Source organism: Hevea brasiliensis, chromosome 15, assembly GCF_030052815.1.
Source record: "Hevea brasiliensis isolate MT/VB/25A 57/8 chromosome 15, ASM3005281v1, whole genome shotgun sequence".
Lineage (NCBI taxonomy): Eukaryota > Viridiplantae > Streptophyta > Magnoliopsida > Malpighiales > Euphorbiaceae > Hevea > Hevea brasiliensis.
In genome coordinates this window covers 15,249,163-15,393,341 of record NC_079507.1, presented here as the reverse complement: position 1 = coordinate 15,393,341, position 144,179 = coordinate 15,249,163, and the positions used below count along the sequence as shown (strand labels likewise).

General features: G+C 34.7%; 2 protein-coding genes and 2 long non-coding RNA genes across 7 annotated transcripts; 3 read left to right on the top strand and 1 right to left on the bottom strand.

Annotated features, from left to right (window-relative positions):
* The first annotated feature begins 29,224 nt into the window (after positions 1 to 29,224).
* On the top strand, positions 29,225 to 35,145 carry LOC110662681 (zinc finger protein GIS2). 2 transcript variants are annotated; one of them, XM_021821751.2, is made up of 5 exons: positions 29,225 to 29,423; positions 29,506 to 29,589; positions 31,250 to 31,452; positions 32,228 to 32,320; positions 34,410 to 35,145. In XM_021821751.2, the coding sequence occupies exons 3-5, from the start codon at positions 31,340 to 31,342 to the stop codon at positions 34,933 to 34,935; spliced, it is 732 nt and encodes a 243-aa protein (XP_021677443.1). In that variant the 5' UTR covers positions 29,225 to 29,423; positions 29,506 to 29,589; positions 31,250 to 31,339; the 3' UTR covers positions 34,936 to 35,145. The 2 variants fall into 2 exon arrangements, with proteins under 2 accessions (XP_021677443.1, XP_021677442.1); XM_021821750.2 differs by having other exon boundaries at positions 32,225 to 32,320.
* Positions 35,146 to 45,821: 10,676 nt separating this feature from the next.
* LOC110662680 (carbon catabolite repressor protein 4 homolog 4) lies at positions 45,822 to 113,118 on the bottom strand. Of its 3 annotated transcripts, XM_021821748.2 has the most exons (11): positions 112,940 to 113,118; positions 112,595 to 112,695; positions 112,033 to 112,073; positions 109,901 to 109,950; positions 77,987 to 78,056; positions 77,624 to 77,748; positions 76,503 to 76,636; positions 46,984 to 47,131; positions 46,720 to 46,867; positions 46,194 to 46,514; positions 45,822 to 46,032 (listed from the first exon to the last, which is right to left on the bottom strand). In XM_021821748.2, exons 1-10 carry the CDS (start codon positions 113,098 to 113,100, stop codon positions 46,206 to 46,208), a joined length of 1,287 nt encoding a protein of 428 aa, XP_021677440.2. In that variant the 5' UTR covers positions 113,101 to 113,118; the 3' UTR covers positions 45,822 to 46,032; positions 46,194 to 46,205. The 3 variants fall into 3 exon arrangements, with proteins under 3 accessions (XP_021677440.2, XP_021677439.2, XP_021677441.2); XM_021821747.2 differs by having other exon boundaries at positions 45,822 to 46,514; XM_021821749.2 differs by having other exon boundaries at positions 45,822 to 46,514; positions 77,624 to 77,745.
* On the top strand, positions 55,813 to 59,165 carry LOC131174170 (uncharacterized). Its single transcript, XR_009144420.1, has 3 exons — positions 55,813 to 56,378; positions 57,112 to 57,168; positions 57,744 to 59,165. It is a non-coding gene; the product is annotated as an uncharacterized LOC131174170 (long non-coding RNA).
* A 22,428-nt stretch (positions 113,119 to 135,546) lies between the features above and the next one.
* Positions 135,547 to 137,950, top strand: LOC131173952 (uncharacterized). The gene is made up of 3 exons (XR_009144287.1): positions 135,547 to 135,672; positions 137,135 to 137,198; positions 137,819 to 137,950. It is a non-coding gene; the product is annotated as an uncharacterized LOC131173952 (long non-coding RNA).
* Positions 137,951 to 144,179: the final 6,229 nt, after the last annotated feature.

Below are 144,179 nucleotides of genomic sequence, written 5' to 3'. Positions count from 1 at the left end.
TTCTCCGATCGGACTCGGTAAGGACTTTGATCTTCTTTCTTGTTTAAGTTCTTTGTTTCTTTTGAAAATGAGCGGTGCAGAAGGTCGAGAGCGGCGAGCCCTCCTTCCATTCAGTTCTCATGGTCATCGTCGGCGAAGAAGAGGCGGGCCCGTGCAACCTAAACCCCTAGGGTCTGCTCGGTCATACCATCAAGGCTTGCACCACCTTCAAGGAGAGAGACCCTTCCTATAGACGAGCTGGTTCTTGGGAATCCGATCTGCAATCGTTTGTTCAAGAATACAATATTTGTCTGATTCATATGGTGATCAAGTGCCATGGCGATCTTCGTGTCGATCACTCTTTTGAAGAGAATGACATGGTCATGGTGTACGAGGATTAAAGGCGAGGTTCCCTCTAGCCGATTTCTATAAGGAGGTCCTAAAATTTCACCGAGCATCCATTGTTCAAATCCACCCCAACTCGTGGCGGATCTTGGTAGCTTTCAGGGTCTATGCCGAGCTAAGGGAATCGGACCTACGGCTAAGGTGTACTAACTAAAGGATGGGTTCTTAAGCCTCGTTGCGGACTCTTTTCCGATCTGCCCTCATCCCTTAAGAATTGGAAGAACAGGTTCTTCATTCCGAGGAGTAAAGATCCGAGGACTTTCCTCATAGGTGGTACCAGGGCCTCGCTCAAGCACTTTACGAGTCAAGAGGAAAGCTTGATAGTGATGGAGTGAAAAGTCGGGCCACCACTCTAAAATATTCTGTCCAAATGCACCATTGGACCATGCAGCGATCAGAGATCGCGAACTTAGCTCTCGACCTCGGCATTGGTATTTTCTATATCTCGATTCTCAAGACCTTAGCGATCTCACTAACCTCTTTGGTATGGCGGGTGGCGAGGGTTCTAGGAAGCGAAAGAAGGAAAGAGATCTCCGGAAGGTAAAGGAGATGAAGCGTCGTCTTCAAACACCACGAACACGGGAGATACAAAGAGACCCGCCTCAACCTTGACCATTGAGGATCTCCTCCTAGATCGGAAGAAGCCCCGCCTCTCTCGATTATTCCAAGCACGGAAGGAGCCTTCTCAATCTGGAGGACCTCTTCTCGTGGCGCATCGATCGCTTGAAGAATAACGTTAGGGAGAACTCGATTTTGCCAAAGTCCCGGGATCTACCATCTTCTTTCAAGAGGATCGGGGCTATCCTGAATGGTCTCGATGATATCTTGACTCGAACCATGAGCCTAAGCGTGGAGTGGTGAACCGGACCATGATTCGAGAAAAGATTGGTAAGGAGGTTGGGAAGAAAAATCAGAATTGACTTCCCTCCGATCCCAACTCTCATCCGCTCGGGATTATATATCTCAAGTCGAGGGGCGAAGTACCATGAAGACCGGTGGCCGAAAGGTCTCGTGACTTGGTGAAAGTGAACGGGCTCTCGGAGAAATCCGGCACTTCAGCCAACGGCCGCTCAGGTCGCTCAACTTGTAGAGGAGCTTCACGCGAAGGATAAGGAGCTTTCGGAGAAAGAAAAAGAGCTCAAGGAAAAGGATGAAGAGAAGGTGTCGGGAATAGACGGAGCCTATGTGAATGCTCATAAGGATCTCTTTGCCGAACTTCAAAGCGCTATCTGAAGAGGACTTTTCTTGGATGGACGACGGCTCCCGGGGCGATGGTGAAGATAGTGAGGAGGAGGCGAGGAAGAGAGAGAGAGTGAGCGTAAATCAGTGGGGTGATCCCGAATAACTTGTACAAATTATGAAATGAAATGGAATATCTCTTTTGTTTAATGAATGGATGAGATTGGAAAATCTTCGAATTTGCCTAATTATTTGATTGTATGAGCATAGCTAAAAATGAACTAAATGCCATTATTAATCTAAGTATAAAAGATCGGAAAGCACAATAAGAATGAGATCGGTGGGGAAATGGACTTGGTTAAAATTGAAAATTTAACTTGAACACTTAAGATCGGAACCCTCGTTAAACCGAACCCAAACTTAGCTCTTAATCTTCCGAAAGGAGAATAAAGCGGTAGGAAAAGATCTAGTGCCAGTTCATTTTATTTATCAACAGAGATCAGGAATATACTTGACAGGTCCGGAAATTCGACAACGGGTTTGAGAGGTCGGTAAATGATTTGAGAGATTGGCGAGGCTTAATGAATATGAGGACTCAGCATTAATTCAATTTTTGTGAGGAGAGATCGGAAATGTGACCGCCTAAAGAGGGATCGGAAACGAGATTAGCTGTTCAAAGAAGAATTTTATTGATTCTAGGGATCGACCAAAATATGGTGTCGACAATCACAATTGACCATTTCTCAACTCAAATAGGTCAAATACATCATTTGACCAATTCTCAACTTTTTTTTCAAATTCTTCAAAATGCTCAAACCCTAACTACCTAAATTTCAACTCTAACGCATTCAAAGTGTATATTCATGTTCTATACGCCTAATTCACTTCAAATAACCATTCAAAACCATCAAACTCATTCATATCAAACCCTAACCCTAGCTGGACGAATTTCATGTTGGTCCCTCAACAATTGTTTTTGTTTGATTTTAAGTTGATTTCTAGTTTAATTGAGCTATAAACATAACATATAAACTAAGATTTTCAAATTCAATCACTTACGTCCACTTGAATGTCAATTTTTCAATTTCTTTCCTTTTCCTCTTTTCTTTTCTTCTTCAATCACCTTCTCAAGTTGGTCTAACAAGTTCTAATGGAGAATTTTGGGGCAAGGTAAGGTTTAATGGGTGGAATCAAGCTTGGGCTCAAGCTTTAATGGTGGTTTTTCAATGGTGAGAAAGAGAGAGGAAGGTGGGGCGGCACACTTGAAAAGAAGAAGGAGAAGAATGGTTTAATTTTTCAATTTTATGTATTTTATGTTTTATTTAACAAGAATTGACTTGGTCAATTATGTAGGAAAAAATCAAAAATTAGTTTTTGACATCATGATGATGTCATCCAATGATGTAATAAACTTTTTCAATTTTCTTTTTCTTTTACATTTATTTTTCTATTAGTTTTTTAATTTAATTCTTGATCCCAAAATTTTCTTTTCTCAAAATTTATTAGACAGTTAGGTCAGGAGTCAGCTCTAGGGGTGAATTGACTAAATTGCCCCTCACCAGTTCAATCCGGTTTGCAAGTTATTCGATATTTCTTTCAGATCCCTGACCTAATTATTTGACCTGCTTAACAATTCTTTTATGTGATTTTCTCTTTTCCAATGTGTTCGCAATAGTCCTAAGGACCGTAGCGTCACATTTTACTATTCGAAATTTGAGTTTAGACTAACCTCGCAGTCATTCCCGAGAAGGTCACCCATCGCTGTGACTCCCTGCTCATTTAACTTTTTATACTTTTTTTTTCTTCTTTATACTTAACTATTTGAAAATTACTAATTATTTACGTTCAGAGCTTATCTAGGTGGCTTAGACGTGGTTCTAATTCCCTTAATTGTCTAGACCGATACCTGTCACCGGAACAGTAAAATGTACCAGCTATACAAATAGGGGTGTTACAAGAAGACATTGACCCCATTGATTTGGATCAATTAGATGAAGCATATCAAGCTGATGAATCTGTCAATCCTAAATTTGTGGAAACAACTATAGTTGATGCAAATGACCAAATTAGTTGGAAGAGGATGGATTTAGAGCCACAAATAGTTTATCTATCTTCAACACAAAAGAAAAGAAAGCATGGATCATGAAGTTTATTTAATTATTATAGTTTGAATGCTAATATCTAATGTTTCTTTTAGAAATAAACTCTATAATATATACATAATTTATTTTGGATGTTTATGTGTAATTGAGTTATTCAGTATAGTTTTACATGCCATTTTCTCTTTTCCCATATTTATTTATACTTTTTCCCATATTTATTTATGTCATGATATATTTTATTGGTTTGAAAAAAAAAATTATGATATATGTTTAATGTGCTAATGTTCCAAGTACATGATGCTAGGATGGGGCCACAAAAAAGGAAAGGACCTAGGACAAATATAGTGAAGAGTCCATTCATACCACTAGGTGCATTAAGAAGGGCAAGGGGACATGGACATCGATCAAGATCATTTTTACCTATAACATCTACACAAAGTCAAACTACATCAATTGCACATTGTCCATTAGAGCCACATAATAACATCTCTCTTGTTCAAGATGTTAACCATAGGGAAGAAGATAATGGAATACAAGAACAAATACCTGAATAGGTGCATAAAGGTTTAACTCCAATTTTTTTATTTCATTCAAGGTTATGAATTTAGTTTACACTAATAATTTAAATTTGATTTTTAATATTGATAGATTTTGATACTATGCAACGTAGCACAACAAGGCAACATCAAAGAAATAACACGTTTGTTCAAGATTATGAGATAATAGAAGAAGAGAATCTAGTCCATGAAGAAACACAAGAAGGTTCAAATAATTATTATCATATGTATTATTAATAATTTATATTTATTATATATATTTATTATTGATACATTATTTCTATATTATTAATGAATTTTTAGAGACTTCTTTTTTATTTAGATATTTTCACTATGCAAAAGAAGAGAAAAATAAGAGGAATGAACAAGGGTAAAAAGATTGCAACAATGAAGGATGGAGAGAAACTGGATGTGATTTTTTATAACAATGGAGCTGTTGGAGAAAATCATGCAGAATGGTCAAGACACTTGGGCAAAATAGTGCGTGACTCAAACATTTGTCCAATAAGAGTGCACTCATGCAAGGAAATTAGAGAAGATGCAAAGGATCATATGTGGGATTCAGTTAAGGTACCTTTACTTTTAACAAGACTTTTGATTAATCTAATTTGCATTTATTCATTCGTTCTAACTCTTTTTGTAGGAAAAATTTAAGAATGTTGACATTGAGCTATATCGAGAAAAGACTTTAGAGCATATGAATCATTTGTGGAATAATTGGAGAGGGGATTTGAAACGTCATAATATAAAGCCTTATGGTTCTTTTCTAGAGGTGTTGAAAAATGTTCCTCAAGGGATGAATCAGGAAGATTGAGAATGGTTAGTTAAGAACCATTTTTGCACCACAAAATTTAAGGTATGACATTTTATTTCACTAATATTAGAAATTATGTAAATTAAATATAAGTACATTTATCTTTAGTTTTATTATTTTTTAGATAAGGTTGAGATAATATTGTTAATTTTTTTTTAATATAGGAAACAAGTGTTCGAAACTATGAAAATAGGAAAAATTTAAATATGCTTCATCGCACTGGTAGCAAACCTTACAAATAAATTATCTATGACTTGGTAATATTAGTAAGATTTGTTCATATTTTTGTATCTTAGAGATCAAATATATTATGGTATTGTGTAACAATATTGTATTTTATAAAGGGAGGCAAGGATGACAATCCACCAGATATTAGAACTATATTATTTGAAACTCATAAGAGTGGTGCAGATTTGGTTGACTTTAATGCTCAAGAGAAATATGTATGTTATATTAATTCTATTCCAAATATGTTTCTTTCCATAAATTGTTATATTTGTGTCATTAATTAATCATAATTATTATAGGATCAAATTCGTGATGTCATCAAATCAAACCCCTCTTTGTCTCATATGGAGGTAGTAGAATAATATTTTGGAACACAACATCGTGATCATGTGATTGGATACGGAGGTGGAACAAAGGTAAAAGAAGTAAAGAGATCCCGTTCCAATGTTGGCCTTTAAGAGGAGAATCGATTGCTTAAGGATCGTTTGTCTGAAGTAGAAGCTAGGATGAATTATCTTGAAGACTTGCTATTGAGCTAACATTCTAATGCTTCATCTAGAACTCTGTCATCTACAGATCAATCTACATGATTATGATAAGGTAAATTATCTTCTTTTTCATCTAATATATTCTTTATGTTGTTTTTAAATAGGTCATATTTTAAGTTATATATTTATAAAAGAAAATATATTGTTTCTCTATTTTATATTTATTAAAGATAAATCTATATAATTTAATTGAGGAGCCCAAGAATTGGATTAGAAGTTGATGAGTATTTTTGAAGTTATGTTTTATGCAAGTTGTGGATTTAAATTGTTTGTTTGAAATTTTGGAAATGTCCAAAATACAAATAGAACTCTGTCAAATTTTTTATTTGATATTTATACCTAAACTATTTAGAAATAAAATATTAACAAAGTTTAAGTTAAATGTGAAGCTCGTTGCAAGTTATTAATGGATTTCAAAGTTTTTGTAATCTAACTATATTTTTATATTTTGGTGCAGATGCGATTTTACAAATAGTAAAAGTATTGAAGTAACTTTTTTAAGTGAAGTTGTTCAAAAGTTACTGGGAAGATATTATTGAATTTTATTACAACTTTCACGTATTTATAGTTTTCTTATTGACACACACAAATTCAATGTGAATAATTGATATTAAACCAATGTTTGATACAATTGTTATGACATTATTTATATTGATGTATGAATGCTGTTTTACTTGTGAATGCATATTATTTACTATTATTAATTGCATATTAAATTTTTAGGTATTTTAAAACTGAAAGCAATTAAATCATCCTCATTAACGTTGATTTGTATATTTATATTGGTTGTTAATCACTTTTTTTTGCTGTCGTCAATATTTTCTCCCAACCATTTTTATGGTTGTTAATCATTTTTAACGATCATTTTTCATTGTTGTTATCAATTTTAATGTCCATATCTCTACTATCTCAACTGTTTTCAATAACTATTTTTTACTATCATTAGTAGTTTTTAACGATCATAATTTGTTCTCGTTAATACTTTTTAACAACCTTTTTTTGTTGTTAAAAACCTTTAACAAGCATTAATTACTGTTGTTAATATTTTTCAATGACCAATTTTTTTCATTGTTAATAATTTTTAGAGGTCGTTACATTGTAAAATAATGGTCTTTTAATTCAAATTTGATGATCATTTTCTTTGTCATTAATAACATTAACGATGACTAAAATAGTCGTTAACACTATAATTTTAACGACCTATTATTGTGTCCTCGTTATTAATATCAACGACGAGTTATGTAAAGTCCTCGTTAAACTTTTTAATAACGGAGCCTATAACGACTACTTAATGACCAACTTTTTTGCTTGTTAATAATTATTAATGATCACTTTTTAACTTTTAACGAGGATTTTTTCTCTCGTGAATTACTAATTTTCTTATAGTCTTTGGAACTTTTCCAATAGACAGCAGCTCCATTACACAAAAATACATACCCAGAGACAGATTTTATGTCATCAATATCTGATTGGAAATTAGAATCTGTAAATCCTTCTAGTTGATGTGGCATATCTTGCTCGGCTACACTGTAGACGGGTAAGGGGTGTCACATTTAGATGTGACACCCCTTACCCGTCTACAGTGTAGCCGAGCAAGATATGCCACACAGTGTGTCGGAGCACCAATTCATATTTCCATTACAATTTACCCTTTTTAATTCATTCATTTATAATTTTTGATTAATCTGAATTTTTCGTAAATTTTATAGAAAATCCGACAGAGTGCCGACTGTAAATTGGAAAAAAAGTTCTTCTGAATTTGTTAAAACACTTCCAATATAATCATAATTTCAATCTCAGTCAACCACCAATATCTTTCCACAATTTCTCAAATGACATCAATATTTCAAAATTCAATTCATTCATATCATACTCAACTCCATAAGAAATACTCAAATTATTACTGAACATGGTTCATAAATAATTACATCAAAAGCATAATTACATGAGTTTCAAATATACATAACAAAAGTTTACAAATACAAAAGACCAAAAGTGGCCTAATGTCCTACCAATGTACAGCAAATGTGAGGTGACTCTGGACTCTGTGTGCAGATCTGAAAGCTCACCCAGTATGAGGTCTACTGGACTCCCCAGCTATGTCTCCAGTACCTGCGCATGGCAAAAGCGATGCACTAAGCAATTCTGCTTAGTGGTGATAAATAAAATAAAATAACTAAAATAACATAACTATGCAGAATGTATGTTTACATTTTAGGTAGACTTAATTTCTGGCAGTTATTGCAGTATTATTCAATTAAAATTTTGTAAGATTCATTATCATTGCCCGAGTAACCCATACTAGTCGACTGGACTGGATAAACGGGTAAATTGGCACTGGGTACTAAGTACCTCAAACCATCACACCATCGGTCACATTGTGTCTCCCGGTGTGCAACAGAACAGCTAATAAGCAGTAATAATCATCAGAGAAAAAATTCAAGTATAATAACTCAATCAACATAGCCAAAGGCTATTTTATCACAGAATGGCACGTGAGGCCATAAAACACAGAATGGCATGAAGCCATATGCAGTACTGCTAAAAGAACCCTATTGGCATGCCAACCTATCCAAACCAATCTTATTAGGTGTACTAGGTCATGTTACACTCTTAAATTATATAATTCTTGAAATTAAGTTTAGGTGTTACTATTCATTCCATTAGTCAACAAAAATATTGACTTTTGCATAGACAATAGATACATTGGTTTTAATGCTCCCAACATACCACATTTTGCATTCTAAAATTATTGGTATTGGTTGCCAATACCATTGCTAAGCTTAATATTAATTGTTCAAAATTTTTAGATTTTAAGCCTTGTATTTACTGTTCCATTAATCATTTTTGCAGTGAGAATTTGGCAAAGTTGTTAACATGAAAGTTGTTTCTTATTATATCTAGTTACATTTCTTTTTTTGAATCACTCTATTTGGAACTTTGTAGCTCAAGTTATGGCCTAAATACCATGACTGGTAGGATTGCCAACTTCCCAGATTTTCTGGACTGACCAAATCTGTAGTGTTTTGTGCAGTGACTGCAAGTCACCTTTTGAATATGTTATGGTCAAAATTTGCATTAGGTTTCTTCATGAAAGTTGTAGATATATGTCTCAACTATTTTTTGGTAAAATTTCAGGTCAATTGGACCTTTCTACACTGAGTTGTGACTAAATGAATAAACACTGTTCATTTAATCATTTTGCCCAGGCAGAATGCAGGTCACCCGGATTAGGACAATCTTTAGGTCAACTTGGTTTAGTTTTCTGGGCATGGTTTCTTCACCAAAGTTGTGCCATTATATGTCTAGTTTCATGTCCAATTGGCCTTGCACTAATTGAACCTCTAGAACTCCAGTTATTGCTGCCCAAACCTGCTGGACTCATACCCAGTCCTGTAGGTCACCAAGGGCAACCACACTAACTTCAATTCCCACTAAACAAACCACTTCATTTCTTATTCATACACAGCCCAATGGTCAGTAATTGACCATTAAAACTCTCTTTCACCAAATACATGAACAAAGTCTCAATTTGGGTCCAAACCCTAGCTCCACCATTATAGATTATTGCATTCACTTGCACTTCACCTTCCTAATCAATATATTAGTGTTAAGGGCAGCCGCAATATCATTTTAATTCTAAGAAATCTTCAAAACTCAACCAAGTTCAAGGCTACCAAAAATTTAGGATGGGCATACTGAAGGAACGGAAGCGTGAAAAACACAAGATTATACCATTGAATTCAAAAATTTTCACCTAGGGTCACAAGCACCATGCAAGATTTATTTTTATCTATTTGATTTCAATGATAAACAACATATTAAAACTCTTTTAATATGTTTTTGGATCTGTATTTGCCATTTAAGATTTTAAAATTAATCAGATTAATTTTAGAACCCTAGATTAAATCAAGAACAATTACACTAACCTCTTGATGTTTGAGATTCGTCTTCAGGACACCAGATGTTGTCCCTCTAGCTTGTCCACACCAAGAACACCTATGGCAGCCCTTGAACAGCTTCTAAAGCCTTTTCTATTAATTAGAAATTCAAGTTCTACCTTTTAAGAGATTAGAGATGCAAACAGGACACTAGAAACAATTTCTAGCGTTCTTAATTCAAGAGATTGATGGCTAATCTCTTTGAATTGATGAGAGATGAAGAAAAATATATGAAAACCCTCAAAGTGGCGTGACAAAGGAGAGGAGTGGCTGCTGGTTGTATTTTATTTTCTCATAACAACACTTAAATAGCTAGGTTAACACATTAAACCCTTGCCACATGTCACCCTTTGATTAGCTCTAGGTTTAAGTGACCCAATCACATTGTGCCAAGTGTCAAACCTATATTTAATCTTGATTTTAATCATCTTACATGATTAAAAAACATTTGGCAAGCTTATGTGTAATCCCATGTGTCAGCATCTCATGGTGCCACGTGTCACACTGTGAAATGACCAAAATGCCCCTGTGTCTTAATTTTGAGTTCTCAACCCAAAATAATTATTTTTCTTCTTCTAATTAATTTATATCAAATATAAATTAATTAATTAATCTCTATTAATTAATTTCTCATTAATTAAATTCATATTTAAACACTTTAAATATAAATTTAACTTATATTATACATCTAATAATCTAGATTTGATTTCAAGTCATGCTAGGGACTTTGCAATCTAATTGCAAACCAAACCTATTTAATTAATCAATTAAACTCTTTAATTAATTAATTAAATCATATTTAATTAGGTGATAACTTGTGTATGTGTGTGACTTACTAGGCTCATCACTAATTGGCAATGAGACATGATATCAACTCTTAATATCATCAGAACTCTTTCTTACCATAAATGATTTCTCTAAATCATTTTATGAACCTCATAGACCATGGTTAACACCTAGCATAGCATGCCATGGCCACCCAATTAGTAATAAGGTTTACCTTAAATGAACCTATAATCATATGTTATCATGCACTAGAATCTCACAAAATCCCAACTCAGAGTCATGGTTTATGTCAAACTCCATTTGCTATGAATATTATGTTCTCTTTTAATTCCAGTTCTTGATTAAAAGATTTTTCTCATCGAAACTCTTTAATAAATCTATCTGTCTGGCAGAACTTGAAACATCAAGAACAATTAAATGAACATAGGATTTTATCTCTATTTACTTAGAGGAACAGATTCCATCTTGATCAACACCTACCTCCATATATAACTAGTAGGAGCCAACAGATGCCCATATACCCATACAGTACAAGTATGAAAGGATCAAACTCAAACTACCTATATACAAGATATGCTATCTCAGTCTAAAGATTATATGCGATATGATTTATGACAAAACATTGACAAGAGTAAACTCCATGTGCTTGTCATAAGTGTCCTACTTATCATTTATAAGTGCCTATCATGTTTGTTATATGGCATGAGACTCACCATTCCATCTTATTTATATCTCATATAAATAACTTGGGAACAAACATGAATACAATCTTTTCTGGATAAGTCATGTCCTTATTATGAAGTATCCTCGATTGTGAACCTATTTATGATACTTTGTGCTAGAAATATTGTCACTCATATTCTTAACAACTTAAGAATAATATTTCTAACAAAATATCAATGGACCTTTTCTATTACACATAAATATATTATGTAAACGGAAAAGTGGAAATGCCTTTTATTATTAAAAATATGTACAAGATACATACTAAATGATATGCTCTAGGGCATACTACTAACACATACACATGATGTTTAACAAGTTTCTTTATAAATTTACACTTAATTATACTCCTTCAACATGAATTGAAAGAGAAAAGGCAAGTTAAGTCACTAACCTCTAATGGAGTGAATTTCAACTTTGCAAGAGTTCTTCTTTTACACTTCTTTTTGCTCTCAAAATATTCACCAAGATGAAAGAGCAAGTTTTTGTGTTGGGAACTTAGGCTTTAATGGGTGAAAAACCAAAAAAATCAAGCTTTGGTAAGCTTGATAATGGTGGACAATGGGAGAGAGGGTTTCGGCTTGGAGAAGATGAAAGGAGGTTTTGATTTTTTTTTTTTCTTTCCTTTTTCTGCCCATTAAGTCTTTTTAAATAAATTTGTGCCATGTGTCAACATTTGATTAGGTGGGAGGATTATAATGATATCATTATGATGTCAAAAGTCCAATTTCTCTCATTTTCCATCCTTTTCTTGCCTATTTAATTCCAATTAAATTTTTAACAATATTTATTCATATTTTATGTCATATAAATTATTTATTTAACTGGACAAGTTGGCCAAAAATCATCTCTGAAGGCGAAATGACCAAAATGCCCTCCGTTTGGCTTAACAAACCCAAAATTGTCTGTACCAATTGAAAAATTTTTCTAAGCATTTTCTTGACATTCTAATGCCATAGAAACCTCAATGACTCTTCTCTGGAGTCCCAAAAATTTTTTCATGAAGTTTTCCCCAAGTCTAGGGTTGCTAGTGGCCTTCACCGTCACTTCCCCTTCGGGTTACTCATCACTGGAGTTTTGGCTTGTTTAACCTTAATGTATTTCGTTCTTAAAAATTTTCCTTGATTTTTTATGAGCATTATTTGGTTTATTTATAACTTCTCACTGTAGTCTATTTATAATTTCAAACATTCTAGCTGCTTTGACCGACATTAGTCGCCTGAACAGTAGACTGTACGGACCAGCTAAAGTGAGGATGTTACAGTTGAAGTTTACCTCCTCCATATATCAAGAATAAATCCTTAGTCCTTCTCAAGTATTTAAGGATATTTTTGATAGCTATCCAGTGTTCCAAACCTGGATTAGATTAAAACCTGCTAGTCACACTAACAGCGTAGGCAATATCAGGCTTAGTACACAACATGGCATACATTAGGCTTCCTATAGCCAAAGCATAAGGAATTTTGGCCATCTTTTCCCTTTCTTCAGGAGTCTTGGGAGACTTTTCCTTAGAAAGGTGTGAATTCCATGCCTAACTGGCAACAATCCTTTCTTGGAATCAAGTATGCTGAACCTTTGCAACACCTTTTCCAAGTAAAGCCTTTGGGATAAACCTATTATTCTTTTCGATTTATCTTTATATATCCGAATTCCCAGAATATAGGTAGCTTCCCCAAGGTCTTTCATAGAGAAAGTACTTGACAACTAGGTTTTTACAGATGTTAGCATACCAATATCATTGCCTATCAATAATATATCATCCACATATAACACTAGAAAGGTAGTCATACTCCCACTAGTCTTTTTATACACACACGACTCATTAATGTTTTGAATAAAATCGAAAGTTTTAACGGCTTCATCAAAATGTTTATTCCAGCTTCTAGAAGCTTGCTTAAGACCATAAATGGATCTCTTAAGCTTGCACACGTTGGAACCTTCCTTGAATTCAAAACCCTTAGGTTGTTCCATGTATATGTTTTCCTCAATAACACCATTGAGAAAAGTGATTTTGACATCCATTTGCCAAACCTCATAATCATAGTGTGCTGCAAAAGCTAGAAGAATCCTTATGGATTTAAGCATGTCTACTGGAGATAATATTTCTTCATAATCAATTCCTTCCCTTTGGTGAAACCCTTTCGCTACAAGCCTAGATTTAAAGGGCTCTACCTTCCCATCAGGACCAATCTTTCTCTTGAAAACCCATTTACATCCTATGGATACAATACCCTCAGGTGGGTCTACAAGATCCCAAACTTGGTTTTTATACATGGAATCCATTTCAGATTTCATAGCTTCTAGCCATTTTGAAGAATCTATATCTGATATAGCTTCTTCATAACTAGTAGGATCATCACCGCAATAAGCCTTATTTGTGCAAATGACTGAGTTCTTTAGGCAAATGACTGGGGCAATTCCACCACCACCGCCTCAGCAAAAATAACCTTTGGGAAAAATTAGGAAGTATGGAGCTGTAGATTTCAATGGTAGAAAGGAAGACGATTCTTCAGGTGCAGAGTATTGGTTAGAAAGGACTGAAAAAGTCCTGCAGCAGCTCTATTGCACACTAGATCAGAGTTTAAAGTGTGCAGTTTCACTGCTACAAGAAGCTGCATATCGGTGGTGGGATGTCATAACCAAGGTAGTGCCACCAGCCGAGGTGACTTGGGAATTCTTTCTGATAGAGTTCAAAAAGAAATATATTAGCTGTGTTCATGAAGAGGAACATAATAAGAGTGGTGATTAGCAAAAGAGGGAATTTGGACAGTCTAGTAACAAGAGACCTAGAGAACAGTTAAGTCAGACATCGGATCAGAGTAGGAGATAGAGGCCTAGGCCTATACCCAGAAGAGGTCAACCAGAGATACCAGTAGTGAGTGCACCAGGACTAGTAAGAAAATGTGGCCATTATAAGTGGCATAAAAGTGAATGTAGGGGATTGATTGGAGCCTCTTATAGATGTGGGGCCATGGACCATTGTCTGAAAGATTGTAATAAGAGGAATTTATCACGGACCCAGACAGAGATCGTGGAAGGACTAGGTGCAATAGTAACACCACTTGCAAATGTCACCCAAGTCGGAGAGGAGCAAGATGCTCCAGATGTGAATTTGAGATAAAGTATCCTTCCTTTATGATATGCCTAAGTGTATAATGATAGATTCAAAAAGACTACATAATACCATATATATAAAAGGAGTAGATAGAGGGAGCAATAGAAAGGTAAAGGAATTATATCAGATACCTACACCCGGTAAATTTCGAGGACGAAATTTTTGTTAGAGGGGAAGAATTGCAACACCTTCACTTTAGATAGTCCGTACGTTCTACGTTCCAGTGACCAATGTCTGACTGGACAGCTAGAATATCTGGAACTATAATTAGACTAGAGTGAGGAGTCATAAATAATTCAAATAAGTGTAAGAAAAATTAAGAAAAAATTTTAGAAATGAAATACAACAAAGTTAAATGAGCCGGTACCCCGGTGATTTGTGACCTTAACGGGAAATTACTGTCTTCACAGTTAGTAGCCCTAAACCCAAGGAAAATCTTGTGAAATAATTTTTAGAATGTCAGAGAAGAGTTATGGCACCCTATGTAGCATTAGAATGCCAAGAAAAGGTTAGGAGAATTTTTAAGATCAGTACAGACAGTTTTGGCTCCTTAAGCCAAACAGAGGGCATTTTGGTCATTTTGCTTTCAGAGACGATTTTTGACCGACTTGTCCATTTAAGTGGGTGAATTATATGACATAAAATATGAATAAATATTGCTAAAAATTTAATTAAAAATAAGTAAAAATGAAAGAAAAGGAAAATAAAAGAAAAAGCTTAATTATGATATCATGCTTGAGTAAGCATGATGCCATTAAAACCTCCCAACTAATCCTATTTAGACACACACTTATAAAACCATTAAAAAGACATAAAATTGACAAAAAAAATTCATACCTTCTTCTTCCCTTTCAGCTGGCCGAACTAGCTCTTCCCTAGCTCCATTTTTCTTTGTCTTTAAGCTTGTATCTTCTTATTTCTTGCCCAAAACCTCAAAACCCTAATACTAAAAATAATCCTTAGATCCTCCTAAAGAATTGGCAGCCAAGAAGTGGAGGAAAAATGAAGTTTATTTAAAAGAAAAATTCTGCCAAGTAAGAGGTTAGTGCTATTTCTCTTCCTCTCTCTTCTTGTATCCATGTTAGAACCTTAAATTCAACTAGGAATTGTGGAAAAAGAAAGAAAAATATGCATGTTAAGGTCACTTTAAATTTCAGCAGCCAAGAGAGGGTGAGGGTTTTGATGGTTTAGTTGCAATTAAGTTTGTATATTAATGTCAATTAATGCATATATGTGATGGATAAGTTGATGGAGTATAGGTTGCATGAGATGAATATGGAAGTTAGGTTTTTAACCTCAATTTGGCAATTTTGAGGTTGACTATTAACTATTAGAAGTGATATGAATATGAATTAAAGTTTGGAAGTTGGGTGGAATTGAAATTTGGGAGTGTTATTCTTATGTAGGGAATTCTGGACCTATGAGTCCAGTATGTTTAAATGAACATAAGTAGAGCTAGAAAGCCCTAATTGGTGTGAGGCCAATTGGAGATGAAATTTAAAACCTTAAGCCACATTTTTTGTGAAGAAACCATGCCCAGAAAACTAACCTAGGTTGCTCTAAAAATTGACCTAATCCGGGTAACATACATACTACCCTGGAAAATTGACCAAATGAACAGTGTTTGTTCATTTAGCCATAACTCAGTGTAGAAATATCCAAATGACCTGAATTTTATATCAATAGAAAGCTTAGATAATTTAGAACAACTTTTATAAAGAACATAACTCCAAATTTTGACCACAACTTAATGGAATTGTCCACCAAAATCAAGATACCAAATCTGGCAGAACCAAATTTGACCAGAAAATTTGGGTAAGGTCCAATCTGGCCAGTTTTGTTAAATTGACCAAGCACTTTCTCAGATGCCATCCTATGCCAAATTTCTTAAGGAAATTATGTCAAAGAAGAGAAAGCTAGAAGACTATGGAATAGTAGCTCTTAACAGAGGAATGCAGTGCCATACTGCAAAACAATCTGCCTCCAAATTTGAAAGATCCAAGAAGCTTCTTCATACCTAACCTCATTGGTAACAAGAAAATAGATAAGGCCCTCTATGATCTTGGAGCAAGCGTCAGCCTAATGCCTCTATCAATATGCAAAAAGTTGGAGATCGGGGAACTGAAACCAACAACAATCTCATTGCAATTGGATGATAGATCTGTTAAATATCCTGTAGGAATACTGGAGAACATTTCGATCAAAGTGGGCAAATTCTTCATTCCAGTGGATTTTGTTGTCCTTGAGATGGAAAACGATGTTAAAATTCCTATCATCTTGGGAAGACCATTCTTGGCAACTGCCGGAGCTATCATAGATGTCAAAAATGGGCGACTAACTCTCAAAGTAGAAGAAGAAGAAGTGGAGTTCAACTGTTCGACATAATGAAACACAAATTTGAACCTAATGAATGCTTCAAAGTCGACATAATTAATGAACAAATTGAAAAGGAATTTCATGAGACACATCGTAAAGATCCTCTTGAAGCATGTATTGTGCACAACCACACGGTGGATGATGAAAATACAGAAATAGCAGCCTGTGCACAACAGTTAGTAGCTCATCCACCCCTACCATTAGCTAATGCTTCCGAGATGGAGGATTTGAAGGAGGAACAAACCAAAGGTAAGCTCCAGGAAAACGCCAAACAGGTAGAGCTTAAACCTCTCCTCTCTTCGCTAAGGTATGCATTTCTGGACTCAAATTCTAAATATCCTGTTATAATCAATGCTAGCCTGTCTAAGCTAGAAGAGGAAAAATTGCTAAGAGAACTTAGGATCCATAGCAAAGCGATAGGATATAAAATAGAAGACCTGAAGGGAATCAACCCTTCGATTTGCATGCATAGGATACCCATGGAAGAAAACAATAAACCCACAATCAAACACCAAAGAAGACTTAACCCAAACATGAAAGAAGTAGTCAAGAAAGAAATTTTAAAACTATTAGATGCAGGTATCATATACCCAATCTCTAATAGTAAATGGGTTAGTCCAGTACATATAGTTCCTAAGAAAGGTGGGACAACTGTGATCCAAAATGCAAGCAATGAACTAATCCCTACTAGAGTAGTCACTGGTTGGCGAATGTGCATAGACTATAGAAAATTGAACAGTGCCACCAGAAAAGACCATTTTCCTCTCCCCTTCATTGACCAAATGTTAGAAAGATTGGCAAAACACTCCTATTTCTGTTATCTAGATGGGTATTCGGGATTCTTTCAAATTCCTATTCACCCAGAAGACCAAGAAAAGACAACATTCACTTGCCCCTATGGAACATTTGCATATAGGAGAATGCCTTTTGGTCTTTGTAATGCCCCTGCTACCTTTCAAAGATGCATGATGGCTATCTTTTCTAATTATATTGAATATATCATGGAAGTTTTTATGGATGATTTTTCTGTCTATGGAACTACTTTTGATGATTACCTAGCTAATTTATCTAAGGTGTTGCAAAGATGTGAAGAATCAAACCTGGTCCTAAATTGGGAAAAATGCCACTTCATGGTAAGGGAAGGTATAGTTCTGGGACATTTGATATCAGAGAGAGGAATTGAAGTAGATAAGGCAAAAATCGAGATCATTGAAAACATGCCACCACCAACATCAGCCAAGGGAGTGCGAAGCTTTTTGGGATATGCAGGATTCTACAGAAGATTTATCAAGGACTTTTCCAAAATAGCTAAGCCACTTACTAACTTGTTAAGCTAAGATGTTCCTTTTGATTTTGATGAAAATTGCCTTGTTTCTTTTAACAGGATAAAAGAAGCCCTGATATCAGCACCAATAATGCAGCCACCGAATTGGGAGCTACCATTCGAGGTTATGTGCGATGTGAGCGACTTTGCAGTTGGAGCAGTGCTAGGGCAAAGAAAGGATAAAAAGCTCCATGCTATTTATTATGCTAGCAAGACATTAGATGATGCGCAAATCAATTATGCCACCACAGAAAAGGAATTCTTAGCAGTGGTATTTGCAATGGATAAGTTCAGATCTTACCTCATTGGGTCAAAAGTCATTGTATTTACAGATCATGCTGTAATCCGATACCTTTTGAACAAAAAGGAAGCAAAACCAAGGCTGATACGAAGGATCCTACTTCTACAAGAATTTGACCTTGAAATAAAGGACAAAAAGGGATCCGAAATGTAGTAGCTGACCATCTTTCCAGACTAAAATTGAAGTACATGGAGGACTTCGAAGATTTGCCAATTGATGATTCATTTCTTGATGAACAATTACTTACATTCTCCAAGGCTCCATGGTACGCTGATTTTGTTAATTTTCTTGTATGCAGGATACTGCCTCCAAACATGACTTATCAGCAAAGGAAGAAATTCCTACATGATGTGAGATATTACTTATGGGAGGAACCTCTACTATACAAGAGATGTAATGATGGGCTGATAAGAAGATGCATACTAGAGGAAGATATGGAAAGTGTCATTTATCACTACCATTCATCACTATATGGAGCACATTTTGGCACCTCAAAAATCGCAGCAAAGATTTTGCAAGCAGGGTTTTACTGGCCACATTTGTTTAAGGATGTAAGATCCTTTGTGCTAGGTTGTGATCAATGCCAAAGAACAGGTAACAGTATAAGGAGGAATGAAATGCCACTGCGTGGTATACTTGAGATAGAATTGTTTGATGTATGGGGAATAGACTTCATGGGCCCATTTCCCTCTTCATGTGGAAATAAGTATATTCTGGTTGGAGTTCATTATGTATCAAAATGGGTAGAAGCAATTGCGACACCAACCAACGATGCTAGAGTTGTCACAAGGTTCCTTAAGAAAAACATCTTCACAAGATTTGGCACATCATGAGCAATAATCAGTGATGTAGGAAGTCACTTCTGCAACCAACAATTCGAAACACTACTGAAAAAGTATGGAGTGACTCACAAAGTGGCTACACCTTACCATCCTCAAACCAGCGGTCAAGTAGAAATCTCAAACAGGGAACTAAAGCAGATTCTGGAAAAAATCATAAACAGATTCAGGAAGGATTGGTGCATGAAGTTAGATGATGCACCTTGGGCATACTGCACTGCATATAAAACCCCAATTGGCACAACATCCTTCCTTCTGGTTTATGGAAAATCATGTCATCTTCCTATTGAACTTGAGCATAAAGCTTATTGGGCAATTCAGATCTTAAACTTCGACCTCAAAACTGCTGGTGAGAAAATGGTTTTACAACTGAATGAGTTAGAAGAAATCTGATAGGATGCATACGAAAATGCCAAAATCTTCAAGGATAAAACCAAAAGATGGCATGACAGGCGCATAGCAAGGAAAGAGATAAAAGAAGGAGATTTTGTCCTCTTATTCAACTCTCGATTGAAACTCTTTCCGGGGAAGCTGAAATCAAGATGGTCCGGACCTTTCAAGGTCACCCAAGTCTTCCCACATGGAGCAGTAGAGGTATGGAGCGAAACCTCAGGTGCATTCAAAGTCAATGGGCAGAGGTTGAAGCCTTACTTTCAAGGAGAACCCATAGAAACGGGAGTCAATTGCACTCTCAATCCTCCTACTAACAGACCATAAACAAGCAAAGTCCAGCTAAAGACTATAAACGAGCGCTTTTTAGGAGGCAACCCAAAATTTTTCTGAACTTTTCTTCTTTTCTTTTTTCTTTAATATTGAATTTTTATTTCGTACTCATTAGCATTTTATTTTGTAGGATTTTTAAAAAGGGGAATAAAGATCAAGAGAGGAAGGGAATCACCAAGTCAAAACCACAAAAGGGAAAATTGAACAAAACCGCATCCATTTCATGTGTTATGATGATAAAATTTTTCATTTGCCAAAGATTTGAAAAATTAGAAAATTACATGGGTCGTGTACTGGTTTTATACGCCCTGTGTAACTTTCTAGAAGTCCATAAATTTCACGTAATTTCAACTCTTCGGGAGACAGAAAGTTACACGGGTCCACATCCTAATTTACACAGACCATGTAATGTCTCTTGCAGAATAACTTAGAGATAAGAAGTACACAGCCCTCCTTGAATTTTACACGGGCCGTGTAACATATCCAGTAAAGTAACCAGAGAGACAGAAACTTACACGAGTCCCAGAACTCATTTACACGGGCCATGTACTACGACAGATTTCGAAAATTTTGGGCAGAAATTTACATGGTCCTACATGTCGGGACCCGTGTAGTGATACACGACCTGTGTATTTCGTCGTAGACGCTACTCCTGGAGCGCGAAAAGCGCTAAACGAAGAGTCCTAATGGCTCTTTAAATGCACCCCTAGCATTAAAACCCTTCATAAACACAAAACCCTTCATCTACTCCCTTCCTAGGCTATAAAAACCTCTCAAATCTCATCTCCCTTTACCAAAATCCTACTCTTCTCCTTCCCAAAAACACATCCATAGCTCCTGCGAAGAGATTTGTAAGAAGGATCAGCTCTTCTTCAAGGCAAAGAGGAGAATCCTCACCTTCTCCACCCCAGCCTCCAACCCAACGCCCAAGAACGAGGGTAGCCACTCCCCAACCATCTCAACAAGCCCCTCCTCCACCGCAACCACAGCCACAACCCGCTCCACAACCCGAAATCTCTATTCCTTTAGGATTTCGAGATGATGCCCACAAAGCAATGTGCACCCAACTTCATGCCCGAAAAATATCTTCCACCAAATACATGGATTTTCCGCTTTTGGAGCAAATCAGGTTGCAAGAGGAAATCAATGGGCTACTTGACAGCATTGGGTTGACAAGATTCGCCCAACTCCAATTTTTGGCCTACAAAGACACAACGCTAGAATTTTTGGGTAGCTTCAAGGCTAACTTATGGCCCACCAACAGGGAGGACAGGGGTAGAATTGAGTTTCGCCTACTTGGTGTAGACCGGGTAATGAACATGGACGAATTCAACGCCATCTTCGGCTTTGACAGTGCTGGCCACCAAGAGATCCCAAGGAACCGCATACTGTACAACAACATCAACTTTTAGGATTCCATTGCACCGAACACAGAGTCTTACAACTCCAGCAAATCCAAATCAACAGGCATCACTAGTCCAGCACTGCGATACATGCATCGGTTCACCGCCCACACCATCATGGGCTGTGGCGATAGCCTTGGCATTGTCAATGCCAACAAGCTTTTCTTTTTGTGGTGTATGGTCACCGAACAGCAGTGCAGCACTGGCTTCTTCTTGTGCAACCATCTCCGACGCCTTTGCCATCAGTCTACTGGGCACATTGTACTTGGTGGCCTTGTCAACACCATTGCCCTCCACTTCGGCTTCATTCCGAGACATCATAGACTGCGCTTTGTTACTAGAACATCAAGAATTGATCAAACTATCTGCATATCCATGGGGATATGTAAGAAGGTGGGCAACAAATGCTACTTGGTGGATGCCGAAGGAAACACCATCCCTCGGAGAGACAAGGCAAGGGAGGGACCTGGCAAAACTTCACAGCCTCAAGAAGAAAGGCAAGGGCGGATGTTCGAAGAGTCCCCCGTTTGAGTGCCCCCCCACACACCACCACCTACAGATCCGGTCCTCGTATACCTTCAACGCATGGAGACCACAATATACGGCAGGATGCGAGTTATCGAAGATAGCCTCCAAGAAGCACACAACAAGCTGGACATACTAATGGACAAGTTAGATGAGGAGGATGAGGAGGATGAGGAGCAAGGATCACCAGCATCACCATCATCATCATTAGAGGCCTTTTAGAGCTAGGACTATAGGATAGGATCTTTATTGTAATATCTTACATGCCCTAGTCCTAACTTATAACCATAGGTCTCTTTTATTTGCTTTATGTTCAAAAATTTATCATGCTTAATAAATAATATGCTTCCTTAAAATTTTTGTACGTTTGCTCTGATTTTGCACATTATGTTAATATTGAGGACAATGTCTGGCTTGAGTTTGGGGGGGGGGGGGGGGGGGAATACATTTGCACTTGCATATCATTGCATTGTTTAAACTCAGCTACATTATTCTTGAGTATCAAAATTTTCAAGAATTTCTGAAAATTTTTTGATTGTAAATTGTGAAACTTAGCACTATAACCAAATTTTTAGTAAGCTAATAATTGGACTCCATGGGATAGAGGAATGAATGTACCTAGATAGGCAAAAAGGGATTCTAACATGTTGTTTGTGAAGAAACTAATCTCTTTTATGGAACTAGACTAGTTAAACCTCTTCATAACTATTAATTTATCACAATGAACTTATAAAATTAGGAGAAAAAATTTTGAAACACAAGAAAACTTAAAAATTACCTCACTGGCTCTAGAACATATCTCTTGGACCTATCAAGGTGAAATCCTAGCATATGCTTGATGAAGAAATGATTAAGGCATTCTTTGATACAGCCTCACTAAGCATTAGCCACCCCTAATTAAAATATATATCCCTTGTAGCCAACTTGAAGCCTATGTTCATCCCTTAAAATTTATTGCTTACCCATGTTATTCACCTAGCCCCTGACCTAAACACCTACCATACCCTTTAGAGGAAGCAAAATGCATAAAGAAATTGAAGAGAGGATGTGGAACTCAAGAAAGAATGAGAGTGTGCAATTACAACCAAAGAAAAATTTGCCTTTCCAACCCAGCAAAAGCAATGAGTTTGGGGGAGAGGATAAAAAGGAAAAAGAAAAGAAGTCCCAAGATAAGTATCATGGAAGCATGCTTGGCAATATAAAAAGCCAAAAGCCTTTCCACTCCATGCAAAATATGTAGAAACAAACTCAGTACACTTGGATTTTATGCATACATGCTATCCTTATAATTGCATTCCCTAAAAACCTTTTCATTGGCAACCAAGTTTATCTCTCTAGCCCCATTACAACCCTTTTAAGGACCTTTTGATCTTTTGAAAAAGCACATGCTACATTAGTGGAGATAGAAAATTGAGATATGCCTATGGAGTTAGAATTGAAATACTTCATCTCAATTACTTACGAAAGAGGCAGATTTGGGGGAGTTAGTGTTTCTTAATTCTATCCCGATAAATCAGGTTGTTTGTGGCTTATTAATGGTCTTGTATAGAGGAATAATTAGTCAAAACACCATAAAACGAGGTGAAGTTCCAAACAAGCAGCTATTAGAACACTTATGCCTTGAAAGAGGGAAATTGGTATGAAGGTTTGAGGAGTTCAATTCTATGCTTATTAAATTGATGGTTGTATTCCTAAGTATCCCCGGAAATGTGTTTTAAAACAGAGTTTTGATTTGCTTGAGGACAAGCAAAAGTTTGAGTTTAGAGATATTTGATACACTTGAATTGTATAGATGTTTTTAAGCACATTTGCATTCTATTTCATAGCATTTAGGCAAGTATTTTCATGCATAATAGTTGATTTCATTAGTTTTCATAATTTCTATTGTAAAGCCCTTAATTCCATGTTTTCTACATCATTTCAGGTGTTTGGGTGAAGCTCCAGAAGTATAGGAGTGCAAGAAAAGCTTAGAGGAGTCAAGAGATAGAGAATTGCTGCTGATACAAAGTACACGGGTCATGTAAACCAAGCCCTAGACCCATGTAAATCTTTGCCAGAAGAAAGCCAAGAGAATCGATGAGAAACATAAGTACACGGGTCGTGTAATGAGACCCGTGTAATCTGCAGGAACCTGTGTAAGTCTCTGCCGAACGCAAGCTTGAAGAAACTTATGGGAACAATAGTACACGGCTCGTGTAATCAGGCCCATGCAGTTGGCACAGACCCGTGTAACTTTCTATGCCAAAATAAGACCACGCGATTCTCCTTCAGCAACTTACACGGCCCTTCTTTGCGGGACCCGTGTAGTGACACACGGGCCGTGTACTATGCTGCAACCAGTTTTATAACTCGAATTTCCCTCCTGTTTTCGGATAAAAATGAGACTCCTAAGGCCCTTTGGACTCAGAGCAACCTAACCCTAGAGCAACCAATATAAATAGAAAAGAAAACGTCAAAAGAGGAGAAAAAAAAGAGGCAGTATCATCGGGAGTGTTCTTTGAAGAAAATTCTTTGTCGGGTTAGTATCGATGCAAAAGAAGTTCTCCAGCTAAAGTTCCACAAGATCAAAGCTGCAAACTATCTTCGGTTTCTTTGTTTCATCTCCCTAGATAGATTCCTATTGCTTTATTTCTTTATATGGTTTTCTTTTTACTGTCTTTACTTTTTATCATGATGTTTGCTTAACTCACCATGAGTGAGTAGCTTTCTTATTCTGGATTTAGGAGAGTAATGCTTATAATTATTATTATGGTTGAACATTAAGTTTTATTTACTGGATTTGAGATTCATTTCTTGATTTAATTTCTTGTGATCCTAATGCATGCTATGTGATGGTACCCACTTAGACATGATTGTAAATGTTGATTGAAGGATTGAAAGGTGAAGATTAACATTAGAAAATCAATATCTTGAACTTAGGAATTCTGACCTAGACATAGGCTGATACCTTTGTGGAACTTAAAAATTGGTCAAAGGTCTTAAAGGATTTTAATTAATTTGATCGCCATGAAAGTAGGGTTTGAATTAATTAAAATACATCCTAGATGCCTTGAGAGAGGATTTAGGATAACTTAGGGCTAATTTCCATCAAGAAAAACGATCCTCAATTCAGTAAATAAGTGAGATAACATCCCTAATAAGATTCAAGTGTGAAATCTTAACTCCAGAATTGTTCCAAAAATATATTACTTCATTTTGAGTTTACTATTCTAGTGTTTAAAGTTAACGAACTTCATTCCCTAAATATTCGATAGCCTAGACAGTCAAAATTATTGTGTAGATTGGTATTTGCTAAACAAAGTTCCTCGTGGGAATGACACTCTACTTATCACTTTATTACTTGTTAATGATCCGTGCACTTGCGAGGTTGTAAAACCAGCAAACATATTTCATTTCTAAAATTTTTCTTAAATTTTTCTTACCACTATTTGGGTTATTTATGACTCATCACTCTAGTCTAAATATAGTTCTAGACATTCTGGTTGCCCGGACCGATATTAGTCAACGGAATAATAGAATGTATGGACTAGCTAAAGTAATGGTGTTACAATATGCTATGTATAACTTGTAAAATGAATTCGCATATAATTAACTTAGTTAAATATACATGTAAGGTAAGATGGTAAATAAGATCATTCTTTTAACTTAGAAACATCACATGATATGACTTTTTATGTGCATGTACTTGTTATTTTGAATGGTTAAATTCAAATGTGTGTGTAGCCTTAGACTTGCATAAATGTATGATTAGAGAATTTAATAAAAGAAACAATAAGACAGACTTTAGGAATCAATAGTGGAGACTGGCCCTTACTCTAAGATAAGCCTAGACAAAGTGGGTGAATAATACCTTCCCTCTCTCGTATCCACTATCCCGAACCTAGACCATTGGACTCATGAAAAAAGAAGAGTAGTGGACCTCTATAAGGGGTAAGTTGCTACCCACATTCCTTTTTACGAATTTATCTCAGTTATTACCAGGGTAGCGACTCCTTTCTCCACCTTTATGGCATTAATATCTGAGCATCTTGGTAGTATTATGGGAAAATGATGCTAATCTAGGTTTGAGGGTCCCACAAATGTATCAGTATAAGCTTAGTAGATATGTTTAATTAAGTTGAAAATGATTCATAATTGAAATGACATATCAATGAACTTATCTAACATGCGCAATTAGAGTTGAGGGGGAAAATTGATAACTATGGTGGCTCTACTGGAACTTTGGCAACTCTGGTAGCCCTACAATAACTTTGATAACTCTAGTGGCTATGCAAAAACTCTAATAACTCTGATGGCTCTGCCACAACTCTAATAACTTTGGTAGCTCAACTACAACTGAGTTTTTTCCCTTAACTATAAATTATGTATTTTGGGTGTCTGAGTTTAAATGAGAAGATGAATGATATTAATTAAAGACTAAATTGCTAGTAAGATAAGAATTAAGACTCTTTGGGTGTCCATTTGATGTATTTGTGGAATAAATTAGGTCAGGATTATACTAAGACTCATATTATAGGTTATAATATATGATAAAACAAGAAAAAAGTAAAAAAAATATATATCTATCATACAAGTAACTATCATGGTCGAGAATGAAAGTTTAAGAAACTCTCTGAAATAAGAAAATGCCAAACGCTCTAGAATCAATTGCAAATTTTCTTTATTTTAAATTTTATTAATTTAACTTTGTTTAGCTTGTTGCAGGTTTTGCTAAGTAAAGTGTTGTTTCAAGATGTTGGGAGATCTTAGTGTCATCAAAGAGAAGAAAGGTAATACTACTAGACGTAAAAACCATTTTATTAGTTGGAGTTTGGGTTATATATAGGATCATTTGCATTCATTGTAAGTTACTAAAAGTTGTTAATGTTTCATTTAAGTTTGAGTATATGTAAAGATCGATCTAGATTAGCCTTACTCTTATGTGTAAGTTGTTCTTTAATAAAATTCTTTTCTTAACACTATCAATAAGGATATGATAATGTTTTGATTTTACGAATATTAAATTGTGAAATTTGTCATGGGAAAATAAATTGATGTATGAGGAAACTCCATTGATATCTCAATAGAAATATAGTATTAAGCTAAATCGCTGGAGTTAATTGAATGAAAAATTTAACTTAATGTCCTATTAGGATATCACTACAACAATAGAGTCGGTCGAAATAGTATAGGCAAGAATAGTAGATAAAAAGCTAAGGGTATGACATTAAATTATAGTATAAACTTTTTTATTATTATTATTAAAACATAAATTGGGGTTGAGAGTCATAATCCTGTCCCACCGAGTTCTTTTTTTTTTTTTTTAATCAAAGATATAACAAGAAGCCACTACAGTAGCAAAAAAGCTGAAAGAAAGAGCATTTGCTCCAATGGATTAAAAACAAAAGATGAGTCATCAAGCACTCGAAAAGCCAAAGCATGAGCTGCTTGATTGCAGTTTCTCTTCACAAAGGAAAACAAAATTGTCTCGAATATGCCTCATAAGGTCTTGATATCAGCTATGATGCTTTAGATTGATAAAGGAATTGTCCCCCTCTCCCAACAACCCCCCCCCCCTCCCCCACCCCAACCTCTTGGAGAGCTTTAATAACTAATTGAGAGTCTCCTTCAATCATCGCATCCGAGAAACCTTTAGTTTTAGCTAATAGGATTGCCTCTTTGCATGCAAGACTTTCCAAAATTAGAGGATCTGAAATGGCATTTTAAATCTTGCAAGACCAAACGTGTGGGATATTACCATGATTCCTAGCTATAGCCACAATCGCACTTATATTCCTTTGCTTGCTCATAGAAGCATCAAAGTTAATTTTCATAATGCCAACATTCGGAGGAGTACAAGATCCATGATCTTGATGCCCCTATGGGTCACAAAATTTAACTCCATAGTCTACTGCAATTGAGTTGCCAAGAATCATCATAATGCATAATTGAATCGAAAATAGTTTGAATAGCTGGAATTTCTTGTCAATTGAAAGTATAGCTATTTTGACTTTTCTATAAAGGCTAGATAAGGAAGACAAGTAGGATAATCAGAGTTGTTTCCTTGATTCGAAAGATAGGAGGTTAGCTCTGACCAAATGTCAAAAGCATGTAAGATCTCAACCTAAGTGGTGAATTAACTAAAAATCCATAGGTATATGACAAGTGATAAAGAGGTTTCTATGTGTCTCAACTTGGCCAACAATCAATCAACACATAAGACAATCTTCTCTGAAGATTTTCTTTGGTTTGCAGCTTTTCCTTTGCTAAATTCTAGAGAAAAATTGCTAATTTCTTAGGAAGGTGAAGCTTCCACAAATTTTTCCAAAAGATTGCTAGTGCCTCTTGAGCGACGAGTCTTGGACCGCTTGTAATGAGTCTAAAGGGTTACATAAAATTTTCTAAGCAATCTAATAATCTATTTTTACTTGATAATTCCATTAATTTGTGTGGTGATAAACCCATTTATCAAGTCTTCGAATGATGGCCATAGGGATATTTTCTTCTTTTTGGAAATTTTCTCTAAGTTTTTGGACATTCCAATTGTGACCATTATAATGAAAAGGTTGGAAACCTCAATTATTCTCAACTTAGGGAAGATTTGGAAAAAGATTTTGGAATCTATCTCTCCAATTAACAAACCTATCCTATCGAGTTCAAGGCCATAGTTATTAATTCCGGACCAAACTAATTGGTTGAACCAGTAAATCAACTTTCAAATTGGTTCAATTTTGTAATTGAACTAGACAATGAAGTGACTCAATTGATCCAATAGTTAAACTGATGACCCAATTGACCTAACAGTTTAATTATTCAATAAAATCTTTTTTTTTTTAAATATTGGTATGAAAAATTGAACTCAAAATCTTATAAAAAACTTTAAAACTAAAATCAATTCAGTTAGTTTGATAGTTTTGTGTTTTTTGTTTTGACATATTTATTTTTTAATATATACTTAATATTTCATAAATATTAAAAATAAAATTATAGATTTATAAAAAATTTTTTTTATACATTATATTACTTAAATACTTTTATATAAGATTTAAAAGCACTATGTAAGATTTAAAAGCACTATTTATGTAAATATAATTTAATAAATGTTAAAGTTTTATTTTAATTAATTACTTAATTAATTAATTAATTTATTTATATTAATAGGTATTATATTTAATTAATTTATATATATTTAATTAATTTTTTAATAATACAATAGTTGAAGTGCTGAGGTGAATTTTCGAACCGGGTTTAATATCGGTTCTCGGGCTGGATCAATTATTACAATGCTTAGTGGTTTAGCACTAAAACTACGCCGTTTAAAGGGAGAAAGTTGCTGAATGTATTTAATCAATGCTATGTCGTTTTCCATATTTACCATAGTCGATGGTCGGAATTTGGTTTAGATGTTTTGTGGCTTGATTCAATCGGGTACAGTGACAGACAATAGCTAAATACATTCACGATCTGCTCTTACAAACCCTAAATCTTCCGTTGCCGGACTTAAAGCCACAGCCGACGTCTCTCGTTCACCGCCATCACGTTCCTTCTTCACTGTGAAGCTATTTTTGTCAATCTGGTATGTCTCCCTCTCCCCACCGTTGCTATCGTTTCTGTATTTGACGATTTCTTTCGCCACTTTGAAACCATTATCGATGCAGGCTGTTGTAATTCAACTGAAGGAGTCCAGAAACCCTTAATTTCTGCCCTAGTCCAAATCGCGTTGCCATTTGCTTTTTCGTGAGGTAAGTGTGCTAGTTAAAACTTGTCTCTTTTGATTTGAGAGCTGGAGGAGATGGATTTACATTTCACACTTCACATTTCATTCCACAATCTTTTGGACTGTGTTTTCCATTATAATTTCTGTCAATCTGGGTAGGAGAGAAGAAAAACCAGCACCCTTTGATAATTATTTAACTTGTCTTTTATGTGAACTATACTCTGTATGGGTTCAAGTTTTGCTCTTAGTTTTCATGGTTGTTCAATGATAATAGAACCTTGTATTTGTTATTCTGGTTTTGATATTTTCTGTTTAACGAACAAGCAGCTAACTGAATTTTATTCCTTTTTTTTTCCCTGTTTAAGGAACCAGGAATTAACTGATTTTTTTATTAGTTTTGGTAATACATGGATTTGCTCGTTGAGAATAATCTGAAAAGAGAATTATCGTAGGCAATTATTCAGCTTAATGCATGTGTCTGCAAACTAAATTTGCATGAAGAACAGAAATTAGGAGTCATTGAACAAATATGAAGTAAAGAGCCTAATGCCCTATTTGAGATGAATTAGCTTTGTGTATTTATTTTTTGGGCTCTCTTTATCTGCAAAGGAAAGATAACGAAATAAATAAGGAAATTATTCTATATTTTTACTTCTTTCGGCCAGCCTGTGCTCGTGTAGAGTGAAAGTCTGCTTAGTTCAACATTAACCCCACATATGCTGCATCATAGCCTCTCTATGTAATGTTTTGGCTTTTTTTTCTTTCTCTGTATTTTCTCTGTGCTACTGATTTTACAGTTAATACGATATTCTTCTTAATTATAAGTAATAATATAATCCCTTCTCATAAACCGCTTACACTGCAGCCTGCGCAACTACTATTTCTTATTGAATCAATTTCTTTGCTATGATATAGACCTTATTATTATTATTATTATTATTATTATTATTATTATTATTATTATTATTATTATTATGTTTTAATATTGCGGTGGAGGATTCCTTGCTCTATTTGCAGCGCATATTTAATGTGAAATTTGTTCTCTTGATTGATAGTTGGTTGATCTTAATTGTGAACTTTTGATACTTTTGAATTAGAAATGATGGGTTGTATTGTAATTATAATTTATTTATTTGATTTTATAGCATTTTGAATTTTCTTGGCTTGAACAATTTTTTCTTTTTAAGATTGTTTTCAATTAGGGTTGGGTACCCAATCCATTTATAATGTTTTGATTAAATTTACAGCAAAAAAGAAGGGTTTGGGTGGGTTCGGATAATAGGATTATTAAATGGATTCAGGTTTGGGGAGATTGAATTTCCCGGGAACTGTACCCACTGTCATTCAGGATTATGTTCCTTTTGTCTCTTTTGATTGTTGCAGGCCTGATTTGAAATGTTGGTTGAGGAGACGGAGTTTGTGTCAAGTAATTTGTAACTCTTGAAGCTTGATGTTGTTCTGGGGAAAATGACTTTTTAGAGATGTTTGATATTCATAGTAAGGATGTTGTTGAGGAACTGGGTCATGAAGTTATATCACTGATGTAATTGATCTTGGATGGCTGATTGCTGAAATTTTAAATGTTGTTTACTATTGAGATTTGGATTTTTTTTTTGGAGGGGATGGTAGGGGGTTTGGGTTTGAGCTAATGGATGATCATTAGTGTGTGGTTGTAATGTGGACAGGGAGGAGGCAGCAGCTGGTGTGGTATTGGTGATGGTTTGATGTTTTTGCTGATCAGTGGAGGTAGTTGGTAATTAAGAGTAATTTTGAGCATGAGTTCAGACAGCAGAAGCAGGAGCAGGAGCCCAATGGATCGTAAGATCCGCTCTGATCGCTTTTCCTATCGTGGTGCACCTTACAGACGAGAGTCGCGTCGGGGTTTCAGGTTTTCTGATTTTTGATCACTTAGTATACTTTCCTTTGTATGTGCCTTACAAGTGGCTCACAAAACCAAACAAAAGTATTAGAATTTGAATTTGCTTCTAGAGATTTTTTGCTGTGTTTGATAATTGTGTTGTTCATGTTGAGTGAGAATTCTTGATGATGTGATGGGGAATCTTTTCATTCTTAAAACCTGTGAATCTGTATAATCAATCGCATGCAAAATGAAGTAGGTTGGATGATATAAATCACTGAGGTTTACCCATATAGCTTTAACATGACTAGTCAGTTTTATCAGGATAGTCATTTGTGGTATTGCTTCCTAAAAATTTTGGTATTATCTGTTTTGGAACAGTGCAGCAGAAACATGTGCTGCTTTGAATGCGGATGAACATTTGCTTTTATTTACAAATGGGAGGTGATCTAATTGGTTTTCTTGTCAGTTCTTTACTTGGTTTCTTAATATATTACTTTGTGGGATAGCCAGTTTCTTGTTTTTATGTGGCATCAAGTAGCACCAAAAGAAAAAGAGGAAAATCTTGGTAGTTCTTTTTTTTGGTGTGCGCATGCGCGTGGAAGAAGGCTGATCTGAACAATGTCAATGGCATGGTAGAATTATAAAGTGAAGAATTTTCATTAGTTATGTTTTTCTCTCCTTCCCCCCTTTCTTCACGCCTGCTTTAAAAATTATTGATTTTCCAGTAAGTTCTATTTATTCAATGCTCTTGCTTTTTGTTATATTATGCTTAATATTGAGGTTGTCTTGCTTTTTTTAGCAGCCAAAGCAATCTGTGCAAGAACTGCAAACGACCTGGACATTTTGCTAGAGAGTGCCCAAATGTGGCAATATGCCATAATTGTGGCCTTCCTGGGTATGGAATCTCTTTCTACACCTGATGTATCTTGAAGTATATATGTTTATCATCATCCCACTTGTAAATTTTGTGCAGCTATTCGCTAAACAAAATAGGGCAACCTACTTGGTTTGTATTTAGTAGTTTCTTTGTTGGTTTTTGAAACTTTGTTGTGTACTTTGTGTGAGGAGCACAAAATTCGCAACCTCTGAATGCCACTAGGACAGTTAATGTGCAGTGCTGAAGTAAAGCTTGGCACAATTGATATTAGAATAATGAGATGTTGATTGGCCTGAGCTTGGATTACTTAAATTTTGAGGCTTCCTCTTCTTCTCTTTTCCCTGATAAGAACCCCTTTGTTTAAGTTTTTCAAGCCTATCTTTTTGAAAGTCATTTTCACTATTAAAATGCAAATTGGAATTAGGTTCCTGTTCCACTAACTATTGAAGCAATAATAATTGCCACCAAGATGAGCTACACATGCCTCCAACAACGCAGCAGCAGATGCAAAGTAGCCCACCTCCTCTATCCTGATTGAGAGACATGGAGAAAGTATATTGAAAACATATAAATGAAAAAATTAATAATTATAAACTCTATCTTGTAGTTATCAATTAAATGTCATGTAAGTTTAAGTTGCCATATACACAAGATGCATATTATGAATTATGATCACATTATTCCACAATGAAGTTCATACTTCCGCACACAGCTATAGGTGGCTACAAAATAGGTGCATTTGTCTCAACAAAACAAAGTCTACTTACTAATATTAGCATAATTATGAAAAAGAAAGTTACAAGAGTTACCTAGAGCTACAAATTAATATCAAGAGTCCCCTTAACATGACTGCTAAAGACAATGTATGAGTAGGAAGTTTAATTTGTTTCTCTTGCCTAACATATATTGGATGTGCAATACGATGACAAATAATTATAAATATTAATGTTATATTCAGTTTGGGCTGGCCAGGCCGGCTTAAAATATATTCAATATCCAAGCTTGAGCTTAATCTGAAATTTATTGTGTCCTTGTTTTCTTGACATAGCACAGCCTGAGCTCATATCAAGGCTAGCCAGAATGTTTGGAGTTAAACAAATTTTTTATTCTTGTTAGCCCAGTAGAATTGACAGTCTTAGATGCTGACTGTGGGGGATTAATCTAGATTCTCTTCTCTTCTTATCTCCATTCTTTTCTCATCTCATCTCTCTTTCTGTTTCTCTAGAAACTCTGCTCATTCTCTTCCCTAGGGATTGATTCAGCATTCAGGTCTGTTACCTTACATTTCAGGTCTGTTACCTTACATTTGCTTTGATCGTAGAATCAATCTTTTGATGTGTTGTTTTGTAACTTTTGTTTTGAACTAGAGTTCTTTTGAGATGTGCCTTCTAGATCTGATCTCTTCAATGATTGATGATTGACTAATAGTCATTAACCAATAGGCCAAGGCCATGGTTAATGCTAACTAAAATGACAATTAACTAGTTGTTCTACGACAAACATTGTTGAAGCCATAGCTAATAGATGCTTGAATTATCTTTGTCCTCAAGCCACCTTCATTACTATATACAAATGCCACAATCAGCTGTTTGTATTACTACTAAGAGTTTTTCCATTGTATCATCTAATTCATCCCTATCTCACCTGTTCTGCTTCCATACACAGCCTTCACCTATTTTCCTTATGGCAGTAATGCAAGGGACCTGCCCTTGATTCTTTTTGTTTTCAATATTATCTTCAATACTGATAAGGGCATAAACTTGTTTGTCTGCTTGTTTTGTACCAATTGCAGGCTGCAGACCCTCGAAGAATGTTTAATAAGTGGTTTTAGTAGTTCATATTGTTTGATCACTCTTTTAAGTGTATATCTACTTTCACATCATGAAAGGCAGCATTAGGTTTGGCCAATATCTATCATAGATTTATGATATGTTTGCAGTCATAGAAAGTTGATATACATTTGCAGTGTTGAAAGGCTTATTTACAGTTTTTGTTTACATTTATTAAGCCTTTGGTTATGTAGTACAAGTGTGCCTTAGGTATTTACATAAACTGTGGTATTTCTGTTGAAGCTGAGCGGAGTCGGAAAAAAAAAAAAATCTTGCAGGCATATTGCTCTGGAATGCACCACTAAATCGCTATGTTGGAACTGTCGAGAACCTGGGCACATGGCCAGCCATTGTCCGAATGAGGGCATCTGTCACACCTGTGGCAAGGCTGGACATCGTGCTAGAGAGTGCACTGCTCCACCACTGCCTCCTGGAGACTTGAGATTGTGCAACAACTGCTATAAGCAGGGCCATATCGCAGCTGATTGTACAAATGACAAGGCATGTAACAACTGTAGGAAGACTGGTCATTTGGCACGTGACTGTCAAAATGCTCCTATTTGCAACATGTGCAATGTATCTGGGCATGTGGCTAGACACTGCCCAAAAGCCAATACGCTTGGAGATTTTCGCAGCAGCAGTTACCAAGACATTGTGTGCAGGAACTGCCATCAGTATGGGCACATTAGCAGGGATTGCATGGGCCCATTAATGATCTGTCACAACTGTGGGGGACGAGGACACCGAGCGGTGGAGTGCCCTTCTGGAAGGTTGATGGATCGCTATCCTCGAAGGTTTTACTGATATATGATGAATTCAAAATTATATGGTGATAGTATGTTTTCAGTTTTACTGAGATTTGATTGAATGTTGAAACTTAATAGATATTGAAGGAGTCATTTTGAAGGTCTATTTGATAGGCAATGATGTGAAGCAATTTATTTTGCAACAGGATTTAATAATTTATTCTTATAAGGTCTGTGTTTGGAATATATTGGAATTTGTTAGGTATAATTTTTTTTTTAAATTTTTATAAAAAGATTTCCTTTTTTGCTAAAGTTAATTTTGTTGTTAAGAAGCTGCGCCAAGTGAGAAAATATTGTGAAATATATGCCCCAGAGTTTCATTACTAATGATATGTACCTGCAAGTTTCATGGGAGAGCAACTCTCTGGATTCTTTAAATGTATGTTGAGATATTATTTTTTCTTATAAATTCCAATATATATATATATAAAAGCAATAACTCAAAAGTTACAAGTGTGTTTATTATTAATCAACACTTAGCATAATTTGAAAAATAATAAATTTTTCTAAAAATGCAAAATATTTGAAATTTAAAAAATGTAAAGCGTTTGAAATTTCTATTGCTTATGTCATTAGTGGGTATAAAATGTTTAAAATTTAATTTGAAAATTAAATTTAATTTTATTAGATAAGTCTTAATAAAATTTATTTTATTAAAATCCGATTGGTGTCAGTAACATGTTGATGGAAGTGGGTTTGAGATAAAAACTCTCTTCTTTCAGAGAGATTTTTTCTGAAGAGAAGCTTCTTCCTCTGGCTCCCGAGTAGTTCTCCCTGCCTATGCGAGGCCTACCTTGTCCCTTTCAAGGAAGGAGAGGTCCTTCTCCCACTCAGAAATGTGGGTTTAGCCCTCCCATTTTTTTGGGTTGGACGTAGATACTATTTTGCTATGGGTTTTGTAGATCTATGGTTACATGTGGGACTTTTTGTGATCTGTGGTTAAGGCATTGTAACATGGTTGTGGTTTTGTCCTTTCTTTTTCTGTTCTTGTTATGCTCTTGCAAGTGGAGGTGAAGCTTCCCTTTAAAGCTACTACTCTCGGGACATATCGGCACCACCATCCATTTGTTTCACCATGTCGGGACATATCTGCCAGACTTTGTCTTCTTCCCCTGCACCTCCTACGGTTCTGAGCTTTTCTCTTGATTGGTCATGTATCGTGGCTCTATTCACTTGCAGTTTCTGGAAATAATTTTTAGGGGCCTCATTCATCCGGCTGTAGCTTGACATGGCTCCCTTTGCACTCCTTGGCTTTCGTACCCCTAGTGATTGGCTATCGGAGATGGTGCTAGTGTTCCCCTTTTGCTGCTATTTGGTTTCCTGCCCTTACTAGGTTTTGGTAATGGGTTTGGGCTGTAAGATCTTAGGTTGTGAACCATAGGCTTGAGTTAGCTTGGGCCTTGAGCTTCGTTTGTTTTTCCCTGCTATCAGGATTTGTTTCTAGCCCTTCTATCCCTTTTATGTATGGGCATGTACTAAATGTTTTCATCTAATGAATTTTTCTCTATGCCTTTCGATTAAAAAAAAAAAGATGATGCTCCTTTTGACGTCTGCAGTTATTCGGTGAATCATATTTGCTTTTGTGATTTGTACTTCAGTTTTCAATAATGTTAAAAATCTACAGGGTCTAGGTTTCATTCACAATTTCAGAGACCATATGTTAAAGTAGATTTTATGATTATCAATTCCTTTTACGTTTCATCTTTAAGGATACAAGTACAAAGAAAAATCTAGAAACTGATGAAACAAACTTAGTATCCATATTATGTGTTCCTTGTGTAATACCCCTTAGCTTAATTTAATTTAATTTTTTTTTTTTTTATATAGCTTCTGCATGGGATGAGATTGGTATTGATAATGAACTTTCTGATTTTTCTTCCATATGCTTATCTTCATTAAATTTTTGTATATTTCTTGAATTCTGAATTTATGCACACATGCATATCTGCTAGAGTTCTAAAGCATCAACACCATGTTCTGCAGTTAGCTCTGCATTCTTCCTAGTCTATTGAAGCACTTGCTCGAAGAGCCGTGGCCAATGTATCAACCTTCGTTAGGAGGCACGTTCCTTGGAACAATACCGAATGCTAATGTTATTATTAAAAAGCTTAAAAAAAGGTTCGTCTTCTACTGTTTAGATATGTTGTTTGTATGTTTGAATAAATAATTTGAATGATCAAATATAGAGTCTTATATCAAATTATTATTAATAATATTTTATAAATATTTATATCAAATTTTATTTATTAATTATATATCTCTAAAAATAAATATTAATTTTATCGATGCCATTTTTTTTTAATTCTAAAGTAGAAAATTATTCAATGCTTTAGGCGAGTAAAAAATATAAAAATAAAAATTAGTGTGTAAGCCAATCCTTGAATTCAAATTCCATCCCGAGCTCGTTTAACCAAGGAAAAGGAGAACTTTTTTTTTTTTTTTCCTCTATCGGATCTGTGTCGTATTTTCTTTCTTATCTAATTAATGCAATCCAATAATACATATAAAGACATAAGCAGCGGCAACTTAATACTTAATTTTCTTTTCCAGGGAGACATTTATCTACAAGTTGGTATTCAAAATATGCTAAATTCTGATTTTAATTTAAAATAAATGATTCTCAAATATAATTCCTTCAATAAAACTATTCATAATTTTTAAATTTCATTTAATTTACCATTTATTATAATTTAAATAATAAAAATTATTTTAAATCCTATTTTAGTTTAAAATAATTATATTGTTCATATTTTATTTTATTAATAAAAAAAATTCATTCGTTCAAATTTTTAATTTAAATAATTTTATATTTTATATTTAAAATATGTCTAAATTTATAATTTATAAACTCATTAAATGTGTGACCATAAAAAAAAATTAAAATTGGAAAGTTAAAATAATTTTTTAAAAATTATAAATAAAAATTAAATTAATTATATTGCACAATATGCTTCATGATTATAATTTACAAATATAAATAACATAATTTTGTGAAGACCAATATATAAAGGTTTATTTATTGATTTATTTTTCTCTAATATTCTGTTTAGATAAATCATGAAAAAGAAGGTAAATAGCAGAGGGATTTATTTTTCATCCCTTATTTTCTCTTTTGCATTTGGATAAGTAAAAATTGAAAAGACGTGAAAGAAAAATACTAATTTTTTTTAGTGGAAAGAAAGTAGTTAAAGTTATTTTTACTTTATGATAAGAAATTCATAAATATTTATAGAATCAAACTTGTCATATAATAATAATAACATTCATCTAAATCATCAATCAATATTTCTTTTATAGTGAAATCAGTAAAAATAAAATATATTTTATTAAGTTCAATGCATTATTATCCTTAAATGTACCCATGAATGGATTTCAAGTATTTTTCACAAAAATTACTGCAGACTTGTATAGTATTATAGCATACTCTATTTTAATATTGGGCCACCCACATATATATTTATCTATAAATTTTATGCTTCAAATATTTATGCTTGGACGTGAGAGAGGTATGTTATCCTATATTAGTTTGGAATAAGGTATTTATGTTATATACAAGATTTGGGCAAACCTCCTCTCATTGAGCTAGTTTTTTAGTGGAGTTAAACTCTGCTCATTTTCACAACGTAGTATTTAGCGCTGAGGCTGAATATAGGGCAATTGCCTTTGCCACAGCTGAGCTTGTTTGGATTCAACTTCTTTGGGAACTTTGTGTTTTGTTACCTCATACATTTGCTAATAAAAGATGATTGACTTAGCTATCTTCCACAAAAATTTCATGTCAAATTCCACTCCTTAAAGTCTAGAATTTTTCAAAGATGGCCTCTATGCATAAATGCATCTTGACAACTTTAAACGCATTTTTATTGAATCATTCATAACTTTCTCATTTTAACTATAAATTTAGTTCAATTTGTTGGAGGTGAAACTAGACTTAATCCTTGAATTGCTTATGTTTTGATTCATTCTTAGAAAATTTAGTTTATTCTTAAATGTTAGCCAAATACAATGGAAATTTGCAAACAATCTTTTGTTTTTCTTAACATCATATTAAAAATTATAAAATTTTAGAAAAAATTATTATTTAGTCCCTATATTTTAATAAAACTATCTACTTTATCCTTGTATTATAAAAAATACGCTATTTAGTCATTGTATTTTATTTCCATTAAATTCTTTAGTAACTGGAGAAATTTTTTGTTAATCAATTGATTTTAATAGCAATTCAACTGCAATTTAATTACTCTATTTTAGTGAAACTAATTAGTTGATACATGTATTTTAAAAAATATTATTATTTAGTTCTTTTAGTTTAGTAAAACTAATTAGTTGGTCCTATATTTTAGTGAAACTAATTAGTTGATACATGTATTTTGAAAAAAAATATTATTTAGTTTCTTTAGTTTAGTAACACTAATTAGTTGGTCCTGTATTTTAAAAAGCACAATATTTTAAAAAAACATATTTCTAGATGAAAATGAAAATTTTGCTAAGTGGAGACTAAATTTAAATTTGCATTTTTTAAAAAATTATTTGAGTACTTTTATTCAATTCTTAGGCATCATTTTTATGTTTTCTCTACTGGGAAACACTTTCTTGAATTATTACCTTGATTACTTAGAGATCTAGGGAAACTAATTAGCCTTTTTGCGCAAATAGCTTGTACCATTTTTTAGCAAAAGATGAAAAATTGAAAGAGAATAAGAGAAACAAGGGTGTAGGTACAAAGGGGAAGAAACATGGAGAGAGAGAAATAAGGAAGTGTAAGAGAAAAATTAGGGGGAAAGGATCTTGGCAGTTTGAAATTAGGAGGAAATGATCTTGACAGTTTGGGGTTAAAAAAATAACTGGAATGACTAAAGAGTTAATTGAACCAAATTACAATGACCAACTAATTAGTTTCACTAAATAGAAAGATTAACTAGTAGTTTGATTAACATTAAAATCCATTGACTAACGAAAAAAAATTAATGAAGGAGCTAAATAGTTTAATATACTAAAAATAGAGGACTAAATAGTATATTTTTCAAAATATAAAGACCAAAGAGTTAATTTTGTTAAAAATATAGTGATTAAATATTCATTTTTCTAATATTTCATCATAAAATCTATTACCATGAGGGAGCCCAAGCTAATACAAGTAATATCATAGTAAATCTAGCATCAACAATATATACGATCATAAGTATATATATAATACATTATAATAATCTTATAATACCATAATGTTTATCCTTTTAATTATCCAATATTGGCATTACTTAACTTTTGCTACTATTGCTTCAAACAAAATCTAATTTTACTATTAACTGTAAATCCTAACAGTCATTGAAGTTTTAGCATATAAATCCAAATACTAACAAATATTAATATTACACTAACTATCACTAGTAAAACCCACAAAGGCACACACATCCATTCAATTAAACTTCATCTTCCTTGCCATTCATATTCCTCACTAACCATTCCAAATGCCTTTCATGCAAAACACCAAAAAAAGATTTTAGCACTGATGGAATTTAGATAACAAGAAGCAATCATCACAAAATCTGAATGTACATTCATACCCTGCAAATAATTATTCCTCCTTGTAATAATGGGGTCGGCTGCTTCCAAGAATTGCAAAAGATGTTTCTACAATTACATTTTCCATTTTCAAGACATTTAACACATGTATAATTCTAATGTTCAACCTTTCATATATTGCCTCTTTAACATATCCATCACTGAAACTTTGCATTTAGTACCCTTAGAAAAAGTGCAATCAAAATGATGTGATGGTTAAATTATTGTTAGTGACCTCATTACCCCAATTGACATCATTGTTAAATATCAAAACATGATCAAATAATTATTCAAGTCAAATTTGTGATCAACTTTCCACCTCCTTGCCAACGTTTAACATTTTCACTAGTGGCTTTTGCATATTCACCGGTAGCCCTTTGGTCAGCATAATGCTCATATAACTTATCATAAATTTTGATTAGAGTATACATTCACTTGTGTGCTTATGATTTTTCCTACATTAAAAAAAATGTCATTTGATCTAGTAGACAATTAGTTAAATCTAAATTATTACCAAAAAATGAAAGACAATGCTAATCTTTAGCTTAGCACGTTCTTAGAAATATTGTAAGTTTTACCTAAATTAATTGCTCCAGAACCTCAATTATAGCTTCAAAAATTTTGCTATATGATTCCAAGAAAAGCTACTAAGACTATGAAATGAATCCTTTTGTACTCGCAAAGGCTCGCTTTAATGCATTCACATAATTCTTAATGTTTGATTTTTGAATAAGAAAACCAAATGCATTCCTTAACAAAAGTAACATATTGTCAAAAGTTATAGTATTCCATGTTCCATTAGGGTGATTCTCTTTATGATTTTCTAATATAGCATTTATCACCATATTATCCATTTCAGTTATCCAAAATACATTGTCTCTCCTTAACATTAAACTTCATGGTTTGAAATTTTTATTATCCTTAGCATTATTTATCTGTAAAGATTCATAACATAATTTTGCTACATAAAAACAATAAACATCAAATATAAAATATATACTTCACATGCACATACAATAACATTACATATCTTACCAAAATGGAAAAAAAAATAAAAAATAAAAACTTTACTAACTAATGTTAAGAGATCATACATAATAGTTAATGATTGCAAGCTATAGTGATAATCATGCGACTTTTATTATACTATATATTCCTTTAATATTGCTCTTATTTTATCATTTGCAGTTATTGCTAATCCATTAGTACCCACATGGTTATTAATCTCAGCATGTATAAGCTCGTAATCAACTTCAGCAATTAAATTTTCATTTGGATCTACACTTATCAAGAAGTTGCATATTGTAACATGCCAACACAATTTTGATTGTGAGTTTATGTGTTGCTTAGTTAGGAAGTGTTGTCCCTTATCGACCGAATATGAGGCAAGAGTGCTAAATATAAAGACTTGAGCAATCCTTCCCCCTTGAGCTAGCTTTTGAAGTTGAGTTAGGCTCGACCCATTTTCTGTACATGATATGAGCCTCCCTAACCAATGTTTGGCCTCCCATAAGTATTTCACACTTTCGATCCTAATCGTGAGAGTGGTGTATTAATATCTCACATTAGTTTAAGATATAAGTAATGTGTCCCTTATAACGCTTTGGGAACTCCTCTCCCTTAAGCTAGCTTTTAGGGATAAGTTAAGCTCAAATCATTGTTTTAAAATGTCATTAGAGCCAACCCTTGTCTCAATGTTGGGCCACTCACAAATGTTTAGTCCTGCAAACTTCACATTTCAAACGTTCATGCCCAAGCATGAGGGGAGATTTATTGTCTCTTATTGGTTTGGTACAAGGAAAGAGTGCTAAATATAAAGACTTTGAGCAATCCTCTCATTTGAACTAACTTTTGAGGTTTAGTTAGGCCCAATCCATTTTTTCTACAGGAAGAAACCACATCTGACTCGATAATATGAAAAATGCATTGATTAGAGAGGATAAACTTGTAATTCCTCAAGGCAAGTGTAACTGAATATGGAAAATAAAACATTTAAGTATATTATAGGACAAAAATTGATTAATTTCCCCTTTGCTAGAAAAGTTTTATCTTATGGATGTTGGGTTATCATTGAGGTGAGGTTGTCTTCGTTCAAAAATCAAACATTCAAAAATTAAACATTCAAAATCCCTAAAAATTTTATCTTACTCAAAAGTGAACCTTTGCAGAATGAAAGGAATTTATTTCATGGTCTTAATGACTTAACTTAGAATCTTGTAACAAAGTTGCTTAAAGATTAGCATTGTATTTCATATTTCTCTGCATTATTTAGATTTGTTCAAGTAATTATCTACTGGATCAAATGACATGTTTTAATGTAAGAAAAATCAGAAGCACAATAGTGGGTGCATAAACCAATCAACAATTATGATAAGTTGTATAAGCTTTATGGTGATCAAAGAGCTACAAGTAAATATGCAGAAAACGCAAGGGAAGTGGTTAAATGTTGTTAACAGAAGGAAAGTTCATCACATATCGACTTGAATGATACATTTGATAATGTCAATAATATTTGACACTAATGTCAATGAGGTTAATAAGGTCAGCAATAACAATTTCAGTAGTCCAAAACCTTCATTCTTATGGCATTTCTTCTAAACATACTAAGCGCAAAGCTTCAATGATGGATATATTAAGGAGGTAACATGAAAGGTTGGACATTGGAATTGAATAGGCATCAAATGTCTTGAAAAGAGGAAATGTGGTTGCACAAAAAAACTATTACAATTCTTGAAAGTGAGCAAACCCATTACTATAAGGAGGAAGAATTATTTGCGGAGTTAGAATTAATAGGAGTCCATCTAGATTTTGTGATGATTGGTTATTGTTGTCTTTTAAAAAATCCATTAGCAACAAGATCTTTTTCTTTTGGTGTTTCGTATGCAAGACATTTGGAATGGCTGATGAGGAGTGCGAATGACAAGTGACTAGAAGGTGAAGTCTAATTGAATGTATGTGTGGTTTTACTAATGATCGTTAGCGTAATATTAACTTATTTTGTGTGTAATGTTAGGCATGAATGCTGGTTAGTATTTGTACTTGCATGCTAAAACATTAATTATTATTAGAATTTACAACTAATAGCAAAATTAGATTTTGTTTGAAGCAATGGTAGCAAAAGTTAAGCTATGCCAATGTTGGCTATTTAAAAGGAACATTCTGGCATTGAAAAATTATTATAATATATTATATATACACTTATTATGTTATATTTTATTCATATTAGATTTATTATTATATTACTTGTGTTAGCGTTAGCACTTTCATGATACAAGTTTTGATGATAACAAAATATTATATAACCTCCTGCTTTGATACATTGTTAAGGAAAAAAAAAAAAAGACTATTTGCAAATATCCCTTGTATTACAAACAACTTCCAAGGATAAACTGGATATTCATATGTTGAAATTGAGGACCAAGGAATTAATAAACAAATAGGTCTTGATTCTGACTAGGCTTGAAACTACGCTCTCCATTACCAAAATAATTTAGGCTATTTTTCTTTAGTTTGCCGACACTTACATACCGTTTAATTTTCTTATACATTGTCGATATGAGACTTTCTCCCACAAACTATGTATTGCAACACCACTCTCAAGTGTAATTGGGTTCAATTCAGACTTTACATGCTTAGTTGTCACTTTGGCCTTGCATGGGGTGGCCTATCTAATTTGGGAATGGCCACTCTTGGCTTTACCCTCAAGGTTTAGCTCACTAGACTAACCCATGGATCCATTCAAATCTAACTCAATTAGCTCAATTCATGGGTAGCTAGAGCTCAGCCCAGAATGCTTTCAGTTACAAGATCTATAATCATTTGACCTCACAACTCTGATACCATGTTGAAATTGAGGGTCTAGGAGTGTTGATTAATATTCAGCTAGGTCTCCATGTTGATCTAGACTTGAAACTAGGTTCTCCATCACCAAAATAACCTAATCCCTTTTGGTTTGATTTGTCAACACTTATATGCCATTTAATTTTCTTGTATGTTATTGATATGAAATTAGTTCGCACGAGCCATATATTGTAATATCTGGGAAAGAATCAGAACATGAGTAATACATGGATTAAAAGATATGGAAGTCTAGTTTCACCTCTAACAAACGGAACTCAATTTGGAGTTAAAATGAGGAAGTTGTGAATTATTTAATAAGCATATATCAAAGCTACCATGATGAATTTGTGCAGAAAGACCATATTTGAAAATTTCCACAAACCTCAAGGAGTAAAATTTTGACAGAGATAACCAGCTTAGCCATCTTTCATTAGCAAAAACAAAAGGCATAATTTTTTTTTTTAATACCTACAAAGGAAGTTACTAGATAATCTTTGGAGCAAGGTCATTTAAAAGGGCAAGTTAATGCCTAGTCAAAATGACCAAACTGCGATATGGAAAGCTAGACTGCAAGCCATGCCTCAGTCTAGCCCCTAGACTGCTTGAATAAGCAGTTTAAAGATCCTTTTGCCTGGTCTAACGCAATCTAGCCTACTTTTCCAATGTAATTTTTTTTTTAATTTTTAAATTATTTTTTTTGCATGCCAGCTATGCAAGAATAGTTTTACACGTCATAGAATTATGAAAATATATTTTTGAATTTTGACAATATTTATGATATTCTAACGTTAAAAATTTTATTTTTAATGTATATTCAAATATATTATTATTTTATTCTAACTTTGGCTCTTTCTCAAGAACAATGTTCAAAGCTTAAAAATGACAATTATTGTTGGATACCATATTTAATAATGTTAGATATGATGAATAATTTTTTTTGTAAAATATATTGATGGTAGGGTTATAATGCAATATACTTAATGAAATATATTTTTATTTTTACTTATTTCGCTATGAAAGAAACATTTATTGATGACTTGGGTGAATATTATCATTATATGACAAGTTTTGGATCCATAATTATTTATGAATTTCTAGTCATAAAGTAAAAAATACAATTTATATATGAAGTTATGGTAAAATGATAATTTTAACTATTTTCTTTGCAGTCCTCTTCCCATATAAAAGGAAAATAAGCGCTTCTTTTTACTTTCTACACGGAATAGCCCCTTGCAAAACAGGTATAAAGTTGTACATATCAACCCTATCCAAAACTCACAAGTGTGAATGCTGTGCACAGTGGATCACCCTTTTTTTTTCTTTTTTTTTTCTATTTATCCAAATACAAAAGGAGAAAATAAAAAATGCAAAATTATTTATAAAAAAAATCCTTCTATTATTTCCCTTCCTCTCCTATGATTTATCCCAAAAGAGTGTAAATTGCAAACAATTATATTCGCAAAAAATTATATTATACTGAAATTACAAACATGACAATACAAGTTTTATTGATAAATTTGAATTTTAACTAATTATTACACATTTTTATAAAAAGCTGGAAAATTGATAAATTAAAACAATAAAAATGATTTAGCCATTTAAGCAACTAACATGCTTCAACAAAGTTCTATGCCAAAATTTTTTGGTTCATCTCATAAAAGTATCATAAAAATGTTGTTGTTGATCCTCGTACCTAATGACAAAAAATCAATCATACAAAGCCTCCCAAACCAAGTTAAATCATCTTTTCTTTCCAATCTTTTGCCGTATTTGCACAGAAATAGATCCATCAATCATGGTATTTGAGAAATAAGGAAAAGAAAAGAGATGACAAGGAGATGCAGTTGTGCTTACCTCTGTGAGGCTTTATTCCTTGGAGATTTCAAATTCAGCACCAATTGGTAGATGGTCACTTGGGTGGTAATAGTTCGGTAATCCACCAAGAACATCAGGTGAATTTGCTTCAGGAAGTTCGAGGAAACTGACTGGTTTTATTTTCTCATCAGGGCAAAAGAATATATAATCAAGTGTATTTGTGAAGTCAGGGGTGCAATTTGTGAATGGTGGTTCTCCTCTCGTATGACCATAGAAGCTACACAAGGGAATAGGAAGCTCATCCACGCATTCTGCAAGTGGCATCGACGAAGAGTTGCTAGAAATAAGGTACTGGTAAACCTGAAACAAGAAAATGCTAAGAAACAAAGGCGCAAAAATATCAAATGCTTCCCAATCCCCCCTCACCAAACCCCCCCCCCCCCAAAAAAAAAGGGCAGTAAACATGCGCAGAGGACAACACAGATAGGAGAGGAATCCTGATACATTCAGATTGGAACTTATTAAGAAAAAAATATAAGGAAAATAAATGGAAGAATGCACCAACCTTGTCCCCTGGGGTTGAATTGAAATCACCTGCCAGAATAACAGGTGGTGTACATTCAAACTTGTTAGAAACCAGAGCCTTAAATTGAGATAAGCGTGATAAAAGATATTTAGCTTGGGCAAGCTTGACATCAGCCCATTCTGGATCCCTGAAACAAAATCATCAACATGCATATAATTTCTATCAACATAATACACCTAGAAGCAAAAATATATAAACAAATGATGCTCCTACATGTCATCACAGTTTATCTGCACCGCTTACCAGTAAAGGTGTGTGTTTGCAACAATAACAATATGATGAAAAGCATCCTTGAGTTTAAATGCAGCCATGATTCCAACACAATCGCGCCTCAATCTTACACGAGGATCATTAGGATCTCCACAATCTTCAGTACCTTTTAATGAGGAACCTGATGATAGATCATTTAAGTAAGCCACTAGACCAGCTTGACAGGTCAAGTCAATCAATGTAATCAGAGATCTCCTAATGTTTCTAGTATAAGAAAATCACAAATAAATAGATGCATATTCATACACAAAACCATAACAAGTACAACATCAAACAAATACGCATGGTGTTAATTTGCAAAAATTAAAAACAAAACAAATTCAATTAGGAATTTCCTATAGATTTCAATTTTATTACTTCTAATATGTCCAGTCTTCCTTTGCTATTGCCATTAAAGATAAGATTTCTACCCTTCTAATTTCAAGCCAAAACAATATTAAACTTGCCCACTGATGCCCAATTCCTAATTTTATTTTATTATTTTTATAAAATCCAACGTAATCAGATATAGAAACTATTGAGACAATAAACTAATAAGTCACACAATGAAAGTATGGGAAAAAGTTATTGAACATTGAACATAGATTTAGGGATGCAAACACTACTAAGATATCAGAGAACCAGTTTGGCTTAATGCCTGATAAATATACAATAAAACCTACTTTTCTATTAAGAAGATAACGAAAATTTATATGGAGAGAAAAAAGGATCGCCACATGTTTTTCATTAGCCTAAAAAAGGTATAAGATAGAGTACCAAGTCAAGTTCTTTGGTGAATGCTAGAGAAAAAAGAAGTGAATCTCAAATATATAAATGCAAGTGAATGTTCAGCTGTAAACCCTTACCTTTTTACATTGGTTTTAGATGAATTAATGAAACATATACAAGAGAGTATCCCTTGGTGCATGATGTTTGCGGATGATATAGTTCTGATAGATGAGACACAAGAATGGGCTAATAGAAAGCTCTAAATACTCTAGAGTCAAAGGATTTTAAGTTAAGTAAAACAAAGACAGAATACATGCATTGCAAGTTCAGTGAATGCCAAACTGGTGATAGGGAAGGAATTAGTTTGGATGGAGTGATACTGTCCTAAAGTAATCACTTTAAATATCTCGGCTTAGTCCTTCAAGCAGATGGGGGATGTGAGGAGGATGTTAGTCATAGGATTAAAGCCGGATAGTAGAAGTGGAGACGTGCCACGGGAGTTTTATGTGATTGCAATATTCCCAATAAGTTGAAAGGAAAATTTTACTGTACGGCCATATGACCTGCCATGTTATATGGTAGTAAGTGTTGGGCATTGAAGAAGTCGTATGTGTCTAAGATAAGAGTTGCGAAGATGAGAATGTTAAGATGGATAAGTGGCCATACTAGACTAGATAAAGTCTGTAATGAGAGTATTAGAGAAAAGGTAGGAGTGGTACCAATTGAGGATAAGTTAAAAGAAGGGAGATTGAGGTGGTTTGGTCATGTGAAGCGTAGATATACGAAAGCTCCAATTAGACAAGTAGAGCACATTAGGGTAGAGAATAAAAAGAAAAGAAGTGGTAGACCTAAACTGACTTGGAGGAGAGTAGTACAACATGACCTAAAAGCATTACACATTTTCGAGGATTTAACCTAAAATCGTTTAGAGTGGAGAAAGAGAATCCATATAGCCGACTCCAAATTTTTGAGATAAAGGCTTAGTTGAGTTGAGTTGAGTTGAGTTAGAGTTGTATGAATGGCTAGTAACCACATCTGCCAAAGATTGCATGTAGCACACATTAGGGATAAAATAAGTGAGTATCAATTAAGATGATTTAGTCATGTCTGATATAAAGAAGCAAATGCTCCTGCACAAAAATGTGGTAAATTAGTGATAAAAGGAGTGAAGAGGTAAAAAGCAAGACTTAAAAAGAAATGGAGAGAAGTAGATCAAAATATTTATAATTTTTAAATATTTATGTGGAACTAGTTTCAAACAGAGCTAAATGATGAAAAGAAGCACTATAGCTACCCCCAATTAGTTTGAGATTAAGGCTTGGATGCTGCTGCTGTTGTTGTTGCCAACGAGATCTCCTTAAACCCATTTTTCCAAAATACGAAACAGAAACAACTACTAATTGGTACTATAAGTGTAACAACCACAAAAAAAAAAAAAAAAAAATGATGATGGTGGGATTTTGGCGTGTGACAGTGGGTTTTCTCACTGTCACAGCCAGCTTTTTAATTAAAAAAAAAAATAATAATAATTTCAAAAACGGGAGGAAACCCCCCCCCCCCCCATTCTCTCTTTTCTCTCCTCTCCTTCCCTCTCTTCTTCTTCTTTCTTTTTCCGGTGACCGGCCGGCGACCTCCCGAGCAGCTCCCCACCTGGCCGGCGACCCTCCGGCGACGGCCATAACCACCAGAAACGGCAGCAAGAGAGGGAGAAGAGAGAGAAAACGTGCGCACAGTGGGCAGTGACTTTCCGGCGTGATTCCGGCTTCATTCGACGTCCGATCGAGGAGATTCAGGTGGCGTTGGAAAGCTTGTTCCGAGACCTTTCTTTTGATACCAATTTTGCAACAAATGGAGGTCGGATGAGTGAGATATGAAGGAGAGAAATTTCGGATTTTTCAAGCTTTTTCGTCAGATCTACGACGATCTGACCGTTGGATCGACAATCCGAGACCACATATGGACTGAGGAAGAGGAGAGGAACATGGTGGTATGATCAGATCTGACAAATGTAGCCGGCGACCGGCGGCCGGCCACCGTGCGCGGTGGTTCCGGCGGTGGCTCTGATAAGCTATGGAGGTGATTCAACTTCCAGAGGCTTCCTCATAAATTTTTGAAATTTTTAAGACAGAGATAAACTTCGGGTAAGACAATTTCTATTATTTCTCTGTCTGTGGAGCATAAATACAGTGTTTATTAAACAGGAAAAATTTGAGAAAAATTCTAAGAAAAATATATGATGAAAGTAAAATTATTTGGAGATATTCTATGATGTTTGTTGAATTTTTGAGTGATTATAGAATATTTTTGAAAAATATAGATGGATTTTAGTTAGATTTTTAGCATATGGGCATATAAGATTATTTGAAATTAAGATAATTAAATTTTATATAATTGGTTGAAACTTGAGGATGGAGGTTTAAATATGTGAATATTTAATTGGGTTGAATTAAGAATATGTTAGATGTTGGAAACTTATGGAATCGAGTAAAATTCTTGAATAAAATATTAATGGGTGAATAGAAAATTACAATTCATTTTGCAATAGCCTTATAATATTATTAAGGACCGTGGGGCAAAATTTTAGAATTTTTAGAGCTTGTTTGAGTGGATTTTTGAAAAATGTCAATTATAGGGACTTTTTAAGATTTTGAGTATTGTCTGATTTGGAGGGCCCAGGAGGGGCCATGTGATATTGATGAGATGTGATTGTGGAAATTGAGAATTTAGAAGTGTTATTTGAGCCTTTTTACAGGTTGGGTAGGTCCCAGATATAGAGGAAACTCTGCCGGATTTTTGGCATGAATTAAGCTGTCTATTGCCTCTTTAGAGTTTTATCTTAACTTAGTACTAATAAATTTATAATTTAATTATTAGGTGATCGAGGTCAGCTATTTTTCTGCATCCAGCAGCCACAATAGTCATCGGTGTACTGTGAGTAAAATATTAATTTTAATTGTAATTTCATTATTATTATATGTTCAAGCATGCCCATGCATCACTTATATGCATATATTTATGTAGTTAAATTCTATGCACGATTTATGTTGCATTCATAACTGTTAAAGTGCCATAGATGTTGTTGTGGTAATTTGGAGAAGTGTGCGTGCGTTGGCGTGCGTGTGATGTGGTGTGGACTATGGATAGGACGGGTATACACGGCTTGAGATCTTCGCTGGGACCCGGTCCTTCGGGGTAGTTACGGCTTGAGTTCTTCGCTGGCACCAGGTTGGATTTAAGAGAGCTGTATAGGGGATCAGCTCCCATATATTATGATTGATATTACTGGGTGTGTGAGTGCTCCAAATTACCTTTTTAATGTTATGATGTGCAATTGTTGTTGATGTTGCATTTCACTCTACAGGGTGCATTAGTTTTAGATAGTTATAGAGATTATGGTTAAAATTGATATTTTACTCTCTGAGTCGAACGCTCACTCCTGTTCAATATTTTTCCAGGCCACAGGAGGAGTTATTTTACAAAGCAACCTGTTTTCTTCCTCGCAGGTTTAACGTCGATTATTTAATTGTTTTACTATATTTTCTAAATTTAAAATCTAGAACTCCGTATGTGATAGTAATAATGTGGACCTTATTAGAAATTGTGTTAATTTAAAATTTTGAGACTAATAAATGAAGATTTGTATGGTATTTAAACAGTTTGTAAATGAGGTAACAGGGTTGAGCGAGGCTCCCCTTATTTCAGTTTTTGATAGCTATCGGGTAGGGTTGACCCGAATAAAAATATTTTATTTTATTTTATTTAATTTTATTTACATGTTGGGCCTAAGTTTTTGGGCATTGGTTATGAATTTGAGAACAGTAAGGCTTACTACAGGCCTCAGGGGTTTTATGTCGGCCCATAGGTTGGGTCGTGACAAAGTTGGTATCAGAGCTTAGGCTCTAGATTCATGGGAAATAAAATACTTGGGAGTGTAAAAGGAGTCTTGTTAGGATGTTATATGCGGAGTATAGGATTCTGTTTCGTCTTTTTCTGTAATTCTTTGTTTCTAGATTCTGCATTATACCTCGAGAAATATAAAAGTGCCTCAATTAGTGTCTTGATTTTCATGGAGTATACAGAAATGTGAAATAGAGTTAGTAGACATGTGAGGTCTATCATGAGGATACGTACTCTAAGAAACACTGTTTCTGTTTGTATGGGTTTAAATGGTGTGCCCATTTCGTGCAAGGCACGAGTACATAAAGGTGAGTCTTAAAAGTACAGTTGCCCTAGATAAGGATGAGGATACCACTGCTGGCAATCATCAGTAGATGACCCAGTCAGAATAAGTTTCTGATAATAGAATATTCAAGAGAGATAAGAAATTGGGAGACCTAGTCGGTCAGGACGTATCATAATAACTATACAATGTTCTTGATGTCTGCTCTGTAAGCTGCAGATTACAGTACCGACATGAGATTATTGTGTAGAGCTGCGTGCATCCCCGTGGTGCTCCATAATGAGGGTGTTTGCAGATGGCTTCTGTTTTGGTACAGTTATGCCAGAATAGAGTTCTATATCTGCAGAGGAGTTGGAAACTCCTGGTTAGGGGTCTAGAGTTAGAATATTGAAAGGTCACAGTTGGGTGATAACTAGAGTCAGTGACTCAGTTACCCTAGCATGAGCTCTATTGCATTAAGAGTTGCCATCAGACCAGAGGTTTCGGACTAGTTGCAAGGTAAAGGTGACAGTTATAGAGTGAGATCATCTAGTCTTCAGTATGGAATTTTGGATCATTTTTGTAGTATGACAAACATTTTGCTTAGAGCTTAGTGAGAATAGTATACCTTATGTGTATCAGTATGGAATAAAGTACAACCCTACTACCTAGAGAAGGTCGAAATTATGAATTGATGATTTACAGAGCCATAATATGATAGGAGAGTCATTGATTTGACATGGTTTAGGCAAGGTGGTAAATATAGTACCTTTGTTGCAGCAAGTTAGGATATAGTCCTATCTTTTCAGAAGGGATCGAAGGTTATTGCTGATAATGATGACTTATGGAATAGTGTCCCAGATGGGACTGTAGAGTGTGGTAGAGAGTAGTTGGCTCGGGTATCCTGTAGAGGATACAAGTTTCATTATAGGAATCATATATAATCAGATCACGATGGATGTAAATCCTTTGAATTGGATGACGGGTTTGGGTGCCCGGAATTTTAAGTTTTGGCTAATTGAGTAAACATGGAAAATAATAATAATAATAATAATAATAATAATAATAATAATAATAATAATAATAATAAAATTACTGCAGAATCAGTTTTTAAGGTAGTAAGGGTATTTTGTAAGCTAAAGGATAAGAATAGAAATCATACAATGAAGGTATGAATGCAATTTCCTAAGTTCCTTTCTAACTTCATATTGTTCAAAACAATAGTATAATTTAATTATAATAGTGTTAAGAGAAATAAACTAGCGAAGATAAATTCTATAAGGCCAATGGATAGAGAAAGTGCAGAATGAAGGTTTGGACAATTGGTTACAAATACAATATAATCTAAATGCCAGTGGAAGTACTAGCTAGAGTGGTCAAAGGACCAAATCTGAGTAGCATAGATATGTGATAACGTGGTAGAGACTCTGAAAGATATAGTTAGCAGGTACAGCTGTCATGTTAGGAAGAAGAATGGAACCAAGGATAGAATAGTTAAGTTCTATTTTGGGTAAGAGGAAATAAACGGAAGGACAACCTGAATAGCGCATAATAAAAGGAACAAAGTTAAGATATAGGGTAGGCTAAGTATTATTCTTGGCAAGGTGAATAACAAGAATGGAAAACCCAAAATGGGACCACATTAGTGAGAATAGTGATGGAGGTATGGAATCTAGTAATGTAATACTCAAAGCATGATGTAGTTGAGATAGTGACATGGGCAAGATTCTTTTAACTTGTTAACAGTATCAAGAAGATTAGGCGAGGAACACAATAATAATGAGCAAAAGCTAGAAGGTGTGCGATGATATTGCGGACTATCTAATTAGGCAGAGAAAAAGAAGTTAGTAAGTAGTAAGTTGAATAAAAGTTAATCTAAGGGATCGAATAGGTATGATGAGTGGAAGGAATTATAGATAATGACACATAGGCTTTAGGTTAGACCTTTGAGATAGTGAGAAGGTAGTTAGACGTTCGTTATGAATGTTAGGCAAACATTTTTAGTGTGATCAACAGAATCACTTTGCAGTGAAGCAATAATGACAGAACAACAGTAGGGGTAGAACGAGAAATGACAAGTCTAGGTGATTATAAATCACTAGAAAGTTCAAGGATCAAATTAATGACCATAGATAAGGGTGGAATTAGTGTTGGAAGAATCTATTAGCGAGAGAAATCTTTCAGGAATCAACAAAAGTTAAGGGCACAATATAAACGATGATAGATATGAATCATAGGTCGAGTATAAGTAAAGTTAATAAATTATAAAATATTATGTCAGGAAAAACAATGGTACGGTAAAGGGTTCATGCAGTAAAGTTAATAAATCATAGGTATAGCACAATTGTGCTAGGAGATGATGAAATTTGAAGAGAAAGACTAAGAAACATAGATTAAACGTTATTATATGGACAATCGGGCGTAGTTGAATATAGAGGATATTTTTCTTTCTTTTCAAGTTTAGTTTGAGCTATTGGTTCTAGAGGGTTATATAAGGAACAAAGACTGAATCAAGGAGACCGAGTTATTTGAGAGTTTGGTAGGCACCAATTCATATACAATTTCTTGATATGAGAATGACAATAAGTACATACCTAGTGTTAAGTATGAAAGGACGATTAGAGTAATGACAGGAGTTAAATTGAGTTTCAATAGATGAAATTGTTGATGATGGGATGGACATTCTTGAAGGAAAAGGTGTAAGGATGAGATAGGACTGAAATTAAGGAATAAGTACAACAGGTTGAAAAGATATCAACAATACCAAAAATAGGAAAGGGAAGTGGATAAGATGCAAAGGACAGGAAGAAAGCTCGATAGAGCCAGTTATAATGATGAGGATAAGGAGGAATAGGTATGCTAGGAACACACTAAGGGATGTTTAAAATAAGTTATTATGAGATGATAGATTAAAGGAGTAGTGGAGCCTCGATCTGAGTGCTAATGTGTCAGAAGTAGGCCACATACTAAGAAGCTAAAGGAAGAAGTCTAGATATTTCTATTCCAGAGAAGGAGTGAGAATCGATAAAGTCGCATGGATTGAGTTGTCAGGGAATATAAAAACTTTTGTTACCTAGAAGGAGAGACCCAGTTCACATTCCAATATTGATAAATGATGCACTTGGCCCTTGGAGGAGACTCTACCTGACTAGTTACATAAGATGGATAGAGGTTGGTCTAAGTACCTTAGTAATGACACAAAAGAGATTAAAAATTTGAAGTATCATGGGAGTGAGAAGATTTATAGGTATTGACCACTGAGGTCATAAGAAGAGTGAAGATCTCGAACAAGATGCCTAGATTAGGTGCTACAGGAAAGCTACTCATAGGATACCATGGAATAAGGAACATAAGTTATGTCATTGGGGGAAACAGAGATTATTGAAACAAAGGAATGATGACTGAAGTCACTAAGAGACATGTTGGGGCGTAATAAAAGTGAGGTAAGCACTAAAGTTGATTGAAGTTATGGGACATCAAGTCAAGAACAGTGAGATATAGCGAATACTTGAAATGCTAAAAAAATGGTCAATGAATAGTTACAAGATAAAAGCCCTCTAGAAGGAGATGATGACAAATAGAACACTATAGTAGAATCAGAGAGCGGTAGAATGTCATATATAATATACGAAGAGTTTGAAGAATAAATGTTTTACCAATCTCCGCATAGTTGGAGGAGTAATGATTTTGCTTGTCCTAATAACCTATTCTTTTCCTCATTTCTTTGTTTATTCGAAAATTCGAGGACGAATTTTTCTTAAGGGGGGAAGAATGTAACAACCACAAAAAAAAAAAAAAAAAAATGATGATGATGGGATTTTGGCGTGTGACAGTGGGTTTCCCACTGTCACAGCCAGCTTTTTAATTAAAAAAAAAAAAAAAAATTTCAAAAACGGGAGGAGGAAAACCCCCCCCCCCCCCCATTCTCTCTTTTCTCTCCTCTCCTTCCCTCTCTTCTTCTTCTTTCTTTTTCCGGTGACCGGCCGGCGACCTCCCGAGCAGCTCCTCACCTGGCCGGCGACCCTCTGGCGACGGCCATAACCACCAGAAACGGCGGCAAGAGAGGGAGAAGAGAGAGAAAACGCGCGCACAGTGGGCAGCAGCTTTCCGGCGTGATTCCGGCTTCATCCGACGTCCGATCGAGGCGATTCAGGTGGCGTTGGAAAGCTTGTTCCGAGACCTTTCTTTTGATACCAATTTTGCAACAAATGGAGGTCGGATGAGTGAGATATGGAGGAGAGAAGTTTCGGATTTTTCAAGCTTTTTCGTCAGATCTACGACGATCCGACCGTTGGATCGACAATCCGAGACCACATATGGACTGAGGAAGAGGAGAGGAACATGGTGGTATGATCAGATCCGGCAAATGTAGCCGGCGACCGGCGGCCGGCCACCGTGCGCGGTGGTTCCGGCGGTGGCTCCGACAGGCTATGGAGGTGATTCAACTTCCAGAGGCTTTCTCATAAATTTTTGGAATTTTTAAGACACAGATAAACTTCGGGTAAGACAATTTCTATTATTTCTCTGTCTGTGGAGCATAAATACAATGTTTCTTAAACAGGAAAAATTCGAGAAAAATTCTAAGAAAAATATATGATGAAAGTAAAATTATTTGGAGATATTCTACGGTGTTTGTTGAATTTTTGAGTGATTATAGAATATTTTTGAAAAATATAGATGGATTTTAGTTAGATTTTTAGCATATGGGCATATAAGATTATTTGAAATTAAGATAATTAAATTTTATATAATTGGTTGAAGCTTGAGGATGGAGATTTAAATATGTGAATATTTAATTGGGTTGAATTAAGAATATGTTAGATGTTGGAAACTTATGGAATCGAGTAAAATTCTTGAATAAAATATTAATGGGTGAATAGAAAATTACAATTTATTTTGCAATAGCCTTATAATATTATTAAGGACCGTGGGGCAAAATTTTAGAATTTTTAGAGCTTGTTTGAGTTGATTTTTGAAAAATGTCTATTATAGGGACTAAAACGTAATTTTTAAGATTTTGAGTATTGTCTGATTTGGAGGGCCCAGGTAATATTGATGAGATGTGATTGTGAAAATTGAGAATTTAGAAGTGTTATTTGAGCCTTTTTACAGGTTGGGTAGGTCCCAGATATAGGGGAAACTCTGCCGGATTTTCGGCATGAATTAGGCTGTCTATTGTCTCTTTAGAGTTTTATCTTAACTTAGTACTAATAAATTTATAATTTAATTATTAGGTGATCGAGGTCAGCTATTTTTCTGCATCCAGCAGCCACAATAGTCATCGGTGTACTGTGAGTAAAAATATTAATTTTAATTGTAATTTCACTATTATTATATGTTCAAGCATGCCCATGCATCACTTATATGCATATATTTATGTAGTTAAATTGTAGGCACGATTTATGTTGCATTCATAACTGTTAAAGTGCCATGGATGTTGTTGTGGTAATTTGGAGCAGTGTGTGTGCGTTGGCGTGCGTGTGATGTGGTGTGGAATATGGATAGGACGGGTAGACACGGCTTGAGATCTTCGCTGGGACCCGGTCCTTCGGGGTAGTCACGGCTTGAGTTCTTCGCTGGGACCCCGATTTGGTTTATTAAGCGAAAGTCCGACTTGAGTTCTTCGCTAGCACCAGGTTAAATTTAAGAGAGCTGTACAGGGGATCAGCTCCCATATATTATGATTGATATTACTGGGTGTGTGAGTGCTCCAAATTACCTTTTTGATGTTATGATGTGCAATTGTTGTTGATGTTGCATTTCACTCTACAGGGTGCATTAGTTTTAGATAGTTATAGAGATTATGGTTAAAATTGATATTTTACTCTCTGAGTCGAACGCTAACTCCTGTTCAATATTTTTTCAGGCCACAGGAGGAGTTATTTTACAGAGCAACCTGTTTTCTTCCTCGCACGTTTAACGTCGATTATTTAATTGTTTTACTATCTTTTCTAAATTTAAAATCTAGAACTCCGCATGTGATAGTAATAGTGTAGACCTTGTTAGAAATTGTGTTAATTTAAAATTTTGAGACTAATAAATGAAGATTTGTATGGTATTTAAACAGTTTGTAAATGAGGTAACAGGGTTGAGCGAGGCTCCCCTTATTTCAGTTTTTGATGGCTATCGGGTAGGGTTGACCCGAATAAAAATATTTTATTTTATTTAATTTTATTTACATATTGGGCCTAAGTTTTTGGGCATTGGTTATAAATTTGAAAACAGTAAGGCTTACTACGGGCCTCGGGGGCTTTATGCCGGCCTAGGTCCTAGTGCCGGTCCGGCCCATAGGTTGGGTCGTGACAATAAGGTCTCGTACTAAAGCCATTGATCCAAATAGAAAATTAAGCCACCGAGGGGAAGGCTTTAACTACACCATTTTGCCAACTTGATCTAATTGATTGTTCAAATGAGAAGTTTCAAAATACACTGCGAAGAATAGTACGAGAAACAAATTTATACTAAAACCAAATATTAATGACAAGCAATCCAAAATCAAGGATTAAACTTGAATGATTCAAGATTTGGATTCTTCTATCCGGTATTTAAAGATCCTAATACATTTCAAGAAGTAAAAAATATAAGAAATTGAAAAAAACCACACTTTTAGGCCTAAGCATAATTTTGATTTTACATTATTAAAGGGTATTTGATGAAACTAAAGTATTTGAGAGAAATCTTTATATTTTCATATATAAGAAATTCTTTGTACATGCTCCTATTTATATACAAGTAATTTAGGATAAATTTTGATAACTATTTCTGAACTTATCTAATTATAACATTACAGTCCCTCAACTTAAAAATGTAATATAAAACCCCATCAACTTTCAAATTTTACACAGTAAAATCCCTCTAACCTCCAATTATCAGTTTTTCAGTTAAACGCTGACCTAGACAGTTTCAACATGAAGCTTAGTCAGTATTTCTCTTTTCTTTCTTAAGCCATGTGTAAATTGAATCATTTTTCTCTCTATAGACAGAATAATTTTTCATGCGTGAAGAGAATAATTTTACACTTTGCATAAGAGAAGAGAGAGAAATATTGATTAAGTGCTATGTGAAAGCTATTTACATCAGTTTCTAACTGAAAAATCAGTAATTGAAAGTTAGAAGGATTTTACTGTGAAAAATTTAAAAGTTTAGGGAGTTTTATGCTACATTTTAAAGTTAAAGGACTGTAGTGTTATAACTATATAAGTTCAGGGACAGTTGTTGAAATTTATCCAAGTGATTTATTCTAATAAGGAAATTAAAGTAAATAGGAAATAATATTACAATTCTATTTATATATGTTATGGAAAGTCAATCATTATATTATTTCTGTGTATATTCTGTATTCTGTATTCCTATTTAGGATTTCTTATTTAGGATTTCTTCCTAATTAGTATAACACAATTATAGGAATCAATTGTATATAAATACCCATGTACAGATTAATTGAAATCAATGAGAATCATCTCTTTCTACATCTCTTTCTACATGGTATCGCCATCTAGGGTGACTATTTGTTCTCACCACCAGAGACCTTGGCGATTCGATCAACATTGCGTGTCGCCTCAATCCCCTCATTCCACCACTGTGTCTTTGTTGCACGATCCACCATTAAAGGACTTCCGAGGTTTGGCTCGATCCTATTTCGGTATTTACTTTATTTGTGATTTTGGACTATTTTGTTGCTGTCAGCACTTTGGATTAGCGTTTTGGTTAGTTTCTTTGTCTCAACAAATGGCAGACAATAAGAATGTTATTTCTGATGTGATTCCGATGATGACTAAGATCACGGAACACAAACTTAATGGTTCAAATTACCTGGAGTGGAGTAATAGGGTCTATTTGCGTAGCATTGATAAGGATGATCACCTTACTAAAGATCCACCTCGATGATACACAACAAACTTGGCTAAGGGAGGACGCTCGGTTGTTTTGAACTCGATTCACGGTGAGGTAATTAGTTTAATTAATGTGAATTTGTTAAAGAATTGATGGATTACTTAGATTTTCTGTATTCTGGTAAAGGGAATATCTCCCGTATTTATGATGTTTGTAAGGCATTCTACCGTGCTGAGAAAGAGAATAAGTCTCTCACGGCTTATTTTATGGATTTTAAGCGGGTATATGAGGAACTTAATGTATTGTTGCCTTCGATTTCGATGTGAAAGTTCAAGAGCCCAACGGGAGCATTATGAGTTTTCTCCTTCCTTGAGTATGAGGCGCTAAATCTCGATTCTTTCGATTCGAGATTTCCTCTTTGCATGAAACATTCACACGGGTCCTTCGTGCAGAGAGTACCCAATCTTCGAGTGCTCTTATTAGCCGTAATCCAAATGGACAATAGGGTAATAGAAGAGGAAGTAGAGGAGGAATTACAGTAATCGGCGTAATGGAGAGGCTAGTTCTAATCAGGACTCAAGAGGAGTCATTTGTTATTATTGTCATGAGCACAGCCATACAAAATATAATTGTCCGCATTTTCAGAGGAAAAATCAGCGATCACGGATGGCAAATATGGCAGAGGATTCTACGGTATCTTCCTCTGAGAAACTGTTTTGGTATCTGCAGAAGATTTTGCACGATTTTCCAAGGCATCTCTAAAGCCTACCGGTTCCTATCATCTGCGATCGTCGAGTAAATCCACTACATGCCTTGTGTCTTCCTCATCCAAATGGGTTATTGATTTGCAACAGATCACATGACAGTAATTCTAGTCTTCTATCCGCTTTCTAATCCCACTTCCTCTGTTACTTTGATGGTTCTACTTCTTGTGTCATGGGTTCGGCTGCGAATCCGACCGTCAATTTCTTTGTCATCTGCTTTGTGTCTACCAAATTTCTCTTTTAATCTACTTTAGTAAACTTACTCGTACCTTAAATTGTTCTATTTCCTTTTTTCGATCGGTGTTTGTTTCGGATCTTATTATTGGTAGAGGGCGTGAGTCGTGGTCTCTACATTCGGAAAATCATGTACGCGTCGCTTGTTTGCTCAAGATCGTAGAACACCTCTTGAAGCTCATTGTAGATTGGGTCATCCTTCTTTGTCTACCATGAAGAAGTTGTGTCCTCGATTTGATCTTTATCCTAGAATGTGAGTCGTGTCGGTTGCAAAACATCATCGTTTGCCTACGTGTCTAAAGTCAATAAACGGGCTTCATCCCCTTTTGAGTTAGTTCATTCAGATGTTTGGGGTCCTTGTTCTATTACTTCTAAAACTGGATTTCGTTATTTTGTTACTTTTGTTGATGATTACTCTCGTGTTACTTGGTTATATTTAATGAAGAATCGTTCTGAGTTGTTTTCTATCTTTGTGCCTTTTGTAATAAAATCAAAACTCAATTTAATATTTGCATATTAAGAAGTGACAATGCTAAAGAATATTTTTCAGCACAATTTCAGTCTTACATGACACAAAATGGCATTCTTCATCAATCTTCCTGTGTGGATACCCCATCCCAAAATGGCGTGGCTGAAAGAAAAAATCGGCATCTTCTTGAGGTAACTCGTGCTCTTCTTTTGGATGAAAGTTCCTAAACACTTTTGGGCGGATACGCAGTTTCTACGGCATGTTTTTGATCAATCGTATGCCGTCTTCCTTAATAGGGATATTCCTTATACCGCTTTGTTCCTACAAAATCTTTGTTTCTGTTGAACCCGTATTTTTGTTGTACTTGTTTTGTACGTGATGTTCGTCGTTACTAAATTGGATCCAAAGTCTCTCAAATGTGTCTTCCTTGGTACTCCCATTCAAAAAGGGTACCTGCTTTCTCTCCTACTCTTAATCGTTATCTTGTTTCGCAGATGTCACATTTTTTGAGTCCACTCCATTTTTTCTCAATCATCCGTATGAGAGTCGGGGAGGATGATATCTTAATATATCTTGCTCAATCAATGTCTAGTCCTCTCTCACACTGCTGTTTCTCGTCTCTAGACCTACTCGGCCTCCCGTTGTTCATGTTTATTCCAGAGATTGGAGATGATCCTCCACTAGCTACTTCGTTGGGAGATCCCTCATGCGATCATGATTACGATCTAGATTTACCCATTGCTCTTCGTAAAGGTAAACGCGTTCATGTACTTACCCTATCTCTTCTTTTGTTTCTTATAATCAATTGTCTTCTTGTTCTCGGTGTTTTGTTACTTCTTTAGACTCTGTTCCTATCCCTAATCATTGGTGAGGCCTTTGTCTCATCACCTGGTGTGTTGCTATGAAAGAAGAAATGGAGGCTTTAGATGCTAATGATACATGGGAACTGTTGCCTTTGCTTGGTAAGAAAGCTATTGGTTGCAAATGGGTATTCTGATGAGGTAAATCGATGGTTACGTGGCTAGGTTAAAAGCACGCCTTGTAGCAAAAGGATATGCTCGGACATATGGGGTTGATTACTCGACACTTTTTCTCCGTAGCTAAACTTACTGCTCGCTTGTTTATCTCTTTAGCACTACATATGATTGGCCCTGCACCAATTGGATATCAAGAATGCTTTCCTTCATGGTGATCTTCGGAGGAGGTGTATATGGAGCAACCACCTGGGTTTGTTGCTCAGGGGGAGTTGGGTAAAGTTTGTAGGCTTCGGAAGTCTCTTTATGGCTTGAAACAAAGTCCTAGGGCCTGGTTTGGAAGATTCAGTGAAACAGTACAGGAATTTGGTATGCAAAAGAGTAAGTGTGATCACTATTTTATAAGCAAGGTCTAATTCTCGGTAGTCTATGTGGATGACATTATCATCACCGGGAGTGACTCTGCAGTATTTCATCTCTTAAAACCTTTCTCCAAACACCAAAGACTTGGGATTATTAAAGTATTTTTGGGTATTGAAGTTATGAGAAGTAAGAAGGGTATTTTCTTGTCTCAAAGAAAATATGTCATCGATCTATTGACAGAGACAGAAAATTAGGTGCTAAGCCTTGTAGTGCACCAATGACTCCAAATTTACGGATAGTGAGTTGTTTGAAGATCCAGAGAGATACAGGAGATTGGTAGGAAAATTGAACTACCTTACTGTCACTGGCCCCGACATTGCTTATGCCGTTAGTGTGGTAAGTCGGTTTATGTCTTCCCAACTGTTGCTCATTGGGAAGCCTTGGGACAAATCTTGTGCTATCCGAAGGGAGCTCCAGGAAGAGGTTTGTTATATGGTAATCATGGGCATTTGAATGTTGAATGTTTTTCGATGCCGACTGGATCTAAGGTTGATAGGAGGTCAACTCTTTGGATATTGCGTTTTTGTTGGAGGAAATTTAGTGTCTTGGAAAAGCAAGAAGCGAGTGTAGTTTCTCGATCTAGTTGAATCCGAATCTGAGCCATGGCACAATCGGTATGTGAGGTAATGTGGATATTTCAATTACTAGATGAGACAGTTTTAAAACCCCCAACTGCGAAATTGTGGTGTGATAATCAATTTGCTCTCCATATTGCTTCTAATCCGGTATTTCATGAGCGGACCAAACATATTGAGATTGATTGTCACTTTGTTCGTGAAAGATTCAACAGATCATCTCAACAGGACATATCAAACCGGAGAGCGGTTAGAGATATTTTCACAAAAGCTCTGAATGGAGCTAGGATTGACTACATTTGTAACAAGTTGGGCATGATTAACATCTATGCTCCAACTTGAGGGGGAGTGTTATGGAAAGTCAATCATTATATTATTTCTGTGTATTCTGTATTCCTATTTAGGATTTCTTATTTAGGATTTCTTCCTAATTAGTATAAAACAATTATAGGAATCAATTGTATATAAATACCCATGTACAGATTAATTGAAATCAATGAGAATCATCTCTTTCTACATCTCTTTCTACAATATACAAGTGATTTATCCTAACAAGGAAACTAAAATAAATAGGAAATAATAATCAAATAAGATCCTATTAATATGCTACAACAACATATCAAGGATTCCAACACACCCCCTCAAATTGGTTCAAGTATATATCACATATCCAACTTGAAAACTAGAGTATAAAACAAATTGCTGCTTAAACCCTTGGTAAACACATTGGCTAACTGTTCTTTTGAAGAAGCATGAGTGACACTCAAAGTTTCATCTACTATTTTCTCCTTTATGAAGTGTCGATCGATCTTTAATAGTAGCCTTATTATCACACAATAAGGATAAGCTGTTGATCTCTGATAGCTTCATTTCTTCCATCAATTTCCGTAACCATGATAACTCATAGATGCCCTGTGCTATGACCGTATATTCTGCTTCTGTACTAAATTTAGCCGTCACATTTTGCTTTTTACTTCTCCAAGTGACTAGGTTACCGTCGACAAAGATACAATAACCCGTTGTAGACCTCTTATCATCATGCTATCCAGCCTAATCTGCATCTGCGAAGGCTTTTATCTGGAGATGGCCATGCATTGAAAAAAGAAGTCCTTTTCCTAGTGCAAATTTTTGATATCTCAAAAAACGGACAATAGCTTATAAGTAAAGTTCTCTAGGATCACACATATACTGGCTTACTAGACTCACCACATAAGCTATGTCAGGTCTGGTATATGATAGATAATTCAATCTCCCAACCAACTTCTGATATCTCCCTAAGTCAATTGATTCCCCAACTTTTGCTTATAATCTATTATTAGTTTCAATAGGTGATTTTGCAGGTTTACAACTCAACTCAACTCAACTAAGTCTTTATCACAAAAATTTGGGGTCGGCTATATGGATTCTCTTTCTCCACTCTAAACGATTTTGAGTTAAATCCTCAGAAATGTGTAATACTTTTAAGTCATGTTGTACTACTCTCCTTCAAGTCAGTTTAGGCCTACCCCTTCTTTTCTTTCTATCCTCTAACCTAATGTGTTCTACTTGTCTAACTGGAGCTTTCGTATGTCTATGCTTCACATGACCAAACCACCTCAATCTCCCTTCTCTCAACTTATCCTCAATTGGCACCACTCCAACCTTTTCTCTAATACTCTCATTATGAACTTTATCTAGTCTAGTATGGCCACTCATCCACCTTAACATTCTCATTTTCGCAACTCTTAGCTTAGACACATACGACTCCTTCAGTGCCCAACACTCACTTTCATATAACATGGCCGGTTGTATGACTATACAGTAAAATTTTCCTTTCAACTTATTGAGAATCTTGCGATCACATAAAACTCCAGTGGCACGTCTCCACTTCAACCATCCAGCTTTAATCCTATGACTAACATCCTCCTCACATCCCCCATCTAGTTAAAGGACTGAACCAAGATATTTAAAGTGATTACTTTGAGACACTACCACTCCATCCAAACTAAATTCTTATCTGTCACCAATTTGGCCTTCACTGAACTTGCAATGCATGTATTCTGTCTTCATTCTACTTAACTTAAATCCCTTTGACTCTAGAATACTTCTCTAAAACTCTAACTTTCTATTTACTCTTTGCGTCTCATCTATCAGAACTATATCATCCGCAAACATCATGCACCAAGGGATACTCTCTTGTATATGTTTCGTCAATTCATCTAAAACTAATGTAAAAAGATAAGGGCTTACAGCTGAACCTTAGTGTAATCCAACTGGATAGAAAAATCTCTTGTGTCCCCTCTAACTATGAGCACAATAGTAGTTGCTCCTTCATACATATCTTTCAATACTTGCATGTACCTAATAGATACTCTCTTTTGTTCTAACACTCCTCATAAGACATATCTTGGAACACTATCATAAGCCTTTTCCAAATCGATAAAAACCATGTGTAGATCTTTCTTTCCATCTCTATATTTCTCCATTAAGCTTCTAATGAGAAAGATCGCTTTCATAGTTGAACAACCGGGCATGAAGCCAAATTGATTGGGAGAGAAAGAAGTATCATGACGAAGTCGATGTTCCACAACTCTCTCCTACAACTTCATAGTATGGCTCATGAGTTTAATTCCCCTATAGTTTGAGAAACTCTGTATGTCTCCCTTAGTTTTTAAAATAGGTACTAAAATACTCCTCCTCCATTCATCAGGCATTTTCTTTGAGTTTAGAATTATATTAAATAATTTAGTTAACCATGCCACTCCCATATCTCCCAAACACTTCCACACTTCAATTGGTATTCCATCGGGCCCATAGGCTTTACCCATTTTCATTCTCTTAAGTGCTTCCTTTACTTCTAAAAAATTAATCCTTCTAGTATAATTCACATTCTTTTTTATTGCTCTATAATCTATATTCACGTTATTACCATTTTAACTATTATTAAAGAGATTATCAAAATAATTTCTCCATCTTTCTTTAATGTCCTCATCTTTCACCAATACTTTTCATTCTTTATTCTTAATGCACCTAACTTGATTGAGATCTTGACATTTCTTTTCTCTCCTCCTTGCTAATCTATAAATATATTTCTCTCCTTCTTTAGTTCCAAGTTTCTCATATAACTTTTCAAAGGCCTGCACTCTTGCTTAACTAATTGCCTTTTTTGCCTCTTTCTTTGCTATCTTGTACTGTTCATATGCCTCATTATTATCACACTTAGGTAATTTCTTATACCATTCCCTCTTTCTCTTCACTGCCTTATGTACTTCCTCATTCCACTACCATCTCTCTTTTGAGCGTGGTACATGTCCTCTAGACTCTCCAAGTACTTTTCTAGCTACTTCTCTAATATTTGATGCCTCTCTATCTACATACCATTGGCCTCTATATCTAGCTTCCATGTTTCGGACTTGATGAGTTCATTTTTGAACTTCACTTGCTTTACTTCTTTAAACTCCCACCACTTTATTCGAGCTACACTATTTTTTCTAACTTTACTTGAATTGTTCCTAACCTTACAACTCAACATTCCTATTTCTTCTAAAAGTTCTTGTTATAGAAAGTCAATCCCATAATTATGTACATAATATTCTTAATTAGCATGATTATTGGGATCTCTTCGCAATTAGAATACTTAATTATAGGATTCTTTTTATATAAATAACTTGTATCTCATTCAAGAAAATACACAGAAAATATTCTCTTCATGGTATCAGAGCCTAGGTTCCCTAAACTGAAATTTTTTTTGATATATATATATATATATATATATATATATATATATATATTTTTTTTTTTTTTCTCTCTAGTTCTTCTCCTCCGACAAGTGCTATCTTCTAGGAGAACTCAATAGAGTTATCACAATGTCTCATCACCCATCTCAGGAGAAGACCCAAGTGCCAATCGGCCACCCTTGGAAGTCCGGTGACTGGATTTGAAGTGCGTAGCCTTCACGCGCCATTCTTAAGTTCTGATCCCTACTCCATGCCCCGACGCGTGAACGCGCGTGTGCCCTCCTCCGGTGACGTCCGACAGTTACGCCTCTTGTCCCAGGGTCGCCTCGACTTTGTGATTCTAGTTCCGTGGTTCATTGTTCAGTTTGGGGCATTTCTTTTGGATCTCAAATATTTCTCTCCTTCGGGCAGTTCACTGTTAAGCAATTTCAGGTTCTGTTTTCACGAAATTCTTTTGTTTCTAAGTTTTATTGAGTTTGTTTGAAGATTGGGACAGAGTTGGTTAGTAATCTGTGTTAGAATTTTGTTAATTTCATCTAATGGCGGACAATAAGGCTATTATTTCTGATGTGATTCCAATGATGACTAAAATCACGAAACACAAACTTAATAGTTCAAATTACCTGGAGTGGAGTAAGACTATCAGGGTCTATTTATGAAGTATTGACAAGGATGATCATCTGACTAAAGATCCACCTACTGATGATACAAAGCAAGCTTGGCTTGGGGAAGATGCTCAATTGTTTTTGCAACTTCGGAATTCGAATCATAGTGAGGAAATTAGTTTAATTAATCACTGTGAATTTGTTAAGGAATTGATGGATTACTTAGATTTCCTGTATTCTGGTAAAAGAAATATTTCTCGTATTTATGATGTGTGCAAAGCATTCTATCGTGCTAAGAAGCAGGATAAGTCTCTCACGGCTTATTTTATGGAATTTAAAAGAGTATATGAAGAACTTAATGTCTTGTTGCCTTTTAACCCTGATGTGAAAGTCCAGCAAGCTCAACGAGAGAAGATAGCTGTTATGAGTTTTCTTGCAGGTCTTCCTTCAGAATATGAGACTATTAAATCTCAAATCCTATCTAGCTCTGAAATTTCCTCTCTACGTGATACATTCACACGTGTCCTTCGTACTCTTGTTAGTCGAAATATGAATGGACAACAGAGAAATAAAGGAGGAAATTCAAGCAATATAAGTAATCAGCGTAATGGGGAAACTAATTCTAATTTGAACTCAAAAGGAGTTATTTGTTATTATTGTCATGAGCCTGGTCATACAAAATACAATTGTCTAAAGTTTCGGAGGAAGAATCAGCGATCTCAGATGGCAAACATGGCAATAGATAAGTCTACAGTTGCACCCTCATCTGAGAAAACTGTCTTAATATCTGCAGAGGAATATGCACAATTTTTCCAATATCAAGCATCTCTAAAAGCCTCTAATTCCCCTGTCACTGCTATCGCTGAGTCAGGTAAATCCACTACATGTCTTGTATCTTTCTCATCTAATGGGTCATTGATTCTGGTGCTACAAATCATATGACAGGTAATTCTAGCCTTCTATCATCTTTTCAGTCTCATCCTACCTCCTCTACAATTACTTTAGCTGATAGTTCTACTTCTTTTATCATGGGTTCTAGTACTGCAAACCCAACGTCATCTATTTCTTTATCATCTGTTTTATGTCTACCTAAATTTTCATTTAATTTGCTTTCAGTTAGTAAACTTACTCGAGGCTTATATTGTTCGGTTTTCTTTTTTCCTAATTATTGTTTGTTTCAGGATCTTACGACAAAGCAGATTATTGGTAGAGGATATGAGTCCAATGGTCTCTACATCTTGAATAAATATGTACTGAAATCTCTTACTTGCTTCAGCACCTTAACTTCGCTCAAAATTCATTATCGTTTGGGCTATCCCTCCTTGGCTACCTTGAAGAAATTATGTCCTCAATTTCAGTCTTTGTCCGTCTTAGAGTGTGAGTCATGTCAGTTTGCTAAGCACCATCGTTTACCTTCTACACCTAGAGTCAATAAACGAGCTTCGTCCCCTTTTGAGTTGGTTCATTCTGATATTCAGGGTCCTTGTTCTATTACTTCTAAAACTGGTTTCAAGTATTTTGTTACATTTGTTGATGATTATTCCCATGTTACTTGGTTGTTTTTAATGAAGAATCGTTCAGAATTGCTTTCTATTTTGTGTGCCTTTTGTGCTGAGATTCAAACTCAATTTAATACTTCTGTGCGTATATTGAGAAGTGATAATGCTAAGGAATATATTTTTGGCAATCTTCAAGCCTATATGTCACAAAAGGGCATTCTTCATCAAACATCTTGTGTTGATACTCCATCCCAAAATGGGATTGCTGAAAGAAAAAATAGACATCTTCTTGAGGTAGCACAGGCACCCCTTTTTCAAATGAAGGTACCTAAACAATTTTGGGATGATGCAGTTTCTACAGCTTGTTTCTTGATTAATCGTATGCCATCATCTGTGCTTAATGGTGACATTGCTTATACCATTTTGTTTCCTTCTAAATCTTTGTTTCCTATTGAACCTCGTATCTTTGGTAGTACTTGTTTTGTGAGAGATGTTCGTCCACAGGTTACTAAACTGAATCCCAAGTCTCTTAAGTGTCTCTTCCTTGGCTATTCTCAACTTCTAAAAGGGTACAAATGTTTTTCTCCAACCCTTAATCGTTATATTGTGTCTGCTGATGTTACCTTTTTTGAATCTACTCCATTCTTTCCTCCCTCTCCTAGTTATGAGAGTCAGGGGGAGGAAGATGATCTCTTAGTCTATTCTGTCCATCCAGTGTCAAGTCCTCAGCCAAGTCCTCAGAATCCTCCTGCACCAGCACCTGCTCGACCTCATCGCCCACCTATTGTTCATGTTTATTCCAGGAGATTGGAGACTCTAGACTCAGATCCTCCACCAGCTTCTTTGTCAGAAGATTCAGTATCATCCACTGCTCCTCAGTCTGACTTAGATCTTCCCATTGCTCTTCGCAAAGGTAAGCGTCAATGTACTTATCCTATCTCTTCCTTTGTATGTTATGATCAATTGTCTCCTTCATCTCGTAGTTTTGTTAGTTTTCTAGACACAATTTCCATTCCTAAAACTGTTGCTAAGGCATTGTCCCATTCTGGCTGGTGTGCCACAATGGAAGTGGAAATGGTAGCTTTAGATACTAATGGTACTTGGGAATTGATGCATCTGCCTCCAGATAAGAAAGCTATTAGATGTAAATGAGTTTTTACAGTGAAAATGAACCCCGATGGTACTGTAGCTCGTCTCAAGGCTCGCCTTGTAGCTAAAGGATGTGCTCAGACTTATGGGACCGATTACTCCGACACTTTTTCACCTGTTGCTAAACTAGCCTCTGTTCACTTATTTGTTTCCTTGGCAGCTAGATATGATTTGCCTTTACATCAGTTGAATATAAAAAATGCTTTCCTTCATGGTGATCTCCAGGAGGAAGTTTATATAGAGCAACCACCAAGATTTGTTGCTTAAGGGGAGTTAGGCAAAGTTTGTAGACTTCGAAAATCCCTTTATGGCTTGAAACAGAGTCCTCGAGCTTGGTTTGGCAGGTTCAGTGAGGTAGTTCAGCAGTTTGGTATGCAAAAGAGCAAGTCTGATCATTCGGTATTTTTTAGACATTCTAAAGCTGGACTAATCCTACTTATAGTATATGTTAATGATATTGTCATTACTGGAAATGACTCTACAGGCATTTCTTCACTCAAGTCATTCCTTCAGACTCAATTTTAAACAAAAAATTTGGGTTTATTGAAATATTTTTTAGACATTAATGTTTCAAAGTGTAAGAAAGACATCTTCTTATCTCAGAGAAAGTATGTCCTTGATTTATTGGCGGAAACAGGTAAATTAGGTGCCAAACCATATAGTGCACCAATGACTCCCAATCTTTAGCTCACAGCAGGAGATGGTGAACTATTTGAGGACCCTGAGATGTATAGAAGATTGATTGGCAAAATTAATTATCTCACAGTAACTCATCCAGATATTAAATATTCAGTTAGCATTGTAAGTCAATTTATGTCCTCTCCTATTGTTACCCATTGGAAAGCTTTGGGATAAATTTTATGTTACTTGAAGGGTGCTCCAAGTCGTGGTCTTTTATATAACAATCATGGGCACTTAAATATTGAGTGCTTTTCAGATACAGATTGGGCAAGTTCAAAGATTGATAGAAGATCCATTACAGGATATTGAATCTTTGTTGGAGAAAACTTAGTATCTTGGAGAAGTAAAAAACAGACTGTAGTTTCTCGTTCGAGTGCTGAACCAGAATATTGAGCTATGACTCAAGCTGTGTGTGAAGTTATGTGAACATGTCAGTTATTGGAAGAAGTGAGTCTTGAGACCTCATCACTTGCCAAATTATGGTGTGACAATCAAGCCACTCTTCACATCGCCTCAAATCTAGTGTTTCATGAACGTACTAAGCATATTGAAATTGATTGTCATTTCCTTCGAGAAAAGATTCAATAGAAGATTACTCAACAGGGCATGTCAAAATCGGGGAGTAATTAGGAGATATCTTCACAAAAGCTTTGAATAGGGCTCGGGTTAACTGCATTTGTAATAAGTTGGGCATGATTAATATCTATACTCCAACTTGAGGGAGAATGTTATAGAAAGTCAATCCTATAATTATGTACATAATATTCTTAGTTAGCATAATTATTGGGATCTCTTCCCAATTAGAGTACTTAATTAGGAGTGAGCATTCGGTTCGAACCGAACCGAATTAAATAATAAAAACCGAATTACATATATTAGAAACCAAACTGAACCGAAATAGGTGAAAAACCAAATCGAACCGAACCACTCTATTTCAGTTCGGTTTGGTTTAAACCGATCGGTTTTGATTTTTGATTATTTTTTAATTTGAACTTGATTTTTAAGTTATTTGGTCTAATTTTGACTTTGGTTTGAACCTAATAACCATTAATCAATGAAATTAAACAATTAATATTTATAAAATTAAATATAATTCATAAATTCTCCATAAAAATAAATTAATTCAAAAATCAATTCGGCTCGATTAGGTTCGATTTGAATATATAAAATTATTATTCGGTTCGGCTCGGTTTAACCTATTTTTTTCTCTTCAAAACCAAACCGAACCCAAATAACCGAAATTTTTATAATATAAAACCGAACCGAACCTATTATATTTTAAAACCGAACCGATTGAACCGAATTGGCTCGGTTTGGTTCAGTTTTTCGGTTTGAACCGAAATCTGCTCACCCCTATACTTAATTATAAGATTCTTTGTATATAAATACCTTGTATCTCATTCAATAAAATACACAAAATATTCTCTTCAGTTCTAAAATATACTTTCTTTAAGAAATGAAGATTTCTTTGTCTGATCTGGCAACCTCTATTCCAAGAAAGTACCGTAATTTACCCAAATCTTTAATCTCAAACTCCTGAGCTAAGAGTTCCTTTAGATGGGCAATTTCCTCCTTATCATCTCCTGCTACAACTACGTCATCAACACAAACAATAACCAAAGTGATATTACCTCTATAGTGTTTTATAAATAAGAGTATGAGCTACATTGCTTTGATAATACTCAAAAGATATCATGGCCTTCTGAATCTATCAAACTATGCTCTAGGTGACTACTTAAAACCATACAATGCCTCTTTCAACATGCAAACTTTCTCTTTGATTTTATCATTATCAAATCCAGAAGGAATCTCCATATGCATTTTCTCCTCTAAGTCTCCATGCAAAAGAGCATTCTTTACATCAAATTGCTGTAAATCCCACTCAAGATTGGCTACACATGACAACAGGATTCTGATGATATTCATTTTTGCAACAGGGGCAAAAGTCTCCTGATAATCTACTCCATATGTCTGAGTGAAGCCTTTAGCTACTAACCTGGCCTTATACCTTTCAATGGAACCATCTACATTATATTTAACTGTGAACACCCACTTGCATCCCATTGATTTCTTCCTCGATGAAGAGAAACAAGATCTCATGTCTCATTTTTTGCCAAAGCTCTCATCTCCTCTACTATAGCTGCCTTTCATTTTGGATCAAAAATGTTTTCTTCCAACCTTGTGGTATAAAAACAGTAGAAACGGATAAGACAAAGGCTCTAAAGGAAGGAGACAAGAGGTCTTAGGAAATAAAATTAGAAATATGATGCTTAATACAAGTCCTGACTCCTTTTATAAGAGTAATAGGAACATCAAGATCATCAATAGTAGAATTCAACTTAGAAATAGAATTAGGATCATCAGGAAGTAAAGGAGACTCATCACATTCTTCATAAATTAATTCTAGGGATGTTGGTTGATTAGGTATATCAAGCTCAATGACTATATCTATCTTACTCTGACGCATGTAGGTTCTCAAATCCAATCTATTCAATCTCCCAGAGATTTGAGGAGATGGTTAATCCTAGTTAGATGGCTCATTACTAATGTGTGACCTAAGTCTAATAACTTAGGAAAAAACACCTCTACCTTTTTCTCCTTATACTCCTCGTGAAGAGGTGACTTGATAGGGAAATAAGGCTCAAATTCTTTAAAGGTAACATCCATACTGAAAAAATATTTCCTAGTAGGAGAATGATAACATTTATAGCCCTTTTGAGTACTAGAATAATCTACAAACACACATTTAAGAGCTCTAAATTCTAACTTCCCAACATTTATTTTGTGGACAAAACAGACACATCCAAAAATTTTTTGAGGAACAATATAAGAATTATAGCGTTGTAAAACCTCTAAAGGGCTTTTAAAGTTCAATGTTCTTGGAAGCATTCCATTGATAAGATATATTGCAACAAGAACTGCATCCCCCCAATAAAAGTAGGTAGATTCATAGTAAGAACAAGAGATCCAGCCACCTCTAATCAATATCTATTTTTTCTTTCGGACAACCCATTTTGTTTACTAATCTTAACAGAACTAGTTTGATGCACTATACCATTTGAATCCAAATAAGCACGAAAAATATTATTAACATATTTTGTGCCATTATCAGTTCTTAAGATTTTAACCTTAGCATCAAAATGTGTGTAAATCATTTTGTGAAACTGTTGAAAGCAAGAAAACATTTCACTTTTTGCTCTCATCAAATAAACCCATATCAGCCTAGTGCAATAGTCAATAAAAGTGATAAACTATCTATATCCAAACTAAGAAATAGTTTAGGTAGGTCCTCATACATTAAAATAAATAGTCATAAAAGGGATCAAACTTCTATTATCTGTCGAAAGATAAGATTATCTTGTGTATCACAAACTAGTAATTATAAGTTGCAACTTCTAAACAAATTAGGATATAACCTTTTTAAAGTAGGAAAAGATGGATGTCCTAATCTCCTATGCCACTGGATGATCTCCTCATTAGCACTTATACACTATCCTAACAAAGCCTAGTTTGTTTTGGGATTTAGGGAACTACAACCGTCATCTAGAAAATACAGGCCATCTCGCAATCTACCACTGCCAATCATTTTTCTTATTATCAAATCCTGAAATATGCAATGAGTTGGAAAATTTTCAATTTTGCAATTAAGAGCTTGGGTAACAAAACTGATAGATAAAAGATTAATAAGAAAGCTAAGAACGTGAAGAACTGAAGTGAGATTTACATTGGGAGTGTATGTAACAGAACCTGTACCAAAAATTGTTGTTAAGGAATTGTCCACTGTACGAATTTTTTCTTTTTCTAAGCATGGAGAATAGATAGAGAATTTATTTGAAGAACCTGTCATATGTTTATTTGCTCTAGAATCTATAACTTAATAAGATTTGTCAAGATTAGCAAGAAAAACATTACCTAATTTGACAAAATTAGAAGAGCAAACTATGGAAGCTTAAGATTCAAGCCGAGATAACAAAAGCCTAGGGATTGAACTTCTTTATTGGAAAAAAAATGCCAATATCATTTGTCCTTTCATAGTAATCCATTGTTTCGGACATATTCGCTTGTGGTCAGATCAAGGACAAGGGCTAGATAGAAACGCAACACATAAGAAACAGTTGAAGAAGTAGGAGGTCCACGTAATGTGAATAGTGTCAATGAGTAGTACCCCTAAACAATGTTGTGAACAGTACTCATATGCAATACCCGTGAACAATACCTATGAACAGTGCACGTAAACAATATCGATCAACAGTATTAAAGCTCGCACTAATGAATTGAAAGCTCTGATACCATGATGAAACTAATGTACTTTAGAGAAATCTCTGTATTTTTCATATTTATGAGATTCTTTGTACATGCTCCTATTTATATACAAGTGATTTATCCTAACAAGAAAACAAAAATAAATAGAAAATAATAATCAAATAAGATCCCAATAATATACTACAACAACAAATCAAAGATTCCAACAGTATTTGGTATTTAAATGTTGAATCCAGCAACTAGTTGATTTTAAAATTTGTTTAATATGCCTAGTTAACACAATAGTCAATTTAAGGTGGGTGTTGACTAGTCCATGTTAATGGGTGAGTCTTGGCATAATCATAAGGTTGTTCCATAGTAACCTAGAGATCATTGGTTCATACCATGGAATAGCCTACATGCAATGGCTAAGTACATTTGACCCCCCTTTGGAGCCCACAATGTAAGAAGTCTCATGCACTATTTCGCCACTGACTTGTCCAAGTTTCTGGTCTTGATTGACCATCAAGTATATCTAGCCTCCAAGAAATGTAAGAAGTACTTTAACCCATGTACGTTGCCTTTTTCATTGGCTTTGATGTTCCAAGAACACTTGATGTGATGACTAGACACCTTCTGCTAAGTTCTTATATTTCTTTTGATTTCCTAAAGTTCATATCACCACATGCTTCACCACATTAAATCCATAGCATTTTCAACCAAAACCAAAACTAAGAAAACAAAAAAAAAATTGTATTTTAAAACTAACTTTTATAATCTCATCTCAAAATAGTATCACTTAAATTATTTTCTAATGTGGGTTTGTCAAAAACTAGCTTCACAAATGGGGCGGCATTAGCACCTAGTTGCCCAACTTATTAAACACCACACCTCATGATCCACTTCCTTGCAAATTCACCCAAAGAAGATCATCTTTCAAATGAAAATTTAGACCCACAATGTTGTTCCAATTCTTTCAGGTTTAGGAGTAAAATGAATTCCAAATAGAAAGATCAATATTGATTAGATTAGATCAAGAAATGGTGAACCTAGATCCATTGGAGGAAATAAATTAATTTATTATTAGGGGGATAAAGAAATGAATAGAGAGGTTTTGAACTAGCAAAGGAAAATGAAAACTTGTGATTATGTGCTTAAAAATCAACCACATCGAGGGAATCTCATTTTGGGGTTTTTATTTTTTCCTTCAAAAAAAAATCATTTTTTTTTTAGTGCATTTATGTGTGTTCTGTAAAGGATGTCATTTACTTTCTATTCGGAAAAAAACAAAAGCTACTATTGCCCCAAATGCCCCCCTAGAAACCACCATAGCATACATGGCTTGCCAAGCACAAAAATTTTAAGTAATGCATGACAAAACATAGAATATTGATAAAGAGTAAAAGAAAAAGAAAATTATAAAGAGTAAAAACAAACAGCATTATAAAAAAAAAAAATTACCTTTCTTTGGTTCACCGTTTTTATCCTCATTGCCCTGTGTATCAATTTGTTTATTTTCATATAAATATGATTCATCTTGAACCAAGTTTACAAGATCATTGTATTCTATCCTCTCCTCTAAGAGCAACTCTGCACTGAAACCATGGTACAAAGAAAGATAAATGAATAAGATGGTTTAATGTTTGCAGACAAAGGTTCTTCAAGTGATGATGGTACTTCATGCCATAGATATTAAAGACAAAAGGCACAGTACGCTATGGCACAAAAGGTACCTAGAGCCTAGGCTCAAGGTGTAGTCACATGTGCAAAAGAGATAAAGTGCAAATACATAAATAAATCGAACAAATGTTCAAAATTAAGAACAGATACTTAGAACAAACTGAAGATGTTAGCACCATTTAATCAAATTGACCAAACTTAACATTCTACAAAGCATCAATCAAATGCAAGTAGCCCACAAAACAAAAGAATGCTACTGAAATAACTCAATTGAGTAATGAAAAAGTCGTTAGAAGCTAGCAGAATCCAAGAGAGATATTAACTGTTTAGAGAACACACAAAGTCAAGTGTCGAAAAATTCCAAAATTGGAAAGTGGCTATTTCATATGAGGAGTGTTGCAAACATTAATTTAGTTAACCAGTAGCAGACAAGACAACACAAACACTAGATAACACTTCTTGATCTTTAAAACCCACTTGGAAAGGTTGAAGAAATACAAACTCCTTAATAAGCCTCACTTCAAGTCCACTAAGTCCAAATTGGAAAATTCTCTAAATGAACAAGAGCACTTTTCATCTGTAACCTTGTAGAAAAATGTTCTCGAGTCATTGAACTAAATGTGCCCTATTAGTAACAGTATTAGGGATTTCCACAGGAAAGGAGGTTGTAATGTTAAGCTTGATAGAAATTAGTTTTAATGCTCATTTCACATACTCAAGGCTGTTATAATCAACATTTGGTATGATTTAGTTAGGAAAAATCCTAGAAATGGATTGTAAATTACCATAGTTTGTGCCACTTGAAAATTTCCTATGATATATAGTGCATTGCGCCAGGCTGCTTGCAAAACAACAAAATTCAACCTATTTGGACTAATAAAAGGGGAGTACAGCTTATATACCAGTTGCGCTTATAAAAAATTCCACACCCATCACGTTTCTGGCCACTTCTCTGAATATAAATACTGGAATAGCCATGGTTCTCAATGTTTTGCTTGTAAAAGCTATCATACTCATCCAGCTCCTGCTAGAATTTGTTGCCAATTGCATGAACCACTATTTATATAGAAGTACACATAATATTGCATAAAGAAAAATCCTTGTTTTCCATAATTGAAGGGTTCCCCGCCCCCAACCCACACCCCCTCCCCCCCCGGCCACTAACACACACACACACACACCAAAAAGAATAATACTAATAAATAAAAATATAACGATAATAATAATAAATAATAAATTAATACACTATATAAATGTTATAATACCTGTAGGCAGAGGAAGCTGGCCCCAAGGTTCTTGAGAATAGTCAAAATTGCCTGTGAACGGGACTTCCACCTGTATTAAGCACAAATGAAAAATGAAAACTCAATTAGTTAGTTCCTTAAATGTCCAAAGCGAAAAGGAAGCAACTTGGACATAGGATACATAAAAAAGTAGATCATAATTTCAGAACACGGTAGAAGATGATTAACCCAGTATCAAAGAGAAAATAAAAGAAATTCTTTCAGCAAACAAAATTTACTCCAGATATAAGTTCTTCCAAATTACCTGGAGAGAACAATAATAATCCTTCCTTAATATATAAAACTAGCAGGTCAGTGACATGCGAATTTTGAAAAGATTAGACTTCAAAAAATAAAGCATTAAGGGTTCTAATTTGTAGTGTTTCTTCTCATCAGTAAATTGGAAATATACTAGAGGGAACAAGAGGGGCACAACCAAAATGCAAAAACAAGTAGATCATTGCAGGCAGAGAACGTCCAAAATCTAAAACCATCAACAAAAAAGTGTCCCTTATAATGAAATTGAAGAATTTAAAACTCTATGTATGAGAAGATAGATAGTTTGTACACACTCAAAATCCCACCTTTGTGTGCCCTAAAAGTAACTAAAAACAAAAGGAAAATGGACAAGAATTTTCCTTTTCTGTAAGAGAGTATGCCCACAACTCATGCCCAATCGAACTTGCCATTACCCAAGATATCACTATAACTGAATAACTAATTAATTTCAGTGAATATCATATTGAAGAGAGACTGAATTAAGAAACTCGTCCTAAACATGGCCGCCAATCATATAAAATGGTTGCCTAAGTTATATATATAGGTAAACTTAAAAAAATTATGATGTTGCCAGGCACTTTGAGTCTTCAAGGACAACTACTTGCCAGGCACTTTTGAGTCTTCAAGGACAACTACTTTTTTTCATCAACCTAGTGCCATGTGCTTTGAACCATTAATTGGTCCATAGATTCCATTAAATATTCCACTAACATGCATTAAAAATTAATTTATTTTCACACATTAAAAAAATCCGAAAACCTAAAAATATAGAAGATTAATGCCCTAGTAATTTGTTAAATTATTTAGCTTTTAAGTGCCTAACCATAGTTTTTTTTCTTTCAAAGTTTGCCCATATATCGATAATATATATAAATGTATAAATAGGATGACTCACAAAATTATGCAAAAACCGTGTATGTTATCTAAATAATTTTTTGCACTTCCACATATTCTTTTCAATTTTAGTTATTCATGATTCTACAATAAATTAAATAGGAAAAAAATGTTTCCATAATAGTTTTCCTTTCCAGAATCGAACCAAAGTATCAAAATAACTTCGGTTCAATACAGTTTTTGTCAATTCGGTACGATTCTTTGGTTCGGTTCAGGACCCCAAGAACCGTGCACAGCCCTAAAAAGTATATCATCAAAAAACACTAGCACATACTTCCCCAGAAACTTCTGAAAGTAATAGTTCATCAACCCTTGAAATGTTGCAGAGGCATTAGTTAAACCAAAGGGCATCGCTATGAACTCATAGTGCCCATGATGAGTTTTGAAGGCCTTTTCAGGAATATCCCCAGTCTCATTTTTATCTGATGATAACTAACCTTTAAATCTATGTTAGAAAACATGTTAGCCCCCATGCAATTCATCTAAAGTCCCCAATCATAGGAATAGGAAACTTATTTTTTATAGTACTGTCATTAAGTTTCCTATAATCAATGCAAAATTTTCAAGTCCCATCTTTTTTCTTAACCAATAAGACTGGAGAAGAAAAAGGACTAGAACTAGGCTAGGTCACTTTAGATGTCAGCATATCATTTACAAGTTTCTCAATTTCAGTCTTTTGATGATGGGGTACCTTATATGGCGTCACATTAATAAGCTTAGTGTTTGACAGCAATGGAATACTATGGTTGTGAGATCTGAAGGGAGGTAAGGACTGAGCTTCTTCAAAAATATTATGGTACTTATCAATGAATTGTTGAATAGCAGGGTGAATATTACCTTAAGATATTGCACATAGAACACCAACATTTCTCATGCTAATGGAAGCTGCTACACCAGAATCCATAACTGGAATATCCTTTTAAGTCACATAGAATATTAGGGACTGAAAGTCAGTGCCCTTCTTACCAAAAAACTAGCACAAAGTAGCACATTCTTGTAGAATACAAGAATTTCTTCCATCCCTGGTCCCATGGAGTGTCACTTTAAGCCCATCATTCTAAAAAGAAATCTGCAGCTCTTCAAAATCAAATAGAATAGGATTGACACTCTTCATCCTCTTCATCCAATCCACCCCCAAGATAATGTCAAATCCTCCCAAATCTAATATTCTCATTAGAAATGAGAACTGGTGCTGTTGAGCCTGTCACTTAAACGCAGGACACATTGGAACTAATTATAATCCTTCCACCAGCCACTCTAACTACTGCAGGAGGAACTTGCACTAATGGAGCCTTCAACTCTTTTGCTACCCTTTCGTCCAGAAATGTATTTGTGCTACCACTGTCCACCAAAATCACTGGTTGTCTATTCCTGCATCTACCAAGAACTCTTATATTGTCTACCTCCCAGCTTCCCTCAACAGCATGCACTGAAAATGTCAGTTCAGGCTACTCCACCACTAATTCTTCCTCAGGTATCACAACTAACCCATCCTCTACTCATTCCTCAGCGCCATCCTTCACATGGTCTTCTAATTGCATTGCTAGGACTATCTTAGGCTTACACTGATGTCCTAGAAAGAACCTGTCACCGCATCTAAAACAGGTCCTAATTGGTCTAAGGTTGGAAATGGAATTGGTTTGACTGGTTTTAGTTGAATTTTGGTTAACAGAATTGATGGATGTTGCAGGGACTGATTTGGTAGGATTGGTAGCAATAGATTTCACTTGAGAATTATCATTTGGTGATTTTGAAGAATAAGGAAAATTCTACTGTAATTGAGAGGGCTTATAGGTTAGGATTGGATTGGTGTGTGAAGTGGCGAAATTAGTACCAGAATTTGCTGGTTTATGAGAACTAAATACAGGCTTAAAGGACATAACCAATTTCCCATTACACAAAAGCAACTGTTCTTCTAACTCTGCTATCTCAAAGGCATGAGCAAAAGGTACTTGACCTAAACATTTCACCATAGGCCTAATTTCATCCCTAAGTCCCCCAGTAAACCCAGACCGAAAGTCGTCTTTCCCTAAAGTAGGCATTACCCTCTTTATCCTAACTCTCAAATAATCAAACTTATCCTGGTAATCCTCCACAGTCCCCTCTTGCTTTATCTTCATGAATTCTTCCACAATATCTTCCAATCCCTTCTCCCCAAATCTTTTACATAGATCTGCCTCAAACTCTTCCCAAAAAGGACTTAATTTTTCCCTAATCCAATTTTGATACCAAGCATCGGCTTTGTCAATAAAATACAAACAAGCTATTCCAACCCTCTTCTCCTTAGGAACCTCATAAACCTTAAAGCACTTGCTGCATTTCCTAATCCATCCTCTAGGATCACCTCCTTCAAAAGACACCAACTCAATCTTAGGCAACATTTTTTTGGAATTTATCTAAATCCACAATAGGGTTGAAACTACTAAATCCACCATTTTGGCCACTCACCAAGTCTTTAGGAATAGGCAACAGCCCAATCCCATTCCCAAAAGAACAATCTTTCTCACCAGTATTACTTTTCCAAGCAATGGCCTCAGAATCTTTTTCCCCAATTTCAATTTCCTTAGCTTACTGCTTATCAATTTTCCAACAACAATAAGTAATGCTCAATAGCTTGCTTACAATCAGCTACTTTTTTGCTTATTTCATCACCCACAATTCTGAGTTTCTCAACATCTTTTCCAGTCTCCCGAGAATTAGCCTAACTTATTCTTCCAGATCTATAAGCCTTACAGAACAAGCCAATTGCAAGACAGACCCACCCACAATCAAGTTCTGGTACTAATTTGTTAGGTAGAAACCCTAACAACTGTTCTCAACAGAGTAAGAAATAGAGAGAGGGAAAGTACAAAAAGAAGAGGAGAGAAAGTATCTTATAATCCTGAACGAATACAGAATTGCCCCTAACTACCTCTTTTATACAATCTGTCCTCTAACTATACTGCTCAGTAACAACTGGTGAAAGCTTTCAACAGCTATAAACCAATAATCAGAAACAATATAAAGTTGATTTTTTGTAGCACTTAGTTTTTTCATGGATTTCATTGTTTAGTTCAAAAAAAAAAAACATATTATTTCCCTCCCTCCAATATAATTCACACATTTTTGTTCCTATACTCTCTTACTATATGTAACAACTAACTGAGATACTCCCTAGTCATAACATTTCACACTCCTTGAAATCATTGAAAATGCTAGAACTTGAAATAAATTTTAGGTGCTTCCTTCTCATCGACTGAAAGAATGTGAGAATTCCATATAGCATATTCTATCGGCCAATTGATCCCCTAAATTTTGGAATACCAAATGTTAACATCCACCAAAATCTTGAATTAGGATATGAACACATGCCCATATATGAGTAGTTTCCTTGCCATTTTGACTATAAAAATGTTGCCTCCATATCCAGAAAATGACCATATATTGCAGTAGAAAATAACCAGAAAGAAAGAATCAAAATGTTGAAGTGAATTTTTTTTTTTTCTTTACAATATATGAAATCGATTTGCAAGTGATACTCAACTCAACTCAACTCAACTAAGCCTTTATCCCAAAAATTTGGGGTCGGCTATATGGATTCGCTTTTTCCACTCTGAACGATTTTGGGTTAAATCCTCAGAAATGTGTAATGCTTCTAAGTCATGCTGTACTACTCTCCTCCAAGTCAATTTAGGTCTACCCCTTTTTTTCTTTCTATCCTCTAGCCTAATGTGCTCTACTTGTCTAACTGGAGCCTCCGTATGTCTACGCTTCACATGACCAAACCACCTCAATCTCCCTTCTCTCAACTTATCTTCAATTAGCACCACTCCTACCTTTTCTCTAATACTTTCATTACGGACTTTATCTAGTCTAGTATGGCCACTCATCCACCTTAACATTCTCATCTCTGCAACTCTTATCTTAGATGCGTAGGACTCTTTCAGTGCCCAACACTCACTACCATATAGCATAGCCGGTCGTATGGCTGTACGGTAAAATTTTCCTTTTAATTTATTGGGAATCTTACGATCACATAAAACTCCCGTGGCACGTCTCCACTTCAACCATCCGGCTTTAATCCTATGACTAACATCCTCCTCACATCCCCCATCTACTTGAAGGACTGAGCCTAGATATTTAAAGTGATTACTTTGGGACAGTGCCACTCCATTCAAACTAACTCCTTCCCTATCACCAGTTTGGCCTTCACTGAACTTGCAATGCATGTATTCTGTCTTCGTTCTACTTAACTTAAAACCCTTTGACTCTAGAGTACTTCTCCAAAGTTCTAGCTTCCTATTGACTCCTTCTCGTATCTCATCTATCAGAACAATATCATCCGCAAACATCATGCACCAAGGAATACTCTCTTGTATATGTTTCGTCAGTTCATCTAAAACTAATGTAAAAAGGTAAGGGCTTATGGCTGATCCTTGGTGTAATCCAATTGAGATCGGAAAATCTCTTGTGTCCCCTCCCAATGCGCACAAGAGTAGTTGCTCCTTCATACATATCTTTCAATACTTATATATACCTAATAGATACCCTCTTTTGTTCTAACGCATTCCATAAGACCTCTCTTGGAACACTATCATAAGCCTTCTCCAAATCAATAAAAACCATGTGTAGATCTTTCTTTCCATCTCTATATTTCTCCATCAAGCTTCTAATGAGAAAGATCGCTTCCATAGTTGAACGACTGTGGCATGAAACCAAATTGATTGAGAGAGATAGAAGTATCATGACGTAGTCGATGCTCCACAACTCTCTCCCACAACTTCATAGTATGGCTCATGAGTTTAATTCCCTATAGTTTGAGCAACTCTGTATGTCTCCTTATTTTTAAAAATAGGTACTAAAATACTCTTCCTCCATTCATCATGCATTTTCTTTGAGTTTAGAATCTTATTAAATAATTTAGTTAACCATGCCACTCCCATATCTCCCAAATACTTCCACACTTCAATTGGTATTTCATCGGGTCCACAGGCTTTACCTACTTTCATTCTCTTAAGTGCTTCCTTTACTTCTAAAGATCTAATCCTTCTAGTATAATTTACATTCTTTTCTATTGTTCTATAATCTATATTCACGCTATTTCCATTTTGACTATTATTAAAGAGATCATTAAAATAATTTCTCCATCTTTCTTTAATGTCCTCATCTTTCACCAACACTTTTCCTTCTTTATCCTTAATGCACCTAACTTGATTGAGATCTTGACATTTCCTTTCTCTACTCCTTGCTAATCTATAAATATCTTTCTCCCTTCTTTAGTTCCAAGTTTCTCATATAACTTTTCAAAGGCACTGTGCTCTTGCTTGGCTAATCGCCTTTTTTGCCTCTTTCTTTGCTATCTTGTACTGCTTCATATGCCTCATTATTATCACATTTAGGTAATTTCTTATACCATTCCCTTTTCTCTTCAACGCTTTTGTACTTCCTCATTCCACCACCATCTCTCTTTTGAGGGTGGTCCATGTCCTTTAGACTCCCCAAGTACTTTTCTAGCTACTTCTCTAATCTTTGATGCCATCTGTATCCACATATCATTGGCCTCCATATCTAGCTTCCATACTTCGGACTCAAGAAGCTCATTTTTGAACTTCACTTGCTTTACTCCTTTGAACTCCCACCACTTTGTTCGAGCTACACTATTTCTTCTGACCTTACTTGAATTGTTCCTAAACTTGACATCCAAGACCACCAACCTATGTTGACTTGTTAAAGCTTCTCCTGGAATGACCTTGCAATCCTTGCATAGAGCTCTATTTGTCTTCCTGGTTAAGAGGAAGTCGATTTGGCTTCTATGTTGCCCACTTTTGAAAGTCACTAAATGTGACTCTCTTTTATAAAGTAGGTATTTGCTAGTATTAGGTCGTATGCCATAGCAAAATCCATGATGCTTTTTCCCTCCTCATTTCGACTGCCAAAACCAAAACCTCCATGAACATTCTCATAACCTTGCCTATCACTTCCTACATGTCCATTCAAATCTCCACCAATGAAAACATTCTCTTCATTCGGTATGCTTTGCATTAAATCATCCATATCTTCCCAAAACCTTTGTTTACTCTCACTGTCTAGTCCTATTTGTGGGGCATAAGCACTAACTATATTTATTGTTTCTCCGTCTAGTACTAGCTTTACTAGTATAATTCTATCTCCTACTCTTTTCACTACTACTCTGCGTCTTTCAATGTCCTGTCTATGATTATACCCACTCCGTTCTTGTTTCTCTCCTTTCCGTAAACCACAATTTGTACTGAATTACCCACTTCCTTACTTTTCTCTCCTACCCATTTAGTCTCCGAATGCAAGCAATATTCACCCTTCTCCTTTCCAAGGTATCCACAAGCTCCATTAATTTTCCCGTAAGTGATCCAACATTCCAAGTACCAACCCCGATCCTCCTCCTATCCTCGCTCCTTCCTAATTGGTCTCCTTCTATGATATCTTCTATTATTTTCTATGTCTATCTTGTGTTCTGTTCCACTATTTGTTCTATTATCTGTCTTATGGACTAACTTCTTTACCCACACCCGTCCATGATGTGGGAACCCTTGCTCACTTAACACCACACCCGGGCGCCGGCATGGCGCGTCGCTTTCGGTGAACGCCCTACACCCTTGCATATTTATCACTACAGCCCGATGTAGCGCGTCGTTAGTAGAGGACGCCCCAACGTTTATATCATTTGAATCCATATCATAGGGTGTGACGAAATTTTTACGCTGGTTGTCACCTACCGCAACCCTCCTCCTTTATCCGGGCTTGGGACCGGCTAAGCGCAAACTACTTAGGCGGAGTTAAATCGATTTGCAAGTGATAATATGAACTATTAATGGACAAGTAGTCTTTTTTTTTTTTTTTCCTTCTCCAAATTTCCCATGTTTATTCCTTCAAGATCACAATATCATTTGATGGCTGAACTTTCTTCCTTTTCCCTTCTTGATATTTTCCATTCATCTTCCATGAGTCTTGTAGGATTGCAACAGCTAAACTCACCATCTTGGCTCCTAGAATTCTACCCCATGCTTTCAATAACCACACTTTTTGTAACTCTTTTATCTTTCTTGTTTTCAAGAACATCCCCAAGAATTTTGTTAATAGCCATGATGTTGCAGTCACATGGCTTCCCAGCAACTGCAATTCAGCCATGATTCCATGATCCTCTCAAATATTTGTATTCTGTTTTCCCATGTTTTCTAGTAATATTTTAGTTTCTAAGTTTTAGGAGGCAGTGCCTCCACTTTATTCCCATGTTTTGTTGCAGTTTCCCTCTTGTGGGAGGTGGTTATTCCACTAGCTGCTATTTAAGATGGCAGAATGAAATAAAAAAAAAAATAGATCATAAAATTTCCAAAGTTGTTTGAGTACTTGACTAAAGAGATTTTCAAGTTCTCTCTAATGAGCTTGAGCCATCATCACCATAGGTCGCAAAAAGAAACCTTCCCTTCAACCCTCACTTCCCTGTACAGAAAATCACATCCATAGACCCATTACTAGATCCATTTCAAGGGACTTAACAAATTTCTACAGCAAGTAGCTTCTGCATTCCCCATTGTGAACTCTAGTTTCCTATCATCACCTCTTCATTCTTCTCTTCCTCATAGTCCTCTCTTGCACTAAACAAATCAGAAATAAGATCTTGCTCCTACTCCATCTCAGTGCACTTGTCTTTCTTGTTAGAAGTATCATCGGGGGCATCTTGTTCTTCATTTAACTTTTCAAGAAGTGGATCCTTAACTACAACATTCTCCTTTGCCACTTGAATTGTTGTTGGAATCCTACTAGATTGTAAATCCCTAAATTAAAAGTATTGCATTGCATTGTATTTCTTCTTTTCTTCTTGTAGATATCTTTCTCTTTTGTATTCAGGACAGTTATATATAAATAGAAAGAGTGTACAATGCAAATACACACTGAAATAAAAAAAAAATTCTTTTTTCTAAGAATCTTTCTCAACATGGTATTAGAGCCCTGCCAACCTTCTTTGGCATGTTTCCATCACTAACAGTGTTGTTTAGAGTTAGGCAAGCTTCTAGGCAATGTTTCGAGGAAGGGTTCACTTACACCGCCTGCACAGGAAGGAAGTATGGCAGGTGATCGGTCCTTTCCTGAAGAGAATGCTGTTGTCTGGTGCCGCGTGTATGCACATGCACTGATATAGTTTTCTGGCCATTTCCCACGCGCTGGTGCGTGGAGCTTCCTCTAGTATTTTTTTTCCGTTCGCCTCTATCTCCAATGGTCTCCCTGGAGAGTTGCGCCTCTGCTTAGCTAGTTCCCACACCCTAGTTTGCACTTCCTTTTTTTAAGTACTACTTTACCGCTCTACTGCTCTGCTCTGCCTTTTATTCTTGCCTTTTGCTACTGGATTTTATGGCTTGATTGATCAATATAGCTGAGGGAAAAAAGGAAATTTCGAAAATCAAGATGGGTACTATGACTAACAATCCTTATTTACAAATCAGTCTCGTAAAGCTTGACAGTACTAACTATCTTGCATGGTCAATATCTTATTTGTTGTTCATTCAGGCTAGAGGACTGCAAGGATATGTCATCGAAGATAAAACAAAACTAAAAGCTGAGAGTACTACTTATAGTCAATAGGAATCAAAGAATTCTCTTGTGATGTCTTGGCTTATAAATTCGATGTAACCTCAGATAGCCCATGGATATTTGCTATTGAATAGTGCAACAGCTATTTGGAATGCGGTCTCCCAAACTTATTCTTAGATGGGCAATGATGCACAGATCTACGAGCTTCGAAACAAAGTTCATAATACGAAAAAAGGAGAGATGACCATTACTCAGTACTTTGCTGAACTTAGTGGTTTGTGGCAGAAACTAGACTATTACCAAGACTTTCAAGCCACCTGTACTGCTCATGCTATTAAATTCCAAAAATTAATTGAGAAAGAATGGATCTATGACTTCCTTGCTGGGATAAATATAGAGTACGATCAAATTCGGGTCCAAGTGCTTGGTAAGGATTCCATGTCTTCCCTAAGGCAAACTTATTCATATGAACAACAGGAAGAAAGCAGAAGAAGTGTCATAATCCACTCCTTACCTACTGACAAGGCAGGGTTAGTAGCTGCGTCCGCCAGAGAATAGTCACGTGCCCCTCTTAATGGTCCATCAGATAAGGATCATTTATATTGTGATTACTGTGAAAAATCTCAGGATACAAAAAAACATTGGTGGAAACTACATGGCCGCCCATCCAAAGGGCGTGGAGGTAAATGGATCAACTCAACAAGGCCATAAGCAAATGTTTTTGAAACACTGGATTATTCTGAAAACAATGTTCTTACTGCCACCACTGGAATCCTCTCCAATGTACAATCCCTGAGGCATTTGCTATCATAGCTAGAATCTCAAACTGCCACAATTGCCTCTTTTAACTTTGTTAAATCAAGAAATGTTTTTCTTGCTAATCTCAAAAAATCTCCTTGGCATATAAATTTTAGAGCAAACAAGCACATGACAGGCTCTTCAAATAAATTTACAACCTATTCCTCATGTTCAGAAAAATAAAAAGTCCGCATAGCGGATGAATCCTTGGCCAATATCTCTAGAACAGATTCTGTTAAATGCACTCCTACTATCAATCTTACTTCAATTTTGCATGTGCCCAATTTTCCTATTAACTTCTTATTTGTTAGCTCCATTACTAAAGCCCTTAATTGCAAAGTTGAATTTTTCCTACCTATTGTGTGTTCCAGGACTGAAAATAGGGAGAATGATTGGCAGTGATAGATTGCAAGTGATAGATTGCAAGATGGCTTGTATTTGCTGAATGACAATGGTTTCTCAAACCCCAAAGCTTTGATAGTAAATTCAATAAAAGATGATCAGGAGATCATTCAATGGCATAGGAGATTAGGACATCGTTCTTTTTCAACCTTAAAAAAGTTATATCCCATTTTGTTAGACAATGCAAATCAAGTTTATGTTCAAGAGGCATATATTTTACCTTTCCAAGGGGAGATGTTTTTTGAAACCAATCATGGCATTGAGGTTAAAGACACTGAAGATAAGGACCAACCATCACCATCAGTTCCTCAACCCCAATCTCAAACCACAGGGAGACTGAATAAATTAGATTTAAGAACCTACACTCGTCGGAATAAGACAGATACAACCATTAAGCATGATATGACTGAGCAGTCAAAACCTCTGGATTCAACTCTTGAACATTCTGAGCCTGAAGAGTTATGTGGTGAGTTTACTTCTTCTGATACTCCTAATACTTCTGTTAATGACCTTGACATATCCATTGCTCTCAGAAAAGGAGTTAGGACTTGCACTAAACATTGTATATCCAAGTTCGTTTCTTATGATTCTTTATCTCCTTCCTATAGAGCTTTTGTCTTGTCTGTTTCTTCTGTATCTATCCCATAGGATTAGAAGGAAGCATATCTTGATTCAAATTGGAAGGTAGCTATGGTAAAAGAGATGAAGGCTTTGGCAAAAAATGAAACATTGGATCTTATTACTCTTTCTCTGGAGAAGAAACTAGTTGGATGCAAATGAGTGTTCACTGTAAAGCATAAAGCAGATGGTTCCATTGAAAGATATAAGACCAGGTTAATGGCAAAAGGATTTACTCAGACATATAGGGTGGATTATCAAGAGATTTTTGCACCTGTTGCTAAAATGAATACAATCAAAATCTGGCTTTCATGTGCTGCAAACCTTGAATGGGACCTATAACAGTTTAATGTGAGCAATACTTTTCTGCATGGAGATTCGAAAGACTAAGTATATATGGAGATACCTCCAAGATTTGAGGGTGAAAAGACCAAAGGAAAAGCTTGCAGATTGAAAAGGCACTATATGGCTCGAAGCAGTCACCAAGAGTATGGTTTGATAGATTTAGTAAGGCCATGATTTCCTTTGGGTTCTATCAAAGCAATGCCGATCATATCCTATTCATGAAACACCGTAGAGGTAAGATCACACTGCTCTTTTTTCATGTTGATGATATAGTGGTGACAGAAGATGACAAGGAAGAGATTGCTCATCTAAAAGAGTGATTAGCTCAAGAATTTGAGATTAAAGACTTGGGTAGATTAAAGTACTTCCTTGGAATATAAGTTGCTCGATCAAACGGAGGGATTTTTATTTCTCAAAGGAAGTACATATTAGACCTCTTAGATGAGACAAGCATGTTGGACTGTAAACCGGCAGAATATCCTATTGAAGCTAATCACTAGCTGCAAGTTGGAATTGGAGAGGCGGTTGACATAGGAAGATATCAGAGGTTAGTTGAAAGATCAATTTATCTCTCATATATTAGACCAGACATAGCCTATGCTGTAAGCCTAGTGAGTTATATGCATGATCCTCAAAAACCTCACTTAGAAGCTATCTTTCGTATTTTGAGGTATTTAAAATCTGCACCAAGAAGGGGACGTCTTTTTTCGAATCATGGCATCTCCAGATAAAAGCCTTTACAAATGCAAATTGGGTTGAATCTCTCGACAATAGGAGATCAACATCAAGTTATTACACCTATGTTGATGGCAATTTAGTCACTTGGAGAAGTAAGAAGCAGAACGTAATAGCAAAATCTAATGCAGAGGCAAAATATAAAGCCATGGCACAGGGCATATATGAGCTAATGTGATTGCAAAAATTGATGGAGGAAATGTAATTATCAGAAACAAACAATTTGTCTTTATTCTGCGATAATAAAGCTACTATCAGTATAGTTCATAACCCAGTTCAACATGACCGGACCAAATATATAGAGATTGATTGATACTTTATAAAGGAGAAAATAATTAATGGGTCTTTAAGTGTCTCTTATTTGACTTTCAAAGAACAAGTAGCCAATGTGTTTACTAAAGGTTTAAACAGCAAGATATTTCATACTTTAATTTGCAAGTTGGGCATGTGTAACATACATGAACCAGCTTAAGGAGAAGTGTTAGAATACTACTAGATTGTAAATCCCTAAATTAAAGGGACTTTATTGTATTGTATTTCTTCTTTCCTTCCTGTAGGTATCTTCCTTTTTTGTATTCAGGGCTATTGTATATAAATAGGAAGAGTGTACAAAAAAAAAAGGTCTTTTCTCCAAGAATCCCTCTCAACAATTGCTTCCACCAATTTTTCCATTTTCTCTTGAAATGACTTCTCAAATTTCTCTAATTTTTGTTCCATCAATTCTTCCTACATTTTTAATCCTTTGTCGATAGTTTCTAACTCTATTAAGCAACTTTTGTTCCCAATGTTGGACTTCCATGATCATCTTGTAGAAGGCTGGATAGGATGTCAGAAAATTTTGTTTCTTAGAGAAGAAAAATTATAGGGATAGGGGAAGAAAAGTTGAGGCAAAAATAATGATTTCAAGAATTTCAAAAAAGAATTGAGAAAAGAAACCCTAATAGAGCCCGAGAATTGGAAAATTAGGAATGGAAGAAATTTAGAAGTAATTGCAGCAAAATATTTTGAAGATAGAATCATAAGAAAAGATGATATACGAGAAAGAGAAATTAAGGAAAAAGGAAGAAGAAGGAGAAGAAAAAAATTTCAAGAATAGGGTTTTGCAGAGAAGAAGAAACAAAGCAAAGAAATAGAAGGGAAAAAATGGAAGAAATTGATAGGAAAGAAGGGAAGAAAATTTAGGGAAGTAAGGAAGAAGAAATAGATCAAGGAGGGGAAGAAATCTCATGGAAGAATAACAGAAGAAATAAAGGGAAAGAAGAGAGAAAGAGAGAAGAACAGAGAAAAACCTGGTATTCTAGAATTTTGGAAGACTCCCATGAATCTACTCAGAGTTACATCTCTAGTAGAAAGGATTGGAAGCAAACCCAGCTCAAATCAGGGCTCTGATACCACTTTGTTACATATTAGACCTACAAAACTTACTTAAACAAAGAAATAGAGAGAGAGAGATAGAAATAAACTAGGTGAGAAAAGAAATAGAAAATGGGAGAAGATTTAGAGAAAATAGGAGAAGAAAGAAATATAATTCTTTGTGTTGATTGTTGGAATGAATGATTACAGGTACTATTTCTATTTTTATAATTCTTCTAACTAGTAACTACTTCCAACAACAGTAACTATTCTTTTAACATAATTGTAATTGCAATAATAATTCTTCCCTCCACTTCTAACTGTCGAAACTACTAGCTAAGCTAATTGAGCTACTCCTTAGTCATAACAAATTTACAAGACATTATGTGTATAGATTTCAAAAATTGGTGTTTTTTGCTTGAATAACCAAACTATAGTTGTTATTTTATTTGAATCATCTACTACCATGTCATATTAAAAATACTTCATGAAAAGCTTTTACCATACCCTTTTAAATTGTTTTATAGTCTTACTTCACATGTCTGTGAGAATTATCAAGCTTTTAAATTACTCCCTCAGTAGCAATGTGCACTATTGAGATAATAAAAAAATAAAATCAAACCAACCAATTTTGATTATTTTGGTAAAGAGAAATTCAGTTATCGATTAGATTACCTTTGAAACAGTAATCGAACTATCCAAAAAGACCAAAATTTTTTATTAATAATATTATTTATTAATATTATTTATAATATCTTTATTTATAATATAATATTATAATTGTATTTTATTAGTCACTTATAATCTATAATTTAAACGTTATTGTTGAAGTCTATTTATATATTTTTGGTTTATTATCTCTTTTTTAATCTTTTCAAAATTAATATATTTAATTTAAATCAGTGTTATTAAAGGCGTGAGAGGAGCCCAGGCAAGGTGAGGCGCCCTCTGCCACCTCGATGGGTAGCCCCTCTGCACACCTTCAGAGTCAACGCCTCAGGCCGGCGAGGCGAGAAACTAGGCGAGCGAGAGGCATTGCCTCTTTAAAACAAAGCAGAACCTTTTTTTTAATTTTTTAAGACAAAAATATAAAACCCTACACACTTACCCGTTGCCAACAAAGAAAAGGAAGACAGTTACTTCCAGAACTGCGAGTCCAGGTATGTCTCTCTATCTCTCTCTCTCTCTCTCTCTCTCTCTCTCTCTCTCATCTTCTTCTTCCTCCTGTGTTTCTGTTATCTTCTTCCTCTCCTCCTCTGTTATCTTCTTCCTCCTCTGTCATCGTGTCTTCTTCCCTCTCCTGCTCTTTTCTTTGGAAAACGTAGCAACACTGCAGCAATTTTTTTTTCCTTTCCTTCTTGTTGGAATCCCTTAATTAGTGCATTAGCTGTAAATTAGAATGTGTTAAAATCCCTTAATTAGTGCATTAGCTATAAATTAGTGATATTAGGGATATTTGTATTTATTAACTTTTATTTTCTTTCCTATTAAGGCTATAGCCTTTGCGTATAAATTTAAATCATTGTAACACTGTTAAATACATCAAGAAATTCTTCAATTCTCTCTAATCTCAAAATGGTATCAGAGCATTAGCCATTTTATCTGGCAATTTTTTACAGAGAGAAAACAGTGAGAAATAGTTAGGGTTTGTGTGGGTAAGCCTTGAAAGCGGGTCTATTGAGGGAGGTAGTTGTCACCGCCCCTTTAGGAAGGAAGAGAACCTCGTCGCCGGTCCTCGCCTGGATTCTCGCCGCCATCCAGTGAGGTGTATGATCCCACGCTTTGACAGAAGGTTTTCACCTTGTGTACACGCGTCGGGGAGTGAGCCTGTTCTTGATCAGTTTTTTCAATCGCACTTTTTTTTTCGACGACATCCCCAGTGTACCGCGCCTCTACCCAACCCATTCCTATCTCTTGTAGTTGAAGGGAAAATGATTGCTACAACTGAAAATCCCGCATTAATTATTAGCCCCGTAAAGCTTGATGGGACAAATTACCTTGCATGGTCTAAATCGTGTCTCCTTTTTATTTAAGTTAGAGGGTTGCAGGGTTATCTTACTGGAGATAAGCAAAAACCAGAAAAGTATGCTTCTACCTACAGTCAATGGAAGTCAGAAAATTCTCTTATCATGTCATGGCTTATCAATTCCATACAACCACATATAGCCCGTGGGTATTTACTGTTGAATAGTGCAGCTGCCATTTGGAGTGCAGTTTCTCAGACCTATTCTCAACTTGGGAACGATGCACAAGTGTATGAGCTTCGAAACAAGGTTCATGGTATGAAACAGGGTGAGCTAACTATTGCTCAATATTACGCAGAATTGAGTGGTCTATGACAGGAATTGGACTTTTACCAGGACTTTCAGGCCTCATGTCCTGAAGATGCTGTTAAATTTCAGAAGTTGGTTGAGAATAGGGCTGAGCAGAATTCAGTTCAAACCGAAAAACCTAACCGAACCGAGTCAATTCGGTTCAATCGGTTCGGTTTTAAAATTCAATCGGTTCGGTTCGGTTTTACATTATAAAAATTTCAGTTATTTTGGTTCGATTCGGTTTTGAAGAGAAAAAAATCGGTTAAACCGAACCGAACGAATAGTAATTTATATATTCAAATCGAACCAAATCAATTTTAAATTGATTTATTTTATGAAAAATTTATGAATTATATTTAATTTTATATATATTAATTGTTTAATTTCATTGATTAATGGTTATTAGGTTCAAACCAAAGTCAAAATTAGATCAAATAACTTAAAAATCAAGTCTAAATTAAAAAATAATCAAAAATCAAAACTGATCGGTTTAAACTGAATCGAACCAAAATAGAGCGATTCGGTTCGATTCGATTTTTCACCCATTTCGGTTCGGTTCGGTTTCTAAAATTTAAAATTCAATTTTTATAATTTAATTCGGTTCGGTTCGGTTCGAACCGAATGCTCACCCCTAGTTGAGAAAGAGCGGATCTATGATTTTCATGCTGGGTTGAATATGGAATATGATCAAATTAGGATCCAAGTGCTTCGGAATGATCCTTTACCTACCTTAAGACAGACATACTCTTATGTTCAGCAGGAGGAGTGCCATGATTCATTCTATGTTTGTTGATAAGGCAGGGCTAGTTGCTAATTCCTCACATGAACAGTCACATGGTTCATCAGATAAGGATCAACTACATTGTGACTATTGTGGAAAAAACAGGCATATTAAGGAACACTGTTGGAAATTGCATGGACGCCCCACTAAAAGGCGTGGAGGAAAAATGATGGGCCTTACCAGACCACAAGCTAATGTATCTGAAGCTGTGAATATGTCTGAAGATACTACCACCACTGAGATGTTTTCCAATTAAGAGGTACAGACTCTAAGGCGTTTGCTATCACAACTTGAATCGCAATTCACCATAGTTGCCTCTTCTAACTTCGTCAACTCGGGTAATGTTTTTCTTGCCAATCTTAATAATTCTTTTTGGGTTATAGATTCCGAAGCAAACAAGCATATAACAGGCTCTTCAAATAAATTAATATCATATTCTCCATGTTCAGGAAAAGAAAAAGTCCGCACTGCGGATGAATCCTTATCTAGTATTTCTGGAACAGGTTCTATTAAATGCACCCCTAATATAAGTCTTAGTTCTGTTTTACATGTGCCTAGCTTTCCTATTAACCTCTTGTCTGTCAGTTCGATCACAAAAGCTTTAAACTGCAAAATTGAATTTTTCCCAACTCACTGTGTATTTCAGGAATTGACGACAGGGAGAACAATTGGCAGTGGTAGACTACAAGATGGGCTATATCTCTTGAATGATTATGTTAGCCAGGCCATGTTGGGGCAATCTATGAGTGCTGAGGAACAAATTATCATATGGCATAGGAGACTAGGACATCCTTCATTTACTGTGTTAGAAAAACTTTATCATTTTCTATTTAAACAATGCAAAAATGAACTGTTAGTATGTAATACTTGTAAGTTAGCTAAACATACTAGACAATCTTATCCTGCAATAAATAATAAGGTTTCAGTTCCTTTTATGACTATCCATTCTGATGTATGGGGGCCTACTCAAACTGTGTCTTTATTGGGTTACAGATGGTTTATGACCTTTATTGATTATTGTAGTAGGGTTAACTTGGGTATATTTGATGAAAGGGAAAAATGAAGTTTTCTCTTGTTTCCAGCAGTTCCATAAAATGATTAGTACACAGTTTGATACTCATGTTAAAATATTAAGAACTAATAATGGTACAGAATATACGAATGGAGTCTTTCAAGAGTATTTGAAGGCACATGGGATTTTACATCAGACTTGTTGTGTTAATATTAGTTTACAAAATGGGGTATCTGAGAGAAAAAATAGACTTACATTAGGTTACTAGGTCTCTTATATTTACCATGAATGTTCCTAAACCTTACTGGGGGGATGCTATTCTTTCTGCTGCATATCTTATTAACAGGATGCCTCTTCGGACATTGGAGTCTAAGAGTCCTAGAGGTTTTGCAGGGTAAAAATTCATATACCGTTCCTCCAAAGGTATTTGGTTGTGTTTGCTTTGTTCATAAACTTAATAGTAGGAAATTAGAACCCCGAGCCCTGAAATGTGTTTTTGTTGGTTATTCTAGCACTTAGAAGGGATATAAGTGTTATCATCCTCCTTCACGAAAATATTTTGTGAGTATAGACGTTACCTTCAAGGAATATGAATCTTATTTTCATCCACCTCTTCAAGGGAAGCATAGGAAGGAAGAGGTGTATTTTCCTTCATCCTTATCCTCTGCCACCCTTCAATTTCAAGGTGAGAATTTGGGTTTAGAGGCTATACCTAACAATAAAACTCAGAGAGAGTCACCTAAATATCAAGAAAGACTGAAAAGGCCAGATTTGAGAACATATACTCGACGAAACAAGACAGATATAGCCATCGAGCAAGAGACTGCCAATCAATCGAAATTCCTGAATTCAATTCCTGGACATCTTGAGGTATGTGGTGAGTCTCCTTTGACTCCTAATGAGTCTAATTTTGATTCTTAGTCTGTTCTTCTTTCTTCTGATAATGATCTTGATATTCCTATTGCTCTCCCGAAAGGTATTAGGACCTGTACTAAACATCCCATTTCTAATTTCATCTCCCATAATCTTTGTCTCCATCCTACAGAGCCTTTTTACTGTCTGTTTCCTCTGTCTCTATCCCACAGGATTAGAAGAAAGCTTGCCTCGATCCAAAATGGAGGGCAACTATGGTAGAGGAGATGAAAGCTTTGGCAAAGAATGAAATATGGGAACTGGTTACTCTCCCACTGGAAAAGAAGCCAGTTGGATGCAAATGGGTGTTCACTGTGAAGCATAGAGCAGATGGTTCAATTGAGAGGTATAAGGCCAGACTGATAGCAAAAGGCTTCACACAGACGTACGAAGTAGATTATCAAGAGATCTTTGCTCCTGTTGCTAAAATGAATACCATCAGAATTCTGTTGTCATGTGCAACGAATCTTGAGTGAGACTTGCAACAGTTTGATGTTAAAAATGTCTTTTTACATAGTGACTTGAAAGAAGAAGTGTATATGGAAATTCCTCAAGGGTTTGAGGATGAGAAGACTAGAGGAAAAGTTTACAGATTGAAAAAGGCTTTGTATGGTCTAAAACAGTCACCTAGAGCATGGTTTGATAAGTTCAGTAAAGCGATGATCTCCTTTGGATACTGCCAAAGCAATGCTGATCATACCTTGTTTATGAGGCATCGTAGAGGCAAAATCACACTACTTATTGTCTGTGGATCAGTGTTGTAAAAGGCGAGGCGAGGCGAGGCGAGGCGAGGCAAGGCGAGGCGAGGCGACTCCCCAGGCCAAGGCGAAGCCACTGAAACAAGGCGAACACCCTGGACCTGAAAGGCGACAAGCGACAAGGCCTCGAGGTGCCACCTTGTGAAAGAAACATAATTTTTTTTTTTTTCTAAACAGTCAAAAAATAAAAGGAGCCCTAATATATCGTGACTTACCTTCAGTCCTTCACCTACCCAGCAGTTTGAAGAAGCAAGAAAGCCACCAACAACAGACCAAGCCAGAACAGCAAACCAGGTATGTCGTCATCTCTCTCTCTCTCTCTCTCTCTCTCTCACTCTCTCATCTTCACGATGCTTTCTCCTCTCATCTACTCTTCTCTGCTCCTCTCACTCTCATCTGCTCTGTTCTCCTCTCACTGCTGTGACCTGGATCAGCTTCTTTTTTTTTTTTTTCTTTTTTCTGCACTGCTCCCATTTCATGCCGGCATGCTGCTGGAATTTCAAGTTCCAACAATTTTTTTTTTAAAGTAGCAATTTTTTTTTAATTTATTAAAATTTTAATATGATGTCATTTTATTACTTGATAGGTATTATGTAATATGCTAATTAAATGGGTATTTTGAATTTATAATTGTAATTATGTGATATATTTTTATTAAATAGGTCATTAAATGTGATTATGTTATTAAATAGGTAATTAAATGTGCTAATTAAATTTATGTAATTGTGATTGTGATTGTGATTATATTTTTATTAAATAGTTAATTTAATGTGCTAATTAAATTTATGTAATTGTAATTTTGATTATGTGAATTTGTAATTGTGATTATGTAATATGCTAATTAAATGGGTATTGTGAATTTGTAATTATGTGATTATGTAATATGCTAATTCAATGTCACATGATGTATAATTATGCAAGTTATTGAAAAAAATCATATGTTTAATATTTTAATTTCTTATTTGCTTGAATTGGATTTTGGGGAAGTGTTGAGAATTATTGTTTTAATTAATTAACTTATAATTTTCTTCTCTATGTTGCATTATTATTAGTATTATAAATACTTTTTAAATATACCAATATAGCATGATGGATAATTATGCAAACTATTGTAAAAAATCAAATGCTTAATATTTTAATTTTTTATTTGCTTGAATTGATAGTTATTGCTTTAATTTCTTATTTTCTTATATTTGTTGCTTTTGTTACTACTATTGAATTGAGATAACACAACCTTTATAGTGCTTTTTTGTGCTTTTTAATTATGTTACTTTTTTTTTTTGTTAGATCATAGATGAGTAATCAGTGTAATACGACTGGATCTTCTACTGGTAGTAAAAGAACAGATCCAGGATGGGCACATGTGATTCAATTTAAAGAAAATAATATGAATGATCTTCAGTGCATTTACTGTATGAAAGTTTGTAAAGGGGGAGTTAATAGAATCAAGCAACACCTTGCTGGAGGTTATAAAAATGTGGTTCGATGTCCAAAATGTCCAGAAGATGTGAGAAGTCAAATGCAAGACTTTATTAGTAAAAAAAGAGAGCAAAAATAAGTCATGAATATAAAAAGACCACCAGAATTTGAGGATGTTGAAATATTAGGAATTGATGAAAATGAGGAAGAGGATGATGTGGTGCAAGAAATTGGTAGTGAAAAACAAAGGGGAATAATTTATGGTAGTGGTTCTAGTGCTTCAAAAAGAGTAAAAATTCTATCACCACAAAGCAATAGAGGGCCTATTGATGCTTATTTTTCTCCAAAACCGGCTGTTATGGGAAAAAGTGTGAGGCAAGCTACTGTTGATGAAAATAGCCCAGCTAAGAAGGAGTTAAGGGAGCGTGCATTTGTTGCCATAGCACAATGGATGTATGATGTAGGAATAGCTTTTAATGCTATGAATTATGATAGCTTTGGAGAAATGATTTGAGCGATAGAAAATTATGGAAGTAAAATGAAACCTCCAAGTTATCATGAGGTTAGAGTTAGGTTACTTAATAAGGAAGCGCAGTCCACAAATGAATTTCTTTAGTCTCATAAAGAAGAATGGGCAAATTATGGATGTTCATTGTTGTGTGATGGATGGACAGATAGAAAAGGGAGAACCTTGATTAATTTCTTAGTTAATAGCTCGAAAGGAAGCGTATTTATTAAATCAGTGGATGCTAGTGATGAATCAAAGACAGCAGCGTTGCTGACTAGTTTGATTGAGAAAGAACTAATGGAAATTGATTCTGAAAAAGTGGTTCAAGTTGTTATAGATAATGCATCCAATAATGTTGCAGCAGGTAAAGTTGTTATTTAATATTATCTATTAAAAGAAAAATCTATTTGTTTATTTATTTTTTTTATTAATGAAATGAATTATCTATTTGTTTATGGCAGGAAGAATATTGGAAACAAATTTTCCTCATCTATACTAGACTCTATGTGCAGCCCATTGTATAGATTTGATGTTGAAAGATATTTTTAAAATAATGGTTTTTAAAGAAACATTCCACAAAGCTGTTGAGTTTACTGGTTTCATATATGGCTCTTCAGGAGTTTTGAATATGTTGCGGAGTTTTACTAAGGGAATAGAATTGCTAAGGCCAGGGCAAACTAGATTTGCTACTGCTTTCATTACATTGGGAAGGATTCATTTGCAGAAGGCGAACATTAGAAAAATGTTTACTTCAAAGAACTGGACAACTAGTAAATGGGCTAAAGAGGTGAAGGGCAAAAAGTATGAAAGAATTGTTTTAAGTCCTGCCTCCTGGAATCATGTTGTATATGCTCTGAAGGTTTCTGGTCCTCTTGTTCGTGTGCTTCGATTGGTTGATAATGAAAAAAAACCAGCTATGGGATATATTTATGAAGCTATGGATAGGGCTAAAGAAACTATTGCCAACTCATTCAATGGTAATGAAGAGAAATATAAGAATATTTTTGAGATTATTGATGCAAGATGGTCAGTTCAATTGCATCGTCCTCTGCATGCTACCGGATATTTTTTGAATCCAGAATTTTTAGATAAATTTTAACAACTGTCCCTGAACTTATATAGTTATAACACTACAGTCCTTTAACTTTAAAATATAACATAAAACCCCCTAAACTTTCAAATTTTACACAGTAAAATCTCTCTGACTTTTAATTACTGATTTTTCAGTTAGAAATTGATGTGAATAGCTCCCGCATGACGCTTAGTCAATATTTCTCTCTTCTCTCTTATGCAAAGTGTAAAATTATTCTCTTTATACATGAAAAATTATTATATCTATAGAGAAGAAAAAGATTCAATTTACACATGACTTAAGATAGAAAAGAGAATTACTGACTAAGCTCTGTGCTGGAACTGTTCAAGTCAGCATCTAACTGAAAAACTGGTAATTGGAGGTTAGAGAGATTTTACTGTATAAAATTTGAAAGTTGATGAGATTTTATATTACATTTTTAAGTTGAGGGACTATAATGTTACAACTAGATAAGTTCAGGGACAGTTGTCAAAATTTATCCCAGAATTTTTTTTATCTAAACAAAATGAGAATTGAGCGTGATGAAGAAGTAAATTCAGGCTTGCTTTCGTGCATTCATAAAATGGAACGAGATTCAATAAAAGTTGATATGATTATTGATGAAATTGAGAAGTACAAGGCAGCTACAGGGACGTTTAGTTATCCTTCTGCTATTAGAGGAAGAACAATAAAATCTCCAGGTTATTAATTTATATTTTTATTAATTTTTCATCTTACTCATTTATTAAATTATATTATGAATTTGAGTTTGACAATCATTGATTCTATATTTTAATAACTACTTAGTGGAAAACATATGGTTCATCAATTCCAAACCTACAAAACTTTGCTATAAAGGTTCTGAGTCTCACATGTAGTGCAAGTGGCTGTGAGAGAAATTGAAGTGTATTTGAGCATGTAAGTAAAAAAACAATTATTATATTTAATATTCTTTGTTACTTTATTTTGAATCTTTTCAATTTTAAGTTTAACTTATTTGTTACTATAAAATTAATGGCAGCTTCATAGTAAGACAAGAAATCGGCTATTTCAAGAACGCTTGGATAAATTGGTTTATGTAAAGTACAGTGGAGCGTTGCTACGCCGATACACCTTTAGGGATATCACCACGCCAATTGATTTGGCAAATATTAATGAAAGTAATAAGTGATTGCTTGGTGAATTAGAAAAGGGAGATGGGGATGATGATGATGATGATGATACCCTTGTTTTCATGGATGATGTGTTAACCTGGGGTGATGTTGGTAGAGCAGCTGGAGTTTCTGAATCACGTTATGAATTGAGATCAGTTGTAAGATCAACACCAGTTGAAACTCCATCATTTCGAGGGTCTCGTTCAATGAGGGGTGCATCCTCTTCACAAATTGATGATGATGAAGAGGAGGAAGAATTTGTGATGGAAGCTATTGAAAATGAAGATGATTTTGGAAATCTTGATAATGAGTAGTTTTAATTACAAGTTATTTTTTTTTACATTCTTGTTGTATTTGGATTGTTATAACTTATGACTTATTTCTATTTATTAAAGTTTGAACTTCTAGAATTTGCATATTCTATTTAATGATTTAACAAATTTTATTATTATTATTATTATTAGTATTGTTACTTAGGCTGTGAATTTCAATTTTATAGCCTCAACTTTTATCTTGTACTTAAGTTGGTAATGCAGGTATGCACAATTTCTTTTCCTTTTATATTAAGATCTCTTATTATTATTTATATTATTGCTTATGCTATGAGTTTTAATTTTGTAATCTCACTTTTATCTTTTACTTAAGCTGGAAATACAGATACGCACAATTTTCAATTTTTTTTATCTTACATATAAACATAATGTAAATAATATGTTTTTTTTTCCTTTTCAATATGCATTTTTTTACATATCAAACTAGTTAAAAGTATGAATTTTCATGTTAAAAGTACACATTTTTACTATAATTTAGACAATTTAGACTATGGCGCCTTGCTTTGAAAAGGCCTCGCCTAGCCTCTCGCCTCTTGACTAAGGCTGTAAGGTCCCTTGTTGTCTTAGTGTCGCATTTTGCCTTGATAACACTAATATGGATGATATTGTGGTAACTGGTGACGATAAGGAAGAAATGGCTCTTTTAAAGGAGCGCCTAGCACAGGAGTTTGAAATCAAACATTTGGGAAGGCTCAAGTACTTTCTTGGAATAGAGATTGCCATATCAGATAAGGGAATCTTTATTTCTCAAAGAAAGAATATCTTGGATCTGTTGGAAGAAACAAGAATGCTGGGCTGTAAACCGACAAAGTCTCCTATTGAGACCAATCATAAATTGCAAGCTGGAGTTGGAAAATCAATGGATTTAGGGAGATATCAGAGATTGGTTGGCAAATTAATTTATCTTTCGCACACTAGACCGGACATAGCATATGCAGTTGGTCTAATGAGCCAGTATATACATGATCCTCGTAAATCTCATTTGGAGGTTGTTTTCCGCATTTTGCGATACCTAAAATCTACACCTGGGAAAGGATTTCTTTTCTCCAAGCATGGTCACCTTTAGATTAAAGCCTTTACAGATGCAGATTGGGCTAGGTCTCTTGATGATAGGAGATCAACATCAAAATACTGTAACTTTGTTGGTGGTAATCTAGTCACCTGGAGAAGTAAGAAGCAAAATGTGACAGCTAGATCTAGCGCAGAAGCCGAATTCAGAGCAATGGCTCAAGGTATCTGTGAGTTATTGTGATTACGAAAGTTGATGGAAGAATTAAAATTATTTGAAGCTAATGGTTTGTTTTTGTTTTGTGATAACAAAGCTGCAATCGGTATAGTTCATAATCTAGTTCAGCATGATCGGACCACGCATATAGAGATTGATAGACACTTCATAAAAGAAAAAATTGTGGATGGTTCCTTAAGTGTCTCTTACATAGGTTCGAAAGATCAGTTAGCTGATGTATTCACTAAAGGGTTAAGTTGTAAGGTATTTCATACCCTAGTTTGCAAGTTGGGCATGTGCAACATACATGAACCAACTTGAGGGAGAGTGTTAGAATCTCTTAATTAGTGCATTAACTGTAAATTAGAATATGTTAAAATCCCTTAATTAGTGCATTAGTTGTAAATTAGAATGTAAATTAGTGATATTAGAGATATTTGTATTTATTAACTTTTATTTTCTTTCCTATTAAGGCTATAGCCTTTGTATATAAATTTGAATCATTGTAACACTGTGAAATACATCAAGAAATTCTTCAATTCTCTCTAATCTCAACACTTCTCCTCCTTCTTCTTCTCCTTCTTCCTAGTTGGGTTCTTCCTACTAGGGGTGGCCACGGTTCAGGAACCGCCGGTTCAGGTTCAATGAAATTATGAACCTGAACTAAACCGTCATGGGACGGTTTGGAAGACGGTTCTTGAGCCGCCGGTTCCGGTTCGAGTCCTGGTTTAAAACGGTTTAAAGGACGGTTCGAAAAATGACAGTTCAAGACGGTTTGAAAGTGGTTTATGAGTGGTTTAAGAGCAACTTAAAGGAAAAAATTAGAGGAAAATTTTATTAATTTAGAATTTAAGTTATATTTAAAATATTTTAATTTTTCTTATAAATATTTCAATCAAAATAAAATAAGAAAAATAAGAATAAAAATAACTTCTTTTTAAGAAAAATTTAATAAGCAAAACTTGAACTTATTAAAAAATTAGAAATAAATTAATTTTTAAAAAAATTAGAAAAAGATGCATGAATTTAATTTTGCCTATATATCCCTTTAGGATTTAGAGGAATCAAAATTTTCAGTTATAAGTTGAAAGAAGGGGGATTGAGGTGGTTTGGTCATGTGAAGCATAGACATAGGAAAACTTCAATTAGACAAGTGGAGCATATTGGGTTGAGGATAAAAAGAAAATAATAGGTAGACCTAAACTGACTTAGAGGAGAATAGTACAACATGACCTAGAAGCATTACACATTTCCAATGATTTAATCCAAAATCTTTTAGAGTGGAGAAAGAGAATCCATATAGCCGACCCCAATAAATTTTTAGGATAAAAGTTTAGTTGAATTGAGTTGAATTGAGTATTACTTACCCTTTTAAAATAAAAATTATATGATAATTGATAATTAAAAAATATAAAAGAAAAAAAATCAAAATGGAGGGTATTGAAAATTTTATTGATGATATAAAATAATAACAGATTAATTGAGATAGCATAAAAATAATAAAGTAGGGGAATTTTGAAAGTACTGAGAATTAAAAGGAATGTAGAAAATAATTATTTAGAAAATTTGAGAGAAATTGAAAGAGTATTAATAATTAAAGAGAGTGTAGAGAATAATTGTGTAGAGAATTAATGATATATATATATATATATATATATATATATATATAAGTGAATTAGGAGTAGAGTAAAGTATTTATTGAATTTTTTTGTATTTAAATCACTGGTTTTTTTCCGATTCGGAATCGTCGGTTCAATCCGGTTCGGAACCGCCGGTTCACGGTTTCTAAAAATTATGAACCTGAACCAAACCGTAGAATGACGGTTTCGGTCCGGTTCGAAGCCGGTTCCGATTTTGACCGGTTTCGGTCCGGTTTTGACCGAACCAGTTCCGGTTCGATTTCGGTTCGAAACCGGACCGTGGCCACCACTACTTCCTAACCCATTATGCTGTCGGTGTGCAGCGGTCTTCCCTCTTTTTTTTTTACCCTTTCCTTCTCCTTCTCTGTGGTTGGATTTATTAATTAGTTAATTATTTGCTATTAATTTAATTATTTTGCCTTTTATTTTTATTAATCAATTATTTAAATTTTATGGATATTGTTAAATTAATTATTTTACTTGTTAATTATTTAATTATTTAACATGGATATTGTTAAATCAATTATTTTACTTATTGATTTATTGATTATTTAATATGGGTATTGCTTATTTAATGGTAATTAATTTACTTTTTACTTATTATTGTTGTTAATTTGATTAATTTTGCTTTTTATCTTATTAATTAAACATCAGTTCTCATTAGTTGTTTATTTTATATAGTAATTATTATTCTATTGTTAATTTGATTATTTTACTTTTTGTTCTTGTTAATTATTATTTAATTAATATGAGTATTATTAATTTGTTTGTAATTAATTTACTTTTTAATTGTTATTCTTGTTAATTTAATTAGTTTTACTTTTTTTTGGTTAATTAGTTGTTTATTTTATATAGGAATTATTAATTTATTATTAATTTTATTATATTACTTCTTGTTTATTTTATATAGTAATTATTATTCTATTGTTAATTTGATTATTTCACTTTTTATTCTTGTTAATTAATTGTTTAATTAATATGAGTATTGTTAATTTGTTTGTAATTAGTTTACTTTTTAATTGTTATTCTTGTTAATTTAATTAGTTTTGCTTTTTCTCTTGCTAATTTGTTGTTTGTTTTATATAGGAATTATTAATTTATTGTTAATTTGATTATTTTACTTTTTTTTTGTTAATTAATTATTTAATTTATATAGGCATTGTTAATTTGTTGGTAATTAATTTTCTTTTTACTTGTTTTCTTGCTAATTAGTTGTTAGTTTAATTAGTTTTACTTTCTTTTCTTATTTTGTTAATTAGTTGTTTATTTTATACGGGCATAATTTGATTACTTTACTTTTTATTCTTGTTAATTAATTGTTTAATTTGTTTTTTATTTTTGTTAATTTTTTTGTTAGATTATAAATGGGTGATAAGGGTAATACAACTGGATCTTCTACTAGCAGTAGAAGGACAAACCTAGGATGAGCACATGTAATTCAAGTTAGTGAAAATAATACCAGTGACCTTCAATGTATGTACTGCATGAAAGTTTATAAAGAGGGAGTTAATAGGATTAAGCAACATCTAGCTGGAGGCTACAAAAACGTAGTTCGGTGTCCAAAATGTCCAGAAGATGTAAGAAATCAGATGCAGGAATTCATTGCTAAAAAAAGAGAGCAGAAATCAGTTATTAATGTGGAAAGACCACCTCAATTTAATGATGTTGAAGTACTGCGGTTTGATGAAAATGAGGAAGAGGAAGAGTTGATGCAAGAAATTAGTAGTGAAAAACAAAGGCAAATAATAAATGTTAGTGGCATTGGTACTAGTGCTTCAAAAAAACCAAAAGTTTTATCACTCCAAAATAGTAGAGGGCCTATTGACTGTTATTTTTCCCCTAGACCAGCTATTATGAGAAAAAATACGAGGCGAACTACTATTGATGAAAATAGTCCAGCTAAGAAGGAGTTAAGGGAGCGAGCTTGTGTTGCCATAGCACGATGGATGTATGATGTGGGAATAGCTTTTAATGTCATGAATTATGATAGCTTCAGGGAAATGATTCGAGCAATTGAAAATTATGGGAGGGAAATGAAACCTCCAAGTTTTCATGAGGTCAGAGTTCAGTTACTTAATAAGGAAGTGCAAACCATAAATGATCTTCTTGAGTCTCATAAAGAAGAATGAGAAAATTATGGATGTTCATTAATGTGTGATGGATGAACGGATAGCAAAGGGAGAACCTTGATTAATTTCATGGTTAATAGTCCAAAGGAAAGTGTATTTATTAAATCAATTGATGCAAGTGATGAATCAAAGACAGCGGCATTATTGGCTAGCTTGATTGAGAAAGAATTGATGGAAATTGATCCTGAAAAAGTAGTTCAAGTGGTTACAGATAATGCATCAAATAATATTACAGCAAGTAAAATTTTTATTTAATTTTTTCTATTACTGAAAAAAATATCATTTTATTTTTATTATTAACGAAATGAATTTTTCTACTTATTTTTGACAGGGAGAATATTGAAAGCAAATTTTCCTCATCTATACTAGACTCCATGTGCAGCCAATTGTATAGATTTGATGCTGGAGGACATTTTTAAGATCCGTGTTTTCAAAGAAACATTCCACAAAGCTGTTGAGCTTACTAGTTTCATATATGGCTCTTCAGGAGTTCTAAATATGTTGCGGAAGTTTACTAATGGAGTAGAATTGCTAAGGTCAAGGCAAACTAGATTTACTACTGCTTTTATTACACTGGGAATGATTCATCTTCAGAAGGCCAACATTAGAAAAATGTTTACTTCGGAAAGCCGGACCACTAGCAAATGGGCTAAAGAGGTGAAAGGCAAAAGGTGTGAAAGGACGGTTTTGAGTCCTACTTTCTGGAATCATGTTGTTTATGCTCTTAAGGTTTGTTGTCCTCTTATTCGTGTGCTTTGACTGGTTGATAATGAAAAAAAACCTACCATGGGATATATCTATGAAGCTATGTATAAGGCTAAAGAAACAATTGCAAACTCACTCAATGGTAATGAAGAGAAATACAAGAGCATTTTTTAGATTATTGATGCGAGATGGTCCCTTCAATTGCATCGTCCTTTGCATGCTGCTGGACACTTTCTGAATCTTGAATTTTTTTATTCAAATAAGATGAGAATTGAGTCTAATGAAGAGGTCAATACATGATTGCTTTCGTGCATTCATAAGATAGTAAAAGATTCAGCAGAAGTGGACATGATTCTTGGTGAAACTGAGAGATACAAGGCACAGCTACGAGGACCTTTGGTTTTCCTTCTGCTATTAGAGGAAGAACAACTAAATCTCCAGGTTATTAATTTAAATTCTTATTAATTTTTTATTTTGCTCATTTATTAATTTATATTATGAATTTAACAATCATTGGCTCTATATTTTAATAGCTGCTTGGGGAAATACCTATGGTTCTTCAACCCCAAACTTGCAAAAGTTTGCTGTAAAGGTTTTGAGTCTTACATGTAGTGCAAGTGGGAGCGAGAGAAATTGGAGTGTATTTGAGCATGCATGTAATATATATATATATATATTCTTACTTTGTTATTTTATTTTGAACTTTTTAAGTTTGAAGTTTAACTTATTTGTTACTGTAAAATTAATGACAGCTTCATAATAAAAAAAGAAATCGGCTATTTTAAGAACGCTTGGATAATTTGGTATATGTGAAGTACAATAGAGTGTTGCTATGCCGACACACTTTTTGGGGATAGCACAACACCTGTTGATTTGGCAAATATTGATGAAAATAATGAGTGGTTGCTTAATGAATTAGAAAAAGGCGATGGAGATGATGATGATGATGATGATGATTCTCTTGTTTTCATGGATGACATGTTGACCTAGGGTAATGTTGGTAAAGCAGCTAGAGTTTTTGAATCTCGTTATGAATTGAGATTGGTTGCAAGATCAACACCAGTTGAGACTCCATCATTTCGAAGGCCTCGTCCAATGAGAGGTGCATGCTCTTCGCAAGTTGATGATGAAGAGGAGGAAGAATTTGTGATGGCTGCTGTTGAAAATGAAGATGATTTTGGAAATCATGATAATGATTAGTTTTAGTTATAAGTTTTTTACGTATTTCTTGCATTTTTGTTTATTGTGACTTATAACTTATTTCTATTTATTAAAGTCTAAACTTCTATAATTTATATTTTCTACTCTATGAATTATGACTTATTTCTAATTTTCTATTTATTATGTATAATTTTATAGCATCACTTTTATTTTATACATAAGTTGAAAATGCAAGTATGAATTATTTCTTTTCTAACATCTCTTATTATTATTTGTGTTATTACTTATGCTATGTATTTTAATTTTAAAGTCTCACATTGTCACTTGTATCTTACAGCCTCACCTCTCGCCTTTCGCCTAAGGCCATAAGGTGCTCTATTGCCTTAGTGTCGCCTTTTGCCTTGATAACACTAATTTAATAATTTTAAAATATTCAACAATTAAGAATACAACGAGCTCATGCATATATATTCAGCACATCAAGTCAAAGTACTTGAGGGAGAAGAAGTCTAGGGATCAAACCAAGTTATAGATGAGGAGAGTTGTTCTAGTTGATCAAGGTGGGTTAGGGTTTCAGGAGGGGCAGGGCTTAGGGAGGGGGAGGGCTACCCCTATTGTGTAGCCCAAAGCTGGGTTCCATTATAAAAAATCATATAAAAATATAATTTATTTCAAATGCATTTACAATAAGTAGGTAGCATACCTCATTCAATAAGATGCATGTAGGAAGCCTAGATATTAATTATTAATGCCTTAATTATAAAAGTATTTGAAGAAAGGGGATGGAAATAATTAGTATATTTACTTGAGGCAAGGAGATGGAGAATGCGGAAATAAGGAACTCTTCACATAAACCTACACAATAAAGCAATTTTACACTATTAGAAATCAAAATATAAAGAATAAACACAACTGACCAATATATACCATTGCCACAATGGTTAAGCATCAAAAAATTCATTTCTCCAAAGTGTTTTAAAGGTACAAGCCATGCATAGTGTGTGTAAATATTCTATGATTGCTGTAGTTACATAATATTCAATAAAAGTAAAGTAATTTGCTAAGATTTTAGCATAAAATCCAATGATCATGATTGCATTTCTAAATCATGTGCAATACTCATATTATTGCACCATCTTAAGATATCTTTCTCAAGGTAACTTCATGGCACTCTTTACATTTTTGAATAGTTCTACTGATTTTTCATCTAGCATGACATAGTTGGAATTTTGATAAGGGTGCATTTTTCATATATATCCCATTGCATAGAAACACTCTCTTTGTAAAACAAGGGTAAGACTGCTTACATCAACCTTCCCCATAGCCCACAAGATTAGGATGCTTCATGCTTTGAGTCACCCTTTTTTTTCTTATGGCATATATGGTTTAGTATATGAAAGCAAGGCTCTTAGAGCTAGCTTTAAGCTACTAGACTAGGTCTTCTTTAGTTTGCACACCAGATATATCACAATATCCATATGTCAAGGACAAAGTACAACCTAGCATAGTTGTCAAACCGAGATTCGAATCAATAATCTAAATCTTCATTTTGTGAATCAAGAATCAAATCGAATCATACGATTTGATAAAAAATTCCCAAAATTGATTAAAAATGATATATTTTCTAAAAATAAGTAAAAACAAATTATATCACAATAGCATATTTTGATAAATATAGAATTATCATTTAGCTAATTAAAAGTATGCTTTATAATAAAACAATATATTCTTATTATGTTATATAGTTTTATGTTATAAATTATATACTTATGAATTGTAGACCATGTTTATCATTGTACATGTGTTGAAACTCTCATTTAAAATTGATCAAATAATAAAATACTTAAATAATGAAAAAAGATAGCAGGTTAAATCAAAAGGTCACAATATATTAATATAAAATGTTATAATTTGACAACTATAATTAGAGAAGTAAATTAACCAAACAAAAAAAGAAAGAAAGAAAGGAAGAAAAGCGATAGGGAAAAGAATGTTGGTGGAAGAAAAATAGCTAGGGGAAGGTTTGATGTGCACTTTTCATGGTAAAAATGAAGTGAAATCTTAAATTTGAAGTTATAGGTTCTAACAACTCCTTAGAAAAATAGAATCGATTGAATCAATTGCTTCATAACAATTCATCAAATTCAGTATCGAATCATATGATTCAGTCACAATTCAAGTACATTTATGATTTACCCCATAAATTCAAATCGCTGAGATGGGAATCGAATCGGGAATTGTAAGATTCTAACAACAGTGTATCCTAGCACTACTGTAACTTTTCTCAAAATTTTAGCTTACAAGAACAAAAAGGTTATATAACATAACAATTATAACAGCTGTAAAGCCAAACAATAACAAACTGTAATGGCAATAATAGCTTTCTCCTATGATCCCCAAATAACCGACCCATAACAACAAGTCATGTAACAGTAGGCCAGCAGTTATTTAGAATCATGCCCCAAATCCAATGTTAGTTCAAGGCCATAATCAAAGTCCAAGATTAGAAACTTGTACCATTGTGGTTGAAAATTGAAAGTTGAATACTTTTTCTCAACCTAACTTAAGTAAACGTACATCTTAAACTAATAGTGTCAAAGCCTTTTCACCAGTATTTTCTATTTAGGATCACACTTTTCTATGAGATTTGTGATACTATGGCATTGTTTCATATTTCTTCACAAGCAAGGCCTAAAATGGTCAGAACAAGACCAAGTTAGTACATGTCAGCATATACACATATAGTAATCCATATGCCTAGAAGATTGCTTGATATATTTAATGCTTTATCTTCAAATTAATAGTTACAAGCAAAGATACAAAATAACTCTATAAAATGCCACACGAACAATTAAATTCAAAGAAGAAAATAATTAGAAATTCTCACAAAGCAATGAACTGTACAAAAACTAAGAAGTGTCAGTATGTTTTTTGTACCTGAGCTAAAATGTTATAGGAGACGAGACGGAATCTAATGCCTGCAATATGAAATTGAGATGCCACACTTAATTTTAAACAGAATATTGAAGTTTATAGGGAAAATGCATTAAAGAACCCCATCACTGTGCTAGAAAAGGGCAAAGGCAAAATAGGGACCTATTAAACTCCAATGGAAGCAAAGAAGCCTAGAAAAATATCTGATTACTTAAGTACCAAAACTTCCTACCCCCAACCCTGTTCTATCCAGGGTGCAAATCCCAAAAGTAAGGAAAAAAATAATCTAAATCTGCCACACTTTTAGCTGTTATATTGAAAAGCTTAAGAGTTATCATAATCTTTCCTATAACTTATATCTTTAATACAAGAATAAGTTAATTAAGATAAAGAAAATAATCATATCTTATTGAAATAATGAGGTAAGGCATAAACAAAAAGGTACACGTAAAGGAATACATCTAAGATACAAAAATGAGTGATGGTCATGGACACTTCTGCAAGTGCAAGCAGGTATAGAACTAATAACAGAGTTTAAATAAAAAGAGCAGAAAAATGTGCATACCATCAGGTTTACTTCTTGAATGAATGTCACCCCCATCAACAGAAATAAATTTTGGGCATATGGGTGATGGTGCAGTAGTCATTTTCCTTAAGCAAATTGGTCTGCATACGTAATGTAAACAGCACATCAACAGAACAAACCATATATAGAATACCCAATGGATATAAATTTTTTCCAACTCCTGTAAAAGCATAGTTAAATTAAACTTATTGAATCCAAAAACAGTGAAAAATATTATCATTTTAAATCCGAATGGTCAATATTATCATTTTAAATCCCAAACAGTGAAAAGTAAGAAAATGTCGGTCTGAAAATTTGGGATTCAAAAGTAATAGAGAGAGATACCTGGTAAAGAAGGGAATAGGCAAGCGGGCAGGCAAACAGAGAGACTTTAGCATGGCACTTCTATTGCATTGCTGCTTCTGAGTTGAGAGTGAGAAACTGAGGACTATGGCACAATTTTGGGAAATTAGGGATTTTCGGGTGGGCGGCCCAATCACACGCATGATTGTGTGTGAGCGGTTAAAAACGTATTTTCAAAAAGTATTATTTTAAATTTGATTTAAATTGTTTTAAATTTAAAATTATTTATTTATTTTAAATTTTAATTATAAAATATAATAAATTTAATTTAAATTAAATTTTAATATTTTTTTATTAATATGTTTAAAAGTAACAATAACTCTAATAATAATAATGTAAAACCATTCCATCTTGACATCCGAGTAACTAAAAGCTTATTTTTTCTTTTCTAGTTTTTAAAAAATTACGGGTCTTTCATTTGTAAGAAATATTTATCTATTTTTTATTTTTATTTTTTAACAAAATTATAACTTTTATTTTTTATGAAAAATCTAGAAAATTCTTTCACTTATAAATAATAAAAGATAATGTTTTAATTTAAAAATTAAAAAATTATTTACATATAAAAACATATTTAAAAATTTATTTAGTTTTTAAAATTTTTTAATATGTATAATTTATTTATTTTATAATAATATAATTAATTTTTTATCATTATAAATAAATATTTTATAAATAATTATTTAATTTTAAAAAATTAAAAAATTATGGAATTATTTTGATTATAAAAAAAATAATAATTTTGCATTTAGAAAACAATTGGAAAACAGATATTTGTTATAAAAGAAAACAATAGAAAATAATTTAAATTGTTTTATAAATCTTAATTAAATTTTGAAAAATTAGAAACTGGTTTTTTAGTTTACTATTTGAAAAACTGATGTATATGAATATGAAACTTTATTTCTAGTTCTCTTAGAAAATTTTTTCAGAAAACTATACCAATTTTCTATAAGTGAACAACATTTTTTATTTTCTATAGAAAATAAGGAATAGAAAATATGTTCATCTATGAATCAAAGAAAATCATTTTCTAATTTAAAACAAATTAAAAAATTATCCATATCTTTTATAATTAAAAATACATCATTGTAAAAACATATTTTAAATTTTAATTTTTTTTTAAGTTTTTTAATATGTATTATTCTATATTATTAATTTTTTTATATTACATATAAATATTTTTAAATAATTATTCAATTTTAATATTGAAAAGTTGTAGCATAATTTTGGTTATAAATTTTTTCAAAAATTATTCATAGCTTTTATAATTAAAAAATAAATCATTGTAAAATATACAACTCAACTCAACTAAGCCTTTATTCCAAAAATTTGGGGTCGGCTATATAGATTCGTTTTCTCCACTCTGAACGATTTTGGGTTAAATCCTCAGAAATAAATCATTGTAAAATATATTTAAAATTTTTATTTTAATTTAATTTTTAAGTTTTTAATATGTTTTATTCATTTAATTTATAATAATATGATTAATGTTTTTATATTATAAATAAATATTTTTTAAATAATTATGTAATTTTAAATATTAAAAGGTTATAGCATAATTTTGGTTATAAAAAAAATTATAATTTTTCATTTGGAAAATAGTTGGAAGAAAAATCTTTTTTATAAGGTAAAATAGTGGAAAACAATTTAAAGTTATTTTCTAAATCTAAGTTAAAATTTAGAAAATTAAAAAATTTTGATTTTCTAGTCTTCTATTTTAAAAACTAGCACATGTGAATACAAAAATCTATTTTTCAATTTTCTTAAAAAAAAAAAATCTTTTTCAGAAAACTACCTGTCACACCCTCTACCCAGTCTATAGTGAAACGGAGAGGAGATGTTACATTCGGTGCATAGAGCACCTATATCTGTGAAATTGTTTATTTTCCTTATTGTCTTATCAATTTATTTACAATATAATTTATCTTCTTCTATTAAATGGAGAAACTGCAAGAGTTTTCTCTAAATTTTAATAATTCACCTATTAAAATAATGGTCATAACCTGTTAAATCTTCAGTTTCTATATCATTTCCATCCCATAAAAATCATCAAATTTCATCAACATCATTCTTCACCCAAGATTGCATATACACCAGAGGTATCTTTAATTTAAAATTATATTAACCAACTCATGCAGCTAAATTTAATTTACATACTTATAATTACAATTTCTAAAAAAATAAAGTTTACATATTATTGTTTACAACATAAAGGTACACACGCATATGAATAACAATATACAATGAGGATGATGATGATGCATCTACCAAAAAGTCCGAGGTACGGTGACTCTAGACTTTTTTGCAGATCCAATCTAACTCCAGTGAGCCCCCATCTACACTTTATCTACCATGCCTACGTGAGGAAATAAATCTTTGCGCTAAGCTAAATAGCTTAGTGGTGCACTATTAATTTAAAACAAAATAATTTTTCCTTATGCACATTAACACATAATATGCTCATAATATTCATACAAAAGTATTTAAAAATTTTAAAACAAGTATATAACATCATGATATAAATATAGGACAATAAATTCATACTTAATGATTATACAATTTAATGAGGTTAAATGCACTTTATCATATCTTATTTGAAATTATTGTCTTTATGAACACAATTGAAAACTTTACTTCAGTATCCATAGTAACTTATGACAGACAGTATATAGACTGGATAGTGGGACTCGTGACACTGACCACTCGGTGGTTCTAGTTGGGTTAACACAGATTTTCATTCTCAGTATTGACCACTTAATGGCTTTGACCAGTATAACACTGGCTTTTATGCTCGGTACTAACCACTTGGTGGCTCTAACTGATAGCATGCCCACCTATCTAATCTTATACTCATTGTCTAGGCTTACTTGGCTCAACTTTTATCATTAACATTAATTCAACATTCTTTGTTAACATAATTGTTAAGATATGTGTGCCAACATCTTCATGTCATTTCCATATTTGTATACTTTTTGCATTCAACCATACTAAATACATATACAATTTGCATTAATGAATAACATGGCAAAACCTTGCAAATTCCTAAATGTATATATAGTTTTCTATTAGAAATTGGACCAAGTAAATGCAAGAATTAACTTATGTTTTCTTCATAAGATTTTTAGATTTATGTCTTAACTTTCATTCGGTGTTTGAATCACTTGATTCTGATTTATAGATCATAAGTTATGATCAAATAAGTAAGATCTGATCATATCTACCTTTTCTTCTAGAATACAGGGCAACTTCTAGACAGATTTTAGAACTCAATTTTAGTCAAGTTTTAATCATAATTTGTCAAATTGGTTTTCATAAAAGTTATTCCTCTGTGTCTTAGCTTTCCAACAAGGTAAGATTCACCTCATTTGAAATTTTGTACAGTGAGTTGTCCAAACAAATAGGATATATTCAGATGTACTGCTTTACTGATCTCAAGACAGGTTCCAGATAGTTTTTGGAGTCCATATTTGAATAAGTTACAATTAGAATTTATCATTTCGTTCTTCATGAAAGTTGTTTCTTTACATCTTAGCTTTTTAACAAATCAAGAATCATGTCATTTGGAGTTTCCTAGGATGAGTTATACCCATTTTACTCTAGACTATTCAGGGTGTAATACTCCTCAGTTTTAGGTTTTGTGACTCAATTTCTAGTAATTATTCAAGATATTTATATACTGAAATTGAGCAACTTGTCTTAATAAAAGTTTTAGCATTATATCTTAACTTTAATTTGCCATGAGTTTCAAGTCATTTTGTGACACCCCTTACCCGTCTACAGTGTAGCCGAGCAAGATATGCCACACAGTGTACCGGAACACCATATTTTATTTCAATCGTTTTTATTCTTCCTTAATTTATTTCTTCATGGATATGAAGTGTAATTTGTGAAATTTAACTCATTTAATTCATTTATTAAAATTATAAATTCATTTGGGGTTCCAAAAATTTTATAGAAAATTCGGCGGAGTACCGGCTAAAAATGGATAAAATAGTTCTTCGAAACCTATGAAAAACACTTCCAATAATTTTCAATCATTCTCAAACTCCATTTGTATCACATCAATTCACAACAATTTCTTAACAATTCCTCCATTTTTCATTCATTCATTTCACATCATCATCAATGCTCAAATCATAAATAAATTCTCACATGGTATTTATAATCACAAAGTTACAAATACTTACATTAATAGAAAATTATAATACATGGGTTTCAAATATACATGATAAAATAAGAGTTTAATTACAAAACTTACAAAAATCACAAAATATAAAATGGGACCTAATGTCCTATCAATACACTGTAGTCTATGAGGTGACACGGACACTATGCAGAACTGTGAACAGCCTTACCCAATCTGTGGTCTACTGGGCCCTCTGTCCAAATCTTCGGTACCTACGTGTTGCAAAAGCGACGCGCTAAGCATAAAGCTTAGTGGTTCCAATAATACAAGAAAATATAATATGCAAATAAAAGTAATAATTTCCTACTTATTGTGTTCACAAGAAATGAATAATTACTAACTTATTGTTTAATCGAGGGCCAATTACATTTTATGATATTAACTTCTTCATGCATTTTGTTAATTGTTTTTTTAATGATTTTGAGCTTCTTTATATTTTATTGTGATCATTCTTGATCTTTATCTTGATATTTCATTTCCTTATTTTCTTTAATAATCAGTTCAATTATAGTTATACTTTTCTATGCCCAAGTAACCTATACAAATTGATCGAACTAGATAAACGGGTAAACTAGCACTGGGTACCAGGTACGTCGGGCCGTCACACCATCGGTCACAATGTGTCTCCCAGTGTGCAAACAGAATGGCTAATAAGCCATAAAAGCAATAAGGCATAAAGCCAAGTTAACATCATAATCAGTATAGCCATAGGCTATCACATCACAAAATGGCATGAAGCCATACATCATATGCAGTACTGCTATCAAAACCCTATTGACATGCCAACCTATCCAACCCAATCACATTAGGTCTACTAAGGCATATTATAAAATTATTTCTTAAATATTTATATTTTACATGTAAGGTTACTATTCATTTCATTAGTCATGTCACACCTTACCCCTCTGTAAGGCATAACATGATCCCGTAGAATACCTAATGAACTACCGCACTTTACCTACCGATAACTCATTAAGTACCTTACAAGGGATTTTAAAACAATTTTCTTACTTTTGTTAAGTGGTGAGCATTTTCTAATAGGTATTTAAAACATATGATTAAAAGTAAATCTAGTTAATATTTTTAGTCCATTTTATTTTTGCGCAAATTTTATAAAAATTTTGACAGAGTTTCCTCTGTATTTTGAGAAAACAGTTCTTCAAATACCTGTAAAAAGCACTTCTAAAAATTTTTCTCAACAACTACTTCAATTTCACAATCAAACTCAATCCATTTCAATCAATTTCTTAAGTTCAAAATTCAATAATCCTCAAAATACTAGCAATACATTTCATTCAATTTAAATAAAATAGTTCCACTCATATTTCATTAAAGACAAAACAATTTATACACATCCTTACAAATTTATATCAAAAGAAACACAAACTAAACTTTATTATAAACTTCATACAAATTTTTGTACAAGCTGCTCAAGACCCATTTACATGTCCATACATTTATATGCAATACATACATAAAAAGAAATATTTACAATTAGGGTATAAATTATACCCGATAGCTTCAAAGCAGGAAGATCCTCAATCCTTAGCAGCTCAGTCTGCTGCTCTTCTAGTCTCTGTATCTGCGATAGCAAAATGAGCTATCGCTGAGTATAAAAATACTCAGTGGTGCACAATAAAAATTTAAAATACAATACATAAATCATTCATTGGTGAAACACAATTTAAATATTTCTCAAATTAACAAAGCTCATAATAACACAATTTAGTCAAACAATTTCATAAACACAGTGTTGCCAAAGTCATACACAACTTAAGCCATGACACAAAATTTTCGATCAATGTCGTGTTGTACACCACGACAAAGCAATCTACAACCCCATTAATCGAAATCAATGAGGGAGGTGGCTAGCTAGCTAATGAGTACTCATCCAATCTCAACCTCAACTGGCAAGCCAGAGAGGGAGGAAAATAAACGATCTCAACCCCATAAATGGAGGAGGAATAGTGTGATACTGTCATGCTAAGTGTGAACACAAAATCAATTCAAAACAATTTATTCAAATAATTTATTGGAAATCTGGTAAACTTTCAAAGTCATATTCACAATCATAAATGGCAACACAATTCGTAATTAGCTCAAAAAAATCAATTTTTCAAGAATCATATATTCAAATAAAATTTCTGTGCACAGACCTAGTGTGAGTCGCCTCTAGGCCTTGACTCAGTCTCTCCGAGCCTCCAAGTCTTTTTCAGCTGAAACACACAGTTTCATAGTGTTTCAGTACCATAACTTAACATAAGTCTGAAAATAAATTTAACTTTATTTTTACTAGTTCTATTGCGTTAAATTCGACGTTCTCGAAGTTTTTGTGTTTTGGGTTACTATTCACTACACTATTCAAGTCAAATTGTTGACTTTTTAAGGCTTAATAGGTATGGGAACTCCAACTTCACCCACATACCACATTTTGGTCATTAAATTTTTTGGTTTTGGTCATTTTCTCAAAGCTTAAATTCTTTTGGCCAAATTGTCAAATTTTCAGTTTTGGTGTTCCAAGTTGCACTGTTCCATTGGTAATTTTACTGTTGGAATTTGATAAAACTTCCTTCATTCCTTAATGTCTTAAGTTTATTCTCATTTTTTGATCACCCCAATTGGAGTTTTGTAGCTCAAGTTATGGCCATTTGAACTAGGGCTGCCGGATTGGAAACAACCCAAATTTTCTGGGTAAATTTGGTGCTGGCAGATTTGAGTCATCAACTTGGGGCGGCCAAATGACTTAGTTGCTGACAGAATTTAGACTTGTGTTCTTCATGAAAGTTTTAGGTCTATATCTCATCTAACCACTGGTAAAATTTCAGGTCATTTGGACCTGCCTAGCTCGAGTTATGACCAAATGAACAAACACTGTTCATTTGGTCAGTTTGTACAGTGGCAGACTGCTCTTATTCAACTTTGGTCAGTTGGTTCACTAAGTTTTGGTCACTTTTTAGGCATGGTTCCTAAATGAAAATTGTGTCATTTTATGTTTATTTTCATCCCCAATTGGTACCATATCAATTGGACTTGTAAAATTTCAGTTTTGGTCCTTCAAAGTGGACTTGGTCATGCTGCCAGCAGCATGACCATTCAACCTCCGAATTTGGCTTCACTTCCAACAATTCAAACACAACTCATTTGGTCACAATTGATCATTTTTCACTTCACAATAGGTCAAACATGCCATTTACTCATTTCTTGCATTTTTGGTTCACAAACCCTAAGTCCCAAAACCCTAACTCACTTAATTGTTACAATTAATCACATTTATGCATTTCCATCTTACTACCATACTCATGTAAGTTTACTAACACCTTTAATTCATTCTAAACACATCAAACCATACAAAATCATACTCCCCTTCAACAGGCCAAAATTTCAGTTTGGTCCTCTCTCCCCCCCCCCCCCCATATTTGTTTTCATTTCATTAGTTCCAAGCTCATTTCAACAACCAATTAGGCATTTAAAATGGAAAAATGACAAGTTAACATACTAACCTCAACTTAAACACCAAATCTTCAATTGTTCTCATTCTTTCTTCTTTCTTTCTTATTCTTAAGTTGAGATTGCAAGCTCTAGTGAAGTTTTTATGAGAGTTATTAAGGTTGGGTAAGGAAAAATTAAGCTTAGTGTAAGCTTAAAGAAAGAGCTTTCATGGAGGATTTATGGAGGAAGGTGGGGCGACAAAGAGAGATGGAAGAGGACTTTTTGTTTCTTTTTTTTTTCTTTTCTTTTATCTAATTTAACTTATGGAAGACCACAAAAATCCCATTTAACTATTTTATTAATTATTCCTTTTATGGCATCATGCATGATGTCATGCATGATGTCATCACCTTTTTACTTTTTCATTTTTCTCTTTTTTTTTTCTATTTTTCTATTAGTTCTTTAATTTAATTCTCGATTCCGAAATTTTATTTTCTCCGATTTTATTTGACAGTTAGGTCAGGAGTCAGCTTTCGGGGTCAATTAACCAAATTGCCCCTCGCCGGTTCATCCCGGTTTGCAATTAATTCCATATTTCTTTCGGCTCCCTGACCTAATTATTTGACTGGCTTAACAGTTCTTTTTCATGATTTTCTCTTTTCCACTGTGTTCATAAGGGTCCTAAGGGCCGCAGCGTCACATTTTATGATTCGAAATTTGAGTTTAAAACGACTTCGCAGTCGTTCCCGAGGAGGTCACCCATCGCTGTGACTCTTGGCTCGTTTAACTTCTTATGTTCTGTTTTTCTTATTTATACTTAACTAATTGAACATTACTAATTATTTGTGTTTATGGTTTCTCTAGTTGTCTTAAGTATAGTTCTGATCCCCTTAATTGTCCGGACCGACACCGGTCACCGGAACAGTGAAATATACCAGGCTATACAAATAGGGGTGTTACAATTCTCCCCCCTTTAAATAAATTTCGTCTCGAAATTTTACCTGGTATCAATCTCTAAACAGCTATGGGTGTTGTCTCCTCATGTCCTCCTCTCGTTCCCAAGTAGCTTCTTGGCCCGAATGATGGTTCCACATCACTTTTACCAATGGTATCTGCTTGTTCCGTAGCTGCTTCACCTCATAAGCCAGAATCTTTATGGGTTCTTCTTCAATTGTGAGGTCTGGATTTACTTCAATTTCTTCTACTGGTAGTACATGAGATGGGTCTGATCGATACCTCCTCAACATAGACACATGGAAGACATTATGTATCTTCTCCAACTCTGGAGGTAGTGCTAAACGATAAGCCAAAGGACCCACTCTTTCCAATACCTCATATGGCCCGATAAAACGAGGACTTAGTTTCCCCTTCCTACCAAATCTCATAATCCTCTTCCAAGGAGAAACCTTGAGGAAAACTTTCTCACCCACTGCATGTAACACCCCTAAGTTCCGTAGTGCGTTCTACTGCTCCAGTGACCAGTGTTGTCCGGACAGCTAGGATGCCTAGAACCACACCTTGATATGAGAGAGGAGACATAAATAATGAAATACAAGAAAAGAAAATACAAGAAAAACAAAGGAAAAATAATAGCAAAGAAATGTCACCAAGTTAAGCTTAGGAAACCTAGCGATGGGTGATCATGATCGAAGTCACGGCGTGGACCGTTGACTAGCCCTCGGATCATGAGAACCACGGAAAACATTTTTAGGACATAAATAGAACCTTATTGAAGAATAAATATCATTAGAAAGATCAAAGAAAAATTAAATAATTAGTACAAAGAAAAGTGAGAAATCGAAAAACAGACAAAACCCGGTAATACCGAAAAATCGGGAATGCCACCCGAACAGGGGCATTATGGTCATTTGACATCCCGAAGTGTCTTTTGACCTAAATATCCATTAAAAATAAATAATATTACACTTAAAAAATGAAATGAAAAATTAATTTGGTGGTACCTAAAGTAAATAGTAGAAATTAAAGGTTAAATGTGGAATAAGTGGGAATTTAGCTTATTATATGATTAAGTGACTAAGTGGACCACTAAGGGGATTAATTAAATACATAGTGGGACATGTGTACACTTAAAATGCAGCTGAATAATCCATCTTCCTCATTTGCATTCAACATTGCCGAATTGAAGAGCCAAATAGAAACTCCATGGGCGTTTGCATGAAAGCTTCATCCACTCCCTCTTTTCATCTCTAAATACTTAGGTTCCTTCATGAAAAATGGTTTACACATCACAAGGAAGATATTGATACCAAATTTGAGAAGTTCGGTGAAGGTTTAGCAAGTTACAATCAAAGGTAAGTTTACATTTTTGAGAATTTCTTTGATAAACTTTATGTTCATGTTATGGGTGTTAGTTTGGTGAAGGAAATTTTAAAGTTTAAATAGTTGTTGAGATAGCCATTTTTGGACAGCCATGAGTCACGTTTTTGATGAAATATTTGTGCATATAATTGATGAGAAATAATGTTGATCATGGTGATTTAGTAACCTAGTGATTTACTTCATGTTTATATGGTGATTTTGGCACTTGGATGAGAATTGATGAATTGTAGGGCAATGTGGTGTTGAAGATGGTTTGCAGCAGCTTGGGGACAGTTGAGTAATTGTATATATTGAAGGAAGTGTGGGCAGAATATTGACCTAGAATGATTGATGATATGTATGTAGATTGATATTGTAAAGTGTATGTAAGATGTGTAATGGTTAGGTGTGTATGTAATGGTACTTAGAAATTGTAAATGTGAATTATATTTGGTGTGTTGAGGGTAATGGTAATCTGCCCAAAGTAATGTTAATGTAATGTAGAAAGTGCTTTTGGTAATGTACCAAAACAGATTGGTAGGGAAGTAAACAAAATTGCAAAGGTAAATGTGTGTTTGAAGTGGGGTGTGAAAGGCATAGTGAGGGCAGTGTACAATTTAGCCTATAACCTTAAATGTGTAACCTCAATTGGTATGAGACCAATTTGAGGTGAAACTAGGCACAAAATGTGCCAACTTTCATTTAGAAACCATACCAAAATTCTGCTTGCAAGGTGACCTAAGAAAATGACCAATTCGGATTAGGTGCAATTAGGAAATGAAAAATGACCAATTGGGCAGCAGTGAGTGTTTAGGCCATAACTCACTCAAACCAGGTCCAATTGACCTGAAATTTTAACCATGAATAGTTAAGACCCATACCTACAAGTCTTATGAAGACACCAAAGCCCAGAAATGACCATAAGCAAGTCAAACAACTTGCACAAGTTCGGGTCCAAAAATTGGCCGAACCAGAATTGACCAATTTGACCTAAAATTGACATAAAATGGTACCATTTGACCAGCAATAGTATAATGACCATAACTCGGTCTACTTAACTCGGATTGACCTGAAATTTTGCCCCGCGTGCAATAAGACCTAGATCTACAAGTTTGTAGTTTCGACCGAGACCCGAAAACCGAGGGAACTAGATCGTCCGGTTAGGTCAAACCAGTGTCCCGGAATCCAGCAATTTGCATTAAAATGCACTAAGCAAGGAAATGACTTTGGTAAAACATACCAAACCTAAAACCCTATCGAATGTGACATATTAACGACACTAAAACCTAATTTACCTAAAACGCAACGAGGGTCGGTATATTAGGTGATTAAGTGAAAAATTGAGTTCAGTGCATTATTTACCAAACATTATCGTTAGAGACAATTTAATTTAGTACTGAAACACTTCAAATTGTGTTTCTCAGTTACTAAAGACTCAGGAAAAGAGAAGGAAACACTGAGTCCAGACCAGGGAGACAGTCATCAGAGGTTTGTGCACAACAACTGTTTCTTTTGAATTATTTTCAATTGAAATAAATATTGACTATTTGTATATTATTGTTTTAAATTGTGTAAATGAGTTTGATGGACACTTATTGATTTAGAAATATTGTGAATGATTTGAAACTGTGAAAAATTGTTTGAATGACATTGATGGATACTTATTGATTAAAAAGCATTGTAAATGGTTTGAAATTGTGGGAAAGTTAGTTTAGTGTGATTTGTGAAAATCGAAGTTAATTATGAATTGTGTTGCCATTTTGTGAATGAAATTATGACTTTGGAAATTTATTAGATTCTCACGAATCATTTGAATAAAATGTTTGGAATTGATTTTGTGTTCACACTTAGCATGACAGTATCGTATCATTCTTTCTCCAATTATGGGGTTGTGATCGTTTATTTTCCTTCTCCATTTATGGAGTCGTGATCGTTTATTTTTCCCTCTCTGGTTTACCAGTTGAGGTGATCGGATGAGTACTCATTATATAGCTAGCTCCCCTTACACATTGATTTCGATTAGTGAGGTTGTGATTTCTTTGTCGTGGAGTACAATCCGGCATTTATCGGAAAATTATGTCATGTCTTAATTTGTGAATGAATTGGCAACACTGTATTCTTAAATTATTCGACTAAATTGCGTTATTATGTATTGTGAGATTGTGAAATTGATTTAAACTCTTGTTGACATATACTGTCTATTGAATTCAACAATGATCTGACTTATTGAAAATTATTGTGATATTGACAAATGGAGTTTAAATTCTTGTTGACATTTATTGTCTTGAATTTAACTATGATTTTAAGTACCCACTATTTACATGACTTATGAATTGTGATTTGAAATTGTATTTGGTTAATGTTGTGCACTCGAGACATTGTCTCGTGATAGCTTTTATTGCCGCAGGTAGAGAGACAGTGGCAAAGCAGACTAGGCCGCATATACATCCAAATGAGGGATTTCTGGTATAATGAGTATACCAATATTTTACATTTTGTAATCAGAATGTATGACATCGTATGTACATATTATTTTTGGTTTTGAGAATAAGTAAATCCAAATTGTACATTTGACTTGTAAAATAATTATGAGTTGTTTTGGCTTGTACAAATTGTATTATAATTCCTGTATTTCAATCTTTGAAAAATTTCTATGGATTTGAATTGATAAATATGTTGTGTTGAGAAATATGTTGGAGTTGGGATTTGGAAATATATCGCAGTGTGCTTTTTACAGGTTTTCTGAAGAACTGTTTTATCCAAATTACAGATGGCACTCTGCCAAAATTTTTACAGAAATTCCAAATAAAACAAATGAGTTAGTTATTTCACTTTAGTTCACCAAAGTCTTTAACACCTGGAAATAGTGCTCACCACTGTAAAAGAAGTAAGAAAAGTTTTTAAAATCCCTTGTAGTGTATTTAATGGGTTATCAGTAGACGGAGTTGGTAATTCATTAGGTATACTACGGGATCATGTTATGCCTTACTGAGGGGTAGGGTGTGACACTGCATACTCAATATCCCTTCTTTTCAAATCAATATAGGACTTCTGACGGTCTGATGCAGTTTTAAGTCGATCTCTGATTACTCTAATTTTCTCTTCAGTCTGTTGAACAATTTCGGATCCAATCATTTTTCTCTCACCCACGTTATCCCAACACAACGGGGTTCTACATTTTCTGCCATACAAAGCTTCATATGGAGGCATCCCAATGCTTGATTGGTAGCTGTTGTTGTAAGCAAACTCAATCAAAGGCAAGTGTGTATCCCAACTACCCTCAAACTCAATCACACAAGCCCGTAGCATATCCTCCAAGATCTGAATTACCCTGTGACACCCCTTACCCGTGTACAGTATACCCGAGTAAGTAATGCCACCTGGTGTACCGGCACACTCTAATATTCCTCAATTAATTTAGACAATGCTTTTGCATATAATTTATGAAATACAATTTATTTAAACCATTCATCAAAAGTATCATTCATTTAAGGTTCCGAAAATTTTAAAGAAAATCCATGAGTACCTGGCTAAAATGGAGAAACTAGTTCTTGAACCTGTTAAAAACACTTCCAATATACAATTTCATTCATTCTCAACTCCAATATCATTACAAAACTCAATATCAAGATATCAACAATTTTTCAATTTCAGGTCTCAACAACCTTTTCATTGCTCAAAACATCCCTTTCTCAGGGTTCTCATATATAAACAACCATTAAATACTCAAATTAATACCATACATGACCATAAATCTTTATTATTTACAATAAGCTCAAAATACATTACATAAATCCCAAATACATATGAGAAATAAAAATTTAATTACAAAATGACAAAATGACATCTAGTGTCCTACCAATGCAACTGCAGTGACGAGGTGACACGGACATCGAGCGAAGCACGGGATGGACTCACCCAGTCTGTGGTCTACTGGGCTCGCGATCGGGATCTCCAGTACCTACGCGTGGCAAAAGCAACGCGCTAAGCAATAATGCTTAGTGGTGCAATAATAAAATAAAAGAAAATAGCAGATATAAATATGTATTGCATGTACATGTTTTGTTTGTCATGTATTTGTATATTCATTCCTTTATTTCTTCTACATTGCTCATTTTCATTCATTTGATTGCCCAAGTAACCTACACTAGACGATTGGACTGGATAACGGGTAAACTGGCACTGGGTACCTAGTACCTCGCCGTCACACACCATCGGTCACATATGCATCTCCGGCAGTAAATGTAACAGCCTAACAAGTCAGAATAATATCAGCATAAGGCCAAGTCTCAATGCAAAGTCGAGAATGGCTAAAAGCCATGAAATCCTGAATGGCATTTTTGCCATGTGTAGTAATCGCTAATCGAACCCTATTGGCATGCCAAACTATCCAAACCAATCTTGTTAGGTATACTAGGGCATTGAAACTCTTAAATTTGTCAATTTGTGAATTTCAACTTTTTTGGTGTCACTATTCATCATTGGTCAACAAAAATGTTGACTTTTAGAATAAAAAGGTGTACATTGACTTTGGCACTCGCAACATACCACATTTGGTGTTTAAAACTTGTTGGCATTAAGTGTTTTTACCATTTCTAAGCATTAAACCAAAGGAGCAGATTTTTCAGATTTTGTACCATAACTTCACTGTTCCATTGGACACTGTTACTGTTGGAATTTGAAGAAATGTAAAACATGAAAGTTGTTCCTTATTTTGTCTAGTTGAATTTCCTTTTTTGAATCACTCCATTTGGAGTTTTGTAGCTCCAGATATGGCTCAAAACCCAAGCTGTCCGGATATGCGATGCAGAAATTTACCATATCTACATTGCATGAACAGTGACTTGAGTCACTTGGTTGAATGGGTTCTGGCCATAATTTGGGGTAGGTTCCTTCATGAAAGTTGTTTGTCTATGTCTTAACTTGTTGCTGTAAAAATTTCAGACCAATTGACCAAATCTACAGTGACTTATGGCCAAATGAACAGTTACTATTCATTTGGTCAAATTCTGCAGAGGCGATTCGTGGTTCCGGATTGTGGCTGAGTTTTGACCCTTTTGCTTTGGTCTTTTGGGCATGGTTTCTTCAGAAAAAATGTGCCATTATAAGCCTAGTTTCATGTCCAATTGGCCAAACATCAATTGGACAAGCACAGCCCAAGTTATAGCAGTGCAAAGGGACTGAAATTTCAGTCCTTGTCTTTGTGTCCATAGGGCAATTTATACTTTCACTTTACCATCCCATTTTTCAGTTCTAATTAGGGTCAACCTACCTAAAATGGTCACTAATTGACCATTAAAAAGTCCTCTAACCATTTCCAAAGCTAAGTCACCATTTCACCTTCCCAAACCCTAATGTTCAACTAAATTTACTCATAAACCTTGTCTAACATACTTAGTTCAATCTTCATGCATTTTAATACCTTAACCATGATTTCCAACCACTCTAAGTTTGTTAAACAATCAAACTCAATCTTCCATAGGGCTGCTGAAAATTGAAGGTACCCTTAACACATGTAATTTACTTCAATTCCTTAAGATTTCTTAGCTCAAAAATGTTCTAACTAGAATTTAAAAGAAGGAAAATGAGATTGTAGCACTAACCTCACTTAGGGCAGATTTTTTCCTTCCTCAAAGTCTTGGTTTCCTTTTCTTTTTGCTCCCACAATAATCACCAAGATGATAGAATGAATTTTTGTGTTGGTAGTTAGGGTTTTTAGTGGAAGAAAACTAAGAAAAATGAAGGATGAAAGGTTGTTAATGGTGGAATGGGTAAGGGTGAGTGAGTGGCGTGAAGAAGAGGAGAGGGAGCTGGTTTTGGGTTTCTAAAATTCTGCCTCATTACCCATGTAACAGCCCAATCCTTCTCCAGTTAGTATTGTCCGCTTTGGCCCATGGGCCTCACGGATTTGTCCCTTGGGAGGTTTCATTCCCAAAAGCGCGCTGACCAGGTGAGGAAGGCTCCCACATATATGGCCCAAATCTTTTCTTCCCGTTTCTGATGTGGGACATGAAGTTTCCACCCCAGTGCGTAGCTGGTTGAACAAGCACGTCCCAACCCCATCCCTGGGTCGTGATAAGCCCACCAACTTCCGCTTGGTGCGTCCTCGCACCACACACCGTACTAGAGGGAGTCCAGCTCTGATACCACTAAATGTGACGCCCCTTGCCCGTCTATTGTATAGCCGAGCAAGAAGTGCCACATTCGGTGCCGGAGCACCCTATCTTGTCTTGTCATGTCTATTGTAAATTTTAATGTCCTTTAAATCAGGTAATTTACGTGTAGAATTTTTTTTTTTATATCTTATTTTTGTGGAGACCCAAACAGATCCTCCTCTGTTTTATTAGCATCTGGTGGGTTCCACTATCACGTGTTAACATATTCATAGTCATCTCACATATTTCCATATCATATTTTCTTTTATCATATCATTCACAACTATTTATGAGATCTCAAAATGAAGTGTCATCTATTGCATTCATATGGAAATTTATAGATAATAAATTATAAGTTTTCATTTCAAGTCCAAAATAAAATACATCATAAGCTAGTAATTACATCATGACTAGACATAATGAACCAAAATACTAGTCTACACATGGGCCCTACCAAAATACAAAAGACTGATGAGGTGACTCTGATCGGTGGCAGATCTGGTTGGAACTCTGTCCGAATACTACTCACGCGGCAGTTGATCTTCATACCTACGCGATGGAAAACCAACGCGCTAAGCATAACGCTTAGTGGTGCATAATTTATAATAATAATAATTAAACAATTGAAATAATATTTACAAATCATAAATTCTGGGTCTTTTACATTTTTTTTATTACACTTTGGAATCAATTAAAATTATTGGGGTCTTTCCTGTTTACTTATTGTATATTCAGTATTAATTAATTATTATCAATGCCCAAGAAACCTATAATAAATTATAAAAGCTGGATACACGGGAGTATACGGGTTAGACATATATGTCTACCTCAGATACATACGAGGTTATCGACCATTGTCGAGACATTGTCGAGCTTGTAAAGCCAGAAATAAAGTAGGCACAATGGCCAGTAAGTAGGCATATAGCCTGTAGAACAATCATACCAGACATATATTGTCAGTTCATGATTTTCTCGGTAGGCAGTACTGCTATCTATAGTCTCTAATTGGTATACCAATTTATCCAAACTAAATAAATAAGTCTAGGTATACTATGGGCAATGAAACATTTTTAATTATTTTAGCACTATTCACTGTTACTATTTTCTGATACTGTTCATTGGTACCATTAATTTCATATTAATGGGACATTAGTCCCAATTTACATATTCATATCATTTTTAATATTTAATCATCCTTATGAGTATTTTAATTATCATATATAGCATTTTTCCCATGAACCTTTCTTTAGGTTCATGTTGATGTGTTATCTTTATCTAGGAATTTGACTAGGTTAGGATGTCTATTTGTCACACTTCCTTCATAACAATTGTTCCTCTATGTTTAAACTTGAATTTTAGTTTTTGAATTACTGAATTTGGAGTTATAGAACTCAAGTTATGGTCAAAATACCATAACTGGTCCCTTTGCCTCTAAGCTGTCCAGAATTTACAATTTCTAGTCAATAAACTTTGACCAGTCATTTGATCATTTTATTGTCATTTTTAGACTTAGGTTCCTTCACAAGATATGTTCCTCTATGTCTTAGGGACTCCCAGGTACAATTTCATAATTTTTCAAGCTTGGTATAGTGAGTTATGGTCAATGTATTAACCTGGACTCTCAGTCCTATAAGGGCAAAAATCAACTTCAGGACAGTATGTTTGACCCTCTTTTTAGGGTCTTTACACTTAGAATTTGGCAAAGGTGTCTAAATCAATATTGTATCCCTAAGGATCATGTTTCTAGATCATATTGGCAAATCTCAAATGGAATTTCCTAATGGGAGTTATGGCCAAATGAACACACAGGTATCAAATGGCATTCTGGGTTCAACTTAACATTTTCTAGATTTCAATTCCTAACTTTAGCTAATATTTTCCCTAGGATGCAGTGGTTTCTAGAGCTTGGTCAAAACATAAAAATTGTTGTGCTATGTCTTATAAAACTTTTGGCACTAGTTTCACTCAATTTGCAGATTTGGAGACCAAGTTATGGCATTTTTGCCAAAACTGGTCAAGCATACCAAAGGGACAGTATTTTTGGACAATTTCTGGGTCGGCAGTTTTAGTGACTCAACTTGTGCTAACAATTTGAATTGGTTAAAGGCAAAACTGGGTTAAGTGGTCATCATGAAAAGTGTAGCCCTATGTCTAAGCTTTCCATGGGTAAAATTTTAGGTCATTTGGACCAGTATAGAGAGAGTTATGACCAAATGAACACGTACTGTTCATTTGGTAATTTTCTGGGTTGGCAGTTTCAGTGACCCAACTTGTGCTACCAATTTGAATCGGTTAAAGGCAAAACTGGGTTAAGTGATCTTCATGAAAAGTGTAGCCCTATGTCTAAACTTTCCATGGGTGAAAGTTTAGGTCATTTGGACCAGTATAGAGAGAGTTATGACCAAATGAACACGTACTGTTCATTTGGTAATTTTCTGGGTTGGGTTGCAGGGAAATCCGAATTTGGGCAGTATTTGGCTCAAGTTTTGGACATAATTTGGGCATGGTTTCTTCATGGAAAATGGGCTATTTTGGGTCTAGTTTCACCTCCAATTGACCTCATACCAATTGGGGTCACACAATTTTATTTATGGCCTAAAATGTACATTGCCCTCAGCAAACACAACCTGCAGAAAATTAACACTTCCAAAACTCAATCTCCTCCAACTTCCTTACTTCAATTTGCATGCAATACGCTTCTATAAGCAACAATCTCATCCCAATAGGTCAATTTCAACATTTTACACAAAGTCCTCAATATTTACACAAACCATAGTTTTCAAAGTTTCAAATTTACACAAACACTACACAATCAAACACCCAAACATTTAAACTAATTACACATTCTCATGGAACCATTTTTCATCACTTAAAAGCAATAAATTTCAAGTTCCATGGCTGCCAAAAATTCAAGGGTTCTTTCCTCTAGATTTTCTTTTTGTTTTAATGGTATTTATGCTTAGCTAAACATGCTTTTCATGTTTAATAAAGAGAAGAAGAGGGATTAGTGCACTAACCTCTTGTGACTCACTTCAAACTTTAATCTTTCTTCTTCTAATGGGTATCTAAAGCTTCCTTATGGTGTGGGCTAAATTTTTTGTGAAGGGGTCTATGGGTTTTGGGGAGGAGAAAGCTTGGAAAATCAAGCTTTAAGAAAAACAAAAATGGAGGGAGGGAGACACTAAGGGAGACGGCAAGGAGGGAGAGAGAAGAGGAAGAAGAAGAGGGTTGGTGGGTTTTGTCTCTTGTGGGTATTTATATATATATTTATGTGTACTTTATTGTTTTTAAATTTCATAAATCTATTTCCTTTCTTTTCTTTTCTTTCCTTTCTTTTCTTTTCTTTTCTTCTTCTTTCTCTTCTCATTTTTCAATTTCAAATTCATAAAATTAATTTATGTTAATTATTCTATTTCCAAATTTTAATTTGACATTTAAGTCAAAATTCACATCTAGGGGTGAAATGACCAAAATGCCTTTCATGGTGCATATCGGGTTATTTTTATTATTTTTGTACTAAATAAATAAATTCTCTAAATTTTATTTTATTTTCTCAAAATTTTTTTCCTATATTTTTTTAATATTTATTTCATTAATTTATGCCTCCTCACTATAGTTTAAGTGTAGTTCCAGACATCCTGACTGTCCGAACAGACATTAGTCGTCGGAACAGTAAAATGTACGGACTACCTACGGTGAGGGCGTTACAATTCTTCCCCTCTAAATAAAATTTCGTCCTCACTGTAGGTAGTCCGTACATTTTACTGTTCCGACGACTAATGTCTGTTCGGACAGTCAGGATGTCTGGAACTACACTTAAACTATAGTGAGGAGACATAAATTAATGAAATAAATATTAAAAAAATATAGGAAAAAAATTTTGAGAAAATAAAATAAAATTTAGAGAATTTATTTATTTGGTACAAAAATAATAAAAATAACCCGATATGCACCATGAAAGGCATTTTGGTCATTTCACCCCTAGATGTGAATTTTGACTTAAATGTCAAATTAAAATTTGGAAATAGAATAATTAACATAAATTAATTTTATGAATTTGAAATTGAAAAATGAGAAGAGAAAGAAGAAGAAAAGAAAAGAAAAGAAAAGAAAAGGAAAGAAAAGAAAAGAAAAGAAAAGAAAGGAAATAGATTTATGAAATTTAAAAACAATAAAGTACACATAAATATATATATAAATACCCACAAGAGACAAAACCCACCAACCCTCTTCTTCTTCCTCTTCTCTCTCCTCCTTGCCGCCTCCCTTAGTGTCTCCCTCCTCCATTTTTGTTTTTCTTAAAGCTTGATTTTCCAAGCTTTCCTCCCCAAAACCCATAGACCCCTTCACAAAAATTTAGCCCACACCATAAGGAAGCTTTAGATACCCATTAGAAGAAGAAAGATTAAAGTTTGAAGTGGGTCACAAGAGGTTAGTGCACTAATCCTCTTTCTTCTTTATTAAACATGAAAAGCATGTTTAGCTAAGCATAAATACCATTAAAACAAAAAGAAAATCTAGAGGAAAGAACCTTGAATTTTTGGCAGCCATGGAACTTGAAATTTATTGCTTTTAAGTGATGAAAAATGGTTCCATGAGAATGTGTAATTAGTTTAAATGTTTGGGTGTTTGATTGTGTAGTGTTTGTGTAAATTTGAAACTTTGAAAACTATGGTTTGTGTAAATATTGAGGACTTTGTGTAAAATGTTGAAATTGACCTATTGGGATGAGATTGTTGCTTATAGAAGTGTATTGCATGCAAATTGAAGTAAGGAAGTTGGAGGAGATTGAGTTTTGGAAGTGTTAATTTTCTGCAGGTTGTGTTTGTTGAGGGCAGTGTACATTTTAGGCCATAAATAAAATTGTGTGACCCCAATTGGTATGAGGCCAATTGGAGGTGAAACTAGACCCAAAATAGCCCATTTTCCATGAAGAAACCATGCCCAAATTCTGTCCAAAACTTGAGCCAACATCGCTAAATTCGGATTTCCCTGCAACCCAACCCAGAAAATTACCAAATGAACAGTACGTGTTCATTTGGTCATAACTCTCTCTATACTGGTCCAAATGACCTAAAATTTCACCCATGGAAAGTTTAGACATAGGGCTACACTTTTCATGAAGATCACTTAACCCAGTTTTGCCTTTAACCAATTCAAATTGGTAGCACAAGTTGGGTCACTGAAACTGCCAACCCAGAAAATTACCAAATGAACAGCACGTGTTCATTTGGTCATAACTCTCTCTATACTGGTCCAAATGACCTAAAATTTTACCCATGGAAAGCTTAGGCGTTATGCTTGTCACGACCCAGGGATGGGGTTGGGACGTGCTTGTTCAACCAGCTACGCACTGGGGTGGAAACTTCATGTCCCACATCGGAAACGAGAAGAAAAGATTTGGGCCATATATGTGGGAGCCTTCCTCACCTGGTCAGCGCGCTTTTGGGAATGAAACCTCCCAAGGGACAAATCCATGAGGCCTATGGGCCAAAGCGGACAATACTAACTGGAGAAGGATCGGGCTGTTACAACCCACTTTTATTTCCTTTTTATGGACTTGCTTAAATTTGATTGGTTGGAAAATTTTAAATGATGTCATTAATAGCCATTTTTCCTCAATTTCTTTTCTTTCCTCCACTACTCATTTTCAATTCAATTTCTAGCAATATTTCTTCATATTTTATGTCATATTAATTATTTACTCAACTGGGCAAGTCGGCCAAAAATCACCTCGGAAGGCGAAATGACCAAAATTGTAACACCCCCGTTTGCATAGCCTGGTATATTTCACTATTCCGGTGACCGGTGTCGGTCCGGACAATTAATGGGATTAGGGCCACACTTAAGACAACTTGAGAAGCCATAAACACAAATAATTAGTAATATTTAATTAGTTAACTATAAATAAGAAAAACAGAACATAAGAGGTTAAACGAGCCGAGAGTCACAGCGATGAGTGACCTCCTCGAACGCATCTGAAGTCATTTTAAACTCAAATTTCGAATCGTAAAAAGTGACGCTGCGGTCCTTAGGACCCTTATGAACACAGTGGAAAAGAGAAAATCACGAAAAAGAACTGTTAAGCCAGTCAAATAATTAGGTCAGGGAGCCGGAAGAAATATTAGATTATTTGCAAACCGGGATGAATCGGTGAGGGGCGATTTGGTCAATTGACCCCGAGAGCTGACTCCTGATCTAACTGTCAAATAAAATCGAAGAAAAGAAAATTTTGGAATAGAGAATTAAATTAAAGAACTAATAGAAAAAAATAAAAAAAAAAAAGAGGAAGAAGATGGAAAAGTCAAAGTTGATGACATCATGAATGATGTCATAAACAAATTAATTTAGTGAATTATTAAATTGGGAATTGTGGTCTTCCATAAGATAAATAAAAGACAATAAAAAAATTAAAACACAAATCTTCTTCTTCAAAAAACGTCACTCTCTCTCCCACACCAAAACCACCATGAAAGCTCATTTTTGAGCTTAAAGAACCAAAATCCAACCATGGCCAATTGTCCTACCATAACTAGATGTTGTTTGGACAACTAGGAAAGAGGATTCAAAGAAAAGAAAGAAGAAAAATTTGAAGAAAAGGGAGAAGAAATTCTGCACACAAGGTTAGTAAACTAAACTTGAATTGTTAGTTGATTTAGTTATGTTTATAGCTTAATTAACCTAGGAATATACTTAAAATGAAAAGACATTAATGTTTGGATGATTAAAGACAAATTCATCATGCTAGGGTTTTGATGTGTGTGTATGAATTTGATGGACTTAAAGGTGTGTATGAGTATATGAACCTTAAGTAGTTGAGTTATTATGGTTTAAGGCTTTGAAAGTAGTTAAACACAATGAATTAGTGAGATTAGGGTTTGAATGTTAGGGTTAGTGAACTAAAATTTGAAGAAATGCATAAATGGCATGTTTAACCTATTGTGACATGAATTAATGGTCAATTATGACCAAATAAGTTGTGTGGGAATGGTGGAAAATTTAGCTAAATTCGTAGGTCAATGGTCATGCCGGCAAAGATGACCAAACCTACTTTGAAGGACCAAAACTCAAATTTTACAAGCCTAATGGATATGCCACCAATTGGAGATGAAAATAGACATAAAAGAGCACAACTTTCATTAAGGAACCATGACCAAAAACTGACCAAAAGTTGGTGAAACAATTGACCAAAGTGAGTTGATAGCAGTCGCTCAAGATTAAATCGACCACATGAACAGTAACTGTTCATTTGGTCATAACTATATCTAGTTATGTCTAATTGACCTGAAATTTTACCATAAATTAGAGATGATATATACCTAAAACTTTCATGAAGAACACCAACACAAATTAGGCCATTAACCCTTTCAAAATCATTGAGCAAAATTAAATTATCAGATCGCAACTCTGCAGATTTTCGATTGAGCAGCAATGTTTGGATAGCTATAACTCCTCTAGAAAACTCGGATTTAGGCGATTCTTGAACCGATGGAAACGTAAGACATAGTACAACATTTCATATGAAGAAAGTGAGACCAAATTATGAACTTAACTTGATCAAATTATTAACCAAAGTTGGACCAAAAATCTGCCAAAGACCAAAATCTCAAGATGAATAAAGACACGTGAACAAGAAACTTATTTTGGCCATAACTTGAGCTACAAAACTCCGATTGAGGTGATCCAAAAATGAGAATACACTTAAGACAATAAGGAACATTTTCTATGAAGGAAGTTTTGTCAAATTCCAACAGTAGATCGACCAATGGAACAGTGCAACTTCGGAGAACCAAAACCGAAAATTGGCAATTTTGCCAAAATGACCTAAGCTTTAAACAAATGACCAAAACCAACAAGTTTGGTGACCAAAATGTGGTATGTGGGTGAAGTTGGAGTTCCCATACCTATTAATCCTTAGAAAGTCAATTATTTGACTTAAATAGTGCAGTGAATAGTAACCCAAAACACAAAATTTCGAGAATGTCGAATTTAACACGTTAGAAATAGGTAAATGCGAAGTTAAAATTCATTTTGGGATTTATGTTAAGTTCTAGTACTGAAACATTGTCAAATTTTGTGTTTCAGTTGAAAAGAATATCGGGAAGGAACCCGAGGAAACGAGTCGAGGCTAAGGGACGACTCGCTTGAGGTTTGTGCACAATAAACCCTATTTAAGCATTTTATCCTTGAAAAATTGATTTATTACGCATTATGAATTTATGAACTTTTGTGTTGCCACCTTGCGATCAAATTGTAACTTTGGAAATGGATTGATTTTTGTATGCAATATTTGAATGAAATGTTTGAAATGAATTTTTGATTCACACTTAGCATGACAGTTACTTATTATTCCTCCTCCATTTATGGGGTTGAGATCGTTTATTTTCCTCCCTCTCTGGCTTGCCAGTTGAGGTTGTAGATCGGATGAGTACTCATTAGCTAGCTAGCCACCTCCCTCATTGGTTTCGATTAATGGGGTTGAGATTGCTTTGTCGTGGTGTACAACACGGCATTGATCGGAAATTTTGTGTCATGGCTTAAGTTGTGTACGACTTTGTCAACACTATGTTTATGCAATTGTTTGACTAAACTGTTGTTTAATATATTATTTGACAAATGAGTTGTTATGAGCTTGATATTTGTGAAATGTGATTGTGAAGTATTCAAATTATGTTTCATCAATAAATGATTTATGTATCACATTTTAAATCTTTATTGTGCACCACTGAGTATGTTTATACTCAGCGATAGTTTAATTTACTGTCGCAGATAAAAGCAAGGAGAAAGCAGCAGAGTGAGCTGCGGAATTGACAAGATCTTTTTGATCCCTTTTTGTACGGGTATTATTTTATACCCTTATGGTTATTTTGATGTAAATACTGTAATGTCATAAGTATCAATATAAATTGAGCGATTGTAAATAAACTATAATAATATTATTTTAGATTTTCTTCAGAAATTTAATATTTGTACATATGGATTTTCTCATTTATGTTTTGTGAATGGAATTATTGAACCTACTGAGTTGACAAATTTGACTTGGATTGTGAAACTGCTTTTGAAATGGATTGACTTGAGTTGAATTGTGAATTATTGGAGGTTGGGAGTTGTAAAATAGTTTTGGAAGTGCTTTTACAGTGTATTTGAAGAACTGGTTTCTCAAAATACAGAGGGAACTCACAAAATTTTTATAAAATTTGTGACAAAATTTGAATGGACAAAAATTTTTACTAGTATTTAAACTTTGAATAAATGGTTTTTAATTCTTACCAAAATGCTCACCACTTCCAAAATGTAAGAAAATTGTTTTAAAATCCCTTGTAGGGTACTTAATGAGTTATCGATAGGTGAAGTTCGGTAGTTCATTAAGTATTCTACGGGAGCATGCTATGCCTTACGGAGGGGTAAGGTGTGACATGTTTTAGTGGTATCAGAGCATGGTTTTGCAATAAATTTTGACTATGTATGTGAATATTTCTTTGATAAGTACAACTGCTCAAGTGTCTTTAATTGATGCATATGACATATTTACATCATGAATATGCACTAACGGAGGTCAACCTCCTTGTGTTTGATCTCAGGAAGTAGAAAATTGTGAAAACGAATGGAAGGAGGAGATCATTCAAGAACAACTGCTGAGATCGAGGTTCAAGGAAGCCCCAAAGACCTGCACGTGAGTGGGTCACCACTCAGCCTCCGCTCCAAAGACCGCAGCTTCGCTCAATTTATGCAGCAGATGGTCGCTTTCTTTCAAAGAAATGGCGGGTAATGTGCCACCCCAAGCTCAAATGCCAAGACTGCAAAGACAACCATAGCCCTCACTTTAAAGATGAAAAATTGATGAAATTTGGGGCCACCGAGTTTAAAGGTACCGTGGATCCATTGGAAGCGTAATGCTGGTTGGAAAGAATGGAACGGGTTTTTAGAAAGTCAGAGTGTCTGTAAGAAATGAAATTTGAGTATTCTGTCTCCTTATTACAAGGGGATGCCTATGAATGGTGGAAGACCATCCCCCACAGCCTGGTTGAGCCACCTGTGCTGACCTGGTCAGACTTCTTGAGGGAGTTCCGACAGAAATGGGTTCCCGATGCATATATGGACATGAAGTTGCAAGAATTTCTGAGTTTGAAACAAGGGAACCGAATCAGAGGTAATATGAGAGAGATTTTTCAAGACTAAGCCACTATGTCGAAGCTTAGTCTCCACCCTGCAGAGCATGCAAGAGGTTTGAGGTCGGGCTAAGACAGAGTCCGAGAATGCAAGTTGTGTTATTAAGACATCAGAATTTTGCCGAATTGATCTCACAGCCCTAGAACTAGAAAAGATAGAATCGTAAGGGCGGTGAAGAAGGGTCCACAAGAGAAAATCAAAAGACTCTCAACAAGCATCTGGAAGTGGTTCTGGGAAGAGGAAACAGTTTGGGGGATCTAGCTCCCATAGAGGCCGAGGCAGATTTTCTGGCCAAAGACCACCTCAGTCTGGTCAGCAGACCCAACCAAAGACACCGAGGAGCTCTATCAAGACGGCAAAGGCGAAACCTGTGGTAGAACTCATGGTGGGGTTTGTTACAGAGCTACTGGTGCGTGTTTTAACTGTGGAGGGAGAGGACATTTCACTAAGTATTGCACTAGTCCACGCCGGTCTGGGTCTTTCACTACATCCAAGGATCACCAAGTCTCGCACCTGCAGGGTCACAATCACCGCTAGAGGCAGAGGCGCAGGTAGGGTCCCGGTAACACCCCGAAGTCGAGCACCGTTAACCACCAACATCGATGGCGCACTGGGTTAGAGTGTATACCATGCGCCGAGGGAAGAGGTCAAACATCGACGTTGTGGTGGTATTTTCTCCATCCTTGACAAAGATGTGCATGTGTTATTTGATCCTGGCTCCACACATTCGTATGTTAGTGCTAGTGTGATGTGTTCTACTACTATTCCGTGTGTACCAATGGACTATGATGTGTTAGTAACTAGTCCATTAGGCCAGAGGTCAGGTAAATAGGCTATATAGAGATCGCCCTTTGGTGATCCAAGGACACACTTTTTGTCTGATTTAATTGAAATGCCCTTCAGAGATTATGACATTATCTTGGGCATGGATTGGTTAGCTGTGCATCATGCTATGATTCATCAGAGATCAAGACACCAATTTTGGTCTTCTCAAGATAGTGATGTAGTAATACAGGGGAGAGGCGATTATTGCCTTCAAACATCATTTCACCAGACTGCTAGAAAAATGATTAGAAAAGGGTGTGAGGCGTACTTGGCACATGTGATAGACACCCAAGTGGGGAGTCCAAAGATCAAGGACATTCCTATCAGATGTGACTTTCCTGATGTGTTTCCGATGAATTGCCGTGATTACCTCCGTAAAGAGAAGTGCATTTGAAATTGATGTTATGCAGTGTGGACCCAATCTCCATAACGCCATACGTAATGGCACCAATGAACTAAAAGAATTGAAAGTGCGATTGCAAGAGTTGCTTGATAAGGGCTTCATTCGCCTAGTGTGTCACCTTGGGAGCGCCAGATTATTTGTAAAGAAGAAGGATGGCACTCTCGGCTATGCATTGACTATCGGCAGCTTGAATAAGGTGACAATAAAGAATGATATCCATTACCCGTATTGATGACTTGTTTGATCGGTTGAGGGTGCAAATGTTCTCTAAAATTGACACGAGATCAAGAGTTATTATCACTAAAAGTACAAGAGCGAGTATTTCTAAATCGCCTTCGTAACCCGCTATGGCCATTATGAATTCTCGTCATGCCATTCGGTTAACTAATGCTCCTACGCTTTTATGGATCCGATGAACACTATTTTCGCACCATACCACCGCTTTGTTGTGGTATTCATAGATGATATATTGGTCTATTCGAGGAATGCGAAGAGCATGATAGACATCTCATGATTGTACCGCAAACTTTGAGGGAGAAACAACTATATGCCAAATTGTCAAGTGTGAATTTTGGTGAAGGAGATATCCTTTGGGACATGTAGTGTCGAAGAGGGCATTAAGGTAGATCCTAGCAAGATTGAAGTCGCCTTAATTGGAAGCCACCTAAATGTCACAGAGATTCGCAGTCAAGGGTTAGCCGGATACTACCGTCGATTTGTGAAGGGATTCTCCATGTTGGCATCTCCATTGACCAAGCCGCTTAGAAAGGATGTGAAATTTCGTGGACGGACAAATGCCAAAGAAAGTTTTGATGAATTGAAAAGATGTTTGACAGAGGCTCCATCCGACTTTACCTACACCGTAAAGAATATACACATTCTGATGCTTCTCACAACGGATTAGGTTGTGTGTTGATGCAAGATCGAAATGTTATTGCCTATGCATCACGCCAGCTAAAACCGCATGAGAGGAATTATCCGACGCATGATTTGGAGCTTGCAGCCATTGTGTTTGCTCTTAAGATCTGGAGACATTATTTATATGGGGAGAAGTGTTACATTTACACAGATCATAAGAGTTTGAAGTATTTGGGCACCCAGAAAGAGTTGAATTTGAGACAGAGGAGATGGTTAGAATTGATAAAAGACTATGATTGTCTGATAGACTATCAGCCAGGGAAAGCTAATGTTGTGGCTGATGCCTTAAGTCGCAAGACTATGGCAAGTCTACGGGTTACTCCTTTGTCTTTGGTACATGAGTTAAGATCATTGCATGCCAGCTTAGAGGTTAATTATGATGGGCAAGCAGCAGTTGCATGGCATGTACAGCCAGTGTTGATTGATCAGATTAGAATGGCTACTCAGAATGATCAGAAGTATCAGAAGCTATTAGGAGAAGTCCGGCAGGGCAAGAAACCAGAGTTCTCAGTTAGAGATGATGGTTTACTGCTACACCAGGGCAAAATATGTGTTCCTATTGATGTTGAATTGAGGAAGATCATTTTGAAGGAAGCACATGAGTCTCCTTTTGCCATGCACCCTGGTGGCACAAAAATGTATAAAGGGTTAAAGGAGCATTACTGGTGGGTGGGTATGAAGAGAGATGTGGCAGAGTTTATTTCTAAATGCCTAACTTGTCAGCAAGTAAAGGCAGAGCATCAAGTACCCGCTGGGTTGTTACATCCACTACCAGTACCAGAGTGGAAATGGGAGAGAATAACAATGGATTTTGTGATGGGACTTCCAAGGACACAGAAGAGTCATGATGCAGTTTGGGTCATTGTTGATAGACTAACCAAGTCTGCTCATTTTCTGGCAGTCCAAATGGACTATAGTTTGGACAGATTGGCCAGGTTGTACATCGATGAGATTGTGAGATTGCATGGAGTGCCAGATTCATCGTGACGACAGAGATCCTAGGTTCACTTCTAGATTCAGGGTAGTCTTCAGAGAGCCCTAGGAACTAGATTGAACTTCAAGATCGCATTCCATCCACGCATGCATGGCCACCGAGAGGGTAATTCAGATTTTGGAGGATATGCTACGGGCTTGTGTGATTGAGTTTGAGGGCAGTTGGGATACACACTTGCCTTTGATTGAGTTTGCTTACAACAACAGCTACCAATCAAGCATTGGGATGCCTCCATATGAAGCTTTGCATGGCAGAAAATGTAGAACCCCGTTGTGTTGGGATGACGTGGGTGAAAGAAAGATGATCGGACCCGAAATTGTTCAACAGACTGAAGAGAAAATCAGGGTGATCAGAGATCGACTTAAAGTCGCATCGCATCGTCAAAAGTCCTATGTTGATTTGAAAAGAAGGGATATTGAGTATGCAAAGGTGAGAAGGTTTTCTCAAAGTTTCTCCTTGGAAGAGAATTATGAGATTCAGAAAGGGGAAACCGAGTCCTCGCTTTCATTGGGCCATATGAGGTTACGGAAAGAGTGGGTCCTTTGGCTTATCGTTTGGCACTACCTCCAGAGTTGGAGAAGATACATAATGTCTTCCATGTGTCTATGTTGAGGAGGTATCGATCGACCCATCTCATGTACTACCAAGAGAAGAAATAGAAGTGAATCTGCACTCACATATGAAGAAGAACCCATAAAGATTCCGCTTATGAGGTGAAGCGACTACGGAATAAGCAGATACCATTGGTAAAAGTCTTTGTGGAACCATCATTCGCCAAGAAGCTACTTGGGAACGAGAGGAGGACATGAGGAGACAACACCCACAAATGCTCGTAAATTGATACTGTGTAAAAATTTGAGACGAATTTATTTAAGGGGGAGAATTGTAACACCCCGCTTGCATAGCTGGTATATTTCACTATTCCTGGTGACTGTCATCCGGACAATTAATGGGATTAGGGCCACACTTAAGACAACTTGAGAAGCCATAAACACAAATAATTAGTAATGTTTAATTAGTTAACTATAAATAAGAAAACAGAACATAAGAGGTTAAACGAGTCGAGAGTCACAAATGATGAGTGACCTCCTGAACGCATCATGAAGTCATTTTAAACTCAAATTTCAATCGTAAAGTGACGCCATGTCCTTAGGACCCTTATGAACACAAAGTGGAAAAGAGAAAATCACGAAAAAGAACTATTAAGCTACCAAATAATTAGGTCGTGAGCCTAAAGAAATATTAGATTATTTGCAAACCGGATGAACTTGAGGGGCGATTTGGTAAATTGACCCCGAGAGCTGACTCCTGATATAACTGTCAAATAAAATCGAAGAAAAGAAAATTTTGGAATAGAGAATTAAATTAAAGAACTAATAGAAAAAAAAAAAAAAATGAGGAAGAAGATGGAAAAGTCAAAGTTGATGACATCATGAATGATGTCATAAACAAATTAATTTAGTGAATTATTAAATTGGGAATTGTGGTCTTCCATAAGATAAAGAAAAGAAAAGAAAAAAAAAATTAAAACACAAATCTTCTTCTTCAAAAACGTCACTCTCTCTCCCACACCAAAACCACCATGAAAGCTCATTTTTAGCTTGAAGAACCAAAATCCAACCATGGCCAATTGTCCTACCATAACTAGATGTTGTTTGGACAACTAGGAAAGAGGATTCAAAGAAAAGAAAGAAGAAAAATTTGAAGAAAAGGGAGAAGAAATTCTGCACACAAGGTTAGTAAACTAAACTTGAATTGTTAGTTGATTTAGTTATGTTTATAGCTTAATTAACCTAGGAATATACTTAAAATGAAAAGAA

What these genes read in the sequence shown, in the direction of transcription:
- LOC110662681 (XM_021821750.2), top strand. Translation starts at nt 31,340, where the DNA reads ATGAGTTCAGACAGCAGAAGCAGGAGCAGGAGCCCAATGGATCGTAAG. An exon ending in GAGTCGCGTCGGGGTTTCAG is followed by an intron (nt 31,453 to 32,224) that starts GTTTTCTGATTT and finishes TGCTTTTTTTAG; the next exon opens with CAGCCAAAGCAATCTGTGCA. An exon ending in CATAATTGTGGCCTTCCTGG is followed by an intron (nt 32,321 to 34,409) that starts GTATGGAATCTC and finishes AAAATCTTGCAG; the next exon opens with GCATATTGCTCTGGAATGCA.
- LOC110662680 (XM_021821747.2), bottom strand. Translation starts at nt 113,100, where the DNA reads ATGCGTGTGATTGGGCCGCCCACCCGAAAATCCCTAATTTCCCAAAAT. An exon ending in CCTATTCCCTTCTTTACCAG is followed by an intron (nt 112,696 to 112,939) that starts GTATCTCTCTCT and finishes TTACGTATGCAG; the next exon opens with ACCAATTTGCTTAAGGAAAA. An exon ending in TCTCCATCTCCTTGCCTCAA is followed by an intron (nt 78,057 to 109,900) that starts GTAAATATACTA and finishes TGCTTAATACAG; the next exon opens with GTGGAAGTCCCGTTCACAGG.